Here is a 142,931-nt window from a genome sequence, read left to right as displayed (position 1 = left end):
TATTTATTATCTGGCCATTTTCAGAAAACATCTGCCAACCCCCATTTTAAACATGCTTTTGCCAAATTCTTTTCAAAAGGATTGTCATGGAAGAGCGCAATCTTTCTACATCCAGGGTTTGTTTGGTTTTGTTTGTTTATTTGTTTTTCATATTTACACATTTTTTAAAAAGAGAAACATAGTATCTTCTTGTTCTATTTGAATTGCTTAGACTACTAGTGAACCTGGATTTTTTTTTCATTTTTTATTTATTTCCTAAATCACTTCTTTAGAGAATTCTCTACTGTTCATTTATCTACTAGAAGATTGTTTTTTATTTGTTTTGTTTGCCAATTTATGTGAGTTCTTTATGTAATTAAAATATTCAATATTAATCTATTTCTCTCTTATTTGTCGTAAATTCTAAAAAAAAGCCCTTGCAGAGGCATTTATTTGTCAGGTGACTGTACAATTCCCTCAACCTCACTGAGCTTCAGTTTCCTCATCTACAGGCAGAAATAGAATTATTTCTTTTATAGAGTTCTTCTGAAAACATGATGAAAGCTGAAAACTACTAAAGAACTGAGGGTTATTATTGGTATTATTATTATCCATGAAAATAAGCTAGCAGAAATTAAAACAACCAATGCATTCTGCCTGATTTGAAGGGTGATATAGAACAGTGGTTCTCAAACCATGTTCCGTGAACCCAAATGTAGCAGTCAGGATTCCTTCAGTTGTAAATGAGAGAAAGCCCAGCTCAAACAGGCTTAAGCAAAGTAGGAAATCTATAAGCTCAGGTAAGTGTAAAGTCCAGGGTTGCAGGTACAGCCAGATCCAGGAGTCCAGTGTCATTAGCCCTTGCTTATTTTCTCTCTGTCTCTTGAGTCTGCGGTCCTCTGATTTGGTTTTATCAGGAAGGCTCTCTCCGATGGATGCTCACAGATTCTGGCTTCCACTCAACCAGCCCAGCAAACCCAGAACAAAGAGCAGACTTCTTATTTGCTGCTTCTAGGAAAAGTTCCAGCGCTAGACTCTGGACCAGCACAGATCATTTGCCTTTCTAGAGCCAATCACTGCAGCCAGAGTGTGGCTGATGGACCAGGTCTGGTACATGGAATCCCTGCCTGAGAATGGGTGAGGGTGGGTCCCCAGAGGAAAATCAGAATCTGTTACCAAAGAGGGCATGAGTATGGGAAGGCAGAAACCAGACATCTCTGGAGGTGCCTGAGGGGGCCACAATGGGAGTTGGGGAGCCAAGGGGTATGGGGACCCTGCTCTTCTCCCCCTCTTCAGCCAGATTACCTTCCTGTTTATCTGTTTTATACAGTGGGCCTGCCTCTAAGATTTTGTTTGGAGAGCAGCTACTGCTGCTAAGTGAGTTTGGACATCTGTGATACAGACAAAGGGAAGCATGTCCAGAGAGGGAGCTGTGGAAATGACAGCACTGAACCCACTTTTTGCAAGTGGCCATTGAGGAACCAGCAGCAAGGAGACTCTGAGGACATGGGCACTGCATTCCTGGAACAAGCATTCATTGGGCATCTACTGTGTGCTAGACCTGAGATTATAGTGGAAACAAGATAAAGACCCATCCTTAGCAGGGAACTCACATTCTAATTAGGCAGGCAGCAACATGTGACTAGTTAATTGTTGTACTGTATTATAGTTAAACAATGATACCTGCTTTGATGGAAATCACATAGGATAAGATGATAAAGAGTGATGGGGTTGGGGACACTTTTTTTTTAAATAAATTTATTTATTTATTTAATTATTGGCTGTGTTGGGTCTTCATTGCTGCACACGGGCTTTCTCTAGGCAAGTGGGGGCTATTCTTTGTTGTGGTGCACGGGTTCCTCATTGCCATGGCTTCTCTTGTTGTGGAGCATGGGATCTAGACACATGGGATTCAGTAGTTGTGGCACACGGGCTCAATAGTTGTGGCTCACGGGGTCTAAAGCTCAGGCTCAGTATTTGTGGCACACGGGCTTAGTTGCTCCGCGGCATGTGGGATCTTCCTGGAGCAGGGAATCGAACCCATGTTCCCTACGTTGGCAGACGGATTCTTAACCACTGCGCCACCAGGGAAGCCCAGGTTTAGGGGACACTTTACCTAGGATGGCCAGGGAGAGGAAGTGACATTTGAGCTGGGATCCTTGAGAAGAGAACCTGCAAAGAGTATCCTGGCAGAGGGAACAGCACGTGCAAAAGCCTAAGGTGGGACTGTGCTTTGTGTATTTGAGGGGTAGACAGCTTCGGAGCATAGGAAGTAAGTGGGGAAAGCAGGTGAGGGCGAGGAAGAGGCCAGAACCAAGTGATGGAGGACTTTATGGGCCTTGGACGGAGGTGGGAGCCCTGGTCCAATACGTGGAGAGTGGCCAAGAGGGCAAACTGGTTCTGAGAGGCCAGAGCAAGGCGTGGCTCAGGGTGCAGAAATGACAGCTACAGAAAGAGAATTTCCCTGCCAGCTCACTTTTCCATCAGTCAGGGGTGTCCTCCTATGGAATGGGTTGCTTGGTCCCTGTCCCCAAAGGTATGCAACCCGGGCACAAAGACAGAACAGGCCAGAGCAGCGGGGAGTGGGCGATGTCTGTGAAATTAGCAGAGGAAAACAACCCAACCGGATGATAATGCTTACCAAAGTTTACAGTGGCAACGGACCCACTTAAAACATTTTAGCAGCAGCCTGCTGCGATCAGAGCAATCTTTGGAAATGATTTATTTACATATAAAAATGAGACATTTCCCAACAGCCTCGCGACAGCCCCTGGGGTGAGGCTCTCATTGGAGGGCGCCTCCCCCCGGGTCCGGAGGCTCAGCCCCTCGTGGGCTCCAGCCTCCGCGGGGGGCTGATTGCCTCTCCCAGCGGAGGCGGCGGCGGCGCCGCCGGCCCTGCCAGCAGTCCGGAGAGTTACTTCTCCAAAATAAACCTCGCAGAAGCATTTAAATGTGCGGCTGAGCATGAAGTACAGTCGCATTTTTATTCCAAGTATGCAAATGAATCCCTGAGGGGCCTGGAAGAGGCAAAAACGCCCTGACCCAGAAGCACTTTTTTTAAAGGCTTGAGTGAGACCCAGCTAGTTCCAACAGCTCAGGCCAGACTTGGGGAAACTGAGGCTCAGGAGTCAACCCAAGGTCACAGAGTGAAGTAAGGACAGACCGAACTGGAACCTGGCTGCCTGATGCTTTCTACCCTGCACAAAATTACCCCATCAGGGCGCTGTTCCTTTGTCCTGAGGATGCTCCCCGATGCAGGCAAGTAGCCCTGGAAGCCTAGGCAATGCGCATCCTTCTACAGAAGGCACTCACTCAGCAAACTGCCACTGTGTCTGAGCTGGGCCCCAGGGCCCCAGGGGAAGAGGGCCAGCTCTCCGCCACCCTGGCAGCAGCATCTGCTGGGACCTCCTCGCCTGGATGCTGCAGTCTGGACTGGGTCCCTCCTGCAGCTCAGGAATTAACAACTAACCCTGCGGGTGGAGGCAGAGGCCCGCCTCCATCCTGACTCCCCCGCCATGCCCCCTAAACACCCCCACCCCCGCTGCATTCGGTTCTCCTCTGGGTTTCAATGACAGCACAGTCTGGTCCCTCCCCAGGGCCTGGCACACAGCAGGTGCTCAGAACATATTGCTGTGGCCTGAAGCTAGTCGCCAGCCCGCAGAGGACCCTTCTCCACTCCCCATCAGGCACCACCTTCCCAGAGGTTCCCGCAAAGAAGGGGAGAAGCAATTAGACAGGTGTGTCCTGCTCAGGGGCTTCAGAAACCCTGAGAGCTGTCCTGGGTCCCCTGAGACCCTGGCTGGCGGGTCTGGACCAGACACTGGGAATGGAGGGTTCTCACAGTCTCCCAGTTTGGGGGTGATCTCAGATGCCCCCTCCAGCGCTGACCCCCAGTGATTCGTCCTAGCCTGGTGGGTCTGCTCGCAGGACTGTCACAGCGTCACAGCTGGGCTCCCCCTCGGCTTCCTCCCCCAGCAGGTAATCTCTGCTGATCAGGGCCTTGCTCTTCCCGTCCCCAGAGCAGAAGAGACCCCCGGAGCATCACACAGGCTCCCAAGGAACAGGGGAGCCCAGACCAGGCATGACAGTGAATGGGCGTCCCTCCCTCCCCACCCCCACCCTGGGCCAGGGGTCGGTCTTCTCACCTCAGGTCTCGGGTGGAGGAGGGTCCCTCACCAGATAACCCTTCTTTCCCAAGACACATCTTGAGTTTACTTTAAAGTCTAGTCTTTTCCATTTAGAGGAAAGACAGCTTTTCCCTTCTTAGGAAGGATAGTGCATCTCCGCCACCGCCAGCACGCCACTCTCCCTGAACATCATCAGGATGAAAAGTATTTAACCTCTTTCCCTCAGGCTTCATGCCCAAAAGCCTTTTCAAAATTTCACTAGTTTCTGCGTTCTTTGTTGCCAATGAGAGAGGCCCTCTCCCAACGGGATTCTGTTCATCCTGGGCATCTTCTGATAGAATTGGGCAGGGAGGGGCTGGACTCATAAGTCCCCCTCCTCACAGCCCCCAGAGCAGAGGCTCCTGGTTTTCTCCAGGGACCCGGTACTGGGCTAGGCTCCCATCAGCTCTTCCTGGACCCCCGCGCGCTGCCACCTCCCCCTCCTGGTACTGATGACCCTGGGGACACAATCAGGGCACAAGAGGTAGAGGTGCTCTGCTGGCCCTGCTTGGCCAACCCGTTTCCATTTCTCTGATGGAGCAAAGTGCCCTGTTCCCCATTCCCTGAAGAATTATAACTCACTTTATTTATTTTTTTTTTTTAACAATGACAAACACTTTATGTATTTTACATATATCAAGATGTGTAAATAATCATTAGAAATCATAAAACAGCCCCTCCTTTATTACATCTGCCGCATAGTGTTAAAAATGTAGATTTTTGTCCTCCTAATTCTTTTATTTGAGATATTGCATTGCCATAATTTGGGCAAAAACATCATCAAAGATGTGAATAAGTTTCCAACAGTCTCAGAGTTACTTGTACATTAGTTACATTTTTTTTTTTTTTTGGGGGGTACCCCAGGTTCAATCAACTGTTTTTATACACATATCCCCATATTCCCTCCCTTCCTTGACGCCCCCCCCCCTCGAGTCCCCCCCACCCTCCCTGCCCCAGTCCTCTAAGGCATCTTCCATCCTCGAGTTGGACTCCCTTTGTTATACAACAACTTCCCACTGACTATTTTACAGTTGGTAGTATATATATGTCTGTGCTACTCTCTCGCTTCTTCTCAGTTTCCCCTTCACCCCCCGCCCCCTCCCATACCTCGAGTTCTCCAGTCCATTCTCTGTATCTGCTTCCTTGTTCTTGTCACTGAGTTCATCAGTACCATTTTTAGATTCCGTATATGTGAGTTAGCATACAATATTTGTCCTTCTCTTTCTGACTTACTTCACTCTGTATGACAGATTGTAGTTCTATCCACCTCATTACATATAGCTCCATCTCATCCCTTTTTATAGCTGAGTAATATTCCATTGTATATATATGCCACATCTTCTGTATCCATTCATTTGTTGATGGGCATTTAGGTTGCTTCCATGTCCTGGCTATTGTAAAGAGTGCTGCAATAAACATGATGGTACAAGTTTCTTTTGGGATTATGGTTTTCTTTGGGTATATGCCCAGGAGTGGGATGACTGGATCATATGGTAGTTCTATTTGTAGTTTTTTAAGGAACCTCCAAATTGTTTTCCATAGTGGCTGTACCAACTTACAGTCCCACCAACAGTGCAGGAGAGTTCCCTTTTCTCCACACCCTCTCCAACATTTGTTGTTTCCAGACTTTGTGATGATGGCCATTCTGATTGGTGTGAGGTGATACCTCATTGTGGCTTTGACTTGCATTTCTCTGATGATGAGTGATGTTGAGCATCTTTTCATGTGTTTGTTGGCCATCTGTATGTCTTATAACTCACTTTAAATGAGAAGAGGATGACTTTGCGGCGCCTCCCCCAAGCATAGAGGTTTAGCACCATCTGAATTCCAATTTGCATCCTTGTTTCTCCTGACACCTGCCTCCTTCCAGCTGCAAAAAATTTGCTCAAGGCCAAGGCACATTTGCATGTTCATGTGTCCATTCATTGAATATACCTTTGTTTCCACCTGCTCTGAGCCCAGTTCCTGCAACAATAATAGTTACCACGAGGGCCAGGTGTGATGCCCTGGCTGGCAGATGAGGAGACCCAAGCTCTGAGAGACTCTGGAACCAGAGCAAGGCCACCTGCCCTAGGAGCCCTGGATCTGAGGTTTAACTCAAGACTGATTTCAAAGCCTGTGCTATGAATGGTGAAAACATAGCCATAGCTGCAAAAGGGGCATTGCTCTGGGGATTAAACCAGATGATCAGATGGTCAAGTGTCATAAACTCAACAAATATTGGCTGCCCCCTTTACCAGAGGTGCAAGTGAAGAGAAGCTACGTCACAGGCGATTGCCCTGCAGGGCTGGCTTAGGGACTGACAGGGAGGTGATGCCGTGGCCTGATGGAATTCCATCCAAAGAGAGGCACAGGTATTGTGCCCTGGGAATTAGAGGAAGGATGGATCCTGCCAGCAGAGGGAATCCAGGAGGGCTGCGTGGAGAGGGTCACTGGCTGGCCTTGAGGCCTGGGGAGGATTTCAGTGGCAACAGATCCTGCCTAATCCTAATGTGCAGAGAAGGAATTCTGGGCCACCAGTCTTCCTTTCCAGCCCCTGCCCTTTCAGTGGGCAGGGTCTGCCACCCAGGGGGCCCTGGGATCCAGCCTGTTTGTGCCTATAATCTGGTATGGTTCCTTCCCCTGTCAGTCCCAGTGCCGTCCAGAGGCCAGGCCCGGCTCTGTGGGCCTGAGGACATCCAGATCAGAGTCCCCGGTCCCTGCTCTTTCCTGGGGTGCCACATAGTTACTCCTTCTCTTCTCTGTCTCTCTGGCTTTAACCGTGAGCCTCTTGAGGGCAAGAATGGGTCTCATCCAGGACTTAGACACTGTCATACAGAGTGAAGTAAGTCAGAAAGAGAAAAACAAATATCGTATGTTAACGCATATATGTGGATCTAGAAAAATGGTACAGATCAACCAGTTTGCAAGGCAGAGATACAGATGAAAAAACATATGGACACCAAGTGGGGAAAGCAGGGGTGGGGGTTGGTGTGGGATGAATTGGGAGGTTGGGATTGCCATATATACATTACTAATAAGAAAAAAAAATCAAATTGTATACTTTAAATATATGCAGTTTATTGTATGTCCATCATGTCTCAATAAAAGTTCTTAAAAATAGAAAGAATGGGTCTCATCCAGTGGCACTCGCCCCCAGCACTGAGGAAGTGCCCGGGAGACATTTGTACCACCTCTGTCCTTCCCTCCCTACCCACCAATGTGCCGTGTGACCCCAAATCCAAGCCAAACCAGTCTCTAGCTTGAGCAAGTCACACAGCAGCTCTGAGCCTCACTTTCCTTATCTGTAAAATAGGAATAAATCATCCCTGTTCCTCCTTCCCTCCAGAGCTCTTGTAGGTATCAGAATAAGATCACTCAGGTGGGGAGCCTTTTGAAAAGTAAGCAGCCCTCTCAATCTCTCTCTCTCTTTATATACACACACAGGAAAGGTTTTTTTAAAAATGAATTTTAAGGACTTCCTAGGTGGTGCAGTGGTTAAGAATCTGCCTGCCAATGCAGGGGACACGGGTTCTATCCCTGTTCCAGGAAAATTCCACATGCCACAGAGAAACTAAGCCCGTGTGCCACAACTATTGAGTCTATGCTTCAGAGCCCGAGAGCTACAACTATTGAGCCCATGTGCCACAACTACTGAAGCCCATGCACCTAGAGCCCGTGCTCCACAACAAGAGAAGCCATGGCAACGAGGAGTCCCCACTCGCCACAACTAGAGAAAGCCCATGTGCAGCAACGAAGACCCAGCACAATCAATCAATAAATAAATGTATTTTAAAAAATGAATTTTAAAATATTAGAATCCTTTGCTCACTTTTTCCTACCGGATGTTTCAGTTTGCAAAATCCTTTAGAGCGTGAGCTCTTGAATTAAGTTTAGAATTTCTATAAATTGTTGTACATTATCAAATGTCTTCACATTATTTTCTCCACTGACCCTCTCTACAGGGCAGTGGTTCACATTACCCCCGATATTACAGCTGGAGAAAACAGAGGATCAGAGAGGTTAAGTGACCTACCCAAGGTCACACAGCAGAAAGAAGGCTTGAACACAGGTCTTCCTATTTCTGTTGTTGGGTGAGCTTCCTTGCATCCTGCTGAGCTCTGAGCAGAGTCCCAGCTGGTTCCCCAAATCAGTAAATGCTCCCCGCAACCCGTAACAATAATTCTGACTTTGCCAAGTCCCAAATCTAGGCTAACCTTACCTAGGCTAAGAGGGTCTCCACAGCCAGCCTGTGGGCAGGGGTCTCCCAGGGCCAGGATGACCTCAGGGAGGAAGGTCTCACTCACGTTGTGCGGGGACTGACAGCTGTGCCCACCTGTCCCTCTCGGCTGGAGTCCCTGAGGCTCAGGCTGGTCCAGTAGAGGGAGCTCTGCCAGCTGCTGCAGACCCCTCGGGAATGAGGGGCGGGGCTGGCTCACTCATTCGATCACCTGACCTGGACCGAGCATCAGCTCCTCGTGCCGGGGCCACCCAGCCTTGGGGGCCACGTCAGTGCAGCCCCGCCCCCTTCGAGGAGCTCAGTCTGAAAGGGAGGGGGCAGCTGGCTGTGGGGGTCAGAGTAGAGGTTCTTGCTCATCCTGAGCGTGGGAGAAGGCGCCCTGAGGGTGGGGATGTGCAGGCAGAGTCTTAAGGGGTGAATAGGAGACATCCAATGAAGAGAAGGAGGGAGAGGGGCAGGAGGGGCTGGCAGGAGCCCACGCTTCAGCCCTTCACCTGCACAGAGCCCCTTCCCTTTAGTGATATCTGTCAGCCAAATAAATATATATACAATCACTTCGCATTTTCTATTCATAATTTGGTATCTTTCCCTTAAAGGAACCCCCCAAAGTGAACAAGTTTCCATCCCCCAGCTTTCCTGGGAGTATGTGTGGACTCACCCTGCGTGGAAATCTTGTGTCACACTGGGAATCTGAATTTGGGTGACAGAGGGTGGGAGATGGTAGTGAAAGAGTTTAAGGAGAGAAAAGCCCAAAGTGTCAGGTGTCTCAAATTTGGCATGTCCAGAATTAAAGCCTTCATCCGCCCTCCAGAGCTCTCAACCAGTAGGCCCCTTCCCGTGGGTCAATGGGACCTCCACGCTCCCAGGGGCTCAGGGAAGACCTCAGGGGTCATCCATATTACCTCCCTCTTCCTCTCCATCACCCTCCTCAGAGTCAAACCAGAAAGTTCTGTTGGTTCTGCTCGCCAGTACCGCTCCATCCATCCAGCCCCGTGCAGCCCCACACTCTCACCTCCCATTTCCCCTTCTGCCCAGGCTGCGAATCTGCTATGAATAAGCCATTCATTGAAAAGCCCAATGCATTCCCCATCCAGCCACCTGGCTTCTTCCCCACCCCCACTTGCCTGTCCCCCAGGACTGACCCCTGCCTTCCTGACACTGGACACCTGGCTTCCTCTCCCAGAGCCCTGTCACCTGCCCACACACCAGGGGCTCTTCCCCATCACAGTAGAGAGAACTACCTCCTCCCTGCCCTGCCTGTCGACAGATGTGAGATAAGATAACAGTTATAAACTTGTGTGTCCGTGTTGTGCAAATACAAGGGGTTGAGATTCAAAACGATTTGTGAGGGGTATGGACACATAATTCATGGAAACCTTCTGACAGCAGCAGGTGAGTGGCCGTGGTCAACCAGCCTGCTTTGTTGTTTTCAACATTTCTGAGCCCACAATTTGCCAGGCCAGGCACTGGGGACCCTGGTGAGGAAGGCAGAGTCCCACTCTAGAGGGACTCCCAGGTGGCAGGACCGCGCTGCAGAAGCCAGAGCTCGCAGACTAACAGTGGGAGGGGCCTGCCCTAAACATCCCCACCCCTAGAAGCAGGGGTGCTTCTGCATAATGGGAGCCCCGAAGAGCATGAGTTACTCATCCCTGCCCTTGTTGGCCACCTCAAGTCTCGGCTACTGGTGTCTAAGTGGATGGGCGAGGTGGTGTAAACGTTTACTTGTCAGCTTGTGCCCAGGACAAATGCCCAGGAAGTCACCTTGTGTCGCCAACACCAAACCCAGAGCCTGGTGCACGGCAGGGGAACATTTCATGAAGGGATGAGGGAGGCAGGATCACCGCCAGCTCTGTGTGGGGTGGTCTGTTGTCATCCTGTCACACCTGTCTAAGGCTGGAAACTACGTTGTCCAGAATCCCCTTCTGTTATGGGTTAAATTTTGTCCCCCCCCCCCACTCCAAGTTCACACATTGAAGTCCTAGCCCCGCAGGCCCTCTGAATGTGACCTTATTTGGGAAGAGAGTCCTTGCAGATATAATTAGTTAAGATGCGATCATATAGGAGTAGGGGGAACCCCTAATCCAATGTGACTGATGTCCTTGTGCAAAGGGGGCATTTGGACACAGACAGGCACACAGAGAGAATGCCATGTGAAGATGAAGGTGAAGGTTTGATCTCAGTGTTGCTTCTATAGCCAAGGATCCCCAAAGATCTCCAGCAAACCCCCAGGAGGCAGGGGAGTGGCCTGGAACATATTCTCCCTCACAGCCTCAGAAGAACCAGCCCTGCTGGCACCTTGATCCCAGACTTTCGGCCTCCAGAACCTTGAGATAATACGTTTCTGCTGTTAAGCCGCAGCCTGTGGCGCTCTGTGACCGCAGTCCAGGAAACTCACACACGTCCCTGTTAGATATCATCAGTGTGAGAAAATCCTGTGAGGCTGGAAGGGGCCGTTACTCTTGAAAGGCCATGAGGGTTGGGGCTGCAGGCTTCCCCACACGTAGTGGTTCAGACACCGCTGAGCGCCTGCTGGGGACGCCCTTGTCAACTACAAATGGGCACTTGCCATTGGCACGGACCATCTACCTCTACAAAGGTTACATCACCAGCTGCGGCAGCTGCGGACTTTCAACACCCCCTGAAAGGAGTCCGGAACGGACAGCAGAAAGGAGGCCCTCTGTGCCCTGGGACAACCTGGCGGAACAGGCCTTCAGACAGTTAGATATTTTCAGGAGATGATTTTATGAGCCTAATTCTTATATCGCCTCTTATCTAGAAAAGCACTAAAATCCTTCATGGTGACATCTGCCCCCTTCTGACTAGCGGTCACCCTCACGAGAGCGTCTGCCAAATTATGTGCTCGATCGCATGTGCTCCCCCTTCATCAAAATCACATATATCCTGACCCTCCCCGCCACCTCTTTGGAGCAGTTTCTCAGAACCATCTGAAATGCTGTTTCCCGGGCTACAGGCCTCATTTTGCCCTCAATGAAACTTAACTCACACCTCTCATGTTGTGCACTGTTTTTAAGTCGACACCCTTCGTGCTGGTAGATGGGAGTGTCCCCGCCCCCCCCCAGAGGCCCCCTGGGTTCTGGGGCGCCCCAGTCTCTCCACCCCCCTGGGGCCTCGGGCTCAGGCTCGGTGGCATTTCTCCAAATGCCCTTGCCCCCCGCCACCCCTACCCACCACAGGCCTCCCGTCCTCTACTGCAGCCCTGATGCCCGTGTCCCTGGCACTGACTCTGGTTCTCTGACCCACCCGGGCTGATCCATATTTCAGAACGCCACCACGTGGGGGCTCCTGCTGGGCCAGATAGATACCTAACGCTGCCCTCAGCTTCCAAGGCAGTAAACAGGCCACCAGGAGTGGCCAGCAGATCTCTGAGCTGTTCAGACAGTGACAGTCAGGGTGACAGGCACACTGACAGATGAATTTCCATCTCTCAGCTGTTACAGTGACCCCCCAGTCATGCCCTCCTGCCCCCAGCCTGAGAGAGCCCTCTTTCTGGGGTGACTGCATCACTCACCCGGCAGAAGTAGGGGTTACATCCTAAAACACCCTGTCTGCTACTCACAAGCTGGGAGGGGTGAGAAGGCTTTCCTAGCGATGTGTCTGGGGACCCGCCACAGATGCCACGTGAGCTGGAGGTGAGGAGGGCAACAAGCTCCCACCAGATCCCAAGCACACTCTGCCACTCATCCTGGAAGGAGGTTCCAAGGAGAACCAAGCCATCAGGCAGCTCACCTGGTGAGGAAGCGTCCGTGATGAAGTTTCTACAGATACCTCGAAGGCCTGGAAACCCGGAGGGTGACCTAGGGATCAAACGCAAAGCCCACGAGAGGTCCTCAGACTCTGCAAGTGCCTACACTTGCCCGTGACCTCCCGTCCACCACCCCGAGAGCCACTGCCCACCACCTGCAGGGCACCTCTGGCACCTGGGACCCCGAGCCCTGTATCCCTTTTCTACCTTTGCACTCGGCTTCCTGTTCACCTTCTCTAGCCATGGGCCAAGAGGCAAATATTATTATCCCCACTTTCCAGAGGAGAAACTGAGTCCCAGAAGGGCTAAGTGGTGTGCCTGATGCCCCACGAGGAGCAGGTAGTGAAGATGGGGATGAGCCTCTGCTCTCGACATCACAGTGGTGGTTTTCAAGCTTTGGTAAATGGGAGCTCACGTGTAAAATGCAGATTCCGGGGCCCCCGCCTCCCGTGGTTTTGATTCAGCCGGTCTGGCTGAGTCTCAGGAATAGATGAAGCTGTCGTAGCTGGTCCGTGGCCCACATCTGGGGAAGGGCTGTGCTAGATGCCCGTCTCCACGAGGACATTGCGTCTGCAACCGACCTTCTCCAAGCGCCTTGCTGGCAGGAACGTCCCCCTCTGCACACTCCAGCAGCGCATTCTAGCTGAGCCCCCTTTTGCTGAAAGTGGTTCAAATCCCACCTCTTCCACTTACCACCTGGTGACATTGTCTTGATTTTTTCATCTGTAAGATGGGAAAAATACCATGACTGTCTCAGAGTTGTTTTAAGAGTGAAATGAGTTTATACAGAGAAAATGCTTGAAACAGCGCCCAGCACATAATAAGCTATCAATAAATATTAGCTGTCATTATTATTACAAACATTCCTGTGGTTATTATTACTACAGAACTATCAAGTGTATCTGTCTTGTCTACACAGTAAGATTCTAAACTCCTGAAGGGCACAGGGATTAGTGCAGGCTGGGATATGAAGTAGATACTCGATACATACTCATTGAGCGTATAAAGTAATCATTAAATGCCTAAGTAATCAAATCTTATCATTAAGGTACGGGGGAATAGGTAATAATGATCGTGGTAACAATATTATGAAGGATAATATTACTGATCACTTGTGGATCACTTACTACATACCAGGATTTTCACTAAGCACTTTACATGAATATCTCACTTAATCATTACAATTACTCATGAGGCTGCGCTACTTGCAACGAGAAAACAGAGGCACAAAGGAGTTAAGCAGTTTGAGCTACTAAGTAGTTGGGCTGATATTTTACTCCAGATTTTCCTAAGGTAAGAGCTCATTAATGCAAGACCACAGCACTGTGTGTTGCTTTTTTCTTGCTAGACTGGAAGCTCCTCCAGGTGAGTAACTGAATCTTGTTCATCTTGTTTCCCTAGGGCCAGGCAAAGGACTTCACATAAAGTAGGTGCTCAAGGAAATGTCTGTTGGCTGTGTTTGCATGTATGGATGGGTGCATGGATGGATGGGTGGGTGGATGGATGGGTGGATGGGTAGATGCGTGGATGCCTGAGTAGAATGACGGGTGGAGAGCTGGGTAGGTAGTTGGGTGGATTGGATGATTGGGTAGATACGTCTTTGGGAGAGCATGTGGGTAAATGAATGCGTGTTCAGACAGAAGGGTAGACGAATGGATGAATATGTGGGCAGGTAGGAGAATGAATAAGTGGAAGAATGAGAAGGTGGGTGAGTAGATGCACAAGTGAAAGAATACCCTCCCCATGTTACTCTGCAGAGTAGCGCTCAAAGAATCATGAGATAGGGAAATAGAGGAAACAGATGTGCATTTTTGGATAAAAGAAGCTGAGAAATAGTTGTTGGCAATGCTGTTCCTGGAAGGGAGATGGAGGCGGGAAAGGCACATCTGGATTACAGGAAGAGGCGTCCCCTCGTCCAGCATCTTTAGTCTGAAAGGGTCCCGGGCTCCACAGTGAAGGCTCTAATTGGATTTCATTAAAGTGAAATAGATTTCCTAGCACTGGAAGAGCTAGTTCATTAATTTAATACATGCTCTACTGGCAGAAGGCATGGAAAGGGGTAGCCAGCTCCAGCTCACCTGGGCTAAGATCAGAGATGGGAATGCTGCAATTTGATGCAACACCAGGGTTCTGAGCACCTGCTTTATGCAGTGCCTGGGCTGGCCATTGGGTATGCAATGACGAATCAGGCACAATCGCTACCTCCAGAAACTCACAGTCTCAGGAGGAGGCAGACACACAGCAAGGCAGTTCATGCACAGTGGCAGGGCACTGGACAAGACCGTGGAGATCTTGGGGGTTGGGTGGAGGCATGGAGTGGAGAAGGATGAAGCTGGCACAGTTGGTATAAGGGTCATGGGCCATGATTCACAGGAGGAAGGCTGCTTTGCCCAAAGTGGTGATGATGGTACAAAACCAATGGAAAAGAGAAAGGGTGGGGGTGGGGTTGTGTTCATCCAATTGTTCAAACATATCTACTAAACACCCACGCTGTATCAGACATGTTGTAGATAGTACTGGACATTCGATGGGAAAAACTGACTTGGTACTGGAGCTAAGGACCGTGGTCTGGGTTGGAATTTAAAATTGAGAAGTTTTGAACATGGAAAAGGCTGTTAATGCCCCAGCCTTGGTGCAGTCACCTGGGTCACCTGGGGAGAGAGTAGGCGGAGTGGTTCATCTGAGTTCATTCTGCTCCCAGAGCAAGAATTACTTCTACAGCATCACTGACAGATGGCCATCCAGCCCCTGCTCACATGCTCCAGTGACAGGGAGCTCACTGCCAGCCAAGGCAGTCCTGCTTAACTTTGGAAGTTCTGGTTGTTAGTAAATTATTTTGTATGTGGGTCCAAACCTCCTCCCTGATTTTATTTCTTTGTCCTGTTTCTGTCTTCTGGAGACCAGCTCATCCAGTCAACTCCCTCATTGCCATGATTGGCTAGAATCAACTGATGTGGTCTACCATACCTTCCTTCTTCTCTTTCCTGATAGCAGAGCCCCAGGTTTCTTCTGAGAGCGTCATGCCTTCCCCACTGCCATCTCCCATCTCAGGAAGTGGCAAAGTCTTACTTTAATTTCTGAATTGTGGCCTTAGAGACAGGAAGAAGAGACACAACATAAAACTTTTCTTCTCGTTCCTTCACTAAACAAGCAGTTCCTTCAGCCCCTCTTAGTAGTCTGAGGAGCTACCCCAGCTTGTCTTTTCCTCTGGGTTGGAGATCGGCTCAGATGCAACAGTGGTTCTGCCAGGGGCCATGGATGGCTAGCCATGCTGTCCACCTCAGCTCTCTCCTGGCTGCCCTTCATCTTACACAGCATCTTTATAACAACACTTGACCCATTTGAACTTCCCTCATTGAATGGATGAGCTTTGGTCCTCCCAGGTGCTTTCTTGCTCTCAATCGTCCCTTGGTCTAATGCAGTCTGAGCTCTGGGTGAGCAGCTTTCTCCTGCCAGCCGTGACCCGGCCTGGCCAGCTTCTCTTCTGCCCCTGTCCACCCAGTCTTACCCAGCAGGGGAAAGAAATCAGGCTCTGAGTTCTCTCTGAGCTCTGCTGGCAGAGGGCTGACTTGCAGCAGGTCTAGGTTGTCCACACCCTACACATTCCAAAGAGAGGTCTGTCCATGGACCAGCCCTTGAGAGATAACCTCTTCACCCTGGAGATATTCTTCCTGATAAGAGTATCTTTGGGCCATGCCAGGTAGTCTACACAAACAATGTGATTTATGGTGGGGGCTGTGGGCCACATGAGACCTGTTTGACCTCTGGAGGAGCTGGAGACTGAGTGAGGTCAGCCACGCCTACACAGTTGACATGGACGCCAAAGCTCAGGTGAGCATCTTTGGTTGCCACACACTGCTACCCAAATTAGCTCTGTCTGTAAGACTCTGCTGGGAGTCAGACAAATGGAAGCTCATGCCTCGTCCCTCCTGACTCCACCCTGTGCCCCTTAACCCCGTAATCTGTGTCCTTTCACTGTTATAAACCATAAACCTGAATAAAATAGCTCTCTGAGTCGTGAGTCCTAATCCTAAACGGGGGTGTGGCCTTGGGGAGCCCTGAATGTATTCGCCACTACAACATCCATCCTGCTTTATCACATGTCTGTACCCCACCCTCACCCCCTCAGCCCATGAGCTAGGATCCCATGTAACCAGATCTTCATCCCAGGTTCCCACCATCCACGCTGCTCCCTTGTACCCTGAGCTGGAGTCAACAGACAAGGCTCTAGCTGACCGTAGATTTTTCCCTAAACTGCCTTCTGATTTTTGCTTGACAAATGTTAAACCTGAGTTTCTCAAGTCCACATGGTATGTGAGGTGCAGTTACACTCCAGAATTGTGGATTTCATTCTGGGGTAATAGCTCTGTTGACAGCTTTTATGGACTTCTCCTTAGTCTTAGATTCTGGATGGAAATCCACAATAAGCTAAGCTGTACAAACTCAGCAGAGCCTCGGAAATCCCCCCATCCCATCCCCGCCGCTATCCCCATCCTCATTGCTGAATGAGCCACCTCCCTTCACCTCACAGCTCTGATCCCTGAACAAGTCAAAGGCCCCTGGGAGTTCTGAATGGCACTTCCATTCACATCCCAAGCCATGAAGGGCCAGAGATGACCTTGGCCCTGTCAGCATGGATGCTCTTGGGTATCCCCCAAAGGAAAACCACAACTCCCATCTGTAGGATGGAAAGAGTGCAGTATCTTCCAAGAGTTGGTTTCCTTGGCACAATGTAAAAAAAAAAAAAAAAAAAAGGGAAAAGAGCCAAGTCTGAGAGCAAAGAAAATCCTATTTGGTGACTTCATAGCTGGGCTTGAGCCTGGCCTGGCCCCACTACAGACTGGCTGGAAAGGGCAACAGTCCTCATGACCCATGGCTGTGATGAGGCCGCCTCCCCCCCGCCCCACCCCACCCCCACCCCTTCTCCCCTGCATCCTAACCTCTCAGGAAGAAGCCGGCCTCAAAGGGTTTTGCCTGCTCCTGGGTAATGGCAGTCTAGGGATATGAGAGGGGCACATTCAAATTCTCCTTTTTAATTTAATTTTTCTGTTCGGGCAACTGGCTCAGCTTCTAGAAGCAACGCTGGAATCTAAATAATATTTGTGTTTTCTAAGACGCTTTTCCAGCCATTATCTGACTTGATCTTCACCATGAGCCTAGAAACTTGGTAGGGCAGAAATTGTTCCCTCACCTCCACTCTCTGCTCCTTTCCAGACAAGAAATAGGACCAGAGAGATTAGAAGACAGAGTCAGACTAGAATTGGGATGTCTTCATGCATGGTCACTGTCACCAGATGCACTGGCTCCAGGAGGAAGGGAAAATGTGTCCCAGCCCCCTGGAGAATGGTGCTGGGCTCTGCTGCTGTGCAGTGTTTGCTCACGCTGTCCTCTCTGCCAAGACCCCTCTCCCTGTTTACTAGTTGGGCTCCTACTCATCCTGCAGAGCCCCACCTAAATGTTACCTCCTAATAAAAATTCCAGGGTACTTGCAGGCCAGCTGGACTATGTGATTCCCTGGGCCATCACAGCTCCTGGGATGACTTTATCACCCTGGACTGTCAATCTGTGTTTGCCATTTACCTTCTTCATTGGATCCTAAGCTCCACCTTTCCTCTCTGCAGCTCCTGCCCCTAGGCAGTGCCTGTCCCAGAGGACACACACTCTGAATGAGTGAATGAATGAATGAATCCATCAATCAAATCAAGCTGCCACCCACGTATTTATTACCCACAAGGCAGATTTGCCATTTGCTTATTTTCCTATGCATTTATTTTTAATTACTCAAGAAGCATGTACCTATATTTTTGCTGTAAGCAATTCAGACCCCCCAGAGAACCCCCAGTTTCCCCTTGCCAACCCCTCCTCCAGCCACCACTCTATGCCCTTTTATTCTAGTCCTTTCCCTAGAGGGAACTCCATCAGCAGTTTGGAGTGTCTCTTTCCAGACCTCTTACTATGCATTGATACTCATGTATAACTACATATGAAAACATAAGGCTTTGTGTATCTTTTGACATAAATGATATCCCGTTGTATGTCTTATTCTGCAACTTGCTTTCACCACAAAATGGTATATCTTGGACTTCTCTCCTTGTCGGTCTCAGCGAGCACCCCAGTTCTTTGTAGTTGCTGATCTATTGCTTATTTATCTAGACTCTTCTTGATAGGCACCTAGGCTTTCCCCGATTCTTTGCTCTGACAAACGAAGTGGCAGCGCCTTGTTCAAGTCACATAATTTCCTTTCCTGGGTGAGAACTTTCCAGATGCGCACTGGAGCCCCAGGTAAACCCTGGTCTCGCTCCAGCCCATGTGCTCAGCAGACACCCGGGCTCTGGCCACACTGGGGTCTGAGGATGGTCAGAATCAAGTGCCTGAGATCAAAGGCATTTAGTTCAACCCTCTTCTGAAGTTTGTTGCCATTTATACAACAGCCCGACTCACTGCCTTCACAGCCTGGGAACGAAGCACCCGTCACCTCCCAAAGGAAAGTCGCTTCATGGCAGGATGAACAGGGTTTGCATTCAGACGCGCTTGGTTTGGGGGCCTGGAGGCCTGGGGGTGCACCCTCAGATCCCTGTTCTCAAGATCCCTGCCTCCAGGGCTGCTGAGACGGTTAAAGGAGATGAGACATCCACCGCGCTTCGCACTGGGCCAGCTCTTCCCAGCTGCTCACCGCCAACAGACACCGGGTCCGCACCCACCTTCTGAGGCTGCCCATCTGAAGGCCAGCTAAGCCCCACCCTGAGCCCCTTTTCTTCCCGGCCCATCCTGCTCCACCGACTCGTCCTCATCTTGCCCCTACTGATGGCAGGTCATAGCTGAGGAACGGTTTTCTGGGATGTTTGGAAATATGAACTTTGCCTTTCCTTATGTAAGACAGGATTGGCAATTCACCTGCCACCAAAGTCACTGACGGTCAGTGTTCCAGGATCCAGAAAGATCTGTACTGGGGCCAGCTCCTTCTCCTCAGCTCCTCTGGCGTAACCAAGCTGAGGTTGGAGGAGAAGAAGGCAGATCAGCACAGGACCTGCGAGGGCCAGGGTACAGACTCCCGCCCCCATGGCCCAGGCCCCAACTCAGCACAGGGCGCTCTGGAGTCATCTGAGGGGTTGTCCAGAGGCACCCAGCAAGGAGAACCGGAGCCAGGAAGATGGTGAGGGAAGTGGTGCTTTCCTCCTGGAAGGAAAGGCCCATCCCCAGAGAAGGCTATGGGTGCCCCAGAGTGGGGAAAGGTGGTCAGATTGGCTGACTTGAGCGTCACTTGTTTACTGTGTGATGTTGGGCACATCACTCACCCTCTCTGGGTCTTGGTTTTCTCATCCGTGAAACGGGAACAGGGCTGCTCTCTCACTGGGTTGTTGCAACAGCATGTGTAAAGCTCTTGGTGACCTCTAAAATCCACAGCATAAGGCAGATGCCATGCCTTCCTGCTGGGACACTCTCAGAGGGCAGAGACAGGTTCACAGCTTGCAAAAGACCAAGGTGAAGGAAATAGAAGATAAGGAGAGGAGTTACAGGGTGAGTGACAGGAGAGAGGGGAAGGAAAAATGTGGAGAGGAAGAAGAAAGAGCAACGTGCTTTCCAAAGCCCATTTTAACTCCCCCTGCCCCCCACCCCCACCCCCCACTCTTTTATAGCTGTTCATGTTCATGTTCTCGGCCCCTGTGGCCTGGGCTGACCTCTGGCAGTGACTGTGGAAGCCAGCGGGGCCCAGGCACCTCCCCAATCCTGCGGCAGGCAGGCTGGCCCCGCATGCCTCCAGCCCAGGACCTGGAAGCACCGGCGGCGATGGCGGCATCTGGCTCTCTTCATCCTCTGGTGGAGGCTCCCCACCACTCGGCCTCATCCTGACCCACAGAGCTCGCCCCGTCGCCCTCCTGGCCCCCTGGCTCCCGGGAGAGGCCAAGGAACCCCCAACCCACCCTGGGCCTCAGGCCAAGGCTGTCCTGAGGAGTAGGGGACAGGAGACAGAGAGAGAAAAAGAGAAAGAGAGACAGAGACATGAGAGATGGGGCTGGAGTGGGGGAGTAGCAGGTACTCAAAAAAAGAAGTAAACAGACACAGAGACGCAGAAAGGAGAAGAGAGAACTGGAAAGACAGAGGTGTCAGTGAGCGGGGCTATGGCACAGAGCAGAAGGTCTAAGATTATTTTGTGGGATGTTCGTTGGTGTTTGAAGGGTGGGGGGCAATGGTTTTGCTGTCAATCAAGTCAGGTGGAAAGCACAGGCTAAAACAGGAAGCAGAAAGGGTTCTCTTTTGCAGGTCAGTACTGCGCTTTCTTTTTTTTCTAAGCAACCTACTTATTTATTTATATATTTAATTAATTAATTAACTTATTAATCTATTTATTTATTGGCTGCATTGGGTCTTTGTTGCTGCACGCGGGCTTTCTCGAGGTGTGGCGAGCGGAGGCTACACTTCGTTGTGGTGCGTGGGCTTCTCATCGAGGTGGCTTCTCTTGTTGCAGAGCACAGGCTCTAGGTGAGCAGGCTTCAGTAGTTGTGGCACACGGGGTTGGTAGTTGTGGCTCACAGGCTCTGGAGTGCGGGCTCAGAAGTTCTGGCACACAGGCTTAGTTGCTCTGCGGCGTGTGGGATCTTCCTGGACCAGGGATGGAACCCATGTCCTCTGCACTGGCAGGCAGATTCTTAACCACTGCACCACCAGGGAAGTCCCAGTGCTGTGCTCTTGATGTGCTGATGTGGGTGTCATGAATCTCCAAGAGGGGGCTCTAGGGTTTCCCAGTGAATGTCACCACCAGGGACAATGACTGAAACCCGGCACCGTGACATGTGCTGACACAGAGAGACGGGGGCTTAGAGACAAAGGGACAGGCAGACAGACAGAAGGACACAGAGAGACAGATACAAAGAGAGCAGGGACCCAGGGAGAGACAGAGGCGGAGAAATACACACACACTAATTCAGATTTCAATGCAAAGAGAGAGGCAGGGTCAAGACAAACGTGAAGGCAGATGCAGAAGGAGAGGGGCAGAATCACAGGGACAGAGGCATAATAAAAGAGAGACACGGACCCAAAGAGAGAGAAGCGATGGGCAGAGCCACCCTCCGTTTAAACCCAGAAGAGCGCTCACTTGTTCTGAAATGTAGAGCCCAGCAGGTTGCGCCCCTCCTGCAGCTGGCCCAGACACTCCTCCTCTCTCAGCAGGCAGCACAGAGTCTGCCAGAACCAGAGGACAAACTCCCTGGGAAAAGTCACTTGCCCTGCAACAAGACCAATTCAGCCACCCCTACAGGGAAGGCCTGAAAAAGACAACGGCGCAGCAGACTGAAGACTGTTCCCTGCTCCTGGAAAACTAAGACGATTCATTAACAGTTGCCACCGCCCCTGCGGCTTGGCTTCCGGAGGACAAGGTCGAAATAAAGCTCTGAGAGTTAACTGAACTGATTTTAAATGGTTTGCCATTAATTTTATGGGTTTGCAAGAGCTTTCGAGGTGAGAGATGGACTGCGCGACTTCAGAGACTGTATTTCACGGGTGTTAAGGTCGACTCAACCCAACAGGCCACCAGCTCTTTTAATCCCTCGAATTTGCGCCTGTTCTGACGAAGAGCAGTCCTAGGGGATTTCTGTGGACACAAGTCCCCGCCGACGCAGATCTATGAGGATCTTTGTCCCCGGCTGCCGCACCTGACTCAATCTGTGCTCCAGGCAAGATGTACCAGAAGTCTGCTGCCCTGGGCTGATGGTTCATGGTGGTCACACAGCTGTTCCCTTCTCCTCACGAGATCTCTCCAAAGCACGGATGTGAGTGGGCTTCTCCCCTGCTCAAATGCTTTCCATGGCTCCCATCTACCTCACTTCCACCTGATCACCCTTCCGCCCTGGGGAGACGTTTAGGCAGAATTCTCCACTGCCCTACTGTTCTCTTACACACTCCGAGGCCAGCGTTTCCCATGTTCTCAACAAACCCTGGATCTTTCCTCTGCACTGGCTTCATGTTCTGTGCTGCAGATTGCCTTGTGTTCCCCTCTTCCTTCCCCTCTCATGCTGGCCCCCTGCTTCTGGCCACGCTTTTCTCTTGGACACAGTGATGCTCATGGTGATGAGGTCCAGCTTCTCTGGCTCTGGTCTGCAGGCTCACCCTTCAGCACTCCCTCATGCTGGCTGCTCTGGTGGGTGTTCACTGGCTCTTCTGTTAGGCTACAGGCTGAACTACGATAACACAACATCCAAAAAGACAGTGGTTACATATGATAGAGGTTTCATTCTTTCTTTCTCACGTAATTGTCTACATGTAGGCAAACACAGAAAATTATTGGCCTTCCTCATCACCCCTTTCTGTATTTGTCCTCTTTGCCTTGTGTCTTTCCACTTTGCCCACTAGAGGTGTCAGGTACTGTACTTGCCTGCACCGTGACTTAGTAAGGCCCAGTGACTTGACTTGCCATGGCCAATGGCATGTGGGTGAAACAAGACCATAAGAGGCCTTACGTGACCCTCAGCCAGGCTGCAGACACGTGAATGGATTAAATGTGGATTGCTGTGGGACATGCAGATTTTGTGGTTGTCGCAGTGACACTCCAGGAGGGGCAGACAGCTGTGCTTCATGGAGTTGTCCACGGACCCAGGGTAGTGGTCAACTCCTCCATCCTAATTGTATGACTTCCATCTGTGTCCCAGGCAGCTGCTCCAGAGCCACTGGGAGGGGAAACCCAAAGACAGGCAGGTGTGTGGCTTGCCTTTAGGGAATTGACCCGGAAGCTGTAGGAAGCTGTGCACAGCACTTCTGTGCAGAGCTCATAGGGCTGAATTTTATTATGTGGCTTGGAAGGGGGCTGGGGAATACAGGTGTGTTATGGGCTGAATTATGTCCCCTTAAATTCATATGTTCAAGTCATAACCCCCAGTACCTCCCAACGTGACTGTATTTGGAGACAGGGCCTTTAAAGAGGTGATTAAGTAAAAATGAGGCCACTGGGGTGGTCCCTAATCCAGGATGACTGGTGTCCTTATCTAAGAGGAGATTAGGGCACAGTCACACACAGAGGGAAGACCCTGTGAAGACACAGGGAGAAAACAACCATCTGCAAGCCAGGGAGAGAGGCCTTAGAGGAAATCAATCCTGCCAACCCCTTGATCCGGCACTTCCAGCTTCCAGAATTATGAGAAAATGAGTTTCTGTGGTTTAAATCGCCCTGCCTGTGGTGCTTTGAGATGCAGGCCACACCTGGGTGGCTGTGCGCCTCATTCAAACTTAGGGGAGAGTGGCGATTCTATTACTAGAAAGAAAAGAAAAGGGGATGTCGGGGCGGTTAACAGTCAGCACCCGTCTCTCTCGTGTGTCGGATCTGACACATCACCCTCACCTTCCCGGCTCCAGGCCCTGTGACGTGGGGGTTCTAACACCTATCCACCAGCTGTTTACCCAAAGCCCAGGTAGCAATTCTCTCCGCTTTACTGCGTGCGCTTGCAAACGTTATTCTGAGAAGGGGTCCGTAGGCTTCACCAGGTCATGGTCAGGTGTCCACGGTTGCGCCCTTCCCGGGTCACAGATATGCCCTGTGCCTATGTGTTACGGACACCGTCTTTCATGTGGTGATGTACGTGGCTTGGGGACCCCTCCGTCATTCTGCCTCCATCGGCCAGCCCCAGGATTAGGCCGACAGGGAAGCTGAACTCTGATCAAGATGCAGTGGAGGCTCCAGCCCGTCCCACAGGAGCTCTGGAGCTGGGGACGCTCTCAGAGTGCTCCATGTTGAGGCGAGGGGCTGGGCCTCCCTTCCCCCCGTGGCGACAGTCACTGGACGCAGGCTGCCCAGAGATGAGGAGTGGCCTCAGGGGGAGTCAGCTCCCTCCAGCTGAAGGCAGTGCCTGGCGAGGGACTCAGCTTGAGCCACCAGCAGTCAGACGTCCCTGCAGCCAGAAGAATGCGGGAGTGCCCGGGTCCTGCATGGGCGTCTGGGGGGTGCACTGCGCAGGCGCTGATTCCAGCCCTGACCACCCCAGCCAAGGGGACTTTCTGTCTTTGTGTCCCTTTCTGCAGACCTGGGGCAAGCTTTGGCCCATGGCTCCAAGAGACACATAAAATACCTAGGCATTAGCCTCCTGGGCCTACGAGGAAGCCTTCTTTTTTGAATGTCAGGTCCCTCAAAGGGTCCACATAAAGGACCCTTGCTGTCTGGAGCTGCCGCTGGCCCGGGGGAGGGTGCTGAAGAGGAAGCCTGGCCCAGCTCAGTGGCTCTCGGTGATGGGCTCTCCTCTCCTTCCGCATCCCCCCGAGTGAGACTGGACTTCTGTGCACTGGGCTCAGAGGAGCAGCCGGTGAGAGTGGCCGAGCCGGCGGGACTGTCTAATCAAAGCTTAGCTCTCTTCCTGGGCTTCCGGATACTCTGGGACTGCCCTTGGCTTCTGCTGTGACGTAGGCATTCTTAACCATCTCTGTCTGTGGACCCCTGAGAAAAATGTGATGGAGGTGATCGACCCCTTCTCTGAGTAATATTTGTAAGTGTCTACAATAAAATGCAGAGAATACAGAACAAACAAACAAAAAGCCCCCAAACAATGATATTGGAATAAATTTATCAAAATATTGTAACAACCAATTTTGTGATCTAGTACCATGTGTTTTTTCAGTCCATTAATAAGACAGCACAAGAGTAATCTATATCTAACAGTATCTAATAACAATTATAATATCACAGTAATGGTGAACATAAATGATGTTTTGAGATATCTGTGGCAACTATTGGGTTAGCCAAAAAGTTCATTTGAGTTTTCCCATAACATCTTACAGAAAAACCCAAATAAACTTTTTGGCCAACCCAATACAACATGATTTTTCTTGGTTTCAAAGTACTACTCAGATGACTGTGGTTTATTGCCTATGATATAATTTTTTCCCACCAAGTTCACGGACACCCCTCAATTCTATCTACAGACCACTTCGGGGTCCAGAGACCCCAGATTGAGAACACCTATTAATTAGTGAGTTAATAGCTAGAAGAAGCTGAGCCCAGCCTTGGAGCCAAGAGCTGGACTCTGCAGCTGAGCTGCAGTTCCTTCCTCCTCTGGGCAGCTGCAGAGCTTATGATTGGCCACAGCAGTCATTCAGCACACCTCAGCGTGTGGCCTGGGACTGGTCAGTATTTGGGCATCCATCCATCCGTTCATCCATCCGTCTGTCTGTCCATCCATCCATCCATCCTTCCACCCATGCATCACTCAACAAATATTTATAGCTATGGGCTCTGCTGGTATCTCTATTCCCATCATGCTAGGGAAGTTTCAGGATGCAGGGGGCAAAAAGAGAAGATGTGAAAAGAGAGAAAAGGATGACAAATCTGAATGTTGTTGGACTTCTCAACAGCACCAGCAGAAGCCAGGAATAATGGAGGAATAGCTTCAAGATTCTGAAGAAAAATGACCTGCAATGTAGAAATATGTAGCCAGTAGACTATCCGTTTTTTATTGCCAGTTAGACGATCGGAAATGTACGGTCTCAAAGTGTTTGCCTCCTGTGGTAGCCAGTGCCCAAGATGACCCCCGTGGTCCCTGTTTCTTGCTATTCCAGCCCCTGGGGGAAGCCAGCTGCTCTGCCGTGAGGACACTCGTGCAGCGCCAAGGAAAGCAACTCAGAACTTCTGCCAACAGCCAGCAAAGAATTCAGGTCTCCTTCAACAGCCTCGTGAGCGAGCCTCTTGGCAGTGGACCTCCCACCCCATGTCAAGCCTTCAGATGACTGCAGCTCTGCCCGATGGCTTTACTGCAACCTCATGAGAGACTGATCCAGAACCCCCCACCTAAGCCCTCCTCCATTCCCGAAATGTAGAAACTGTGTGAGATGATGTATAGTAGTTTGAAGCTGCTAAGATTCGGGGTAATTTTTGTTCTCTCTCTCTATATATATATAAATTTTGGATAAGGAAATAGCTTACACGATTGTGGATGAACAAGTCCCAAGATCTGCAGGGTAAGTTGGCAACCTGGAGACCCAGGAAAGCTGATGGTTGGGTTTCCATCCAAAGGCCAGCAGGCTCGAGACCCAGGAAGAGCCAACGTTTCAGTCAAGTGCAAAGGCAGGAGAAAAGCCAGTGTCCTGGCTCACAGGCAGTCGTGCAGAAGGAGTGCCTCCTAACTCAGCCTTTCTGTTGTATTCAGGCCTTCAGCTGACTGGATGAGGCCCACCCAATACACTGGGGAGAGCGATCTGTTTTACTTCACCCACCAGTTTAAATGCTAATCTCGTCCAGTCATACCCCCACAGACACACCCAGAATAATGTTAGGCCAAATATCTGGGCACCCTGTGGCCAAGTCAAGTTGGCATAAAATTAACCACGTGGGGAGAAAAATCAGCTGAAAGAGTTGCAAGTGCTTGCTTCTGGGCATTTGAAAATGGCAGTAAGAGGTGTCAGGCGACTGCCATTTTCATAGTAAGCTTTTTAGAACTACTTTATTTCATAGATTCTAAGACATATTTTTCGCAAGTTAACGTCTCTGAAACTAAGATTTTGTTGAACCACAATGGCATCATACAATAACAACTGGTAGCATTATTTTCTTTCTTACTGGTAGGTAAAATTAGAATTCATCTTGCAATCAATATCATCCTAGATTCAATGAAATACAGCATCTGATTCTTTACGTGCAAGGAATCAATTTAGTATCCAAACACTAAAAAAAGAACAAGAAAAAAAAAGAAATGAAATGATTGCCTGTGTCCATAAGACAATTCTCTCACTGACTCGTGCCTGGGCCAGCCTGGACCAGGATGGAGTAAAAGTGACAGCACAGCACCAGCATAATGTAGAAGAATCGTGACTTTCTTTTTCTACCACTGGACTTTGTTCATGTTTCTCTCATTATTAAGGGGATAATGTAATTAGCAATCAAACCAGAATCTTTTGAGAGTAAAGGATGGCCACTATTAATGATTCACTCGAGGACAACAGGTGTAAAATGAGACTGTCCCAAGCAAACAGGGATGTCTGATCACCACTCACAGCACTTATCGAACGCTAGCAGGATCGTCTAGTTACAGATCTGCCTCCCAATCTGTGAAGCCTGTAATCTTTTGTAACTTTAATCTTTGTACTTTCTCAGTGTCTAGCATGGTGTCAGGTACACAGTTAGTGCTCTATAAATACTCATGGGATGAATGAACAAATGTCTGGGTAAGTGGACTTTGGTTAAGGAATTAGCGGTGGACCACAGAATCAGACTCTAGTTATTTCTTTGCTTCAGTTATTACTATGTCGTGCACTACATAATATTCACACTCAAATGAAGTCTCTCTGAAAGCATGTATAAATACAGGTACATTCAGTTCTTGTGGAAGTTCAGTTTTGCTCCACTAATTTTTCATGGGTTTCTTTTTCTTTTCTTTCTTTCTTTTTTAAAAATTTTTAAGTCTCCAATTAAAAGAATTGCTCCAGGCCCTGATAAAGCCAGATACGCAACCCCCCTCCCCGCCCCACCTGCCCCCCACACACAGTGGAAACAGTACTTCCTACAGATGCCAACACATCTGGATTGCATACAAGCTCTGCCACTAGAAGCCACGTGTCCTTGAGAAGGCAGAAGCTCTCTGAGCCTCAGTCTTCCCTTCTGTATAGTGGTCAGAGAACAGCGCCGGAGCAGGTCACAGGGTGAGGTTGGTGGTGGGTGAGGTAGGGGCAGCACCCCCACATCCCCTGTCCCAGGTGAGGAAAATCCTCAGGCACACGGTTTCTCTGGGGCCCAGATGTCCACAGCGGCAGAGCAGTGGCTGCTGGTGCCCAGAGCCTTCCTCCACTGTGACACTCTGATGTGACACACTGGGGGGAGGTAGGACAACCCAGGAGCACTCCAGCCTTGGAAACTATATCCCAGTTGATCTCGATAATTTGAGAAACAGGAGCATGTCTTTTCCTTGATTTACCCATGAAATTGCCACAACTTCATTCTTCAAACATAGGCACTGTCTGAAACGCAGACTTTACAAAGAGGAACCCCCCAGAGCATTCTTCCAGGGACAGTCCCTGGTCACCTCTGTGTGAGAAATCACTCCTCCTCCTCTGTCTCCCTTTCCTGCTTTGGGCTATCTTCACCCCTAGGGACTTACCTGCTTAAATACTTTGTGTTAATAGCTCTCAGAATGTATTGTTAATCTGTTTGTAAGCAAATGCACCCTTTCTTCAGTTTTACAAAGACTCTGATTTAAACATGACCACAGACCTGGGGAAAGTCTGGGAAAAGGTGAGGGGGAAAACTTCCTTAATCCGTTTAGGCCCTGAGGCCCCCTCTGAATAGCATTTGAAAATCTCTTACACTCATTAGGATGGATTTGGAGGCAAGTAATCACCCAAACTCCCATTCCTTTAGCGAAGCTGGGGTAAGTCCAGAGGTGGGTGGTTCCAGGTTGATTAATTCAGTAGCCCCACCACATCATCAGGAACCAGATTCTTCCCATCCCTCCCCTGGGCTGTCCTCAGTGCACAGCTTTGGTCCTCAAGCTGCTGCCCTCTGGGCACAGATGAGGAAGAGCAGGCAATGGATCTGAAGACAAACAAATCACTGGCTCAGATTGTTTCCTGTACTTGGCAGAAGCAGAAACTGAAGCACAGAGAGGTTAAGTAACATGCTCAAGGTCACACAGCAGAGTCAGATCAGTCTTCTTTTGAAGACCTCTTTCCACTAGATTATGTTATCTCCCATCTCCTACCTGTCCTGTCTCCAACCAGAGCTCAACGTCCTGCTCCTTGCCCAGGAAGCAGCAATGGAACGGGACAAGAATCTCTGAGATTTGGGAAATTTCACCCTCTCGTATCACATGACTATGGGTGTAATTCTGAATGTTTTAAAATATCTCTGCAGTTGCTGCCTTCTTCGTGTCTGAGAATGTAGCAAGCCCAAATAAGGCCTCAGAGAAATGTAAATATGAACTGAATATCAGGCCATGGTGATGAATTATATGGACAGTTCATGTTGTTAGATGAAACACTGAGGTTACGTAAGAAAATATCCACACACCCCTCTTTTCTGAGATGCACATGCAAGTATTTATGAGCGAAAGGACATGAAGTTTGCCATCGGCTTTAAAGTACTCCAGGGAAAGATGGGGGCAGGGTGGGAACAAGTTCTGAGGCTTGTTGAAGCTGCCAGGCACTGGGCACATGGCAGCTCACCATGCTCTCCACTTTACAATGTTTAGAAATTTCACAATAAAAATTAAAAATAAATTAAACATAAATTTCTAAATAAATAGCAAAAGAGACTCCCAGCCAAGCTAGGAATTGGTCCTGCGGAGTTAGTCGATGGAAACAGAGGGGGCTAAAAATAGCAGAGAGATTTATTTGGTTTCTCCACATGACTTCTTCGATGATTTATCATCCATGCTCACATTTACCGCATTTGTTCTCTAGATGTACTGGATAGAGCTTGGTTCCAAGGAGAGAAAAAAATATTCCCCCATCCCCACTTGAATAAGTGCTCCTGCAACTTCTGATGGTGGGTTGAAAGGAAATGACTTTCCCTGCCCCCCGCCTCCCACTACTGTGAGCCTCAGTTTCCCCAAAGACTATTAAGCATGAGGGTACCTGCTTTGACTCCCCAGTAGGGTCCTTACAAGGAGCAGAGGAAATGCTGAAACAGAAAATACTTTTTTTTAAAAGCCTTAATTTTCTTGTTCAATGAGACATGCTCATTGCAGAATATTAAGGAAGCAAGATAATCAAAATGAGGAAAATAAAAATCACTTACCATACCACCCCCAATATACAACCAGTATTATTTTAGTATATTATCTTACCAGTTGTTGTTTACCAGTGCCTCTGTTCATTTGTTGTTGTTAATTTACAAAAACAGGCCCAAATTATGTAACATTTTACTTTCTAACAACACATCGGGGAACATCTTTTCACCTTGTTACAGATTCTTCTGCAATATTATTCTACACTTTAATCCTTGCTATGTTTTCCATTATGTGCCTATACCAGGATTTATTTAACTAGTCTCATACTATTCCTTTCCTAAGGCTGCCATTACAAAGTGCCACAAACATGGTGGCTTAAAACAAAAAGACATGTAATATTTTCTCACAATTTTGGAAGCCAGAAGTCTGAAATCGAGGGTTGATTCCTTCTTGGGAGGAATCCGTTCCATGCGTGCCTCTTTCCTAGATCTTGGTAGATTCAGGTAATCCTTGGGACTCCTTAGCTGTGGCAGTATACCTCCAGTCTCTGCCTCTGTCATCACATGCTTTCTTCTATTTCTCTCTGAGTGTCTTCTCCTTTTCTTGGAAGGACATCAGTCATATAGATTAAGGATCTCTACTGTTCCCATACCATCTTAACTTAGCTAATTACATCTGCAGTGACTATAATTCCAAATAAATTCATATTCTGCAGTTCAGAGTTAGAACTTTAACCTATCCTTTTGGGGGGACAGAAATAAATTATATTGGTGGGTTTTTTGCTAATTTGCTTTACTTTCTCATTTTGCTGTTACTAATGTCTCAAATTTTTTAATGCATCTATGATTATTTTCTTAAAATAAATCCGTAGAAGTGGAATTTCTAGGATAAAGACTATATCAGTCAAAGTTAGGTCAGGAAAAGAGAGAGCATAGGTATTTCAAACAGAGAGGATTTAATATAGGGAATTAATTATGTAAGTGTTAAGAAGATGAAAAGCAAAAAGATTCTGAGATAAAGCAGAGATTAATAACTGCAGGAAGCAGCTACCATCCCCAGGAGTAGGTGAACCAAAGGGGAGAGGTGATGTTACTAGAACTCAGGAGTGTGGAGGAAGAACCGTGTGCGCCCCGCCCCCACCGCCGCCCCAAGGCTCATGTTTGGACTTCTACAAGAGACACTGCAAGATCTGTGCTTGGAACTCTCGAGGGAACTCTGACAACTGATGTTCAGACTTCTGAGAGGAAGGCCCACAAGTGATCTCTGATGGAGCACCATGTGTCTGATGCTTAGACTGCTGGGTGGTGCTACTTTGAAGGGTACAAGTGGCATGGCTGCTGATGGTGGGGTACAGATCTCAGCTGGAAGCCAAAAGACCATCCTTTCTCCCCTCCTCTAACCTTCCAGTTTCCACCATTGTGTCCTATTGGCCAACTAGAAGCCAGCAAGGTGTCTGGAAAAGGTAGTTTGCAGACTTCCAGCCATAGCATCACAGAGCAGAAATGAGGGGAGAGGCAATAAATTAACTGCATTAAAGGCTTTTGATAAGAATTATTCCATTGTCTTCCAGAAATGTTGTACCAACTTACACTACTACAAGCAGGGCATGGAAATGTTTAGTTCCCAAAGCTCAATAACATGAATATTATCATTTAAAACTTTGTTCTCAATTTGACAGGAAAAAAATTATACCTTGTCTCTTTTGCACTTTATTTTTTAGTGGCACTGAATATATTTCTTATGTGTTTGGCCGTCATGGTTATTACTTGTTGTGTGACTTGTTGAAATATAAAGCCAAAATAATTAAAGTGTTGGATTTTATGTCCTTTACCCATTTTTATTACGACATTAACCTTTTTCTTATCAATTCATAACACTACTTTATGCATTAAGGATATTAATCCTTGCTCTACAATACATGTGCAAATAATATTTTTTCATTATGGTTTGACATTTAGTTTTATTTATAGTGGTTTTGATGTCAGGCTTTTCAATTTATATGTGGTCAAACCTATTAATCTTTTCTTCTATGGATTTGCCTTTGGTTTCATGCTTAGAAAGCTCACCCCCAGGCCAAGATTATATAAATATTTATATTTTCTTTATTATTCATGGTTTCTATATTTTTTAGCAGTAACTTTTTTAAAAATAAAATTTTTTATGTATTTACTTATTGGTTGCATTGGGTCTTCTTTGCTGCACACAGGCTTTCTCTAGTTGTGGTGAGCGAGGGATACTCTTTGTCAGGGTGCTCGGGCTTCTCACCGCAGTGGCTTCTCTTGTTGCGGAGCACGGGCTCTAGGCGCACGGGCTTCAGTAGTTGTGACTCGTGGGCTCTAGAGTGCAGGCTCAGTAGCTGTGGCGCATGGGCTTAGCTGCTCCACGGCATGTGGGATCTTCCTGGATTAGGGATTGAACCCGTGTCCTCTGCACTGGCAGGCGAATTCTTAACCACTGTGCCACCAGGGAAGTCCAACATTAACTTTTTTTTTAACATTTTAGTCTTTATGTGGAATTTATTTGGGAATACAGTATAAAGCTAGAAATTATTGAATAGTCCATTTTCCTCTATAATTTGCAATGCCCTCTTTATCCTTTATTAAATTTATATACATATACATGTATCTGTGTCTATTTCTGGACTATCTCTTTATTCTTTTAGTCTGTCTGATCATTACATCTTATTACATTCTCATAAAAATATAAATTCCATGACAGTCCTCTTGGTAACATCAGCAGCTAGCTAGAATGGTGCCTATCACAAAATAAGTACTCAAGAAATACATGTTGAATAATTGAGTGGACTATTTCTGTGCCAGAATCATGTGTTTTTGTTTTAAAGTTGGGTTTGTTGAGTATTAATTTACATATAGTGAAATTTTCTCTTGTTAGTGTCAGTTTAACGAGTTTGACAAATACATATTGTTGGGGTATTACCATCACAGTCAATATATAGAATAGTTCATCACCTCAAAAAAGATTGTATCATGCCTTTTTTAAATTAATTTTTTTAACTTTATATCATGGTTGAAAAAAAACCTCACGTAACATAAAATTTGCCATCTTAACCATTTTTAAGTGTACAGCTCAGTGTGTTAAGTATATTTATGTGGTTGTGCAATGGACCTCCAGGACTTTTACAACTTGCAAAACTGTAACTCTGTACCCCTTAAATACAACTCCCCACTCCCTCTCCCTCCACCCCCTGGCGACCACCCTTCTACTTTCTGTTTCTACAAATCTGACAACTTTAGATACCTCACATAAATGAGATCACACTGTATTTGTCTTTTTGTGACTGCCTTATTTCACTTAACGTAATGTCCTCAAGCTTCATCCATGTTGTAGCAAATGTCAGAATTTCTTTCCTTTTTAAGGTTGAATAGTATTCCACGCGGTCCACCAAGTCCTTTCGTAGTGAATGCCTTCCCCACCTCTCGGTCTTCCATCTCTGCAGTTCAGCCCTTTTCCGGGCTGTTACATAAACAGAGTCTGACAGTTTGCAGCCTTTCAAGTCTGGCTTCTCTCACTCAGCATACGGCATCTAAGGTTCATCCGTGTCGTCATAACTAACAGGAGTTCATCTCCTTATTGTTGAGTAATACTTTATCGTATGCTTGTATCACAGTTTATCCACTTCCCCAGCGGAAAATAAACTTGAGTTGTTCCCACTTTTAACTGTTGTGGTTTCATAATGCATTTTGATAGTGAAATCATTTAGGAAGATGCCAAACATATACCAGCTGTAGCCAGAACTAGAGGAGAACCAGGTGTCCCTGGAATGTGGAGGTAAGATTTCTTTCTGGGAGTGAGAGCAGGGGGAACCCCCTTGTGATAAATGTGGAGAGCGTGAGTGATATCAGAAGACCTGTAGGAAACAGCCAGGTCCTGCCAATGAAACTGGGCCAAGTGAGCTCACAGGCGGTGTCGTGGGGAGTAGGGCATTAAGGACGTGAGCTCTGGAAACAAGCAGCTCTAGGCATGGCTCTTTTCTCTGATGCTTCCTAGCCTGGTGATGGGGCACCAGCCTGCTGGAAGCTTTGGTTTCCCATCTGTAAAATGGGAACATAATAGCACATTCCTCCCGTGAAGTAGTGTGCAGCCACTAGCCCAAAGTAAGTGCTTACTAACTGCCTTTTTTTTATTAACTATTGTCTTGGGAAAGTGAGGCTGGATGGTGAAGAAAGAAAGCCGCCTATGGATTCATTCGGCTGTGTTTTTTCTGAAGAAAGAATGTATGAACAATGCAGGTGATTATGGTGTTTTCGAAACATGGTTGCAAATTCTTCAACATTCTTCCTGTCAAGACAGGAGTCTATATTCTCTCCACTTGAGTCTGGGTGGACTTGCAACTGCTTCCACCAATAGAGTATAGCATAAGTGATGGCATGCCACCTCTGAGGCTGGTCCATGGACAGCTATGGGGCTCCTGCCTTGTTTGCTGGACCATCTGTTCTCAGAGCCCCGAGGCACTGTTAATTAGTAGTCTGACCATCCTGACACCTGAGGCTGCAGGGGTGAGACTGGAACCGAGCAGCACCCTATGGGGCTTCCCGGACAGGCATTCCCCCATGTCCTCTGCTTTCGCCCCTCTCTGTGAAGTATGTAGGTTACAGTGTTTGATGCACATTTCCTGAGTTGTTTTACATGTGTGACCCCCCGCCCCCCGCCCCACCACCACCGAATGGAAGATGTTAACTTCTTGATGACCATAAGCACATAGTCCAGGCCCCCTGGAGCCTGAGTTCTGATATGTTAACCCCCGTGACACTGTTACCTCACCATCAATCAATCAGGGAATGGTGCACTAGCTCATCATGTACCCTGCGACTCCCCTCCCTCACCTGGCTTTTAACAATGTTTTGCCAAAATCCTTCAGAAAGCTTAGGGCTTTTTAGGATGTGAGACCTGCAATAAACCTTTCTCTGCTCCAAACTCCAATGTTTCGGTTTATTTAGCCTCGCTGTACATCAGGCACATGAACTTGCACTAACAAGACCACATGCAGATCACACATGAAAAGAGACCCAAACAGGCATCCCAGCCCAAGAACCAAATGTGCAAGTAAAGAAGCTTCCAGACGATTCCAGTTCCAGCCATCTGAGTCACCCCTAGCTGTGGGGACTCCCCGACTGAGGGCCCAGACATTGTGGAGACAAGCCATCCCCTCTGTTCCCTGTCCAAATTTTTGACCCACAGAATTTGTACTCGCAACAAAATAAAGGAGATTTTACGTCCCTAAGTTTGGGTTGTTTTGTTACAGCAATAGATATCCAGTAGGGTGGTCTAGAGGGGATTTAGGGGGGAAAAAAATGGAAGGCAACAAGGGAGAATTTATCAATGTTCCGCTAGCAGCTGGTGGAAGCCCCCAACCACCCACTAGAGGAGCCTCACGCACCCAGTGGGAGAATTAATCAGGCTCTTCCATGGACTCAGTGAAATATGCCCCAAGAATGTGTAACTTTGCTTCTTCTGCTTTTGTGCCTACTGACTAATGCAGCCGCGATGGGCAGGAGTATTCCAGACCCTGGAGAAGTTATGTCAAAGCTGTAAAATAATAACTCCACTTTCTGGTTTGTACAACAGTCTCTTATGACTTCATATGCGTGAATCCCCTAAGCCCAAAGCTTCTGGACCTCCTCAGCTACACAGCGGAAAGTCATGGGCTCAATCTCAGCTCTGGGTCTAAATCCCAGCTCAGCCACCATATGACCGTGGCAAGGTGCTTGGCCTCTGTGAGTCTCAGGTTCCTTGTCTGTAAAATTGAGTCAAGAATGTCTCTTTCACCCAACTGTTGTGGGGGTTAAGTGAGACGGTATCTGCAAAGGGTCTAGCACAGGGTGTCACTCATCATCACCAACTGCTAATATTATTTCTTAATTTCTCTCCCCACCTCCTGAAAAGCTTGAGGGCAGGTTCTGCACACAGTGATCCTCCCTAAGTCCCCCTCCCCCTCTCCAGGCATTAACCCTAGAAAACCTGGCCATGGGAGGCCAGCGTGCTCCTCTCTGACCCCTCCACCTCTGGCTACAGTGCTGCCTGCACTGTCGGCACCATGCTGGCTTCCACAGTGGACCCAGAGCTGTGTCTTAACTCTGCTCCTAACCCTGCAGGCTCTGACTTGCGGGCTGAGGGAGAATCATATAGGAGGCGACAGAGGGCGCATGGCTGGGATGACAGAGTATATGGTCCCTAAAGATAAGCAGCCCTGTCCCATCAATCTGTAAGATGGGAGAGAAGATGGGGCTTGGGAAATTACAGCCCCATCAGCCTGCCATCATCTCTTGCCTCTCGTGAAAGTGATCAACAGCCCTTCTACTCTCATTTTAAAGATTAAATGGGAGGAAGGATGACTCCATCAGATTTCAGCCCAGGCCGCTGGCAGCCCCGAATACCAGAAAATGTGATGGATTGAGTGTTCGAAACACGGAAAGAAGACATAAATCTCCATAGATCACTCAAGACGCCAGTCAGAACCAAGGAGGCACATGGTCCCTGCATCTTCCAGCCTCAAGACAGACCCCTGTGCTCTCTTAGGGGTCCAGACCCAGGCTCTGGAACATCAATTTCAGGAGAGCAGGGGACCAAATCCATTTTGTTCAGCACACATCAGGCAGTCAGTAAATGAGTTGAACAAGTGAATGAATGAACAAACAAACCGTTGTTCTGTCTTTCTAGCGAGAAGGTTTTTGTCAAGCCACTTTACACACATCAAATGGCCTGTCTTGGCCTCAGTTTCCTCATCTGTAAAGTGGAACCAGCGATATCCACCTCCCCAGTGTTGTTGTGAAGATGAAATAACTTTGTACAAAGAAAGCCCAGTGGCCGGCATACAGTACAAGTTACCCAGGCAAGGAAGAGACCAGGTGGGAACATCCAGTCATAAACCGAAGTCCAGAAGGCCAGGTAGGGTGGGGGGCTGGACCTGGGGGGCACAGTCCTGAGATGTTTGGGACAGACATGGCTCAACTTCAGCCCATCATCCTCGCCCTCTGCCCAGCTCTTTGTCTGTGTCCCGTCTGCCTCAGAGGAACCAGCATGCTGAAGGCTGTGACCTGTGCTTAGCAAATCCTTCACTCCCAGTGACATGAGGACGGTATTCCCAAAGGATTCACGGAAGGGGGTCCCTTTGTCAGGAACAGTTCTGAAGGCACCATGGAGGAAGGGACATCTGTACCCATCTGTGACAGGCAGACAGGTCATGGCTGGTGTGGCTGGGACCCGGGCACATTTGTGGACAGGGTGAACATTCTCTGGAGGTTCCAAAAGGCCAGGCAGAGGACTTCACACATCATCATGAAGGCAGTCGGGAGTTATGAAGCTTCTAGAGCAGGAGTGATTACTCCGAAAAAATTCCTTAGCTTTGTTAAACAGTTAGTGTTTCCACTCCTCTGCAGAAAGGGGTGAGCAGTTCAACATCAGTGCCTAGACCATCAAGGGGAAAGAAAGTAGCAGGGACATGACAGCAAGAGGCACAAGCTCGGGGTTCAAGTCTCCGCTCTCACCAGCCCCACACGCAGATCGCTTCACTGCCCCAAGCCTCGGCCTCCTCATCGGATTACTGGGCTGGCTGCACGGGGACTCTGTGTCAGGGTCAGGCAGGCCCCAGCGCAGGCCCCACTTGGCAGCAGGAGCAAGCAAGTCTCAGTTGGATTTTATTAGTATTTGTGCTAAACAGAGAAGGAGCGGGAAATGTGGTAAAATAAGTAATCTTGAAAGGGGGAAAAGAGGGGCAGGCAGGACCTTGAAGTTCAGACTGTCAGACGTCTGCCATCACCAGGGTGCCTTTGGGAAATGTCCTGTGAGTGACAGCACCAAAGTATAACTGACCCCAGGCAGGAGGTTAAGTTCTTTTTTGCCCCCAGGATTCTTCGCCTGCCCCTCCAGTTTTTCCAAAGCCCCAGTGAGCCTACTGGCTGAAAGAGGCAGGGTGTGGGTTTCTTCTCTCAGTGGGGGACAGGCTGGTGGTTGAATCTTGGGTTTCCTCTGGCCAAGGGCTGCCCCATCTGAGCATGGGGTTGCTAGAGATGCACCCCATCCCCATGGCCAACATGGCATCAGGATCGTAAAATCAATCTGTTTCCCCATAGATGATAAGCAGATAGAGAGATGGGAGTGGGGATGAAGCCCCAGTCTGGTGCCTAGGATCTGGGGTCATGACGTAGCCTGTTCAAATGGGATCCTTGGTCCAGAAGGCACCCTCTGCAGCCTGGCAGCCACTGACCTTGGCAATTGGCTGATGTTCCCAGAGCCTATGGCACTGACCGCCTTCCTGCTTAAATAGGCTGTGCCTCTGCAGATCGGGGAGAGGGCTCAGCTCAGCTCAGCAGGAGGTACCAAGTCAACAGGTCCAGGCAAGGTTGGCTTAAATAAACACAATTGAGGAAAAAAATCTAACTCATCACTCATGGCTTCTCACTCAGACCCCCTGCGACAGCCCCCAGCTGCTATTTCCTCCACCTCCAGACTCACTCCCTGCCCAGTTCACACCTGAGCGTGCTCCCAGATTTCTCTTCCCAGATCACAGCTCTGGTCAAGTTATTCCCCACCTCAAAATGTCTGCTGTAGCTAAAAACTACCTGCACACCTCACTGTTGTTTCCCAGGCCTCCCTGCCTTAAGGCCAATAATAGCAAATGCTGCCTCCTCCAGGAAGCCTCTCCTGATTTATTTTTCTGAACTGTCTGTGACTGTCCCCTTCATAGTCCCCTGTTGGCTTTCACTTATGTCAGAACCCATCCCAAGGCCTGGGGTATAACACACAGGGCCAAGGAAGAGAAGAGGCAGAACCCCCCAGGGAGAGTTGATGGCTTCCCCAGGAGCCTACAACCACACTGCCATCTGTCAAATAAAGAACACAGTCACACAGAGAGTTACCCAGCAAAACTGAGAGGCCAGGGAGGCCAAATGCTGGGGCAGCTTTGGTGTATGTTTATGTGTGTGTGTGCGTGAGTACGTGTGTGTATAAGGGAAGCCCAGGGGCTGGGAACATCCCAGGTTGACATATTTAAATCAAATTCTACCATTAAAAGAGACCTCAGATCATTCAGTCCCACCCTTTATACATAAGGAGGCTCAGAGAGGGGGTGGGGTGGATTTCCAGTTAGAGATCTTCTTAGGAGTCATCCTTTAGTTCACCCAATCACATGGTCATTTGTTCTTTCGGTTATTCAAATAACATTGCTAAACCTGTTAGATTCCAGACCTCCTGCCAGACTTTGGGAACCCAGAACTGAAGAAGAAATGGCCTGGCTCCCATGAGGCTGAAAGTCCATGGAGAGTAACTAGTGCCAATCTGGAGGTTAGCCCGAGGTGAGAAGAAGTGTAGAAGGGAGCAGAGCCCCTGCTGAGGGTGGTGAGGAGGGTAGGCAAAAAGTGATCCTGGAAGGCTTCCTAGAGGATGTGACATCTGGTCTGGGTGTGAGGAATGTGTAGGAGTTTCCTGAAAGGTCAAAAGTAGAGTTAGCAGAAGAACCCACACATGGGGACTCCCTGTCCAGTGTTCTTCCATACCCTGCACAATAGGATTTTAACATCTGAGTACAGCCTGAAAGTAATGGGAAGAAATGGGCCTTCTGTCACCCCAGCTTGGCCCAGCCTCCACAAAGCCACAAGCCTAAGGCCATGTAAGGCATGGCAATGATTATGTGAAGGGAAAGGCCCAGAGTGGCTCAGAGAGAGGCTCTTCAGGGAGACAGAGAGATGAACAGCAACTCTGCTGCAGACTTCGTGTTCAATGATCGACTCCACACCACAGTGCTTGACTCTTGGAATGGAAAAGACTTTAGGGCTCCCCGGATCATTTTACAGATGAAGAAACTGTCTACACAGTGAACGCCTCCTGCTCAAGCTACACAGCAAGTCAATAGCAGAGCTGGGGGCTTCCTAGATGGTGCAGTGGTTAAGAATCCACTCGCCAATGCAGGGGACATGGGTTTGATCCCTGCTCCAGGAAGATCCCACGTGCCACGGAGCAACTAAGCCCGTGCGCCAAAACTATTGAGCCTGCACTTTAGAGCCTGTGAGCCACAACTATTGAGCCCATGTGCTGCAACTACTGAAGCCCATGTGCCTAGAGCCTGTGCTCCACAACAAGAGAAGCCACAGAAATGAGGAACCCGCCCACCACAACGAAGAGTAGCCCCCACTCACCACAACTAAAGAAAGCCCGGGCACAGCAAAAAAAAAAAAAAAAAAATAGCAGAGCTGGGACTCAAAACAGGCTTCTCAATTTCCATGCCAGCGTGCTCCCCGGGCTGGTAGTCAGAGAAAGCAGAGTTGATTCCCTAGGGAAGCACAGAGTATCATAACACGTTATGTTAAAAGTCTCTATAAAACTCACAATCAAAAAAGATTGAGACAACTGAGCCTCCCTGGCAGCACAGTGGTTAAGAATCCACCTGCCAATGCAGGGGACAAGGGTTCAGACCCTGGTCCAGGAAGATCCCACATGCCGCAGAGCAACTAAGCCCATGCACCGCAACTACTGAGCCTGTGCTCTAGATCCCGCGACACAACTACTGAGCCCACGCACCACAACTACTGAAGCCCATGGGCTTAGAGTCCAAGCTCCGCAACAAGAGAAGCCACCACAATAAGAAGGCCCATGCACTTCAATGAAGAGTAGACCCTGCTCTCCGCAACTACAGAAAGCCCACGTGCAGCAATGAAGACCCAATGTAGCCAATAAAAAATAAATAATAAATAAATAAATAAATAAGATTGAGACAACCAACAACAAATGTAGAGGTTAAGAGCTGAGCCAAGACAATGGTGAAGGGGTGTCTTTCAGTGTGCACCGCAGGAGGTTCACCAATTCCCCTTCCTCCAGGAAGCCTTCTCAGACTCCCCCTCCGGCTGCTTTGGGTGCCTACACCGAGCAACCTGGGTTCTAAGCACTGTGTATCCTCATCCGCAATTGAACTTAACAGACCTCCTCTCTGCTGAAGAGGAGAAGCTCCCTGAAGGCAGAAATGGTCTCTTTTATTGCTGTGTTCTGCTTACCCAGCGTACAGTAGATGCTCAGCAAACATCTGTTAAATTAATGACTGCATACACACAAAAAAGAGTGATGCTTCTTCCTAAAGACTAGGCCTCTGCTGTGAATTGAATCTCCATCCATCCCTCATCTCTCTATCCTCCCATCCCTCCTTCCATCCATCCAACCCTCCATCATCCTTCCACCCCTCCATCTTTCCATTCATCCATCATTTCCTCCCTAACCTCTTCCTTCCTCCCTCTTTCCTCCATTCCTCCATGTCTCCACCCTTCATCATCTTCCTCCCTGTCTTCCTCCATCACCCATCTATCAATGTATCCAACACCATATTTTGAGCACCACCGTGGGCAGGTGCCTGAGTTAAACAAAGAGGAATGGAGTCTGGTCTCTGAAGTGAAAAGCTCTGTTGGCAGGGGCCTTCACAGTAAACCACCATGGATGTTTTGGAGAAGAGAGCAGAGTAATTTAGAGATGTAATTTAATCACTGTTTCCTGGTCCCTGAAATCCATCTCTGTTAAGTGACCAACAAAAGACGGAGGCCTGGGAAGCACCACTGACAAGTGAGAAGGGAGGAAACTCAGTGTGACATCTGATGGGGAACAGATCCACCTGCCGGGTTAGGGCTGCTAAAACCACCAGGAACCTTTGTTATTAGTAATCACTGCACAGGAGCGCCTGACAATGAATGCAGTGTCCCCCATGCCTGAAGCTCTGCTGCAGCCAGTGACGACAAGCCTCAGATAACCACCTGAAAATTCCTCCTTGCGGGAAGGTTTGCCTCCAGCTTGACTCCAGTCGGCCTGCTGCACGGGCCATCGCCACTCAAGACCCTCCGCCCCCAGAGAACCTGCCCAAGGGCAGCAGTGATGGTAGTAGCCGCATATGCATATTCTTTGCAGCAGGACACGCCTTCACGTTCTTTTCTCCTTTGAGCCCTTTGAAGATCATGACTGGGAAGTAGCATTAATCTTGCTCTTTCCCAGCTAAGACAACGGGGACACAGGAGGGTGAACGGAGGCACAGGACGCAAAGTAATAAAGTTTCAATCTGTCAGCAGGAAGGCAAACTGGGTTCCCTGACGGACTGCTCCCCTCACCAGGCCTTTCGGGGACTTGACTCAGTAGCAGGACATAATTAAAATCCTAGTTGACACCCAGAGTGAAAACAGCCCAGTGCTGGCCAGGAAATTAGGAACATTATTAGGACTTAGAATTCACCCCCCAGCATGGCGTTCCAGTACCCAAGCCCACGATGGGGGCGGATGCCCCCTGAACCCTGACTGCCTTTCAGAGGCTAATAGAGTCCCTCCTGGTCAGAGTTCAGTATCATCCATTTCAAAGCAAAAAGGCATTCATGAGGGCTGCCAGCTGTCATTTCTCTAATGGAATTTGCTTTCAAAGCCCGAGGCCATGCTAATGACAAAATAAAGCAAATTCAGAGGTAGGCTCAGGCAAGGTGGGCAGGAGATGCCAGGAAACCTCTGGCGGGGGCGGAGTACCGGGAGTCGTGACTGAGTTGCCTACACTTGTGTGCGCTCACACACACACACACACACACACCCCACACACACATGTACTCACACGCATCCCCCAGGGAGGCTCCAGAAACCGGCAGGGGGGATTTAACCTGGGATGGAGATCTGGGGCACTGGAGAACTGTATGTACTTTAAGGGATTGTTACATGGGAGAGAAATTGGAATTAATTTGAACAACGGTTGTTGCTCATTGAGCGCCTACAGTATGCCAAGCCCTGCACTAGGGGCTTTCATCTTCTCAGTCAATCCTCACAGCAAACGCAGGGGGATTCCCATTTCATAGGTGACAAAGCAGAGGCTCAGATGTAAGACCTCTTGCCTGAAGTCAGAGCACAGGTGAGGAAGGGAGCCGGGGTTTGAAAAAGGATCTGTCCTCATCTCCTTACTACTCCACCTCCCTGCAGGTAAAAAAAAAATTAATACCATAATAAAACAAAAGGCGGGTGACTCCTCAGGGCAGAACTGAGTCTGATGGGGACACATCACAGTAATGAAGCTGTCTCAGTCCAAGAAAGAACTAAAAGCAGGGCTGACCCCAAGTGGAACAAGTGGTGAGACTCCTGTCCCAGGAGGTATGCAAGAAGCAGCAGAAACCGCTCACTGAGATGACCCGAGGGTCTGTTGGCTCCTGGGTCCGAAGCCAAAAGAACTGTTTTTCAGGCCCCGCACAGCACACCCACCCCGCATCGCTGTTAAGCTCCGACCTCCCAGGCGGAGGCCTCACCCACGTCCGGCTCCGCAGCGCTCAGAGAGCAGCCGCGTGACAGCCCCGCCCCCGCGGGCACCCCGACCCGTGGGTCGAGAGGCCCCCCCCCCCCCCCAGGGAGTTCCCACGCAGGCCCCGCCCCGCAGTTGCTGAGTCAGGAGCTGCTTGGCTGTCACCACCGCCTGCAACTCCACCCCCAGGCAGGCGCTGCTGTGGGGAACTGCCACCCTGCCCACCGCCCCTGAGTGTCACGGTGCCACCCTCACGCGCTCTGCCCCAGATGCTGTCTTCTGCTTCCGTGGCTCTGGAGCACCTACTGAGTGCCTGCTGTATACCAGGGCAGTGCTCAGGAATCGGAGTCCGGACATGGACTTGGACTTGGACTCCACCAGTGCATTGCCAACCCGGCTTCCCCAGGACCCCCCTATGCCTCAGTTTCCCCATCACCAAGACTGAGTATTCACAGTCATGACCCAGGCTGGCAGGAGGACTAGAGGTGCTGATGGATGTAAAGGGCAGAGAAGGGTACCTAGCACACACTGGACAGCAGTCACTACAGCCTCACTTAGTGCCCCCGGCAGCCCAGTGAGATGGCAAAGGAAATCTCACTTTAATACACGAAGAAACTGAGACTCAGAGAGGCAAAACCACGCTCTCATGATCACACAGCTGGCGAGGGGCAGAGCCTGGGCTAGAACACACAAAATTCTGACCCCAAGTCCAGGCTCCTCATCACTTCTCCTCTAGGGACCCAGCCTCAGCCACATCCAGAAGCACACTCCAAGCTGTGGTCACACATGGGGACGGTCACTGTATTTCGGCTTGGCTCTGCCTGCCTTGGCTCTTCCAGCAGGGGCTTCCCATCCAGCTGGAGGCAGGACTCTCAAAGAAAAAGCAGCGTGAAAGGTCTGGGCCAGTAGATAACAACGACACAGGGCAGACACTGGGGTAGGGGCACCAGGAGGGAGGGTCCTGTGTGCTGAGGCTCCTCCAGTTAGTCACTGGTAACCTGGGACAAGTCATTCCACAGTTGTTGTTTTTTGTTGTTGTTGTTTTAGAAATTTATTTATTTATTTATTGGCTGTGTTGGGTCTTTGTTGCTGCGCATGGGCTTTCTGTAGTTGCGGCAAGCGGGGGCTACTCTTCGATGTGGTATGTGGGCTTCTCAGTGAAGTGGCTTCTCTTGTTGCCAAGCATGGACTCTAGGCTCACAGGCTTCAGTAGTTGTGGCATGTGCACTCAATAGTTGTGGCGCACGGGCTTAGTTGCTCTGAGGCATATGGGATCTTCCCGGACCAGGGCTCAAACCTGTGTCCCCTGCATTGGCAGGTGGATTCTTAAGCACTGCGCCACCAGGGAAGCCCCTATTCCACAGTTTTTTCATCATAAAATGAAGAGCGAAGAATTCTTGCAGAGTTGTTGGGCGGATAAAATGAAACGATGACTAGAAAGTGCCTAGCATGGGGGCTGGGATACAAAAGGCGCTAGTAACTGAGAATTGGAATTAAGGGTGGAACAAGCAGAGCTCACCAGGTGATCAGAGGCACCATCTCTTAAACTTCCTCTGCCCCAGAGGCAGGTCCCTGGCTGTTCTGCTGCCCATAGATCATTCTTTTCTTAGTTACCCTACCAGGGATTGAACCCGGGCCCTCAGCAGTGACAGTGCGGAGTCCTAACCACTGGACAGCCAGGGAATTCCCTCCCCATAAGTCATTCTAATATTTGTTGAGCACCTACTATGTGCAAGGTTTTCACCAGCAACAGCACTGCTGCACTGAGGCTAAGGAGGTGAATGAGGTGGGATTCCCAGCCTCAAGAAGTATCTAACTGGGGAGCTCAGACACACAAAAATAGCTCGAATACATTGTGTGATGCGTCCGTGAAAGAGAAGCAGGTAAAAAGCAGTGAGTACTCTGAGGAAGGAAAGCGCAATTCCAGCTGCGGGGGGTGGGGTGGGGGGAGGGGGAGATGGAGGTCAAAGAAGAACTCGAGGGGCTTTAGGGGTTAGGATTTGAATCAGGAGGAGGGCGAGGGGCTTTCATGGCGGGCACAGCCTCGGCAAAGGTGTGGAGGCTGGATGTGCTGCTCCAGGAGGGCAGAGCCTGTGCTGGGAGTCTCTGTCCTAAGACAGGTGGGGTAGGTTGTGAATTCTTCAGGTTCCACGTGGGCAGGGCTGGGCCTGTGATGTACCCAGAGCCTGACATGCATTAGGCAACCCACAGAGATCTGTGGAATGAACAAGACACAAATCAGTGTCCAATTTCTCTGAGTTTCTTCCAGCTGTTTTCTAGAACACACAGCTGAGTGGCTTATGGATTTAGTTTCAAGAAAAACTGCTCTGGAGAGAGTCCTGTGTCTGACTGCTTGAAAAGTTACCTAAACCCATCATCAGTAGTGAAAAGCTAACATTGATGGAGCCCTGTAAAGTGACAGGTTCTGTGCTAAGTGGGTTCAAAGATTATGCCTTTAAGTCTTTATAACAACCATTTAAAGCAAGGGCTGTTGTTTAGTTTAATTTACAGATGAAGAGATCAAGGCTCAGAGAAGCTAAGTAACTTACCCAAAGTCACATAGCTGATAAGGGCAGAAGAGGAGCTTGATTATAAATAAAGAGTTCATGCTTTTCACCATGAAATGATGTTGCCCTATCTCCAAGTTGCTGTACTTTGTGTCCAATATTATTTGGACAGGAAAGAAAATGCATACTCAGAGAAATGTTTCTACAGTGTGGATTTTTAATTATCATTCTTTAGCTGTAAAGTAAAATATGTATATAAAATACATAAACATGTAATTATATGTAACATATGTAAAATAATATGGAATAATAATTTGAAAGAAGAACTAAATGACATCATTTTTAAAAAGATTGCTTCACTCACTCAACATTATCTTGTGCCTTCTATGTGCCAATGAAGCATTATTCTCAGGGCAGCAGTGAACAAAACAGACAGTGCCCTCAGAGTCTACGTTCAAAAATAAATGATAGGTGGACGATGGAAAAAGAGAGAGATGCTGAGTGTGGAGAGTAAAAAAATAGGAAAAATAAAAAGTAGAAATAAATCTGAAATTTAGTATTGCAAAGTATTAATATAGGGTGAAGTGATAAACAGTGACTTGGTGATTACTTCAGATGGGGTGGTCAGGTCAGGGAAGCCCTCTTGGGGAGAGGACACTTAAGCTGACAGGTGATGAGAAGAAGGCAGCTGTCTGGCCATTCTAGAATATGGGAAAGGGCAGTGCAAAGGACCTGAGGTGGGAACCATTTGGCACATCCCTAAAAGAGCAAGAGAAAGAGTTCTATGTGCTGAGGTTGCAGGGATAGGCAGGGAACAACATGGGGGCTTCCTGTGCTGGGCAAGGGGACTGGATTCTGGTCCAAGTGCTTGGGGAGGTTTGGAGGGAGTTGAAGGGTTTGACTTCCACTGTTTCAAGGTCTTGCTGGTTGCTGTGTGAGAGGGATTGGACTGCAGAGGGCAGGAGCAGAAGCTGCGGTCCAGGTGAGGGTTGAGGACCAGGTAGTGATAGTGGAGATGGAGGACAGGGTCACGTTGGGGACACACTGCATGTTGGAGGTGAAGTCAATGGCTCTCCTGATGGAGGAGTTAGGGGACAAAGGGGAATGGAGATATTCTCCATTTCTAGGTGCTTTTCTTAAACAACCGGGTGGATGGTGGTGGTGCCTCCAAAGGCACAACTGGACTGGGGAAAGGATGGTAATCAACAGGACTCCTTCAGATGCCCACTTAGCGTCCGTTCTGGAAATACCAGCCTAGAGCTCTGGATCGAGTAGGGTAGAGAAGTCCATTGGGTGTCATGGGCATACGGGATGGTTCTTAAAGCTGTGAGCCTGGATGGGAGGGAGTCAGACAAAGGAGGTGTGCAGAGATAAACAAGAATGCGGGACCAAGATGTCATGAAGGGCTACATGGAGGAGGAAGGGCAGCCTTGGGAGACTGAGCTGGGCCACCGGAGAAGTACAGAGGGCCAAGAGGAGGAAGGGGAGGCAGCCAGCTGAGGTCACTTGATGACCATCAGCAAGATTCTGGGAACGTGATTGCTTGGAGTAAGTTGAGGGGAAAAGGAAGTACTAAAGTGCCAAAGATGGTAAACGGGGACAGAAATAAAGCTCAGCTGAGTTTTTCAGAATTTCTGTGCCATGAAGAGTAGCAGAGAAATGGGGTGACGCCTGCAGGAGGATGTGAGGTCAGGAGAGAACAATTTCAAGCTTGGAGATTCGAGAACATATTTGTGTGCCCCTGAGAACGATCCCGTGGTGAGGGAGAAATTGCTCATTTAGGAGATCGTGGATAATCACAGAGCTGTACTGGGAGGCAAGGCAAAGGGTTTGGGCACAGAGTGTGCCCACTGGTTGCTCTGAATCCAAGACAACGAGGGAACCCCAGCCACTTGATTCCTGGCTGAGGCAAAGCCACCAGCTGAGAGAGGGTAAAGTGTGGCGTTGTCACCTTAGAGAGCAAAGAGGAGTGTGGGAAGATTGGGGGCAGGATGGAGGCACCCAGGGGCTCGTGTATGTGGATCACAGGACTCAATGTGGTCAGAGCGGTCCTCATATAAATAACACCCCAGTGAACATCTTTGCATATCAAGCCATTTCTATATTGTACGCTGTTTTCTCATGACTGAGTCCCCGAAGTGGCTGTGGATTGAGGCACGTGAACGTTTTATAGACTCGCGACAGATATGGCAAGCATATTGTCAGGTTGCTTCCCAAGTACAGTTGCTCTGGCTTTGGCCTCCCTGGCAACTTGAGAGAGGGTTCTGGTCTCCACTGCACCATCACCAGAACTCTGTCGTGTTATTATTTTTTGAAATCCCTTCTAATTGGATAGCAAAGAGGAGTATTTCATTGTTGTGTGTACAGCTTTTCCATTTCCTTGATTCATGTCGGAGTGAAACATTTTTGCATAAGCTTACTAGCTATTTGTCTTTTCTCTTACTGTAAATTGTCCTTTTGTGGCATATTTAAAGAGTCTCTGAGGTAAATCTCAGTGAAATGATGGCCACACAGCCCATTAGGAGTGGAGCAGGGAGTAAGCTTGCAGAGAGGGATTTTATGGCTATTTCTTTTCCTGACAGTTGCAAGAATGTGAAAAAACAAAAAGCCTGTAAACTGAGTCAGGGGCATAAACAGCATATTTTAAAGTTAATTTAAAATAGGTTTCTTTCAAACGGTCACCTTTTCCTCTTTCTTTATTACATAAACACAAACACACACATCTGCTGATGATAGAGAGGAATTATTTACGGAGTTCTATCTCTGCTGAGCTTTTTGTGATGACTTTTATTAATTATTGAATAATTCGATAAATAATTAATGATTTTCCTGCTGGTGAAGGCATCATCAAACACTCGTAAATACAAATCAAGCCAACCTCTGGTCTTCCTGAAGCCTGAATAAACCCTGATTGTATTTCCACGAATGTGTGAATGTGTGTATTTGTGTGTGGGCCTGAGTGTGGAAGCCTGGTGTGAACAAGCGAGCCAGTGGTTGTGTGTATGAGTGTATGTAGAGCATGTTGTATGAGTGTGCAAGCAGGGGTCTATAGCTGGGTGAGAATTAGTTGAAAAGGAATTTCTCTGTGACTATATTCTGCACATTGTTACAATCTCTTTGATTTCTGGTAGTAAGAGCAATTGTTCTTTCTTTGTTATCTGTATAGATCGTTCTTAATAAAAACAGATTTTGGATAGAGGAGAGTGTGATAAAAAATATGTGTGCCTTGGGGAGCAGTGAGGAGCTGGGAGGGCAGGGGAACGATGGGGAAATTAAGGAATATCACTTCCACCAGGAAACTTTCCCTGATTCCCCAGGCTGGCTTCTCAGTGCTTGGCACGTAATAGTTTGTGGCAAATCACTGAGGACTATAAAAGATAAAGAAAAGGAGAAGCTCCTTTAAAAAGTAAGACAAACCAGGCCATTGATCTCATCAGCAGGGTTTCTAGTCCGACCCCTTTGGAGGAGGGGCCTGGGGCTCAGCCTGAGGGTGGGAGGGACATGGCTATGTGGCCAATTTAAATACTCCGTGTACTATGGTTGTTAGTTAACATGTCTGTGCTTCTGCCTATAAAATCACAGTGAGAAATCCCTGCCCCGTGACCACTGGGGGGCTATTGTTAGAGCCTTGAAGAGAAGTGAATGCTGTGTGCCCAGTGTCCCCAGGGCTTCGTGGGAGTGGAAAGAACATGAGACAGAGGACAGTTCTCAGTTTCTGCCTGGCCTCTCCAACACTAGCTGGTGGTGCAATGAGGGACAAGTGGTCTTGTTTGAATTAGCCTCGGTCTCCTCAAGTGGAAAATGGGACACCATTTAGTATGAGGTGGGAGCAAATGAAATCAAGTAGGACTATGGTGACAATTAAATGGCTAACCCTGGCACACAGGGTCTGCACACAGCTGGGTCGTGATAGTAGTTTATTCATTCCCTGTTCATCCCCAGGGGCAGCATTCGAGTCCACAGATTGGAGTCTAGTTGTCGTACTGAGAAATAAGCATTACCATCACCAAATCTGACTGTGGATGTGTCCACTTCATTAAGTTCTGTCCGTTTTTGTTTTATGCATTTGGAAGATATTATGTGCCTCCACATGTATGATTGTCATGTCTTTCTGTTGTATAGACCTATTTATCATATGAAATGTCCCTCTTCCTCCCTAATAATAGGTTTTGTTCTGAAGTCTACTTTGTCTAATATTAAGACAGTCATATATCAGCTTTTCTTTGGTTAGCATACACATGGTACATCTATTTCTGTCCTTTTAATTTAAACCTATGTCTTTATAGTTAAAGGACATCTTTTTTTTCCCTAATAAATTTATTTATTTATTTATTTATTTGGCTGTGTTGGGTCTTTTTTGCTGTGCATGGGCTTTCTTTAGTTGCAGTGAGCCGGGGCTACTCTTCGTTGTGGTGCACGGGCTCCTCATTGCCATGGCTTCTCTTGTTGCAGAGCACCAGCTCTAGGTGTGTGGGCTTCAGTAGTTGCAGCACATGGGCTCAATAGTTGTGGCTCACGGGCTTTAAAACGCAGGCTCAATAGTTGTGGCACATGGGCTTAGTTGCTCCGCAGCATGTGGGATCTTCCTGTGGCAGGGATCAAACCCGTGTCCCCTGCATTGGCAGGCAGGTTCTTAACCACTGCGCCACCTAGGAAGCCCTAAAGGACATCTTTTAAAGGCAGCATATAGTTGCTCTTTTATCCAGTCTGACATTCTCTGCTTTTTAATGGAACTTTTGATCCATTTACATTTCGTATAATTATTGCTATGGTTGGATCTATGCCTACAATCTTGCTTTTATTTTTCTATTTGTCTCAGCCTTTTTTTTTTTTTTTTTGGCTTTTCTATTTCTCTTGTACTGCTTTCTTTTGTATTGATTTTTTAGTTTTGTTTTTTAGTTTTCCATTCTATATCCTCTATTGCGTTTTTAGCTATACTTCTTTTCATTATTCCTACTGATCATTCTGAGGATTCTAATATACATCCTTAACTTACCATGCCCACTTAGAATCAATATTGTATCACTTCATATTTCACTCTTCACATTCCTCAAATTTAAGAACATTACAAGACTACTATTACATTTATTTTCTTGTCCTTTGTGACATTATTGTCATATATTTTACTTCTACAGAAATGATAAACTTAACATTACAATGTTATCATTTCTACTTTAAGCTGTGATCTTTTTGTTAAAGAAAGTAAGAGAAGAAAGTAAAAGCTAATGTGTTATGTTAGCTGACATCGCTCTCATTCTGGGGCTCATCATTCCTACCTTCAGATATGAATTTCCCTCTAGATGCATTTCCATCCAGCCAGAAAAACTCTCTTTAGTGTTTCTTGCAGCACAGGTCTGGTGGTGAGAAATTTTCTCAGATTTTGTTTACCTAAAGATATCGTTATTTACCCCTCATTTTTAAACAGCTTTATTGAGATGTAATTCACATCCCACATGATTCATGTATTTAAAGTGTACAAGTCAATGATTTTTGGTATGTTACATTACTGATTTTTTAAAATTGTGATAAAATATATATAACAGAATTTACAATGTTAACCATTTCTAGTGGCATTAATTACATTCACAATTTGTGTGACTATCTCCATTATTTCCAAAACCTTTTCATCACCTCAAATGGAAACTGTACCTATTAAGCAATAATTCCCCATTCCCCATCCTAGCCCCTCTAATCTATTTTCTGTCTCTATGAATTTTCCTGTTCAGGTACCACGTTTAAGTGGAATCCTACAGTATTTGGCCTTTTGTCTATGCCTTATTTCACTTAGTATATTTTTGAAGCTCATCCATGTTGTAAGGTGTCAGTACTTTACTCCTTTTTAAGGCTAAATAACATTCCACTGGGTGGATAGACCACATTTTGTTTATCCATTCATCCGTTGATAAATACTTGGGTTGCTTCCACCTTTTGGCGATTGGGAACAATGCTGCTTTGAACATTAACATACAAGTATGTGACTGAGCCCCTGCCTTTAATTCCTTTGAGTTCATTCTTCTTTTTTAAAGATATAGAATTCTATGTTAGCATTTTATTATTTTCTGTGCTTTTAAGATCTTATTCCATTTTCTTTTGGGTTTCCATTGTTTCTGATGAGAGGTCAGCCTTGATTTTTGTTGTTCTCCTGTATGTGATATGTCATTTTTGCCTGATTCCTTTAAAGATTTTTGTTTTTACCTTTGGTTCTCGGAAGTCTGACTATACTGTTTCTAGGTGTGCTTTTATAAGGTTTGCTGAGCTTCTTGGACCATTGATTGGTGATTTTCATCAAATTTAGGAATTTTCAACGACTATTTCTTCAAATATTTTTCTACACTATTTTGTCTCTCCATGTCTTCTGGGACTTTAAAATCATGGGTGTTACACTGTTTAATATTAGCTCAGAGGTCACTGGGGTCCTGTTCATTAAAAAAATTTTTTCTCTCTCTTCTTCAGACAAGGTAATTTCTGTGAACTGTCTTCAAGTTCACAAACTCTCCTATCTGATGTTAAACCCAACAAGTGAATGTTTCATTTCATTTCATATTGTATTTTTCAGTTCTAAAACATTCATATGGTTCTCTGTTTCCATTTTTCTGCTGCGATTCCTCATCTGTTTACTCAATCAAACCATCTTTTCCTTTAAGTCCTTGAAAATATTTATAGTAGCTTCTTTAATATTCTTGCCTGCTAATTCTAACATCTGGGTCATCTCTGGGTCTGTTCCTACTCACTTGTTTTCCTAATTATTGGATACACCAGGGTTCCATTCCCATCTCCTCCACTTTTTACCCTATGTAACCTTGGGCAGATTAACATTTCTTGGAGTACTTCTCCTTCTATCTACTAGGCATAACAGCAGTTACTTTGCAGGAATGTCAAAGGATCAAAGAAGATAATATTTATAAAGGGCCTGGCACATAATAGGTGTTAATGAAAGCTGGCTATTATTGGTCTTCAAGACTAGGCTTATCCACAACAAGCTCTTTCTAACTCCATCTGGAGTTGCTTGACCTTTCTCTGTGCCCCTCAATACCTTGGGCTTACCTTTCAATGGCACATTACTGTATGATTTATTCACCCCATCTCTCCTGCTAGACTATGACTCTTCCAAAGTAGAGACGGGTTGTATTCAGCTCTGTATTCCTGGCTCACAGTAGGTCCCAACACACATTCGTTCCACCCAACCAAAGCAGTCCTTCTCTGAGAAGGCAGGAGCAGTTTCACAGGCAGCATAATTTACTACAGTCTGTAACACAGTAGAGGGTTGCAGTGGTTCAGGAACTCCCCATGAGCCAGCAAACCCGGGTCCCCTGTGCCTCCAGCCCTGTAAAACTATAATTGAAGCTCACGCTGCATTAAGCATTGCTTGTATTAGGCCTCGAGGCAGTGCAGCTGCTCTTTGCCTCTAATATGCTACTGACATTTCTTTTTTGTAGCATCAATGTCTCATTATTACTCACTGCTTCTGGCATGAGACCATAAATACCTGGTACACGCATTAGGCTTTTCTCCCCACGTGACACTCTCGTATTTAAAATTGCTCCCAATCCTCCCCCTCTCCTCTAACTCAGATACCTGACTCCTGGTCCACTGTTCTTTCCAGTGAACTTGCAAGGCAGATATCAGTGATGGTGAGGATGATGATAAATGGGCTCATGAAGACTAAAGCTATTGAGCTGAGAGATTACCACCCCACTTAATCCTTATCAACACTGAGCGATGGGTGGCATTATTGTCATATAGAAGAGGAGGACTCTGGAGGCGTAGGGAGATGATGACTTGCCCAAGGTCATGTACATGGTAAGAGAAAGCCCAATCTTGCTGACTCTTTGCCCAATGCTCTTTTCTGCTGACTATTCATGGTGCTCAGCAATCCCTGACTCCGTGGACAAGTGCATGTACCCAATACTGCCAGTCACATCAAGATGCTCATGGCTCTGAAAGCTCTGGGGAGTGGTGTTTTTGAAAAGGGATGTACCTATCCGTGATGAGTAAGGTGGGTGGGGTGACCTGGGAGATCTGGAGAGGATGAGGTCCACACAACGATTGTAATGACAGACATCACTTGTTGAGGACTTATTGGAGCCAAAACACATGCTGGGCAACTGACTTACATTACCTCTCTCAGTCCTCACAACAATCCTGTAGGGTAACTATTATTCCCATTTCACAGACTATGGAACTGAGGCCTAGAGAGATTCAGTAACTTGCAACTCCCCAGTGGACCTGCTTTCCCCTATCCCAAGGCCTGTGTCCATCCTCTGCCTCTTTCCCTGCCTGGTTCACTCCTGGTCACCATTTGGTTGAACTGAGAAGTCGCCTTCCTGGCCTGTGGCTCCCCAAGGCTAGGTCTGAGCCCACCTGGCCCCATAGCAAACTCGCCCTTACCTCATCATGATGCTTCACACACTGCGCCATCCTTGCCCATTTTCTACTCTGAACTCTAAACAGTGAGCAACTCATTTCTTACTTGGCTCAATATGTTTAAATGAATGAGTAAACGTAAAATGCCTGGCACAGTCTCTGGTGCAGAGTTGGGGCTCAATAAATGCTGTTACTTTTTTTTTTTTTTGTCCGTGCCACACGGCATGTGGGATTTTAGTTCCCTGACCAGGGATCAAACCCACCCCTCTGTACTGGAAGGGTGGAGTCTTAACCACAGGACCACCAGGGAAGGGAAGCCCACTGCTGTTACTTTTACTGTTCTTGTTGCCTACCATAATGTCAGGCACACGGCAAGCCAAGAAACATCTAAGTTAAGGAATGAATGATGACAGTACAGATGCAGTCACAGAGCCAGGCTTATGAGTCTTCTTATCCCTGAAACCCACACATCGCCTCCGTCACCCAGGCCGGATTTGCGGGTTGCTTGCCATCCACCTGTTGCTGACGTGCCCTGACCTGCAGGAGCACCCCCACTCCTAACCCACCAGCAGAGGCAGGTGCACACTTTAGGAGCAGAGCTCTCCGCAACAGAGCTCACAGAGGCATCAGGTTGTGCCTAAGACCACTGCCAAAAGCACCTGGGGGATGGAGGGTCCAAGCTCTGTCCTCTACAAGGCTAGCGGAGGGAAGGGGCTCGCTGCAATTTTTCTTAGAATTCTCTAACATGAAACACTGACCTTTCTCTTCTGAAAGAACAGGGTTTTAAGACCGGACTTGTGAATTGGCCTTCACTGGTCATCTAAGCAAGCTCCCTCCTCTTGCGGTCCTCCCCTGGGAAAACTTCATTCTGGGCCTACTCTGTCCATCCTCGACACCCCAGGCCTCTATCATCCTGAGGCAGCCCTTCTTCAGATGCACATTCCAGACTCCTTGTTCAGTCTGCTCTGATGACACTTGCCCCACCTCCTGCAGTGCAGCCCAATGGAATCCCAGATCCTCCCACCCAAATACTCACTTTTTCGTAAAATGGGGCTGCACTGCCAGATCCTCAGCCAGTTCCGACAAAAGTAGGCCCACCAGCAGGAGGGGGCTATGACTGCTTTTCTTGCCCAAGAGAGGAATTTTGTGCCCCAGGCATACGTCCTGGCACCTGGGGGTCCAATGGGGTTAGGGTTCCCTCAGCCCCATCTCATTAGCCAGGTCTCCTCTTCCTCTTCCTCCTCTTCCTCATCACCATCACCACCATCATCACCATCACCATCATCATCACCATCATCACCATCATCACCATCACCATCATCATCACCTTCATCACCATCACCATCACCATTACCACCATCACCATCGCCACCATCATCACCATCATCACCATCACCATCATTGCTAACTCTTATTAAGGGCTTACACTGTGTCAGGCACTGCTTGGAACACAATAGGTAAACATCATTTCATATAACTAGATCTCTACACTACTTTGGACAACTAGAGCCTGGTCCTAGAAGACAGGTCCACTTGGTGAAGACCCTGAGACCCTCGCTAAAGTAACTAGACACTATAACCATCACAGACAGAACACTTGTGACTTCATCCAACCTCCCCTTCTGGAACTGAGGTTGTTGATTTGCCAGGTTCACCCACGAAACTGAGTTCTTAGGCACTGGCACTAGCCCAGATCAGGTCCAGGTGCGTTCAAACACCTGGATCCTGGATGTGGGTTGTGGGATCTGCCTTTGGGGCCAGTCCGGTGGGCCCGTGCAGCTTTGGCTTCCTCCCCTTCCCCACGTCATGCCCACGTAATCAGCCTGCCTCGTGGCCAAGCTCAGCTGGGTTAGGACATGAACTCTTCATTTGACCATCCACAGTGATAAAGTGGCCCCAATAACTGATAGATTACCTACTTGAATTGGCTTGGTGACTGTTGCCATCTTGAGCTGTCTCCCCAATTCCTTTCCTCCCTCTACCCTCTCAGTTTTTATAAAAAGCAGGATGGAAATATCATGGGTGCGACCCTTGTTAATGTTGAAAAAGTCCATGTAGAGACATGGTTATCTTGTCAAAGCCATAAGAGAAAACCTATTCCATTTTAGACCGAAGTTGAGGGTCCCCCACGGAGAGGATTGTGTTTTTACTATAGCCGCAAATTGAAGCATAGTGGCCTCAAACAGCCCTCTGTTATGCTCATGGATTCTGTGGCTTGGGAATTTTGGAAGGGCTCAGTGGAGCAATTTTTGCTTGGGGTCTCTCATGAAGGTGCAGTCAGATGCTGATCAGGGCTGCAGTCATCTGAAGGCTGGACCAGGCTGGAGGATCCACTTCTAAGGAGAATCGCTCACCTGGCTGACAAGTTGGCACCAGCTGTTGGCCGGAAGCCTTGGTTTCTCTCTGCACTCTCCTCTCCATGAAGCTGCTTGAGGACTCTCATGGCAGCTGGCTTCCTCCAGAGTGAGATATCCAAGAGGCCAAGATGGAAGATGCAACACCTTTTATGACCTAGTCTTAGAAGTCACACACTGTCACTTTCACTACATTCTATAGGTGACACAGGCCAGCCATGATTCAGTGTATCTAGAGTCTACACACACACACACACACACACACACACACACACACACCCCAGGAGACAACAATCATCGGGACCATCGTGGAGTCGGGCTGCCATATACGTCATTCCCCGCCGTGGGAGTGGAATTGGGGACCAAAGAGAAGATGCCACATCCTTCCCTAAGGTCTGGATTTGGAGGTGTCAAGATGTCTGGCCACGTTCTCCTAAACTGTGGATGCCATGATACTGTCCACCACGTGAAATAAGACTGAGGAGGAGACAAAAGGACCCTGGAGTAGAACCCAAACTGGAAATGAGTGAATGTCACTGACGCTTTCGGTGCCTGCTCTCCACCCCCTTAGTCACCTCTGATGCCAGCTCTAGCCGCAGTGGACAGTTCTGGGCACCCTGCAGTGTCACCTACAGCACCAGACACATTTACTTTCCTTCCTGGGGCTCCCTTGACCCCAAAGTACAGGGCAGCCCAGAAAAGCAGAGGGGTTGACAAGCCCTACCCACAGGGGTGGTAGTCAGTGGATACAAGCACTACCTCCCTTCCCTTCCAGGGACAATTCTGAGCTCATTCTATAGAGTCCCTTGGGAATCCCCAGTGGCGCTGAGCCCCAGAGGCTCACGGCGGTGTGATAAAGCACTTATTATTGCCTGGTTCTCCTTCCCCATCCTCTCCCCATTAAAATAAACTCCCTTCACCCAACTCCTTGCCTCGGACTCTACTCTGAGGGGAACCCAAACTAAGACAGCTTCATCTCATATTCTTTGTGGGCCCGTTTCCTCAATCATAATATCCTCCGCTGGTTCTTTTATTCAGCAGATGTTTTTTGAGCACTTGATCTGCACCAGACACTGGGTCGCAAAGTAAACCAGACATGATCTCAGTCCTGGAAGACCACAGCCTCGCCCACGGCAGTCCTAGACAGAGGCACCGACTGTTAGAGCATGTTGATGAGGGCAAGGACCCGCGTGTCAAAGGAGCTCAGAAGAGGGGTCTCTAAATCAGACAGGGGTCTGGATGTCTTCTCAAGATAAACGATGCTTGAGCTGAGAGGTTCAAAGGATGAGAAATTGTTAATGAGACAAAGCATGGGGTGAGTTTGATTTGATCCAAGAGAATGAAAAGGGAAGAGCATTGCCGAGGAACTGCTGCTAATACTCTTTGCTGTTTTTTAACACTTCTGGAGAGCTTTTCCAAGTGCCCAGCCCTCACAAGGATGATTTCATGCAATCCTCATGACACTACATGCGCTAAGCATAATTGTCCCCATTTTATAGATGAGAAAAAAGAGGTAAGAGTTAAGTAATTTGTCCATGGTTCCCCACCTAATAAGTGGTGGAAATGTAATTCAAATATAGGTCAACCTGATTCCAGATCCCAGAGTCTTAGCCCTACGAATGCACTTGCTTGTATGGTCATCGATACATGTGGAGAGTGGTGGGGACAGAGCTGGGACAGGAGTCAGGGGCGAGATCACAGCAACAAACTCCGAGAGCTTAAATGAGGGTGTGACAAGCTCACGTTTGGTATTTTCCAAAGATGATTCTGGGCATTGTTAGATCATTCTCTTCCACATTCCAGAGGATGAAAGGTTTTTGTCCATGTTGGGCCCAGAGGGGTAAAGAGAAAGCAGCACCCCCATGAGGCTGGAGCGGGGTGGCAGCCATGAGTAACACCATCGTCCTCCCCCAAGGTGACTCTCCCAGCAAAGCTCAGCAGTCCCCCCACCCCGCACCCCACCCCTGACCTTAAGCAAGTGCCCTCCAACACTAACCTTCCAGGGCCTGGGATGTTATTAAGGAGAGTGGCATTTTCTTTCAGGTTTATCCCTCTTGGAAAGCGTAATAAGCATCGCCTGATGAGCACCAAGGGCCTCCAGGGTGCAATGCTATACACAATGACTATTTTTGACTTCCCCTGCTTTTTTCCAGAACCATCTTCATTAAGTGGAAGGTGCCAGTAGCTCTGAAAGAATTTACCAACTGCCTCTCAAAGTAACTCTGATTAATAGCAGAGGCACAAATGTGTCACCATAAGCAGGTCACATGACATAATACAAATGACTGTCTGTTGCTATTTTTAAGTAATGTTTATTAGAATCCCTTGGCGCGTAATAAATTTAATTTACAGCCGCTTGCAGCCCGACTTACACATGGCCTCCTGTGGCTTAGCTCATCAACACACTCGGGGAAGAAATGAGTTTTTTCTCTAATTCTCCCATTCCATTTCTCCTTTCTAATGAGGCCAGATTGTGAAACTCTTCAGCAGAGAATTTCTCCACTGTCTCCAGGAAAAATTGTTCTTAAATGTTCAAATTCTTTAATTATCACAGTAGCACACAGCACAAATTCACATTAGATGCCTTGGGGCAGAGCCAGAGAAAGAAACAGTGAAGCATCCACGTGCACGTGAGTGGGTGCGAGCCCTCGAAAGGGAGGATAAGAGGAGGAGTCCTGTGGGTACCAAGAACATTCCAGTTGGAGATTTGGAGGCCTTTAAACAAATCCAACTAGCCCCTCTAGAAAGCGGTAGAAGAGCTCTGGGCAGAGACCAGGCATCTAATTCTGCTTCTGAGGTTTGATTAGAAGACCTCTGAGGGCCTATCAAGCTCTTAACCATCTGGTTCTTTCCATTTCTGGGCCTGAGGACCAAATTCAAATACCAAACATCTCAATCAAACTAACATATAGAACAAGAGGGGACAAACTTTGCCCTGTTTAGAGCCAGAGAGTAAATTTTTTAGGCTTTGCAAAATCAAGGATATTGTATAGATACTACATAATAAGCAAAAATTTCCACAAGTAATTATTGATGAAATTAGAAATATAATAATTAAGTATAAATTTTGTATAATAAGTCTACCAGTGAGAAGAATGGAATTCCCTTTTGTGGGATAGCATTTGTTTAGTTCAGGTTTAAATTAACTGTGCCCTATCAGCTAACCAATTGAAAATATTCATCTGTAATAACCATTCTTAGCTCATAGGCTATACAAAAACAGGTGGTGGACTGGACTTGGCCTGCAGGCTATCGTTTGCCAACAACCAGAATAGAAGAGCATCTAAGAGTGTGGGCTCTGCAGGCAAACCACCTGGGTTCAACTCCTGGCTGTACCGATGATTGGCTGGGAATTTACACAATCTCCTGTACATGCTATCCAGTGCCAAAACCATGATGTTGAACCTCAGTGGTGTATAGTGAGAAATATCTGCTCAGCTTCCGGATCTGGGGGGGGGACCCCTTGATCTGGCCAGGCTCTGCTGATCTGGGTGGGTTTACTTGTGCACCTGGAGTCAGTTGCAAATTGGCTAAGAAGCTTTGCTGATCTTGGCTGGGCTCACCCACAGGACTCAGGTTTGGTTGGCTGTTGGCTGATCTAGGGTGGCCTCAGCTGGGAGGCTCTGTTCCATGAGACACATGGAACTCAACTCTGTTCCATGTGTCTTTCATCTTCTGGCAGGCCAGCCAGGGCAGCATGTGACCATGGGAAGAGAAGCAAACATAAGAAAACACAGTTACACAGCACCCTCCAAGCTTCCACCTGCAGTACACTTTCCAGCATCCCATGGGTCCAAAGCAGGTCACAGAGGCCCAGAGTCAGTGGGAGGGCAATGCCAAGTCACATGGCATAGGGGGTGGATGCAGCAAGGGGCACACACTGGAACCACAGATGCAGACTTACCAATCTTTGCCAGTTTCCTTATCTATAAGATGGTGACAAGAATAGGAACGACCTTGTAAAGTTGCTGTGAGGATGTAAGGAGTTAACACTGTAATATCTTTGAAATAGAGCCTAGTGCTTAGTAAACAGCCTAGAAATGTTAGTCATTCTTCTTGCCTGGTGTCCCTAACTCTGGGTACCAGCATCTTAATTCTATTAGCCAGGTGGAATCTATGAATGCTAAGGATCTAAGGATAAAAGTACCTGGAAAGAACGATTTACTCCAGGGCTCTTTTAAAGCTTTCTCTATACTCAGTTAGGTATGGACCATGGATGCCAGAGGAAGTCCAGTGGTGTCTGGTCTCAGCCTGCAACTCCACCCATTAAGGAAGGGCAGAGAGGCTGGGAGTGAGGATCTGGGCTTCCAGGGAGACATCCCCATGTGTTCCAGGTTGTGTGGCCCCATTCTGTCCACATGGGCTGGCTGCCTCTGGTTCAGAACCTCTTTCACATGCTTGCAAATCTCAAAGGTTTGCCTCCCTCCTGATGGTCCACCAGCTGCTACCATGGGCCCCTCAGCCCCCTTCCTCTCTGACCTAAGCTCCATGAGGCTGCCCTCTGTCCTGCTCATCATGGTTGCATCAACACAAGGGGCTGTTCAAGCCTCCCCTAAGCAGGTAGGTGTCACTTTCTGCTTGGAATATGATCCAAAAAAGGGCCCCCAGCTTCCCTTGCAGCTAGGTATTGTCATGTGACCTATGCCCAGGTCAATAGGATGTAAGAAGAAATATCATTCGATACTTCCAGAAAGTGTTCTTAAAGGGAGGAACATACTCTTATTTTTCTCTTCCTTTTCCCTGCTGGTTGGAATGTGGGTCTGATGGCTGGAGTTCAAGCAGCCATCTTGGACCATGAGGTAAAAAGAAACCTACATGCTGAGAATTGCAGGTCAACAAGCTAGAAAAAGCCTACTCTGTGGAGCACCATACTAGCCCCAGGCGTCCTTTTACCAGAAATAAACTAACATGTTTAGAGCCCCCCGTTGATTACTGATCATGTCTAGTATTTGCATGGTATTTTAGAGTTGACAAAATCCATTCCCATTTATGTTCTCTTGTGATCTTCCCAGGAAAAGAAAGCAATACGATTGTTGCCATTTTACAAATAAGGAAACTGAGGCCCAGAGATGTAAATAATTGCCCAAGATCACACAGCTAGGTAAAAGCTGCTATTCAAACCTAAACTATGTGACTTTCAGTCCAGGCTCTCAGCCAGCACTCAGCTTGCCTGCCTCCCGTCTGCTCACCCCTTCACCCATATCCCACTTCCCCATCTTTATAAAATCAGCATGGTCTTTATAAATCACAAATGTAAGATGCCATTCTCTTGCTTAAAACTGTTCAATGCTTTCCCCTTGCCCCCAGAATGAATTCCAATGTGTTAGCATGGCTCAGGAGGCCCACCATGCTCAAGTCTTTCCTTCCCACACCCTCTTTCCTTGTATTTTCCCACCCTGTCCTCCAGCCATGGCCAAGAACACGTATCCAGGAAATTGCAGTACTGAGATCCAAACTCAGCTCCATTTGATATCAGAGTCAATATGTTTTTCTCCCAAATCATGAGCCCCCTCCCACTTGATCCATTACTCACTACTCACACAAGAGGGTAAAAAGGGCAGCTATACAATTTCCTAAGAGGCAGGCTACAGATAGCGCGGGCAGGATGAGCTTGGTGGGGTGTTGGAAAGGGGAGGGAATCTTTCCTGGGCAAAGTGATGTAAGCCAGGATTTGAAGGATGACTAGGACTTTGCCAGCAAGATGAGAGAAAGCACTCCAGGTAGAGGAAACTGTACATGCAAAGGCAGGGAGTTGTAAACAGCAAATGTGTGCAGAAAATCACAGTTCGGTTAATCTAAAGCAGAAAGTACAATTATGCCGAGATGCTGAAAGCGCTAGGTTCTTCCTGCAAGTTTACAGCCAGTGTTCACCTCTATCACAGCCCTTCTTACACCATGTTTATAGTCATCTCTTCCCTTCTCTGCCTCTCCCACCAGCCAGGAGCTCCCGGAGGAAGGGCAGGGAACCTGTCTCAGGCAATTTTGATCCCCAGTGCTCGAGTTTGGCACATAATCTGTATTCTATAAATGTTTGTTGAGTGCCTAAATAAGTACAGATTATTTCAACTATTTCAGGGACAAACACACCAAGGTATCCTTCTCATCATACTCTGAGATAGGCATGCTCTTTGAAAAGTTATAACAAATAGCTGAGTGCTGGGCTGGTCAATGCGGTGTTAGAAGGAGATCTTCAAGCTCCTGGATGCTTCTGACATTTCTAACTAAAGTAAATGCAAAAATCCTCATTCCTTGAAAAATCTACAAAGCTCAAAGACAGGTTTCCAGGCAGATGTCATTCTGTGAAAATCCTAGTGTAAACAAGAAGAAACAGGATTCAGCAAGTTCTTCCTATGATAAAAAAAAAAAAGTCACCCAAACATTTCATCAAAAAGCAAGAGGCAAAATGTAAAATTCTGTAAATTGTCTCTCTTTCCACTCATCCCTTCAACAAATATGTACCAGGCCAACACAGGTCAAGCATGCTCTAGGCTTGGAGGGTGGTGTTCTCTTAGTTTGGGTTCTCCCAAAAGCAGAGCATGAGACCAGGACTCATGAGGGTGATCTGTTTGGGAGGTGAGCCCTGAAGGAGGAGGGGGGAGCCAGTTAAGGCTGTGTTATAGGAGACAGTTACCCTCCATAGTCAAAAGGGCCTCAGTCCAATGGGGACCCCCAAGGAACTGTAAGAGCGAGCTTCAGAATAGTCTTCAAAGAAAGGGAGGCCAGAGTGTGTCTACAACCCTACCCCATCGTTCAGGTCCTTCTGGAGGCCTCACCTCCTGCACTTCTGGTTTTTGCCTGTTTTCCTTGGCTCTCAGGAGGAAAAGCAGAGAGATGAAGCTCCATAGGGAGGTGGGGAGGGGGAGGACCCCAGCATGCAGAGGAGCTGTCCATCACTGCTGTGCTGAAACCAGAGGTAGATTGAGGAGATGTGGTGCAGGTCTGCTCCGGGCCACCAACAGAGGAGCCCAAACCCCCTGCCTTCAAGGAGTTTACATTCTAGTGAGAAGAGACACATACTAACCACAGGAAACAAGTTTTAAAAGTGTGTATTAGAAAGCAATATGTACTAGAGAGAACAATAAAAAAACGTGGGAGAACGGGGAGAGCCAGCAGGCATAAGCTATCAATTTATAAATAGGGTGGTCAGGATGGGTCTGGTTACAAAAGTGACAGGCAAGCAAAGACTTGAAAGATGTGAGGGAGTGGGTCCTGCTGAAATGGGGGAAGGACGTTTCCGGGCAGAGGGAAAATCCAGGCCCGAGCTCTGAGGCAGGCTTGGGCCTGAGTGTTTAAGTACCAAGGAGGCTGGAGGAGGGATAACAGGTGAACGTGAGAAGGGAGGTTAGAGAGTGAAGGAGACCCACTGGACCCAGTGGCACTGGGTTCGTATAGTCATTCTCAAATATTTACGGAGCTCCTATTAGACGTGGGGGGCTGCCAGGTACCTGAACTCAAAGATGAATGAAACAGGGCCCCTGGCCCTAAGGCCCACACAATTAGCAGAGGAGACAAACTTGCAGCTAGATAAAATGGACAGGATTTCCTGTGGACCTGCGCTAGGAAGGCACTGGGCTCAAAGCTTCACATGCATTATTTCTAGTATTCCCCACTATAGCCCAGCAAAGTGAATATCAGCATCCTTGTTTTGCATTCAGGAAAACTGAGGCTCAGGGAGCTGAAGGGATTCCTCCCACAGTCAAGCAACGCCAATATCAGAGTTCTCACCATTAAGTCCACGCCCTGCCGCAGCCCTGACTGTCCACGTCCTGATAATTTGAGTGCTGTGGTGGAGCAGCGTGTAAGATCGGGAGAAGGGAGACAGGGATGACTATATAGGAATTAGCCAAGTTGGCAGGAGAAGGGATTCTTAGCACAGGAAACAGCGTGAGCAAGGCTGGAAGATGGGAAACAGCAGGAAGTGCTGAAGCACCAAGTACCAAGGGATGAGTGAGTGGGGAGCAGGGAGAGTGGCAGGGACTGGGGATGCTTGGGTGCTGTGTGAAAGTCTTCCAGGGAATTAAAGCAGAGAAGAGAAATGCCCCTGTTTGCAGTTGAAGGATCTTATACGTTTCTCCTCCCTCTACTAGGCTGTGAGATCTTGGAGAGGAGGATCCATCTCCTGCACCCTGATGGCTCTGCTTGGCCCAGCACATGGAAGAGAAGAGATGGAGCTGGCTCTCCTGGCTTGGCTAGTATTTGGACTTGACTGGCCGGGCCAGAGGGGTGGCCCACCAAGCAGTTCCAATCTAATGTTCTCTTGGATCGTATCTGTTTGGACTCCCCTGTGACATAGGAAAATGACACTGGACCAGTCTGTGCCACCAAGCATGCCCAGTCCTGACAATTTTTCCCAAAGTTTTGATCCTTTCTTAGCATTTAAGAAAGGATGACAAATGGGGGAAGATACAAGTGGTTTTAAACAAAAGTGTAAAATCTGGGCTCCTTCCTGACTCTCCTCCCTGTCCAAACATCTGGTTGCAAGAAATCTAGACCAACATGTTCTTGGAGAAAGGGTCTAACTCAGAGTTTGGGGCAAGGCAAATCTGCCCACATAGTCCTTGTAATAAACCCAGCTCAGCTCTTAGGTTACTGGTTGGAGTTGGGACCAACCTCAGAAAGACCAGTGAGGTCTGGGACAACACCTAGGAGAGACTTGGGTTCCCCCTCCCCCCATACGAGGTCAATCAGGAAAATGTCCTCTCTGGACAGAGTCACAGCTGATCTGTGAAATGTGACACAGACAATTACATATTTAATTCAAGCAGAGGTAATGAACAATTTGGACAACACCAATGCTTTTTTCAATAACTGTATGTTTAATTGCAGCATTTCAAGACATAATTAGCCTGCATAATTTCATGAATTCAGTGAGTGCTCTTTTCCTGGTCTTAAAGTGTTTCCTTTGTTTCCTTGTGTTTTCCTCAAAAAGATCCCTGATGCCAATTAGCACTCTTGCAAAAGGGCAGCGTATTTGCCTCTTTATCCTTCAAAATAATTAGAGACGCCTTTGTTGAGCAGTTATTATGTGCCAGGCTACGTGTTTATGTGAATCATCTCAGTTAATCCTTCCAAGAACTCTGCAACCTAACTGTAAAAATTATAATTCTGATAGACAAGGAAAGGAGGCCAGCTCTAAAGATTAAGGAATTCTCATTAGAATTCCACAGCTCAGGAGAATCCAGCAGTCTGGTTCAAGCGCTGGTGTTCTCCACTCGCAGGAGACTCTTCCCATCTAGAACTTGCCTGGATGCACAGGAGTGGGGGCCTGAGGGAGACCATGTGGATGCTTAAGGAACTGTCCGCCCCTTTGAATTTGCCACAGTTCTGCAGAGGTTGCAGATGTGAAATATCCTGGTTGCCATGGTGTCCTACTTCATCTTATGCACATGGCCACAAGCTCTGGAGCCCGTGAAGCCTCCAAGAACTTGTCTAAGCCTAAACTCTCCAGAAAGGGGAACCAGAAGTAAAGCAGATGTAATAACACATTTTGGGGGAGAGCATTTCCAGGTCAGAAAGAACGAGGGGAAATAGGCAAAGAAGCAAGGAAGGCAAAGGAGATGTGGGATGTCCACTGGTCTGGCCACAGCTTTGCCAGGGAACACATCCAACTGCTCAGTCACACAAGACAGACTCAAATAGGCCAGATGGAACCACAGATGGGGAAAGGGAGATGGATTGTCAAACAGATCTTTCCAGACCCTTGTCTCTCCTTGATCAAAGCTCACATCACAGGGAGTTAAGTCTCTACACTTTCAGGTCGCATTCCTCAGTCCTTACAGACAGCTGCTGCAGGAGTCGGATCCCACCCACCACGGTGTGGGGCTTCATCTGAGTACAGGACTGGTGGTAGGAGCCCAAACCTCCATGAGTCTGGTCAGGCTGGGCGTGGCCCCATTGCTGCTGGGGGCCCTCCCACAGTGGGCATGATGGAGGCCACACCAAAGCTGAGCTCTGCCAGGGATGAGGCTGAGGTAGCCACACTGTTAGAAGATGGGACGGTGGCAGGTCTGGCTGCCCTCTCTGTGGAGCAGAGTGAGAAAGCAGGTAGAGCCAAACAAATCTGGGTGCCTAAATAGGGTCAAATATAGTCCACCCCTTGCATTATTCACATCTTCCTACGCTATTTGTATCTAACTGCAGAAGAAAATGCCATCAATCTGAGAGTGAAGGTACAGGTCCAATTTTTGAAGTGGTCAGTTGTAACTTCCTAGACAGAATAGCATGAGCAAGCCAAGCTGCAGTCCCGCTGCTGCAGCTGGTCCTACTCATCATCTTCCCCCACCCACGCCTCCCATTCTAGGTCCCTATGGCCAGCTTTTCAACTGGTCTGGGGGTCTTACCTGAGGGTCTTTTGATGTCTTAACTACCCATTCATGTTACTGCTGAGCAGAGAAGTGCCAGAGAATCCCAGAGTATCAGCTCGAGCTGCCATAACAAAATATTACAGGCTGGGTGGCTTAAACAGCAGAAATTCATTTTCTCACAATTCTGGATGCTGGTAATCCCGGTTAAAGGTCCACGGAGTTGGTTTCTGGTGAGAGCTCTCTTCCTGGCTTGCAGGGACTTGCCTCTGAGCACATGCAGAGACAGAAAGAGAGCTCTGATCTCCCTTCATCTTCTTGTAAGGACACCAATCTTATCAGATTAGGGCCCTATCCTTGTGACCTCATTTAACCTTCATTTCCTCCTAAAGACCATTTCTCCAAATACAGTCACATTGGGGAATTATGGATTCAACATATGAAATTGAGGGGAGAGGATGCAGGGTACATAAGTCAGTCCGTAGCACCAGATATACTCTTCCCTGTGCCCACTGTGTAACAGCAAACCTAGATCTCCATGATAATCAAGGATGACCACCCTACCAGTATAGCAACTCCTCTTTCTGACTGCTGGTCCACTGGCAAGGAGAGCCCAAGGTGCCCAGGTAGAAATTACAGCTTCAGTTTTGTGCATCCCTTACTGTGTTCATTGGTGGAAGCATCAGCTTCTAGGAGCCAAGACCTCTAACCCTTCAGAGTCTACCTTTGCAGGAACAAGAAGCACAGAGTCTGCAGGTGGGCTCAGAGAGGCCAATCCTACTTCACAGGTGGGCTCAGAGGGGCCAATCCTACTTCCCTTCTTGGTTCCCAGATTTTGTGTCTTCTTGCTGTTGGAGACACATCTATCAACTCACACCACATCCAGGAGAACAATGACCCAACCCCACTGGTTTCTGTCTCCACGCTGATGCCATAGCTGAGACTTCAGCAGCCCAGGCCTTCGCTCAGGGAACCGGCCAGAGAAAGAGGCTGGCTGTTTCCACAGGATGGGTCATCCTGCTCCACTGACTGCGGAGAGCCTCCTTGGCGATGGATGCTCTCTGGTGAGTATGAATATGAGGCAGGGACACCCATACCTTTTGTGTCCACTCCCATGAGTTCATCCATTGACCGTTTACCTGACATCCCTGCCCCTGAGTTTTCACTATTGTTCTTTCCATAAACAATTAGCTGCGCCACTTCCCCCCGCAGGCCGGAGATTTTCAGGCTTGTTCGGCCCAAATGTGTCCTATTCTAGATCACAAGGTCCAATTCTTTCCCTATCAGAGCCCTGATGTGAACACCTGTGTGGCTGCACGTGTAGTATTCTTTCCAGCTCTGCCACCCTTACAATCAGAACCTGAGCCTACTTTTCAGCATAGTCTGCCTCGTGGATGTGAAGAGATGAGCGTCCTTAAAGCTTTCAAAAAGCATGCCTCAAGTTGGCAAATAGCTTCCCTATCACTTTCTTTTTGCAAAAGCTCCAGCACTGTCAGGAGAAGGCCTCTAACCTCACAGTCCCTTATGATCATTATTTCCCCTCATTGACCAAACACAGGGGCCACTTGTCCACCCACAGCCTTGCTTCCTACTTGCGTCTCATTTCACTTAGCCAAAGGTGAAGCTTTAGAAACAGTAGTGTCAACTATATGCATGATATGACCTGCTTCTCATCAGTAATGGGGCCCCTATGGCTTCCAGATAGATGGGAAATCCAGCTTCAACATCCCATCCTGAAGATTTGCTTTCTGGACCACTTGTGGTACCCATTGCCCCGGTCCCCCAAGCGATAGAGTATGAAACAATGCTTGTTTGCTAACACTTTTTTGAGGGCTACAGTCCTAGGGCAAGAAAAATAAAAGGAAAAAGGAAGTGAAGGAAGGAAGGAGGGCAGTAAGTACAAGGTTGTATGTTATCGAGTTGGCTGCATCTTTGGAAGAAAACATTGTCAGTTACTTGGTCACACTTCCTGGACATCTTCTGCCAGGCCAAATGGAACTGCTACCATCCCTATGCTGGGTCCCTCCCATCTCTTGTCTTCTGTTGGTCAAAATTTGCCACAAGGTTTAACACCCCTGTGTTTCTGAGTAGAGTTACCTGGCCCAGGTAGGCAGATCCCAGGTACCATGATGTGGGTTGCCATCTGGGTCCAGAAGGGATGAGAGGAGTTGAGCCTCCCTGGGTCCTGCCATGGCATGAGGGGGCCCACGACAGAGCCTGGTCTTCCCCCTAAGGGAGATGTGATATTCCATGGTGTTAGGAGGGCTCGGAGGATGTGGAGCCAAGTGACACTCAAGAGGTGCATAGACTGGGTCCAGTACAGGAACGCTGAAGACCAGAATGGATAATGGAGTCTTTCCAACAGACATAACCTGCCTAGGTTCTCCTGAAGTGTTGGATCTCTGGTTGGGACCAACGCTTTTGAATCCCAGGTGAGCAGCTGTGTGATCCTGGGTAAGTCACATCTCTGAACTTGTCAAATGGAGCAATTACATTTACCCCACAGAGTTGTAAGAATTGAATGAAAGTGTGATTTAAGAACATTTTTAAGTAGCAAAGCATTCCATACAAACCTCAGGGGCTACTGTCATATCTAAAGACTGAAGTCGTGGACGGCCCAAAATACCCTGGTGGGTTTAAGTGCAAAGGCACCTCATCCTCTTGCTTCAAACCATTGGTAAAAAAAAGTCATCCAGGAAGCTCCTCCCCCACGACGCCAATATTTTCTTCGCATCCCTCCTCCCTCTATGGTGGGCCCCTTAACGGCAACAAGATGTGATTTGTCCACGGTTGTATACCCAGCACTGAATGCTCTGTCTGCCCCTTCGTAGGGGTTGCTGGACACTACATATGGAATGAATGAACAAATGAACAAGCATCTCCACGTCTTTGCCCAAGAGGTTCCCGATGCTTGGAATACTCCCCCGCTCCCAATCTTGGAAACCTTTCCTGACCCTCCCTCCAGTCTTCATTGCCCTCTCCTCCCGTTTATAGTGCTTTTGTCGCACCACAGCTGACAGCAGAATACCAGTGGATAATGGAATGGTTGGTTTTATTATCTGTCTCCCAGATCAGACCCCAAGCTCTTGGAGGGTAGAGACAGGGCCTCATTCACGCTTGTGTCCAAGCATCTCACTGGGTCAGATGTGGCTCTACAGAGTTTGTATGGAGAAGAGCCTTGGGTCAGCACTGAGCATGAAAGAGGTCGCTAGGAAATTGGCCTGAAAGCTGGTGTGCAGAGCAGTTTATACTTAGAGCGTAGGTTTATATGGGGTGACTTAAGGGTGTCCAGAGAGACTGGGTAAAGGAACTAAGTAAATGTTCCTTTGATGAATGAGCTATGGTGTCTGACTCACCGCTCTCTGTCCTGACCCCCTGGTTCCTTCATCCAACCTAAAAATAAGATTTTCCATGCCTTGGGGGCAGACAGGGCGGGGGCGCTCTATGGAAGGCCCTCTGTCAATCACAGAGCTTGTCAAGTGCTTCCACCCCATCAGCCGATCCGAGGCCGGGCATACCTGTGGTGCGGCCTGGGGGCCAGGGGCAGCTTGTTTGAAAGAAGCGTAACGCGCTACTTCGCCACCGACTTGTTGATAATCAAACAGGAGTTTGAGCTGGCTGACGAAAAGCAGTGGTGGAGAGGTCCTCCCCGGGGGCCGTCGGCAGCTCCTTCCAAAATGCGATGGTGTGGCTGGAGAGGTCCCCCCGCCGGGACTGCAGAAGGGAGAACACCGCACTTGGCCCCGGGAGGGGCGGCCTGCAGCTCGAGCCCAGGCAACCCCGGACGCCTTCGCCCCACTCCAAGTGGGGCGGGGGAGGGGAGGGAGTCGGCCAGGATCGAGCGCGAAAAGGGGTCCCCACGAATCAGTCCTCACCCCTTTCCCGCCGCCTCGGAGAAACTTGGGTGGGGGGACGGCAGGCAAGGAGCAAGACCCTCGGGAGCTGGGAGTCCTCTTCCTCGCGGGTGGATAAATAAATAATGAGGCGCCCAATACACAATAGCCTCGCTAGATGGAGACGAGGAATCACTGCAGCGGCGCTGGCGGCGGCGGCGGCGGGGAGCGCGGGCGGGAGCGCAGCCCCGGGCGGGAGGCGGGCGAGCTCTGGCTCGGCTCACGTCTGTTTTCCTTTTTCGTGCAGTATTTATTTCGCCTCCGCCCGCGGCCCTGCGGCCGGAGCAGGCAGGCGCTCCCGGCCAGCGCCTCTAGCCGCTGCTTCTCGCGGGCCGGCGTGACGGGCTGCCCGCGCCCCGGGCAGCCGCGCGGCGCCACCGGGAAGGGCGGGGAGCCGGGGAGGGCACGCGCCGCCGGCTACCGGCGGCTCGGAGGAGACTTTCCCCGCCCTCCGCCTCTGCCTCGGCAGCCCGCTCCGGCCCTGGGCGCGGGGTGCCGCCCCTCCCGCCCCGCGCGCGGCCAGGCGCAGCCCGGAGCCACCGCGCCCTGCGCCCCGTGCGAGCGCTCCCTGCCCGGGTCCCCGGCTCAGCCGCCCCGCAGGCCCAAGCCGCGCGCAAACTTTTGCTCCAGTGCCCGGCGCTCCTCCCAGGCATGTGAAGCCCCCAGGCGCCCGCGCAGCCGCCAGGGTGAGGACCGAGGCCCCGCCTAGAGGGCGGGGGACTGGGGAGGCGGCTGGCTTTAAATGGGGGGCCGTCCGGCGGCTCGGGAACAGATTCTGCCGCCGGGGGAGCGAGGACCTCTCTTCTCCGCGCCGAGGGTCGGCTGGGGCCGCCGCCAGGCAAGGTGGCTTGAGGCCCCGGAGGGGTGCGGGCGGAGATGCAGACGTAGGGGAAGCTCACGCCCTGAGGCGGGGAGGCCGGGGCTCGGCAGGGCGCGCGAGGGCAACGGGGCGCGCACGGAGGCGTCTGTGTTGCAGTGTACGCAGTGAGGGCCGGCCGGGCAGAGAGGGTGCACGCAGCGTGTACACGCGGGGTCAGCGAGTGTGCGGGCAGGAGTCGGTGGGTGTGCACGGCTGTTCCTGTGGGTGTGCACGCAGGGTGAGTGGTGCCCGCCGGGTTTGAAGTGTGCTCACAGTGGGAGAGAGTTGTGCATGGCTGTTTCGCGGGAGGTGCACGGGGCTCGGTAAGTGTGCTTGGCTGTTTCTGGAGGTGTGCATGGGGCCAAGATATGCACACAGGATGCCGGGGGCGTGCACCACGACGGAGTGTGAGTTCTGGGATGCCGGCCACTGTGAGTGTGCACGAAGGGTCAGAGAGGGGGCAAGCTGGAATGAAAGGCCAGGCTTGGTTTCAGAGGGTGCCCCAGGGTGCGGGGCGTGCCCGCCCAACCCAGACTGCTACGTGTGTGCGGGTGCGCGACACAATGGGTGCCAGCGGCGCCCGCCTGACCCGAGCTTTGCTCCCCTGACAGTTCGCCCCGGGAGCGGGTGCCGCGGGCCGAGATGCTCCTCCGGGACCCGGTGCTGCGCCGTGGCTGCTGCTGGCCCTCGCTGCTGCTGCACTGCGCGCTCCACCCGCTCTGGGGCTTCGTGCAGGTGAGCCGTGGCGCGGGCTGCCCGCGCTAGGGGACTTCCAGGTCGGGACGGGGTAGAGGGCGGTTGTCACTTCCCTCCTGCGACCCTGGCTTCCTGCAATCGCCCCTCTGATTGGTCCTGGGAAGAGTTTAGGAAAAGAAAAGATGCTAGGGCTCGCCATACTCTGGCCCTGAAAAGAGAAGAAACTCCTGAAGGAGGCTTCAATCGTGGCCTGCTGAGGCCTGCAGGACAGCGCCTTGGAACAGAAAGGGCGGAGGGAATGCCCTCTTGATAGTATTCTATTGCAGAAATGCAGAAAAAGAAACCTTGGCGCTTTTACGAATTTAAAAAGAAAAATGTTCCCAAGAATATGCCTTCTTTATTTCCCACCAGAGCCACTAGTCAACTTCATATCAGCCTTCTTAAACTGGACTTCAACACAGAAGGGGTTGTGTTTCTTGTTGGTGGTGGAGTTGAGGTTGTGGACAGATTTTGCATGTAAGAAGGAGCTGTTCATCTGTAAGGATTGCCTGAGGATTGAATCCTCACCCTGCTCCCCCGCCCCCCCCCCCCCAAGTCCCCAGGGCAGAGACCAAGTAGCCACCAACTCGAGTGACCTGTGTTAGGGTCAGAGAGGTGGTTAGATGGGATGTCCCTAGTTCCTCTCGGAACGCACCCAGTCAGCAGTACAGTGGAATGGGTGAGCAGCTGGACTTTGGTGTCAGCTCTGAATTCTGAGCCTCAGCTCTGAATTCTGAGCCCCAGCTCTGCCCCTTACCAGCTGGGGGACTTTAGGCAGTGCGCTTAACCTCTCTGGGCCATGGTTTCTTCTTCCTCACTGTGCTAGCATAAGTATTTGATGAAGTAAAGATTACTTAGCACAGTGCCTGAACCATAATAAACACTAAATGGTAGCTGCTGCTGCTGCTGTTATTGATATTAGCAATAGTAACGTTGCTCATCCATCTGGCTAGCCAGGTACTCTGTTGATTGCTACACAGTCTGATAAACATTTTTGAATTGTTGGTGGTTCAGTAGGCTCTGGAGGACATTTTTACCATTTCAGTCATTGAAATACCCACTCTGGGGTATTTGCAGCTTCAGGTCCTCCTGGTGGCATTTTTGGGGACTGGGGACTATTCAGATAGCTGCCCCGAGTAGGCGGTGACTGTCCGAAGAAGAAGGGATGGGACAACACTGCTTGCCAGGCTGCCGAGGTTCATGAGCTGTCCCAAGTGATGGGGCCCTGCTGGGACCCAGCGTGGTCAGTCCTGCTTGGATGGCAGCCCGGCTGACCACTGGAGAGAACCAGGGGCTCTACTGCTGGAACCAGACGGCTGGGCGCAGAGCTGGAGTGCGTGGGTCTGCTTGAGTCGGGGAGGGTACGCCCCCCTCCCCCAGCACCTGACCCATCTTCTGCTCTCTTCCCTGGCTTGCCTGTGTCTCACTCACAATTACTTTGCTTTCGGAATTGACAGCTTTGTTTAATGTGTGAAACTGCAGTTATTAAACTCAGCTGTGCCTCCTCGGGATTCAGAATTTTGTCACTTCTAAACACTTGGGTGGTTTGGGACCAGTTTCTCTTGTTCAACCTGTAGCTGAACCTCAGATGTTAAGCCCATTTCCTTTTTCTATTCATTTGTTTACAATTTCCCCTCTTTTGGGAGACTTTTTCAGCTAGTACGGAGAGCAACGTGATGACATTGTTAACCTCCAAGAACTGGAATTTTCTGCAGGAACTAGCAGGATAGAACAACAGACCCACCACCTCCCTACCCACCTCTACCACCAAAAGAAATAATTTTGTGAAGTAGCTTCGTTTTTTAGCCGTATCCTCAGCCAGGCAGTACTTACACGCATGGGGGTGTGTGTGTGTGTATTTCAGATGCCGTTACTCAATACAGATCAATTTTTGTGAAAATCATTTAGAAAAGAAATCCTCCAGACAAGTAGAATGGGTAAAATCTTTGGCTGGAGGCGCTGGAAAAATTAATCTACAAATGATAAGGACTGAGAAGCCAAGGGAAAGGGGGCTTTGGAATGAATGAATCCGGTTTTTAAGCAAAAGAGCTGAAAGGAGTGAAGAGAAGGGGAAGAGGAAAAATCGAAGTGCACAAAGCCATGTGTTTCCCTTTAAGCGGAGAGAGTATCGTTTGCCACGTCATAGGAGTTTCTTGAGTATAAAGAAATCTATCTGTGCTTTCATGAGCTTTTTGCTGGAAGAATCCCCCAAGTCGTAAACATCTGGAACGGTGAGACCAGCACAACAAAGTCCTGTAATTAATAGGATAATTGGTGAAGCAAGAGATCTGTGGTCCCTCAGAGCACCAGGTCCCAACCTTGAGATCAGCCCAGAGCCTCCGGCTGCTGCCTGGATGATAAGAAACTTAATCATTACAGTCAGATGACATTAAATAGCCGCAAGGTTGGTGGGGGCACTCTTTAGCCTCTTCCCTTTTTTTCCTTCGTGTGTCTGGAATTGAGATTTTGAGCTTTCGTGATTTAGGGTTCTTCTAAGTTCACTTCCAGATGAGTCCTTTTTTTTTGCAAGTGAAGAGGATGACAGGCTGGCGAATTTATTAGGTGTGACAGGAGTGTGTCTCATCAAGTTACTGTGGTGCTGGCCTGTCTCGATAAAAGATGCCAGAAGCCATCATCCTCGTAGGTGCCCTCCTAAAGCAATCGTCAGGGAGACGGGCTCCGATCCGGGCCTGTGGGTCTCTGTGTGCCGACGAGGAGTCACCCCAGACCCAAGCGATGCCAACCCCCCGCCCCTGTGGTCAGTCATTACAGCCTCACTTATTTAGTCAGCTGCATTTACGGGGCACCTCCTGTTTGCCAGGCCCCGTGTTAAGTGCAGGGGACCTATGGTCCCTGCCTTCATGGCATTCACAGTCTAGCACTGGAGAAATTGTTACACAAGTCACGATAGGCAAGAGCGCTCAGTAGGAGCAAATAGCTTAGAGATGGGAGCTTGTGGAAGATTCAGAGAAAGCCCGCAGATGCAGTGCTTCACCTGAGACATGAACAAGGAGAAGTCAGGAGTCAGGATGCAAGCTGAGTGAAGTGTCCAGGTGGAGGGAACAGCCCTGAGATCAGAGGAGAGGGCAGGGAATTGGAGGAACCCCGGGGAGGGCCCCCCCAGGTGAGGCCTCTGTTATAAGCCACTAACATCGTGTCTTACAATTTGGACTTGGCCCTGAGGGCTCTGGGGGCCGTGGAAAGATTTAAGAGAGAGATGACGCAATCTCAGATGGGCATTTTAGAAATCTCAGTCCAGCTCCAGCACACGGTTTGGATTCAGGGAGGGGGCGAGGCAAGGGGCACAGGGGCTGGTGAGGGTAGGCTTGCCAGATTTAGCAAATAAAAATACAGGCTGTCCAGTTAAATTTTCAGATAGACAATGGATCGTTCTTGAGCATAAGTATATCCCATACAATACTTGGGACATATTTATACTTAAAAAATGGTGGTTGTTTATCTAAAATTTTACAGCGTGTCCTATATTTTACCTGACAACCCTTAGAGGAAGGCAGGGCTACCCAGTGGAGATGTGATGGCATCCTGGTTTAGGGCCGTAGCAGTGGGAATGGGGAGAAGTGGATGGATTCAAGGACTATTTAGGAGGACTGGCCAGAGAGCTGCACTGATTGGCCAGGAGTGGGAACTGGCTGCCACAAGCACGTGTTCCCCAGATCACAGTGCCAGGAACCAAATCCAGGTGACTACAGGACCTCCCTGTGCCTCAGGATGCTGGCCCCAGGAGAACGTGGCAGAGCAGGGACAGGAAGGCAGGCGATGGCAAAACTGGAACAAAAAGTGGTCACAGGAGGTCACGATACTGGCTTTAGGTGGGTCATTGACCTCTCTGGGCCTCTGCTGCTTCTTGATCAAGTCCAGCTAAGGGCAGATGACTTTAGGGGCAAGTTTCTTCTCCTTGTGAGACTCACCAGGATGTCATCAAGCCAGGTGCTGAGACAAGCTCGTGCTACTGAGGTTTCCTCTCTACTGGTCTAAACACAGCATCGCTGACCCACACAACCCCAAAGTGGGCCCAGAGCTGGGAGACAGGGTAGATCCCATGTTTCTCCACTCCTGGGCAGACCATCCCCAGCGCACATCTTCACTGAGCACCAATGAATGCCGGGCCCTATGCAACTTTGGTAAATCACTTAGCCTTGCCAAGCCTGTAAGTGTGGGTGATAATAGCTACCTCTCTTGACTATCCTTGTGGTGAAATGAGAGCCTCTTTCCCATGACTGACATACAGTAAGGCTCAGGAAGTCACACTTGGTCAGGATTGATAAAGCACAGACCCACCTACCTCTCTGCTCCAAGATGCTCACAACTTAGTGTGGGGGGAACATTAACAGTGGGAAAAGTACTGCAAAGAGGAGGGTTTGTGAGGTGAAGAGGCAGCACTGGGCAGCTGGGTCTAATTCGGGGAGGGGGAGTTGTTCAGGACGGCTTGCCTGGGAAGGCCGTGCAAGAGCTGGGTTTGAAGGATGCATGGACGTTGGCAAGTAGATACAGGGCCTGTGTAACCAGCTGTCAGTCAAGGGAGGCTCAGCGGCCACAGGCTTGCACTGGACCAAACCAGTGAGGGGCCCAAGAGGGGTCCTGCCTCGGGGAGAAGGACAACCCACCCAGACTCACTAATTTTGTGATGACAGTTGGTTAAGCAGTTGTATCCACTCCCATTTCAGTGGGACTATTATACGAGAGACCACAGATGTTTAAAACGCAGTGTGTGCCTTCACTTCCCCCACCCTTCAGCCTTGAAACTTGGCACTGGTTTCCCTGCCTGTAATTTCATCACATTAAGCACTCTTATACATCTGTGCCCTTATAGCCTCTCGCAGAAATAGGTCATTGGGTTGGGCCAGGTTAAACACACGTGCTCCTCTTGAACTCTCTCGCATAAATTGCACCTTGGAGAGTGGGAAAGTAATTGCTTTGGCAATGGCATTGCTTGAAGTTCGCACACTTGGTAGAGTTCAGCAGAGAATCAATCTCAGAGGCCGGCTGTTGGGAGAAGGGAGCTTTCGAGCAACCCCCATAGTCTTAGAAGGTCGGAATGCAGAGAACAGTCTCGATGGTGGTGATGGGAGGGCTGACAGCTGCGCTGGTGGGAGAAGCCAGTGGATTTGCCATGAGGTCTAAGGAGTTAATCATCTCTGTAAAATAACAGAAAAGGCTCACCATCAGAGGAGATGCTCTTCCCGGCAGGAGATAAGATTGCCTTCCAGAGTTTGAAATGCAGTCAGTGGTCCTTTCAAAACACTAAAAGGTGGTGAGCAGGAGTTTCGTGGCCTCGATATTAAGCCAGGGCTGTAAATCAATCCACCTCCTGCTGACATTCCGGTAGCCATTACCCATCCTGTTCACATCTGCCAAGTGGGAAGGGAGCCGCCGAGCCCTGCTGGCTCTCTCTGAGGGCCCGGAACACGTGCCGCAAAGGGTCTGCACTGGCCTCCAAAGGCCAGCCTGCCATGGCTGATTGCAGGGAAACTGGGGTTCTGGGTTTCAACTCACTGGAGATGACAGTGGGAAAAATGAACTGTGGGCATCCCTGAGGTAGGGGGTGACCACCAACCTTTTCCTTCATGTCTTTAAATCAGCTCTTCTCTGCGACAGGCTGAAAATGCTAGGTTCAAAGATCTATGGCACTCTGCCTTAGGGAGGGATGCTGGCAGCTGGTCTAAACCAGCCATTCTCTCACTGGCTACACATTAGAAGTTTAACCTGGATGTTTCAACAAAATACGCATGCGTAGCTCCACCTGCAGAAATTCTGACTTAACTGGCGTGGGAAAGGCTCAGGCATGAGTATCTTTCAAAGCTGCCTGGAGATTCAAATGTGCAAGCAGGGCTGGGAACCGCTGGGTGAACACAACCCACTTTTGCTCCCCTTTTTAGTTTTACAGATGGGGAAACTGAGACTGGTGTTGAAAGAACACCAGCCCAGGATTCAAGAGGTATGGATTCTGGTGAATTCCAGGCATTTCCTTAGGTGTTATGATGGTGAGAGAAAAAGTAAATGGCCTGGCCCCTGACCCTGTATCCCTTAGAGTCCAGTGGTAAATAGGGGGGTGGACCAGGTTAACACCTCCATGTGGATTTCTGCCCCACAGAGTGAAACCAGTGCCAGAAGAGCCTGTAAAGTGGAGATCTGACCTGGTCAGGGGGCTCAGAGGTGCTTCCCTGAGGAGGTGATAGCCAAGCTGAGAAGTGGGCAACGTAGGGGGAAAGGTGTGGGAGAAAGTTCCTGGCCATTGGAGCAGCATATGCAAAGGGAGGGAGCGTGGCCAGGGACCAGGGACTGGAAGGAGGGCTTTGAGAGCAGAGCAGAGGACCAGAGCATGAGGGGACGGGGTCCCTGTGACCACCTGATCCCCTGAGCTATGGGCAGGCATTTGGGGGTGGGGGTGGGTACAGGCAGTCTGGTCAGGTATGTTTCCCACAAGACCACTCAGGCACCTCATGGATAACACTGGGGAGGTTGCTCTGCTCCCCTTGGTCACGTGGGCCGCCAGAGCAGAGACCTGGCTGGGTAAGTTTCTTCTCCCAAGATGGGGGGACCTTGGCCCAGAGTGGACACAGGAAGACCTTCAGGAGCTGTGGGCAGAGAGGAGGCAAGGGCTTGGTCCTGCATTGTAGCCGGGAAGACTGGAGAAGCGGATGGGTCAGATTATGGAGGAGATAAAGTCAGCATCCTGCCACCTTCTGGGTGTGAGAACCTCAGGCAGCCACTTCTCCTGCCTGGGCCTCAGTTTCCTCATTTGTACAATGGGGAGATTCTAGGAGTTAACCTTGAAGTTCTTGTCTGCCTCTCATGAATGCCCAAGCCAACTGCCCCGGTCCCACAGAGCTAGAAATAAAACCTTGGTTTCCAATCCTGCCCGGCCAGCCTCCCATAACATCGTGCCCTTTGAGCCAACCCAGCTTCTGTCTATTCTTCCTGCCTAGGTCCGGAGGGGTGGGTGGAGTGTGGTGGTCCCATTTGGGCTCCCAGTTGCCTCATTGGCTGCTCTTGGGCACCTGTGCCCATTTCTGCAGGTGACGCACGGTGAGCCCCAGAAGTCCTGCTCCAAGGTGACCGACAGCTGTCAACACATCTGCCAGTGCCGACCCCCACCCCCACTGCCCCCGCCACCCCCGCCCCCGCCTCCTCCCAGACTCCTCTCTGCCCCAGGTAAGTAAAGGCTCGCTTCATTTCCAGCTTCTCTTTGTGTTTTCCGGGGCCCAGGAAGAACCTGGGAGCATGGCAGAGGGCAGCCTTGCTTCTTTTGTAATTTTCCACTGGCCGAGCAGGAGGGACGCCAAGGCCCAACTTTTCCCTGCAGTCTGCAAAACGCCTTTCCCACAGAATGTTTCTGTGAGATGGAGAAGGATGTTTCTCCATCAGTTAATCAGATAAAAGTCAATCTCCATTTGATGAGTGACTCTGCCTGGATTGTTCTGAAGGCCAGACCTTAAAGGGGGGCAGCCACGGGCCCTGATCTGAAACACCCCTCCCGTGAGCATGGTTTCATTTTTTGATTTTAATTCACGTGTAAGGAAGCAATTCGTATAGAACTGAAGTGGAGACTCTGGGATCAAAGTTACACGGATGCCTTTCGGCTATTTGCAGCAAATTCTGCTACCCGCCCCTGTTCCCCCATCACTTGTTTGTCTTGATTTCATCTCTGAACAATTTGATTGCAAACAAAGGAGGGTTTCTTTAGCCAGAAATGGCCTCCGTCCCGACCCGTAGGGGTTAAGTTTCCTGCTTATAATTGCTAGTTGATAACGTCTCTGACAAGAGATGCTGTATTTTGGTTTGATCACAGGAGCTGCGGCCTGTGGAATGCCCCAGCTCATGGGGTGGATCCACCTCATTAAACACATCTCTGTTGAGTTATTTGGGGCATATTTTAAATAACCTTGACGAGGCTTGTTCTCTGGTGAGCCGTGTTTCCAGGCTCTCAGTGTCTGGGCCGGGATGCAGTGTTCTGAGGGGATCTTTTGCCGTTCAGGTGCATGTCTGCATTGTGTCTGCCAGGCCCCCACCTGTCTCCATTCTTCCCTGACGCTCGTGGTTCAGCGCTTCTCAAAGTGTGGCCCTCAGCATCGCCTGAAGCATTTGTTTTAAAGTGTAGCTTCACAGGCCCACTTCAACCCACTGAGTCAGAGCCTTTGGGATGGGGCTTAGGAACCGCTATTGTAACACGTTCTGAGAGGATTCAAATGCAAGTGAAAGTCGAGAGCAGGCCCTCTGCTCCAGGCTGCTGCAGGACCTTGCCATCCCAAGACGCTCACCCTCCTCCCCTCTCCTGAAGGAATCCCTGGACTGTCCTGTGGGGCCTGGCCTCAAGCTCCTGCCCCTCACTCCCTTCCTTTCCTTAAAATTCCTTCTCCCTCCACGGTTCAGGCTCCAGGCCTGCACTACCTCCAGGAGTGTTTAAACCTTATGAAGCCACAGCCCACAGCTAGAGCCCGTTCAGTTCATCCTGTGCTAACTGAGCATCTGTGTCTGACGCAGACCTGAAAGGCGGTTCTGGTCTCTGGGATCTCTTAGCCTCAAGGAAGGCCTTCTGTTAGCAACCCATGAAAAGTGACCTGAGAGAGCACAGAAACTCTTCTCCAGGTGCACTGGAAAGCCTTGAGGAGTGGGGCCAAACTACAGCCACCATAAATGGGAACATTGACTTGGGTCTTCATAGTGAATGGAACTGTTCCAGGTTGATGAGGAGGTTGTGGGGAAAGGGCACCCAAGCAGAAGGAACAGCGTGAGCAAAGGCTTGGAGGTATGACTCTGTGAGACTCATCTTGGGAGGCCCAAGCCCGCTGGTGGATGTAAAGGATGGTCAGGGGGCGGACTGTGAAGGGCCTTGTGTGCCTGGCCGAGTAGATCACATTTCATCCTGTGAATCGTTGTTTGCCAAACATTCACCATATCCAGATACCTCCTGTTGTTTGCCTTATTTTTTTCTTTTTTTTCATTAAACAGACTCACTTTTGTGTTTATACAAATTAATCTCCAAAGAAAACTTTAATAACTGCCATCAATGAAAAACCAGAATCACTTGCATAAGTGGAAAGTGACCATAAAAACAAATGCAAACAAACCAGTGTTGTAAAGTTCTAGCCTATTGTGGAAGCTTCTGAGCGCGAGGCCGTCTCTCTCTTTGTTAAAAAGGGAGCACAGCAGGTTGTAGAGAGGTGTCAGAGCCATAGTAGCCCCGTGAGGAAATGTTTCTCCAGAAAGAAATCAGATTTGCGAGAGAATCAAAAGGGGCCTAAGTTTCTTGTTCTATGTTGTTCTCGTTCTATGCGTGTCTGAGCACCGGGTCCATGTGCTGTCTAAGACCAGGTCACTTACCTGCAGGGACATGCGCCCCATCCTTTAGGAAGCTCTGCATGGGGCAGCCATGAGCCCACGAAGGTATTAAGCAAAGAAGTGACATGATCCCACATCATCTGCTTCAGAGTCAACTTTGCTGACAATGTGGGGGGTGGTTGGGGTGAGCTGCCTGACTGGGGTAAAGAGGAGACCACTGAGATACTTCAGGCCCCAAACCACGCACGAGGGCCGGAAACCAGGCAGGGGCCTGCAGAGAATGGGCAGTGCCTGATGTGAGGGGACAGAGGCCTCATGTGAGCTTGGGGCCTGAGGGCATTTCTGAGTGCAAGGACAGCAGGTGTAGTTTAATTTTATGGTAGGACTTGTTCAGTTACCAGTAGCAGAAACCCATCTTGAAGGGGCTTAAGTGATGTAAAAACTAGAGAGATGTTTGGTTTTTGGTCCATGTATCGTAATAGTCCAACAGCAGGTCTTATATGATGATGGTACTGGGTTTCTGTCTCCATCTCTCTCTTCCGATTTCTCCTGGGTCACCTTTTCTCTCAGGCTGGCCCAGTCCCTATGGCTCCAGGCTCCAGGATGCCATCAACCTTACAGTTAGCAATCTCCCTACAAGGAGAGCTTCTCTTTCTCAATCATTCAACTAAAATCCCAGGGCTGACTTTCACTGGACCAGCTTGAGTCACATGTCCATCCCTGGACCAATCATGATGGCCTACAAGATGGAATGTGCTCATTGGTCAGCCTTGGGCCATGTGACCACCCTTAGCAGTTGAGGTGTATGGATAGAGGTTAAGAAGGTAGTGGCTTCTGAAAGGAAAGTCCAGGTGGAGGGGTTGTAACCCAAGGATGAGGACAAGGACACTGGGCAGGAGGACAGCAGATGCACCCCACCCACAGCCGTGGTGTGCCTGGCAGATTAGACCAGTGGCAGAGAATGTGTTTTGTACACTACCCTGGTCCTCACTGAGCTAAGCCCAGAACCCCACAAATGAGTACTGCACGGTGATGTCAGAGTGCTACAGCCAAGTCCACAACTTCTGTCCATTCTGCAATCTCTGAGGAATTAGCCTCTCCCAGAGGGCACAGGGCTTCAGCAGGTATATGCAGAGCTCCCCAGATCCTGGCAGGGGTTAGGAAGTCAGCGATGAGCAAGAGAGGGGCAGCTCCTGCCCGCAGGGAGCTCACGGTCCAGTGGCCCAACATCTGCAGAGGGTGTCTGTAGGAGGGTCCTTTCCCACCATCTTTCTGGATACACCAGCTCCAGGCACATGCCAGCCTTTGCTCCCTTGGTTATCAGATGTGCCTGCATCCCTGCCTCTCACGAGGGCCTCTGATTAACGGGGTGAGTGTTTGCCGAGTGCTGCTCTGCGTCCAGCCCTATGTTGGGCACGCTGGAGGCCCATGGGGACTTGTCCTCAGTGGCAAGGCCCGCGTAATGAAAAGACAGAGAATACGGCATAAGAGGCCGAGGCCCTGAGCCCGGGTTGGTGTGCTAGGCCTGCCACTTCCCCGGCATGATTTTAAGAGGGCTGGTAAACTGTTTTTAAAAAATTTTTATTTTATACTGGAGTATAGTTGATGTACAATGTTGTGTTAGTTTCAGGTGTACAGCAAAGTGAAGTAGTTATACATATACACATATCTATTCTTTTTCAGATTCTTTTCCCATAGAGGTTATTACAGAATATTGAGTAGAATTCCCTGTGCCATACAGTAGGTCCTTGTTGATTATTTATTTTATATATACTACTGTGTGTATGTTAATCCCAACCTCCTAATTTATCCCTCCCCCCACCTGTCCCCTTTGGTAACCGTACGTTTGTTTTCTAAGCCTGTAAGTCTATCTCTGTTTTATAAATAAATTCATTTGTATCATATTTTAGATTCCACATACAAGTGATATTATATGGTATTTGTCTTTCTCTGTCTGACTGACTTCACTTAGTATGATAATCTTAGGTCCATCCATGTTGCTGTAAATGGCATTATTTCATTCTTTTTTTACGGCTAACATTCCATTGTCTATATGTACCACATCTTCTTTATCCATTCATCTGTTGATGGACATTTAGGTTGCTTCCAAGTCTTATAAATATTGTAAATAGGCTGCAATGAACATTGGGGTCCATATATCTTTTCAAATGATGGTTCTCTTTGGATATATGCCCAGGAGTGGGCTTGCTGGATCATATGGTAGCTCTATTTTTAGTTTTTTAAGGAACCTCCATACTGTTCTCCATAGCGGCTGCACCAATTTACATTCCCACCAACAGTTCAAAGAGGTTTCAAAGAGGACTGTAAACTTCAGCCTGAGTTTTAGGTGTGAGGTTTTCACCCACCAACGGGGTTGACTGGAGGATTCATGTAAGTGGAAAGCGCGTTTGAAAACTGGACCCGTAGCCTTTGCTGCTGATCATTCTGTGAAAACCACTCTGATAAAGAGCAGCCTCTGAGTGTTAGACTTGGGGAAGGAAAAGGTGCTTTGGAGGAAGGATATTTAATTCCAAAAAGGGCAGGAAGGGAGGATCAGGACCACATGAGAGAATTTCCAGGTAGACCTTGGATAGGCAGAAGCAGGGCGGAGCCGGACAGTCCACCGAGTGGCTGAAGCAAAGGCCCAGAGTTTGGAGCCCAAGGATCAGGCAGGCGGCGCCCTGCTGCAGGAATGTCCTTCTGCAGGAGCGTGGCCTTCGGTGCATGTGTCTGGGGTAGATGGAGAAAGAGGACATAGGGAAACCTCTGTACCTACTCACACAGACCTACAAAGTCTCCTGTAAAAGAAGGGCCAGAAATGTTTGCTGGAATTTGGGGGCATCCTCCCCATGGCCAGGCAGGCCTCCATCTTCATCCAAACAGCACCTGCTGCTGCCCTGCTGCTCAGGGCGACCAGTGTGTCCTGGTTTGGCTGGAACTCTCTTAGTTTTAGCTCTGAAAGCCCTGCATCCTGGAAAACCCTTTAGTCCTGGGCACACTGGGATGGTGGGTCACCTATTGTTGGGCCACCCTTTTGGCAGTGGCAACATGGTTTTTCCATTTATTTCTTGTTATGTTTTCGGTGTGCTTGTTTTGTTTTGTTTTACCGTGAAAATTTCAAGAGTACTGCTCCCCACCCCCTGCCTCCAATTCAATCCTAGAACGTGTTGATCATGGGGGCAGTTCCGCCCCACATTTCTCTGTGGGGCCCCCATCCCATCAGCCCTGGGTCATCCATGGAGACAGCCCTGCCCAGAGTCCTGCCTGCCATCAAGAAGGAACTTGGAAAGGGTTCTTGTGATGTGGAAGATTCTTGACCAACATCTTCACTTTCTGTCCTGTTTCCCAAATTCTGCCACTTCGCGCTTAAGGTGGTGACTGCCTACGGCAGCTGCACTGTGGAAATTTTGCAAACTGTGGGAGGCACTAGACTGGAGGGGTTCTCAAACGCAAGTGTTATCAGAATCCCCTGGAGGGCTTGTCTAAACACAGGGTCCCATCCCCAGAATTCCTGACTCAGTAGGTCTGGGGTGGGACCGAGGATTTGCATTTCTAATACATTCTCAATGACACAGATGCCCCCCGGCCTGGGCACACCCTTTGAGAACCAGTGTCCTGGAGAATGGCAATCAGGTCAAGGGACTTTGGAGTCAGATGCAGCTCTTCCACTCCCAGCTCTGCGACCCTTGGCACGTCTCATCCCTCTCAGCCTCACCTTCCTCATCTGTAAAGTGGAGCTAATGATACTTACCTGAGGAGGGCCTGCAGTGAAGATTGGAAATTATACAGCCTGTACTTGGCAGAAACGACATGCTTAAAAGGGGTGTTACAGCACAGTGGCTCAGCCTGGCTGTCCTGCCCTATAGATCTGTTCATGAGCTAACTGATTTGGGCAACGTATCCTTAACAGCTTGGGGCCTCAATTTCCACATCTGTAAAATGGGGCTAATAACAATACCCGCTGCATATGGGCAATTGTGAGAATGTGACACCATGAAGTTAACACAGCACAGAGCCTGGAACCCGAGTAACACTCACTGAGTGGCAGCTAATAAGTAATACTAATGATAACAGGAGTACTCATAGTAGTAGTAACAGGAATAGATCACTGACCTCCAGGTTGGAAGTTGCTTAAATTTGGTTCCGGCATCTCTCCGCTGACAAAGGAGCATCTGATTAGAAACTCAGGGAGGAAATGGGTGTTTTAAGGATGTGTAGACACCCCTAGGTATTCAACACAAAAGGTTTACCAAGAGTACCGGTCATGCCCCATCAGGGGCAGCCGTCGCCAGGCTTGTGATCCCTGGGGTCAGCCCCAGAGTCCCTGGGTGAAGGTATTTCTGGAAGGCATGGGCAGGGATGAACCCTGGCAAAGCAAAGGAACAGGCATGCTCGAGGGCCTGACCAAAAAGCCCACGGCAGCCGCCAGGGCTCAGGACCCGGCCGACTTTGTAAATGTCAGCGATGGCCCACTCGTCCCCGCGTGTGACTCAGGCCCTGCGGCCGAGGAGGGAGACGTGTACCAGCCCTCCAGGAGGAGTTCGTACACCCCCTCCGTGAGACCTGCTTCTGAGGCTGATGGGGCCAAAAATAGCTGTGGCAGAACAGAGGCGTGAGCCTGCATTCCCACAGTGCCTGTCTTTAAGGAGCTCAGAGCACTGAGATAGGTTTGAATTTGTGCATTTATTTTATTCTTAGAAAAACCAGAAGAGAGGTTAACTCCCCAAAGGTCACACAGCAGTGGTGGAGTTAGGGATGGGATTGACTGGTTTCCATCCTATGTGCCAGGGGCCACGTTTTAACAGAGAAACAAACAGGACTGTGGAAGTTCTAGAATGCTTTTATTACTCACCCAGAACACTAGGAAGAGCTGGTCGTCAGTTCCCAGTCCTGAGGTTCCTCTTCTTTATAGGAGGTCATATCAGCCCCAATTTCTCTGAGGAGCCTGGGGCTCAGAAAGGGTGACTTACTTGTAAGTTCCTGGCTGCCCAGCTGGTAAGAAGGGGAAGTAATTCCAGGCCATTGGATTCTTCCTGCTGTGTCTGCCACCTAACCCTCCGCCTCCATATATATATATTTTTAATTTATTTATTTGGTTGCGCTGGGTCTTAACTGCAGCAGGCAGGCTCCTTAGTTGAGGCTCGGGGGCTCCTTAGTTGAGGCTCGGGGGCTCCTTAGTTGTAGCATGCAAACTCTGAGTTGCGGCATGCATGTGGGATCTAGTTCCCTAACCAGGGATCAAACCCGGATCCCTTGCATTGGGAGTGCAGAGTCTTAACCACTGTGCCACCAAGGAAGTCCCTCCCCTCCTTCTCTGAGACCCAGCTTCAGGGGACCCCTTTCCCTTTCTGAATGGGCCTTGCTCCTTTCTGTCTCGGAGCCTTTTGTATATACTAATCTTCATGTCTGCCAAGCATCCCCTCAAAGTAGTTAACCTCAACTCAGGCAGATCTGAGCACAAATATCCTCCAGGAAAACCTTCCACTGAGGTCACTGCATTCCCTGTTCTGGTGCTCTATGGCTATGGAGTCAGTCATGCCAAAAGTTAGTGGTTGGGACTTCCCTGGTAGCGCAGTGGTTAGGAATCCGCCTCCCAATGTAGGGGACACGGGTTCAATCCCTGGCCTGGGAAGATCCCACATGCTGTGGAGCAACAAAGCCAGTGTGCCACAACTACTGGCTCTGTGCTCTAGAGCCCAGGAGCCACAACTACTGAGCCCACATGCCACAACTACTGAAGCCCGTGCATCTAGAGCCTGTGCTCCTCAACAAGAGAAGCCACTGAAATGAGGAGCCCGTGCGCCACAATGAAAAGTAGCCCCTGCTCACAGAAACTAGAGAAAGCCCGTGTGCAGCAACAAAGACCCAACACAGCCAATTAATGAATTAGTTAATTTTTTAAAAGTTAGTGCTTAAAAAAACAACACAAATATACTGTCCTTCCCCCTCACAGTTATGAAGGGTGACAGGGCTCCACCAGGAGGGTCTCGCATGAGGTCTCTCATGAGACTGTAAGCAGGTGGCTGGGGCTGGAGCCACCTCACAGGCTTCCTTGCTCGTGTCTGGTGGTTGGTGCTGGCTGTTGGTTGGGTCCCCAGCTGGCCTTGTTCACGGATGCCTGCATGTGGCCTGGGCTTCTTCACAGCACGGCGGCTGACTTCCCAACTTGAGAAGCAGGTGGAAGCTGTAGCCCTTTGATGGTGTAGCTGAGGAATCACACAGCATGATTTCCACTGCCTTCTGTTCCTTGGAATCAAGTAACCAAGGCTGCTCACCTTCCAGGTGCAGGGAATTAGATTCCACCCATGGTAGAGGCATGTCAGGGAATTTGTGTACATTTTAAAACCACACACATACATGCACACACTCTTTGAACTTTTCTTTTTCCTTTATAGCAATCATCCTACTCTTTAAATATCTCATTAGTTACTTGACTAATGCCTGGGTCTTTCCTAGATGTAAATAATTGCCTTGTGTCTGCTGTGTCCAGTTATAGCCCCAGCTCCTTAGCACAAACCTGACACATCACGGGTCCTCGGTGGCTACTAATTTGTTTCTCTTGCAAAGATTTTTATACTCTACTATATGCCAGGCACTGTGCAAAGTTCTGGGAATGTGGTGGTGAACAGGACAGAAGGGTCCCTGTGGGTACGCACAGGCAGGGCAGGGGTGCTGGGACAAAAAATAAACAGAGCAAAAACATCTCCAGAAAAATGGAAGATAACATATGCTGCAAAGGTAATTAAAATCACAAGATCTGATGGGGTGACTGGGTAGTCACTTAGATCGTGTGGTCTGGGGACAGGAGATGACGTTTCAGCTGAGAGCCGATTGAAGCGAAGTCGTGGGCAAGGAAGATCTGGGGGAAGAGCCTTCTCAGCAGAGGGAACAACAGTGCGAGTTCCTGCTGCGCTCGGGGGTGTGGGAGGGGCCTGCGTGGCTGCTGATGAAGCAAGACAGGAGGAGGCAAGGCTCAGGGGAGGGCCTGGGAGGCCAGGGAAGCGGGTTGCGATTTTATCTTAAGTTTAAGCAGAAGCCTAGAGAGGGTTTCGAGCAGGGGTGTGGCATCTCTACTTTATAGAGATGGGCTCCCAGTGAGGGGGCAGGTGGTGGGGGGGGAGCCGGTGAGGTGGCCTGGATGGGGGAGGGGAGAGGCAGTAGTGTCAATCCCGGGTCTGATGGTTTTGGAGGCATGGTGCTGGCTGGGGTTGTAGGGAGGGAGGGGAAGCAAGGATGCTGTTAGGGATGAACGAGCCGGGGAAGCCTCAGGACATCACTCACAGGCGCCCCCTCCTTGGTCCTCTCGGATGTTTGTGATCTCAGCCATGGGGTAGTGATGCTGGCAGTGGCGCCAGGAAGGGGCGCGTGAGTGATGAGGGACTCTAGGCATCAAACGCGGGCTGTGTCACTTGGAACGTTTCTTGTTTCATGGGCCGTGTTAGTGCCAAGCTGGTCTTCACTACTGCTGTTGATCTGGACCTTGGGATGTGAGATGTTCATCACTTGTGGGAGGCGGGGTATCAGTCCTGTTATCTTTGAGCCACTTGCCTGGTCCAATAGGAGGAGGACCTGGAGGCCAGGCCCAGCTCTGGCTCCTACCAGCTCCCGTGTGCTGGTCACTCAATCTCTCTGAGCTTCCATTTCCTCATCTGCAAAGCGGGGATCAGGGTGCCATCCTCCAAAGGTGCTTGTGGGCTCATGAATAATAATATGTGGGCCAAGCCCAGCACCCGCTACGTTCCCACTCCCAGAAAGTGGGCTCTCTTGTCAACATAATCTTTGCTTGAGCAAATCTCTTATCCAAACCAGTCTCAGCTCTCCCATCCATAAAAAGGGCTGGCTCTGCCCTGCGTTCCTCTCAACCCTGAGCACCATGTGTGTGGTAGCATGATTTTTTTTTGTGCCCAAACTTGAGCATTTTTGCTGGCTCTTTTTTAAAAGTGATTTTATTTTTTTAAGTACTGGATTTTCTTTTTCCCATTCAATACATGGAATTGTCTTCCATGTATTTGCTTGTATCCAGCAAATAAAAGATTACAAATTCATGTGGACTTTAATTTACTCATCAAACCTATATTGAAGGAATTCCCTGCCAGTCCAGTGGTTAGGACTCTGCCCTTTCACGGCCAAGGATGCGATTCAGTGCCTGGTTGGGGAACTAATCCCACAAGCCGCGTGACGTGGCCAAAAAACAAAAACAATAACAAAAAAACCCTATATTTATTGATTTATTGAACAAACGTTTGCCAAGAGGTTGTGCCATGGTGGGTCCTGGGGCTGCAGAGATGAACTGTACACGGCCCTGCCCTCAGGGAGCCTGCCTCTGGCTGGATGCCCAAGCCCCACTGCATGTTGTTGAGCTTCAGAAACGACTGACACCCAGGCCCACCCTCAAGAGAGGTGCTTCTTACCTGAATCCAGATTGAGACCCTCAGCTGTAACCAGAAGCCGGAGGCAGAAAGGGATCTGTGCCAAGAAAGAGGAAGAGGTGAGGTACAATGGAACTTGGGGCCAAAAGGCCAGTGAGACTTGCTCGAGTGACCTCCCGGTACCAATACGGGTGCTGCAATGACCCCAGAATTGGGACCAAACAGGGTGGGGAGGCTGTGGCCCCCATAATGGAAGGGGATCCTGTGGGGTGTGGGGCATGACACTGGCTAAAGGGTCCCACCTGTTGCATTGGGATGGAGGGCTGGGTCTGACACCCTGTGACTCTGGCCTCGTGTGGACCTCATTTTCCTCATACGGCTGTTGAGAGGGTCACATGAGTTTGATGGTGCTTAGAATAGTGTCAGCAGGGATGGTCGCCCCATCAGACTTAGCTATTTCATATTATTACAGAACTCATGTAGGATATCCCACTTATATCTGGGTCAAAGCAGCCCGCCTGACCTATTAGTTTCTGATCCAGTCCCTGAGGTCGGGGACTGTTGATTCCTCTTTGGCCCCAGAGACAGCTGAGAGCTTGACTTGGAAAGTGCACACTGAGTGTTTCAATATATGAGTGCATGCGTGACTAAATGAGGAAGACAGAAGAGAAACTGCCTAGGACAAGGGGGTAGAGAGGGGACTGATGTTTTTTTTAAAGCCTGCCATTTGCCAGGGAGCATTTGGGACCATGTCTTATTTGGGGCTTGACGGGGGGTGGAGGGGGGGTTGACTTCCCCAGATGGAGATGCAGCCCTGGCAGTTGGAAACCCAGCCAGCGAGCCCAGGAAGGGCACCAGCAGCATCTGCTACAAGCTGTCACCATCTTCCACTATAATTGCCGCAGGTGGCCCCGCCCCTGGTCAGACCCAGGTGGGTCCACATCTTTAGCTGGGGGTCCACATCTTTAGCTGGGAGTCCACACCTCTCCTTAGCATCCAAGAAAGCACATCAGGGTTTAAGCGAGCGTTCTTTCATAAGGATACCTAATTTATATGTTTAAAGAGCAGTAAATCACTCACAGACATTTACTCATTCAACAAATATATGGAGACCTCTCTGCTGAGGTCATAGTGGATAAGACAGGGAGAACCCAAGGAAGCATCAGTGGGGGACCATGTGGAGTTTGGGATGCCTGTGGACAGCCAGGGGAGGCAGAACACACGGGCACTGTAGGCTAAACGGAGCACCAAGAGTCCACATGCAGTCAGTCCCCTGAGAGGAGAGCATCTGTCCTAGAGCAGGTGTCCTGCAGGAGGCTCTGGCTGAGCTAAGGGGGGATGATTCTCCAGGTGAGGGCTGGGTGTGCTCCCAGCAGAGGACGTCAGGGACAAAGGATGGGAGGCCAGGGAGAGGCAGTCCGTCCCAGGATTGGAAGTGATGAGAGGCGTCGTGAGAGAGGAGTGGGGGCGTGGCAAAGCCTGAGAGTGTGCGGGAATCTTGGACTTACTCTCCAGGAGGTGTGAGCCCTGGAGGGTCCGACTGGAGAGTTACCACCTAAGCTGGCCTTACTCAGCCCTGGCTGGGGGCGAAGTGGAAGGTGACTGAAGGAAGAGCAGGGAGGAGGCAGCGTCTGGGTCAGGCAGCAGCTATGGGCAAGGGAGCACAGGAAACTTCAGGACTCAGTGACCAGCTGCTGTCCAGGGTGAGGGAAAAGGGATCAGATCCCCCTGGTGGAGACAGGACACAGAGGGGGAGGGATGGCCTCAGGAGTTCTTGGCTTTGTCACATGGCATTGGAGGTGGCACAGGACAGCAGGGAGATGGTTGGCTGGTGGGTCTGGAGTTGAGGGCAGAGGCCTGAGCTGGCCCTAAGGATGGGGTAGGAGTACCAGTGGCCTTGGTGCCAAAACCACTGGAGATCAATCACCCGGGGAGAGTGTGGGGAGGACAGAGCCTGGGGTCCAGGGGAAGAGAAGCCTGAGAAAGGGCAGCCAGAGGGGAAGGAGGAAAACCAGGAGAGCTGAGCTGGGAGGGGGCGAGGAGCCAAGGGCTGGGGAGGGATTTGTAACCAGGCGCTGGTATCCACCCTCCTGTATCTATTTACCTGCTCCTCCAGAGTGGAGAAGAATGAAGGAGGAGGAAGCTTAAGAACTGAAACAAATGTGTGGCTCCCACTTAGGGACCATTGGAAGTCAGGTGGTGATAAAGTTAGTCTAATCCAGGGCAGCTTCAGGGAGGAGGTGAGCTCACCGTGCACACCTGAAAGGTTGGGAGAGGTACGTATGATTGGCCTCAGGAAGATGAGCTGAGTGGAAAAGGGTGTGAGCAAAAGTAGGGGAGCTAGTGTGGATGTGGCTGGGAGCAACCAGGCCCCCCCCCCCCCAGTGGAAGATGTGGTCCGCATTGTCACAGGCAGGTGTGCTGATCAGGGTTCAGAGGCAGAGTCCCTGGGATGCTGGGAGCTGAGGCTGGGGGAGGCAATGGCAAGGCTTGAGATCTTTATTCATTCCAACATTTCTTGAGCAATTTTACATTCCAGGAGCTTGAGCGGCACCATGGAACAAAGTAGATGCAGGGCTGATATTCTGGCAGGGGAGAGAGAGCAGAAAATGATAAACCTGACAAAGCTGTGGGCTATAGAGTGTGCTAGAAATGTAAGTGCTATGGGAAGAAAGTGAACTTAGGGCAAGCTGGGCTTGGGCCACATGGCAACCTGGAGGGAAGATGGCTTTGGAGAAAAGACTTGGATGGAGGCAAGGGAGCAAAGCCTGCTGGTACCCTGGTGGAGAGGACAGCCAAGGTGAGGCCTGGGGTGGCTGAGGAGCAGCTAGTAGCTAGCGGGGCTGGAGCAGAGTCGGGGGTGGGGGTGGGAAATGAGAATGCAGAGAGGCAGATGGAGTGGAGCCTGATAGGCCCCTGTGAGGGCATCATCTGTACTTGCTGTCAAGTGGGGGCCCACCCAGGGCTCTGGGCACGATCTGACTCGCCCCTGATAGCATCACTCTGGCTGCTGTGTTGAGACTAGACCAGACCAGGGGATCGGGATGGAAGCAGGGAATGAGTTAGAAGGCTGTTGCAGTAATCCAGGTGAAAGGTAAGGACCTCTGGGACCAGGTGGCACCAGCATGGTGAGGGAAATGGTCAGATTCCAGATAAGGGCTCATCGCATTTCTGAATAGATTGGGTTCCAACAGGTGGTGTCCTGGGGGAACCGGGACAGGGAGTAACGAGGGAGGGGTGGCTGGACCCTGCAGTTGCTCCAAGGCAAGCAGCACCAGTGGGCTCTGCCCCAGAGATGCTGGTGCCAGGGCTGTCCTGGAACCAGGACAGAACCATCTGATTTCAGGTCCCAGCCAGCCCCTCCAAGAACACTCCAATTTGAACAAGGCTCTGATGAAGGGCTTTGTAAGTGGGCTGGTACTGGTGTAATTAAAAGAGGGAATTGATTTATGCGTCTGCTGGGTGTGGGATGAACACCCACCACCCAGTGCTTCCGGATGTGAAGCCCGAGTCCTTCATCACTGTCATAGCGCTTTGATGGGCTGTGCAGCACGGATCTGCCTCACCTGTATCTCCAGGGCCCTGGGACTGGCATTCCCAAAGCCACCTCTTGGGTCTCCATCCTGGTGCCCAGGCCTGGCCCAGGGCAGAGGCCTACTGTGGGGGAACCATCATGGGAGGTCGTTTCTGTGGATACGGGAAGAGAGTTGAACTCTGTAAGAAACATGGTGATAGTTTCTCTGAACTGAATCAATGCTGACAAATGAAAATAACAGTAAAGAGGCTAAATATACTCAAAAGCAAGAAGCCACTATTTTTTATTTCTTTACTGAAGTATAGTTGATGTATAATATTATATAAGTTACAGGTGTACAAATATAGTGATTCACAATTTTTAAAGGTTAGACTCCATTTCTAGTTATTATAAAATATTGGCTATATTCCCTGTGCTGCACAATATATCTTTGCAGCTTATTTTATACATAATAGTTGTCCTCTTAATCCCCTACCCCTATATTTCCCCTCCCCCCTTTCTTCTCCCTGCTGGTAACCACTAGTTTGTTCTCTATATCTGTGAGTCTGCTTCTTTTTTGTTACATTCACTAGTTTACTGTACTTTTTAGATTCCACATGTGATGTCATACAGTATTTGTCTTTCTCTGTCTGACTTCACTTAGCATAATGCCTTCCAAGTCAATCCATGCTGCTGCAAATGGCAAAATTTCTATCTTTGTTCATTTTTCTCTAGTCGCCTTAGGTGTAACGTTAGGTTGTTTGAGGGGTTTTTTTGTTTCCTGAGGTTAACTTGTATTGCTATAAACTTCCCTCTTAGAACTGCTTTTGCTGCATCCCATAGGTTTTGGATAGTGGCATTTTTGTTTTCATTTGTCTCTAGGTACTTTTTGATTGCCTCTTTGATTTCTTCAGTGATCCATTGGTTGTTCAGTAGCATATTGTTTAGCCTCCATGCATTTGTGCTTTTTGCAGTTTTTTTCCTGTAGTTAATTTCCAATCTCATAGCGTTGTGGTTGGAAAAGATACTTGATATTATTTCAATTTTCTTAAATTTACTAAAGCTTGCTTTGTAGCCCAGCATGTGATCTGTCCTGGAAAATGTTCCATGTGCACTTGAAAAGAATGTGTATTCTGCCGCTTTCAGATGGGATGTTCTATAAATATCAATTAAGTCCATCTGGTTTAATGTGTCATTTAAGGCCTGGGTTTCCTTATTGATTTTCTGTCTGGATGATCTGTCCATTGATGTAAGTGGGGTGTTAAAGTCCCCCACTATTATTGTGTTACTGTCAATTTCTCCTTTTATGTCTGTTAACATTTGCCTTGTATATTGAGATACTCCTATGTTGGGTATATATATATTTACAGTTGTTATATCTTCTCTTGGATTGGTCCCTTGATGATAAAATTTCATTCCTTTTTATGACTGAGTAGTATATATATATATATATATCACATCTTCTTTATCCACTCATCTGTTGGTGGGCACTTATGTTGCTTCCATATCTTGGCAATTGCAAATAATTGGGGTGCATGGGATGAACATTGAGGTACATGTATCTTTTAGAATTACTGTTTTTGTTTTCTTCAGATATATACCCAGGAGTGGAATTGCTGGGCCATATGATGGTTCTATTTTTAGTTTTTTGAGAAACCTCCATCAAGAAGCCACTCTTGGTTTCTGCTAAAAAAAAAAACAAAAAAAGCTCACAACCCCAAACCCTTCTAACTTCTTGGTCAAGAACCAAATGTAACTAAAGTCCAGATGTCCAGTGGGAGATCATTGCATGTGTTCAAATATCTGCTGAACTCTTGCTTTGGGCTGGATGCTGTGGCAGGAGCTGGGGATGTGAGGATATAGTGATGATTACAGGGCAGAAATGGAGACTACAGAGAGGGCCCTACCTTGGACAGAGTGGCCAGGATGGGTCTCTCCGAGCTGTCTGATATTTGAAGGAGAAGGAACTAGCCTTATGAAGGCCAAGGGCGAGCATTCCAGGCAGAGAGAATAGCATGTACAGAGGCCCTGTGGTGGGAACAGCTGTTGGGATTGTGCTGGGCATGGTGATCAAGGGGGAAAGTGGTTTAAAATGATGTTAGAGAGGTCAGCACTAAATCACACAGGGCCTTGAAAACCATATTTTACATACTATAGAGCTGGATTTTTTCCAAAGTGCCGTGGAAAACCATTAAAGAAGTTCAGACCAATAAGATGGCACAAACAGATTTACTTTTGAAGACAGTAATTGGTGGCCAAGTGGAGAATGGGCTGGAGGAGCCAGAGACTTATAGGGAAGACCAGCCAGGAAGCTATGGCTGTTGTCCAGGCGATGGAAGATTGTGGCCTGGACTGGGGCAGTGGCCAAGGGGAAGGAGAGGTGTACAGACAGATCCCAGATGCAGTTTAGAGAGAGCCAGCACGATGGGGTGGAGGAGGATGAGGAGGGAAAGGAAGAAGTCTAAGGGAGGAGATAGGAAGACTAGAAGTTGATGCCAACCAGTGTCTGCCAAGAGTTTGATGGCCCTGGGACCGTTTGTTGAGCAAGGATGCTGATTCACTCAGCTCATTTGTACAGAATACCTCCTATGCACTTACTGGGTGCTGGTTGAAGCAACACAGAGATAAGTAAGAACTGTTCCCTGACCCTGACCTAGAGGTACTCATCGACCAGGGGAGAGGGGATAAAAAACTGTCATCCAGCACAGAGAACAATGGTTACAAAGTGCTGCTGAGTGCAGAGGCGGGAGCTCTGAGCCATCAAGGATGACTGCTTGGAGGAGATGGCATGGAACTGAGAGCAGTTAGGATTTTGAAGAGCAGACATGGGGAGGGGTATGAGGGTTGATGGAAAAGGCACTCCAGATGAAACAAACAGCATGAGAAAGGTGGGGAGTCAGGAGTCCTAAGGCCTTTTGGGAGCCTGAGTGTGGCCCCATTTGTTGGGATTGTGGGATACTGGGGCAGTGTGATGGGAGTGGGAGCTGTCTCAGGATAGACTGGCTGAGGATTTTGGATGTGATTCTAGAAGAGCTAAAGCTTTTGAGCAGCTGAGTTAAGCTGACGTGGTGGTGTTTGAACACTATTAATCTCACAGAGATGGGAAGGAGGCCAAGTCCACTGCACATTTGTGTTTCTCTTTCTAAGATTGTGCCAAGATGTTGGCCTTGTTTTTTTCCCCTTTACAGCCCAGTTTATGGAGACTTGATTTATGCTGCTTCTCCATCCCATTCCTCTCTCTAAATATGGTTGGGTTGCAAATGGGAACAGTATCTGGTCATCCTGTAGCGTGGGCCTTCCTTCAGTTTATCAAGACTGCCCAAGACCTGGCAGTGGCATCCATGCTGCCCTTTGCCCTTTGGCCTCCAAAGAAGGAACCCAGTAAAGGGTCAAGGTGCCTGGGACCAGCCTGTCTGGGGAGCTTCCAGGCCATGATGCTTGCACTGGGGCCTCTGCCAACATCCAGAGCAGGTGGTGACAGCAAGTATTTCTTCTTGGTCACTCCTCTTCCAGAAAGGCCTCCCCTCCTCCAGGTCTGGAAGTTGGGATTAGGAATGGGTTGCTCCAGCTGGCTTGTTGGATTGCCTGGGGCAGAGCTGTTTTGTTTTTCTTCTTTCCTTTCTTACTCAGCCAGGAGAATTGCTGGGCTTAAGAGATTCTAAACTCTGATTGTGCTGGGAGATGCAAAGTTACCTTGACTACTCGGAGTGTTTTGAATCTTTGTAACAGGCATTTTTTCTCTTTCCCCTCCCTGTCCTTTCAAGCCCTTTCTCTCCTACTCCAAGTTTATACTTTTCCAAGTTCGGAAGAATCACCCCCACCCAACACACACACACACACACACACACACACACACACACACACAGGCAGTGCCCTGCCCTCCTCCACTCTCTTTCCCTCTCTCACCTTGAGCTGACTTTGATCCTACCTGTGGTTCTCAGTCAGCGGTAAAAACAGCCCCTTAGAGTCCATTTAGAAAAGTGGGGGATTCCTGTTTCAGTTACCACAGTGACTTGGGGTGGGGGGGTGGGGGACGGGGAGTGAGTGCTACTGGCATTTGATGGTCACAGGCCCGGGATGACAAATGTCATGCAGGGGATAACTTACACAACAAAGTCCCTCCCCATAATACTAACAGGGACCCTGCTGAGAAACTGCTCAGCCACCAAGCCTTGTTTTGAAGCAGCCAGATTTCAAGTCATAACCTGGTATCCCGGGGAGAGTTCATTCTTTCCAATTTTGGAAAACTCAGTGACCCACATCACTACAGTTACTGTCTCTTTCAATGATTCCATTTCACTTTGGATGATGGCTTGAGGCTAGTTCTCATTCATTTATCAACCATTTATGAAACACTTTGCCAACAACAGAGAGATGCCCAGGTCCTTAGAGAGTGCACAGTTACATTGCTGAGTGACTCTAGTGGTCTTCCATGACCTCACCAACTCACAGTGCCCTGGAAGGCAGAGAATGGCCTCCATCCCTGTGCCCACCCCACAGAGCTGCTATACAGTGCCCTGCTTACAGGCAGGATGCCACTCATGGTGTTGGCATCCTGTTTGGCTGGATCACAGAGTTCTCATCATCTGTCACCAGAGCTCTCAGCATCCGACACCAGGGCTCTTGTTCTCCCCTGTGCTGTCAATGTGATATATGAAATTGAATTTGACGCATGGTCTTACGTGATCAGGTATTTGTATTAGGCTGTGTCCTCATAGGCGTCATGTTTTTCTTGACTTTCATTGGTCATCTTCTCTTACCTTGGGTGCCCTAGGGGCAGAACCTGAGCCAGGTTCAGGTGTGTGTTATCACTGGAGGAGGAGTCTCAGGAGGAAGCAGGAGGGAAGCGAAGGAAACAGGACGGGAAAGGGAAGGAGCTGATCAAGGGTATGGTTTCAGAGGAACCCATAGGGAGCTCGAGGTGTGAGCAGCTCCAAAGAGGAAGTCATGAGGCAAGGGGGCAGCCTTTTTTGCCTCCAAATCACTGACTGCCCCAGTGGTCCATGGGGGACCCCAACAGCATCTCCTACATCCCTTAGAAGCAAGGAGCATCTCCATCAAGCTAGGTACCGCACAACATGCTCTCAATTTCTTGGCCCAAATCTGGCAGAATCCATGGCTATAAAAACCTACCCAATTTTGTCTTCTTACCTTTGAGATTTTTAAATGTTTCCCTCAATGTTTCCCCACTTTTGTTCCTTTCATTCCCTTTGTCCCCCATTTCCACTGGTCTCCTATTCCCACCAAGACAGAGCCCAGTGCCCTGAAGCACCCAGCTCACCTCAGAAACTAGGAGAGCTTGGAGGGCTGCATGCAGAGGGGGATCAGCCATCCCAGCCCTAAGCCACAGCCGATTCACAACACAAAGCCCCCCTCCCTCAGGCCCCACCCCCAGGCCAGAACCCCGCATTCCTTCACAGTCAGAAATACACAAAGGATTTTTATCTCATTTCTGAGAACATTCTGGGCCTAATAACCAGTAAAGCAGTTTATCTCCTTACTCAACTCTAAGATGCTTTCTGCGGACCCCTTAAAGCCCTGTGGGATTACCAGCTCTGACGTTTCCACCGAACTGCTCCTTATTCCGGGAGAGACCACAGGAGTGTGAGCGTGAGATGGTGGTGGTGGCTGATGTTTATTAAGTGCTGCTGTCTCCGAGGTGCAGCCGTTAAGTAATACGGCTAATTCCTTTCCTGCTTGCTATTTTTTTTCAAACGCTTACCCCACAATTTATCCATCCTCCCCTTGGAAGTTATCCCACTCTGTGCTGGCTCTGGCAGTTCCGTCACTGCCTGGAAAGTTTCTAGATTCTTCCCTATAAGGGTTTGAACCTGTGTGGCCAAAATGGGGAGCAAAGTTTAGTATCCGATTTACAATTTACAAGGAAGATTCTGACAGCTGTGTGGAGGATGGATGTGGGAAGGGAGAGACCAGTTAGGAGGCTGCTGTTACGGGGGCAGATGAGGACAGATGGGACAGGAGGCCAAGTTTGAAGGAAGAACTGGTGAAACTTTTGTTGGATTGAATGGGGGAAGCAGTGAGGGGAGGGGGTATGTCAGGAAAGACCCCCAAGTTTCTGAATTTTTTGAGCAGCTGGGTGAATGTATGACTGGGGAGAAGGAGGTTGAGGGGTGAAAAGTGAGGAGTTGGGTTTGGGACGCGGACAGTCTGAGCTGACCTGTGGACCACCCGAGTGGAGGTGCTGAGTCAGGAGCTCAGAGTAGATGCTGGGGTTAAAACTATAAATATGGGAGTGGTTGGCACCTGGCTGGTGTTTGAAGCTCTGGGACTGGATACATCTTCTGGGGAGTGAGTGTGAAGAGAGACAGGTATGGGAGAGGCCACCTGAGGCCCCAGGACCTAAGAATGCTGCATTCACTTTCTTTTTTTCAAGATAACAGCTTCCTTGCCTTTCTCTATTCCCAGAGGTAAATGAAAGCTTATCTATCACTGAGGCCATATCAGATAGAAGGATCCTTGCCCCCGCCCAGAAGGATGGGAAAGCCAAACGTATCAGATACCACACTGATGGGCCATGGCCTCATGGGCCACATCCAGTATTTAAAAAGAGAAAGAAATAATATGTAACAAAGACAGTTCACATTTTAAAAATCCTGATTTCTGTATTCTCTTAACAGTCAGCATCTTGCAGTGCCATTGAATGGAAGTGTGAGCCCAGGCTCAGAGGGGAGTCTTTGAGGTGACAAGGGGAGTCTGAGTCAGTGTCAGGTCAGGGAAGGGAGGAAAGGAGAGAGAAGGTGGCTGCAGGTGGCAGGAAGGACTTTGAGCGGGGGAGGGGAGCCTGGAGGGACTGGAGTGAGTCTCTGTTCTTTGCTAAGCTTGGTAATCCCTTTCTGCTTCTCTAGGGAATCTTCAGTAAATGCTCATTCCTCATTACTGCCTGTGGGTTGGCTCTGGGGTGGGGGTTGGGGGTGGGCGGGAAATGCCGAGTTGGCCTCGGGTGAATTTGGGACAGGAGCCAAGGACACAGCAGCCCATGGCATCTGGTTTACCACATCTCTATCTAACAGAAGTACTGGAAAGCCTCCACATCCCTTATCTGATACTTGGAACTGGCTGTGTTTCAGAAATCAGAATGCTTCAGATTTTACAAAAGCCGTAATATATATATACTGTGGATTAAGTGACAATTCCAGGCAATACAGCACCCAATAATATTCCTGCAGTGAAACGTGTGGATATTCACAGTAAATAAGACAAATCACAACCATAAAGAAACCCACTTCCCCCACAGCTCAGGTTTTGCTACCAAATTAGTTTCAGCAGCAAATGACAAATAAAGAGTTGAGGTCCTGCATTTGAAAAACAGCCTCCCCTGAATTGGCTAGATAAATTGTGGTATATCCATACCTTGGCACTCCATTCAACAATTTTTTAAAAAAGGCAGCTCTGTTCATACTGTTGTGAAAGCATTGCCAAAATATATTAAGCTGAATATATATTATATCTGATAGCATCCCTGGTGTATGTATAAGATGCTGTCTTAGTCGGTTCCGGCTACTGTAATAGAATAGACTGGGTGGCTTATAAACAACAGAAATTTAATTCTCACAGTTCCGGAGGCTGGAAGTTCAAGATCAAGTTGCCAGTAGATTTGGTGTTTGATGAGAGCCCCTTTCCTGGTTCACAGAAGGTGTCTTCTTGCTCTGCCTTCACATGGCAGAAGGGGTGAGAGATCTTTCTGGGTTTCTTTTATAAGGGCACTAATCCCATTCATGAGGGCTCCACCCTCATGACCTAATCACCTCTCAGAGGCCCCAAGTTTTAACACTATCATCTCGGGGGTCAGGATTCTAACACATGAGTTTGGGAGGCACACGAACATGTAGTCCATAAAGGGTGTTCTCACTTGGAATATATATATAAATACAATAGACTTGCTGTCTCAGGGGACACATAAGAAATTGGTTCCAGTAGCCTCTGGGGAGGGAAACTGGGTACCTGGGCTAATTAATACTTCGGCTGCCGTTTCCTCTCACTGACCAGTGTGTCTGGATGTCTCGAGAACCTTCAGGGTTATTGATCATATGTTACAGTTCAGGTTCCTTAGAACTGAGGAATGGCAGCCTCAGAAGAGCTTTGGAGACTCCACCTCATTCCCGGGCAAGGGGGCTGACGCAGAGCACACCTCTGCCCCGGGCCGTGGCTACCGTGGCGTTTGTTTGTGGTGCTGTGGGTTTTCTGAAGCAGGTGGACACAGCTGGTTCCTGAAGTGTCACCCTGTCCGTGTGAGGCAGCCCTCACCCTAAGGCCCCATCAATGTTCCTGTCAGAAGCAGATGACGGGACAGTGGATTGTGGTGACCTGTGTGGCCCGCTGTCATGAAAAATAAAGAACAGGTGACAGTGTCTGGGTTCTTGGGGTGCTCCGCAGCCACTGGATTTTGGAACAATGTGTCCAGGGAGCTCGTGACTATAGGTATTAAAGAGGGGAGAATTCATCCTGAATGTCGTATAAAAAGCTGCTCCCTAATCTCTCCCTTGCTGAGAATTGTATTTCCCTTTTCCATCACTCCTGGGGTCCAGGGTGGGCCTGAAGCCAACTTTGTGTTCCCAGGTCTTGTGCACGTCTCATGGCCTCTTCAGTTGAGTAAGTCCTGCCCTTCATCCTTAAGAGGAGTAAGTAAAGGGCTGGAGAAGGCTGGGGGCGTGGCTGGGGACACTCCTCGTAGAAGCCATGGCTCTGAGGTCAAGGCAACCCCAGGCAGTGTTCCAATCGGTTCTTCCATCTGGGCCAAGGCGCCCTGCCTCTAAAATCCAGTAACAGTGGTCTTCTCCTGGTTGGCAACAGGATATGGTAGAAAGAAGATGGACTTTGACATCGGGTGGTCCTGGAATCTGGCTTCTCTGGTGACCTCTCCTCACTGAGCTTCTCTTATCTGGGAGAGTGAAACCCACGTCTCCCAAAGAATCAGGAGACCTCCATCAGGTCTGCACCAATGTGGCTTAACAAGCACTTAGCAAAGGAGGGGCTGTTATTATCATTATCTTTTTATTAAACTCCTTGAAATATTTTTAAGATATAAAAGTATTCCTCCATAGACTTTTCTGAAACCTTAGGCATTTGCTTATCTGCCAATAGATGACAAACAAGAAACACTAGTGAAGGCTCAGAAAGAGCCTGGCAGGCCCAGTCCAAAGGTCTGGCGTTGTGCGTGAACATAGGCGATAGTGGCCATGACTGAGCAGATGGTGATCACAGCACCTTTGTACGACAGGCAAGCTGTTCCTGGTTCACCTTGTGGGATTTAATGTATCTTGGGCTGTGGCCTCTTGCACTCGGACTTTGAGTTGCTCTGCACAGAACAGGACAGAGAAACCCTGCTCCACTGTGCCTTCCACTCTCAAGGGAGTCCTGATTGAAAAGAGGGTGGTATCATCTCTCCAATTAAGCAAGCGACAGTCTCCAGTGGCTTTTGGGAAGAACCGCTATTATTAAGTCTTCCCCCCAGGAAAGATGATGAAGTTCTGCCTGGCGGGTCAGGGAGGAACCGCCATTAGCTTATGTCCCCTTCTTTCACCAGAGAAAAACAAGACAACATGAGCAGTGCCTATTCCCAGCTCCCAAGTTTCTGTGTCACCCTCTCCAGCAGTCAGAGAAGGTCAAAGGCCACCATTTCCTGGAAGAGATGTTGGCCTGCCCCCTGCCCCTCCCGAGAGTGAATGGGCTCCTTGTTCTCTGATTTAGAATGAACGGGTCTGTGGGTGGCAAAGGCACATTGTCTTCGGCCTTGGCAGGGAGAATTATGGATGCTTTGGAAAATAATGCCTTCGCCTCTTCTTGGACACTGTTACGGGCCGTTCCGCTGCGCAGCCTCTCAGTAGCTGGGGGTCATCGTGGAGGCAGTTGGCTTGGAATCTCAGGTTCCAGCTGGGAGGGCATCAGACCTAACTCCTTCCGTTGGCTGGGATTGGTGCAGGGGACTCTGGGAATCGGGTCGGGACTGCACTGTTGGCCATGCCCGCGTTGGAGGCATCTGTCTCTGCACCACGTGGAGGAGCCAGGGAAGAGCGCTGGAGACCTTCCAGTCCCCTGGTTTTCAACTGGGAGATTTTATTCCCCAGGGAACATCTGGTCATCACAGTTGGGAGAGAGATGCTACTGTCATCTGGTGGGTAGAGGCCAGCAGCTCGTGTGTCCGGTGCATAGGACAGCCCCCACAGCAAACAGTGGCCCTGCCCAAAACGTCAACAGTGTCGAGGCTGAGAGACCCTGCTCTAGGCCAAGGTCACCACTCCCATTTGTTAGATGGGTATTGGAAGTCCAGACGGATGAGTGACTTTCAAAAGTTCCAGGGGTTTCCAAGCAACGCCACCAGGTGGTGTGGCCTTGATCTTTAGAATGAGCTGCTTCTCCAGAAAGAGAACAAAGTTCCCAGGCAGGAGCCAGTTGCCAAGTTGAGACCTTCCGCCAAGAGTCAGTGTGCCCCATCCTTCAGACAGGCCAGCATCACGGAAGTTGTCCACAGGGAGTGTGGTGGCCGGGTTCTCGTGGGCCTGGCCCCGTTTCCCTGCAGTGAAACTCTGCACAGCTGCTCATCACGGAGGGCAGAAGCACTGGGCAGGCTTCTGCTTCATTATCTCAAAGACATAGTGACCACTCTTCAGGTCACGTGTTCCACTCTCCAAGCCACGTGGCTGTTGAGAGTGCCTGCCAAGCATGAGTGCTGGGCTGCGCCCCGGCACACTTACAGCTCATCAGAGAGCTGACTTGGGCTTCCCAGCTGCTCTCATTGCCCTAAAATGTCCCATCAGTGGCTGCAGAAGCCTTACCACTCAGAAGCTCCAGCTCTGTCACTCTACCAGCAGCTCTGTGACTTTGCCTCTTTGGCCCTTAGGAGCCCTCGGTTTCCTCACCTATAAAATGATGCTCATAATTCCTGCCTTGGCCTATGTGCAGGGGAGGAGAAATGAGAATGAAGTAAAAGAATCTGGGAAAAAAAGGGGAGTGGGGGGCTTTGAAAATAGCTCTGTCGGCACATGTGTGGCTATCTTATTTTGCTTCCCAGGAGATATGAAAACTACTCTTGGCTGCCTTTTTGGAACGCAAAGCAGAACATCTCACCTCTCATCAGCCTGGACCAGTGCCATCCAGTACACTTCCTGTGATGATGTAAATGATCTATATCTGCACTGTCCAATATGGTAGCCATTAGCTACATGTGAATATTGAGCACCTAAAATACGGCTAGTACAAATGGGCAACTGAACTTTTAACTTAATTTACTGACATGTAGGTAGTCACATGTGGCTAGTGGCTACTTTATCAGAGCACAGCCAGGGACCATCTGTATGGATTTCTTTTCTTCTTAATACTGTGGTTTTGCCCCAAAGCCACAGACATTGCAGGTTTCTTCCTTTTTTAACAAAGACCAACTGAACAGCAGTGATCTTTCTCAGCTGTGTCCCTGTCCCTTTGTAGTCACAACCTGGACAAAAATCATTCTTAGGTTAACGCAACAGGGACCTTTTAAACAGGACTTGGGCTCAGTCCAGAGAATTAGCAAAGGGTGGTTCTGGGAAGGAATCATCCAGAACATAGAAAGCACACATGAATCTCGTTGGGATGTAATTTCATGTATTTGATGCCTTAGAAGGAAGCCACGATCTTTCAGTGCTGTGGTGACCTCGTGTCTGGGGCTCCTGACATGGGAACCTGTCCTCAGAGTCAGAGACAAAGGTCCTTAAAGGAGGCGTTCCCAGGGGAGACTGGAAGGCAATGGAGGAGGGGGACAGGGAGGGAGAGGGAGCCAAGGGAGAGTCCAGGAGGCCTGAGCCTGAGCCTGCGGGGGGCTCTGGAGGGTTAGTGATACCTCACCGTTGTCCCCAGCCAGTGGCAAAGGCTGGGCTGTCCCACCTGGTACCTGTCACCGGTTGAGGACTCTCTGGGCTTTGGCAGAGTAAATCTCCAGGTTCTCTGCCTGTGCTCGGCCATTCCAGCAGCCCAGGGCAGTCTTCTAAAGAAAGGACAGGTGCCCAGGAAAGTCAGGGTAGCTGCACACCCCCTGCACCCCAGCGCAGGTGGGAAGCAGCTCCCACCTTACCTCACACACCTCCACAGCCAAGTCTGGGCGGGGCGGCTGCAGCCGCTGATGTACAAATGCCCGACAAATAAAAAGACCCCAAGATGTACCGGGGGTGGGGGGGAGTGAGAGGAAGGAGGGGCCGGGGGCTCTCTTGTGTGCTTAGAACTGTCAGAGGAGGAAGGGAACAGAGCCGCCTGTGCCACTGCTAAGCTGAGGCTAAGGCTTTCATCAGAGAGGGAGCCAGAAGGATCTTGGAGCCTGATCCCAAAGTGGCCTTAGGAGTCAGCCTGCTCTACTGAAGGACAGTTAGCGGAGGCAGCTCCTGGGGATGTCAGTCCTAAATCCGAGCCAATCCCATGGCCTCTACTCACAGGCCCTAGACTTGACTTGAAGAACCACCTGACGTGTCACGGTGGTAACCCTGCCCTTCGCCATTTGCCCTTGCAGCAGGACTCCAGACAACACCTAGCATATCACCACAATAGATGCTCCCACCAGCCTCCCAGGGAATGTTGTCACCCCTTCGACTGACCATTTGACAGGTGTGGTGCGGCCAAGTCAAGACTGTCACTGGTAAACAGAGCCCCGTGTCACATGTCTAGTACCTCCCTACCAGGGCATTGGTGTGACATTTGGAGTAAAGGGATCTTCTAAAATATAAAGTGGAAGGAGTAGACGTTTACTTGTAAAATGCAAATTTGGGGTATAATTTTAGGGAACTCTCAGATCAGTTCTCTAAGCTTGTCTAAGAAGCTCAGGTAAAGGCCACCGGAAGTTAGGGAGGGATGGACACCCTTGTTCTGTAAAAGGCCAGAGAGTAGAGCGCTTAGGCTTTGTGGGCCTGACAGTCTCTGCTGCAGCCACTCAACTCCGCCAATGCAGCAAGAAAGCAGCCATGACAATATGTACACACATGGGTGTGTCTATGTTTCAATAAAACTTTATTTACAAAAGCAGGTGGTGGGCCAGGTTTGGCCTGTGGGCCAGCGTCTGGTGACCCCTGGTCTGAGTTGATCCTAAACCCCTCTTCACACTGACAACAGCTGTTTGGACCGAGCAGAGTCTACTTGACTGGGCAGTCATGAGACCCCATCATCTCAGTGCCCTCTGGAAGGGGAGAAAGTGATCCAACTGTATTGAGTATCAGCGAGGTCCTGGGGCTCTGCTGGGCACTTACCATAAACCACTGGGAGCGTGTTCATGTCCCAAGGTCATGAGGTCCCAAGCCTCTCACAAAGATGAGCCCATTGTTCGCAGTCAACCTATATTGGCTCTTCGTGTTTGGGGAATTCTTATTTTTTGTTTTGTAGTTTCCTGCCGTTTGTACCGAAGGCATACACACAGTATCTCGGTGAGGCAGGAATCAAGTGTGCATTTAGCTGATGGTTACTGAATTAGTGTCCGTTCTCCAGCAGACTGTATCACAAGGGCAGAGTCCCTGTCTGTTTCTGCTGACCTTTCTCCCCCCAGCACTTAGCAAAGTGCATGGCATGTCATAGGCTCTTGGCAGATAGGTGTTGAGCGGGTGAGTGGACTTGCCCTTGAATGATGAAGAGTCAGGGCAGTGAGGGTGGACTCAAGTGGTCCCCCAGAGCTTCCCCCCATCACTCCATCTTGTCACGTCTGGGCAGCGCTGTGCTGTTCTAAGCTGGCGGATGTGGCCCTCCGGTCAGCAGTGCATCGGCAGCCCTGGGTGGGCACTGAAGGCTCGGCAGATCTGGGGAGGGGCCCCAGGGCAGGGCACAGAGATGGGGGCGCTGCAGCTCCTGAAAGACAGCCGTGCTGCTGAGTACAAGTCCCAGCCTTGAGGAGCCTCACAAAGAGGGCTGTCTGGGCGAAGAACAAGGGGGGACGTGTTCTGCAGTCACCACCAGAGGCATCATTAATTGTCCCAGGCAGCGGCCTGCTGTTCTTGGCTCCGGCCCGGCCTCCACCCAGGCCTCTCCCTGGCATCGGGAAACGCCGGGGCTGCCCCCACCATACAGACTTCAGTCCAATTCATAATTTTCCTTTTCTAATTCAGCACAAGAATAACAGGGACAATTATTAACAATGTATTGGGTTGGGTTTTTTAATGTCCCCCTCAGGAGCCGAGCCTGACAACTGTGTCCTTTCCAGATAAGCAGCCACACTGCCACCACGCTGGGCTGCGTGCCCGGGACGCCAGGCAGAAATCAATCAATCAAAGGCATGAGCATCCCGTGGAGCTGGGGACCCAGCTGGGAATCGCAGATGGAAGGGCCCGGAGCCCCTCACCAGAGCTGCAGCGGGGTGGTCCCATCTCCAGGGGGGAGGCAGAGGCTTGGGACACCAGCTGCCGGTTCCCCGTTCCTTCCCTTGCTGTCCTAGGCCAACCCAGATAGGACCTTTCCATAGGGCTGTCCCCTCTCCCCAACCCTATAGGGCTCAGTCAAAATATCGCTTCCTCAAAGAGGCTTCCCAAAGCTCAAGGTGACATTGATCTTCCCTTTCCACACCCCACATTGTTTTGTTTTGCTTTAATTTTATTTATTTTTTGGCTGTGTTGGGTCTTTGTTGCTGTGCACAGGCTTTCTCCAGTTGAGGCAAGTGGTGGCTGTTCTTTGTTGGGCGCATGAGCTTCTTATTGCGGTGGCTTTTCTTGTTGCGGAGCACAGGCTCTAGGTGCATGGGCTTCAGTAATTGCAGCACATGGGCTCAGTAGTTGTGGCTCACGGGCTTCGTTGCTGCGCAGCATGTGGGATCTTCCCTGAGCAGGGATCAAACCCATGTCCCCTACATTGGCAGGTGGATTCTTAACCGTTGCGCCACCAGGGAAGCCCCCACACCCAGCATTTTCCCCGCTGGAGTTGCTGGCTCGCTGGTTTTTTGTCTGTGTAGCAGTTACGGGTTGGCCCTGAAGCCAGATGTCTGGGTTCAAATCCCAGCTCCACCACCCAGCCAAGTGAAGTTGGGCATCTTCACGTGACTGTTTAGTGTGTCTCAGTTTCTGCCTCTGGTCCAGCCCTGTCTTCACTCCCTGGGTAAGCCCTCAACCTCCTCGCCCTGCACTCACTTCATCATACACACTGAGCAAACCCGGCTGCTTCCCCCACCCGCCACCCGCCGTGGCTAAAGGCACCTGGGCAAAATGGCCAACCTTGAACTGGACTTGTTTTCACATCACTGGCCCTTCAAGTTCCTTCTTTCCCCAGACCAGTCACTCACCTGCCTTCCTAGAAAACCAGCTCACACCTTCTCTGCTTCCCTCGAAGGCCCATCCCCTCCCCCATCCTACTCTCAACCGCTGGCCTGGCGTCCCTCTTCACTGAGACAATTGACACCATCCAAAGGCAGCTTCCACTGACTCCCACCTGTCATCCCCCCACCTTTCCTTCACAGCACTGCTCTCCCCACCTGTGCACGGCTGCCCCCTCTCCTGGGTCACGCCCACCAGCCCTCCCCTACAACACACACACACACAACACACACACACATGCTGCATCTCCCACCTTAGAATGCTACCACTTCTCCCCCCAGCTATGGCTCCATGTTGCTGTTCCCTTTTGCAACAAAACTCCACCACCAAGCTGTGCAAACTGGCTGTTTCCAGTTCCTCTTCCCACATTCTCTCCTAAATGGCCCCAGTCAAGCTTCCTCCAGCGCTCCCGCAAAACCACCACTGGGATGGCCCACAGCGACCGCCATGCTGCTCCACCCAGTGGCTGGCTCTCAGCCTTGCGGCGTGTGTCCATCAGCCGCAGTGGACACAGCTGACCTCCCCCTCCTCCCTGACGTCCTTCCCTGACTCGGCCGCAGGACTCCACATCGCCTTGGTGCCTTTCCCCGCTGGCCTCTCCCCCGAGCCTCCTTTGCTGCCTCCTGCTCTGTTCCTTGGCCTCTTCACGTGGAGCCCCCCAGGGCTCAGGCCTGGACCCTCCCCTCCGCTCTGTCCACGCTCCCTCACTTGATGGTCTCATCCCGTCTCAGGACTGGGAGCGGACAACTCCCAAGCTGAAGCCTCCAGCAGAGCCCTTGCTTCTGAACTCAGACTCTAGATCCCGCTGCTCGGTGGCCATCTCCCTTGGGTGTGTGGTGGGGATTTCAGGCTTCACTCCCGACCTCCACACCCAGCAAGCTTGTCCTGCCCCAGCCTTCCCCGTGATGGCATCTCCGTCCTTCTGCTTGCTCAGCCCCACATCCTTCGAGTCATCCTTAACTTGTCTCTGTCTCTCACACCCACATCCCAGCTTTCAGGAACTCTACCTCCCAAACATACCCAGAATCTACCTTTTCTCACCATCTCCACTGCTGACACCCATCTGAGCCACTGTCAGCTCTCTCCTGGGCTATTGGCAGTATCCTCCCAGCTTCCCACACTGGCCCACCCTGCCACACACACACACACACACACACACACACACACACACAGTCTCTAGTCTACTCTAAACACAAGATGATTGAGCCAATGTGTAAGTCAGACTTCACCACCCCTCTCTCCAGACCCCCCATTGGCACCTCATTTTTCAGCGTAAAAGCCCAAACCCTTCTCTGGCCTCCAGACCCTGAGCCATCTCGTCTCCTTCTGTCCTTCCCTTGCGCACATCATACCAACATGCCAGGCCCGCAGTGACCTCAGGGCCTTTGCTTTGACTCTTCCCTCAGGTACCTGCATGATGAATTCGCTTACCAAATCCCAGTCTTGGCTCAAAAGTCACCCCTGGAGGCCACCCGCTTCACATTGCAACCCACCCACCCTGCACTCTGGCACCCTCAGCCCCCCCAAACCTGCTCTGTTTGGGGGGAAAGAAGGACACGGCAGGGTCCATGAGGAAACGAGGACTGCCTGTTTCCATGCCTCTCCTTCAACAGCAAGGAGACGGCTCTGGAAGCGCCCAGCAGACTCTTCCCCTTGTGTCATTGGCCAGAACTGCATGGCATGCCCACCTCCGACCCCGTTAGGGGCAGAAGGGCTGGAACAACCAGGCCTGGCTGAGACCACTGACACCCCACTTCCTGGGCTGGTCCCACCTGCCCAAAGCCTGGGCCCTGTAGGGGGGTCAGGGGCACAGGAGGAGACCTGGGGTTCTGGAGGGAGAAGGGGAAGGATGTGGTAGGCAGTCGAGGGGTGTCTGCTGTGAACTCTCTGATCTCATGTTCCATGGAATCCTTGCACCAGCCCTGTGGAGGGGGTGCTGTTGCTCTCTCCAGTTTATAGTGGAAGAAAGTGAGATTAAATCTAAACGATTAAATGATTTTCCCAGGGTCGGAATCTGGAATTTAACCCCAGATCCTTCCAACTGCATTCAAGAGCCGGTGCTGATGGCCACTGTGCTCAACTGGGGGAGGTACCCCAGAGGGGAGGGAGGTGAGCGTAACAACCAGGCGAGCGTCCCCAGGAGTCGGGGAGAGGCAGGTGCAGAGGAGGTCGGGGCACTCGGGCACAACGGCCTGCCGCGGAGGGCCTAGCTGTGGAGCAGAGGGCGTGCTGACCCCAGGCTGGGGCCTGAGCCTGGGGGGAGGGCGCTGCTCCTGGTGAGGAGGGCAGGGCAGGGAGGGGGCAGCTCACTGATGGATGCTTCCAGCACAGAAGGTGGGGATTGGAGAGATGCTGCACACAGGTGGCAGTGGACAAGAAGAAGCCCAGGGCAGAGAGGATGTTTGGGGGGCCACTGGTACAGCAGTGAGGGGAGGGCCAGGGGCCCTGGGCAGCCCTCCCTGTGAAGCCCAGCGAGGCGGCCAGACTGCTTGGCCCTTGTGGTCCCAGCCCCTCTGGAGCCCTGGTGGCCAACTGAGGTCTGTCTTCTGACAGAGTCCCTCACCAGAGGCTGGCCAAGGCCGCCTGTGCGTCCATAGACCAACAGTCTCCACCTACAGCAGGGGAAAGCCAGGAACGCTCAGCCCCAGCAGCCCCCACGGCCCAGCTGGCAGCAGCAGGAAGGGGACTCCTGGGCCGGGTTTGGGAGGCAGTGGAGACCAGCGACAGGCTTGCAGGAGGGGTGGTGCGTGAGACAGAACAGCCTCCGCGCAGGCCCAGTGCAGCACTGCTTCTCCGGAGCACTGCCCCCTGCCCACCCCGGGCTGGAGGCCGGGGACCCGCCTTCAGGCTGTGGTGTCCAACCTGCAGGGTGCAGAGGGAGGGCCCCTGGGTTCTGGAAAAGGTAGGTTGCCGCGGCACCCCCAGGAGCAGGGAATTCACATCTTCTGCTAGCTGTTACCAGGCTGCCGGGGGCTTCCTGCTGTGGGAACCTCGGGTCTTGGGTAGGAATGGGGAAGACTTAGGACCAGGGGGTCTCTGTGCTGCACCCGAAGCCAGAGCCCCATTGGCAGAGGAGGGGCGGAGGGGCCCCCCCAAGCTGAGGTGCAGACGCTCACTGGAACAACCCAAAGGAGACTTCTTTCTCTCTAGAAATGGGGGCTGATTTCAGGGGTTTGTACCAGCTTGTGCCTGTGGCTTAAAGTCCAGCCACACACTCTGGTGCCTTAGCTTAGGAAATGAGAAGGGCCCCAGCCCGAGCTGGCCCAGGCGGGCGGGTGGACGCCCCTGGCACAGGCCTCCCCGTGGAGGCCCTGTGCCCATGAATGGAGAGCAGCGGCCTGCGTTGGTCCCTTGTGTCCCGGAGACAATGGGCTCTGTGTGGGGGCGGGGCGTGAGGGGGAGGGCCACCGCCCAGCCTCCCCCCGGGTGGACTCTGGGTCTGTGTCAAGCAGCCCGACAGAGGTGGGGCTGGGGACCCGGAGGCAGCGAAGGGAACGGGCCGTCAGCCTGGGAAGGAGCTTCTGAGAACCCAGGTCCTGCATGGTCCTCGGGGGCGGCACATAAAGCAGGGCTGGGGGACCCGAGGCCCAGGCCTACCCCTCCCCTCCTCCCGGCCTCCGTGTCCTCCTCTGTCTGAAGGGTCTGGGGGCCAGGTTCTGCCACTGCACAAATGTTTTATCGACGTTCCTGGACCCCCTGCTGTCCTCCTGAGCCAGGTAAAACCAGTGGGGGTTTTAGGTGAGCAGGCGAAGTAAGGGCGAGAGTAAACATCCTCTTAAATGCTCTTCCAACACTCCATCAACTTGCCGTGTGTGCACGATTCCTAGACATGCTGGACAGAGTCTGCAAGACCCTCCACGTGGGCGGGAGGGCGTGGAAGCGACACGGAGCCCACCCGCCCTGAGGGCCAAAGGTGCCCCAAGACTGTCCCTTGGATCAGGGCTGTGTGGCCCCCTTCGCATTTGCTCCCAAAGCCCAGTGCAGCGCCTGAGACCCAAGGATGGCGTGTCCCTAGCCATGTCGTGAGGCCTGGGCCAGCTTCTGACCTCAGCATCCACAGCAAAGGCCTAGTGTGTCCACTGTGGTTTGGGACATGGGTAAAGGAGACCGGTCTCTGCAGTTCAGGGGACCCTCAACAAGCCCGTGCTCAGTGGCTGTGATCCGCCCGGTGGGCTGGGAGCTGAGCCGCGAGGGGCAGGAAGCAGAGCGGCAGCTGTCTGTGTGGACACACCTCCTCACCTGGCTGTGACCAAGGCCAGCTCCTGGGCATCAGTTGGGAAGTCACTCGGGCAGCCTGGCATGAGTCACCAGACTGTGAAAGTTAGAGACGTCTAAGGATGCCCCGCGGTGTCACCGGCAGGGCCTGGCACTCAGACTGCGCTCAAGAGATGTGGAGCCACGTGAGTGAGAGGTTGGCCTCCGCGGGTGGCCACATGCTGGTCCAGAGACCGAGCCAGGGATAAATCACAGCCTCCATTTCACCATGGAAGCGTCAGGTTAAAACAACACGGCTCTCACGCCCTTCTAAGAATCCTTGAAAAATATCTTGCAAAACTAAGGTTGCTACCACCCGACTTGCTGTTCCTTTGATTCATTCCTGCTCCATTCGGGTCCCTCCTGTCAATCAAACACCTCCAGGGCACAGCCGGCTCTGAAGAAGACATGAGAGCGGCAGGTCCAGGGTCAAAGGTAAACATGCGCTGAGTTGGCCATGAGGGCTGTCACACCTGGTTCCAGTCCTGGCAGGTCCCTGGCTATGTGGCCTCCGTGTCCCCACTGTAGAAGGGGGACTAGTAGCGGCCTCAGAGTTGGTGCTCCGCAAATGACAGTGCTACTCCTGGTGCCCTCGAGAACGCTGTCTGCATTGTCCCTCTGGATAGTCACAAATACCCTGGTGAGGAACGTAGGGGAGGTGCTTGTCCCCAGGAGCAGCTGACCTCGCGGTTCCTCCGTGACACCGGACCTCAGGCAGGTCCACACGCCCCAAAAGAAATCTCCTCGGTCTGCTGAGCCCCCGTGATGCCCGTTCAGAAGGGGACATCTGAAGAGACCCCCCCACACACACACACTGCTTCTTTTCCAGACACCTGTGGGGGCTTCGTGGCCTCTTCTCCATTTCTTTTCTAGCACTTGCCACAATCTATAATTATTTATTTGTGGGTGAAATTACTTGTGTGCTGTTGGCTCTCTCTCCTTTTCAGGAAGTTCCCTTGGGGAGAGGCCTCATCTGTCTTGCTTACTCTCAGCCCCATTTCCCTGATGTTCTGAGTAGGCTGGACCTGGGGTGGGTGGGGGCCTTTCCCTTCCAGGACTGATATGTGGAAACTCTCTCCATGCAGTAAGCTAGGCAGCCGTAGAGCTCACCTCCTGTGTTGTTTTGTTTTGTTTTGTTTTGTTTTGTTTTTTGGCCACACCATGCAGCTTGTGGGATCTTAGTTCCCTGATCAGGGATTGAACCCAAGCCACGGCAGTGAAAGCCCAAAACCCTAACCACTAGGCAACCAGGGAACACCCACCTCCTTTGTTTCTTTTGTTGCCTTGATGTCCACTGGTCTGAAAACTATTGTTTTGTATATTTGGTGTATTTTCTAGATGTTTCTGGGCAGGGCAGTGGGTAGTGGTGCCAGATTTGGCCCTTGTTGCTCTGTCTTGGCCAGAAGCAGAAGTCCCGAGTATGAGCTTTTAATGATGCACTTCTTGACTGAAAAGACAGCAGCTCCTTTGATAAAGCAAAACAGCCCGTGTCGTTCTAAATCGCTCTCTGGTTGCCAGTCTCATTATCTTTACAGGCATCAGGAGTGTTTAATGGATACAGCAGACAAAGCCTCATTGAGTCCCAGGAGAGAGGGCGTCGTGACCCCTGAGATATCATGACAGCTCATGCCTTTCTGTCGTGTTTGCAGAATCTTGGCTGGGAGCGAGGGGGAGTGACAGAGGCGCACTCTGGCAGCCCCGTGTCTGGGACATCACATTCTGGTGGCCTCAGCCTCCTCCGTCTGACCACCTGCCTCTCACAAGGCAATCACCCTCCCCCTTGAAGCCTGGTGCCAAGTGGCTTCCTCTCCTCAGCCACAAATGACCTTCACCTTGCACATCAGCATCTCCTGTGTCTCTTCTCCTGTTGGAGCCTGCTGACTCCTTGAACAAGGTGATCAGGTCTTGGGCAGCTGGCATGAGACCCGGGAGGGGCACAGTTTACACCTAATTCATCTTTGTACTCCCAGCTCCTAGCACAGTGCCAGGCACAGAGGGTGCTTGAATGAATGAATGAATGAGTGAGAATCTTCATGATTCTATCTCCTCGAATATGAACCATCAGTCTGCCCACAGGGTAAAGGGTCTTATCACATCTGGAAAGCAGTACTGGCCACGCCCTGTGGGAGGGAAGTTCAGGAAGGGGCAGGCCTGGCCTGCAGCCTAAAGATCAGGGGTCCTAATCCTGGCTCCTCAACAAGCTGCTTGACCCTAAGCCTCAGTATTTATTCTCTTTTCTGAAATGACACCTCCTAGGCTTCCTCCAACTCCAACATCCCCTGAGCTTTTCTAATGTAAAAAGAATGAGTCAGGCAAGGATAAAGAAGGGTGCATTCTTTGAGCACAATAGCTGTTTTCTTGGCAAAATCCAAGATTGACGCCTTGGACTATTTCACAAAACACCTCCCTCTTTTCATATCTGGTAGTATTTTTGCTTGGGGTAGTTTCCTCACATGCAAATGGTGAGCAGTACACTGCTGAGTATTAGAAGGGGACCCTCTGAAGAAGGACCCTCTAGAACAAATCTCCCTGTTTTCAGTATCAAATGTGTTCGAAAAGAGTCAGCAGGAAGGAAATTCCCACCTCATTAACAGCGAATGTAAAGAAAAGACCACTAAGAGAGGCCCTCTGAAATTTGGCATCTCATTCCAAATGAAGTTTAGAATCAACCCCTTCTTCTGTTTCAAGTTGATGGAATTTCTCACCAGGGACCCTGGTGGCATTTTGGAGGGACAGGTCTACCTTGTGTGGGAATATCCGGGTCACTGTTGTCAACATCCATAGCTGCTGGGCGACCAAAGACAGCCCCCCCCCCCCAGATTTCCAAGTGCCCCCTGGAGGGGTGCTGCCCGTGGCTGAGACCACGCATTGGGAGATGAGTGCCCCGGCCATGGGAGTGTTGGGTAAATTGTGGGCCACTTGTGTGAGGGTCCCCATGGGCTGCAGGCTCGGCCCTGGGGACTCGCCCAGATGTGTCACAGCCTCGGTAGAACTGACAAAAAACAAAACTGCTTCCCTTTACAGTGAAAATGCAAACCCTTTGGGGTCGGGACCCCATATCTTGTTGCTCTTCTGATTCTCCAGCAGTGACCACTGCTGCGGGGAAGATCTGTGCCCACTCACCTGGGACGACTCAGCCAAGCCAGGGACACCCCAAGATGAACAATTGGGGGGGGAGGACTTTGTGTTTGATTTTTCACAGATAAAGCACTGAAGAAGCTCATCATGGGGAAAACAAGAATCCTTTTGGATCGCCTCTCCCTTATTCTAGAGTTTATTCCTCTTTGGAATTCTGTATTCTCTCTCTTTTCAGTGTTGGGGTTTTCACCTGGGCTGAGAGCAGTCACCTGGCTCGGTGACATCCTTGCCCCAGTCATTTCTTAGGATGCATTTCTTTCTTTGTTTTTAAATTAATTACTTTATTTATTTTTGGCTGCATTGGATCTTCGTTGCTGTGTGCAGCGGGCTTTCTCTAGTTGCAGTGAGCGGAGGCTACTCTTCATTTGCGGTGCTCAGGCTTCTCATTGTGGTGGCTTCTCTTGTTGCACAGCTCGGGCTCTAGATGCACGGGCTTCAGTAGTTGTGGCGTGTGGGCTCAGTAGTTATGGCTCACAGGCTCTAGCGCGCAGGCTCAGTAGTTGTGGCGCATGGTAGCTTTGTTGCTCTGTGGCATGTGGGATCTTCTGGGACCCGGGATCTAACCTGTGTCCCCTGTATTGGCAGGTGAATTCTTATCCAACAGGGAAGTCCAGGATGCATTTCTGAATTTGCTTGGTCTCCACCGCTGAGGACCTCGCATGTGTTAATGCGGCTTTAGCACCTCTTCCCGAGGAAGCACATAAAGGCTTCCTGGATCTCCTAATCCAGCTGCAACACTGCCACAATTTGCTAACAATTCAGTAACCTGTAACCACTCCCTTTTCTCCATCTTTCCTTGTTCTGAACAGGAGTGTACAAGAGTACAAGCGCTTGGGGAAAACAGCATGGCAATTCCTGACAAAGTTAATCATACACAAACTATAGGACCCAGCGATCCCACTCCTAGCTATTTATCCAAGAGAAACACGAACACATGTCTGTATCAAGAAAGTATGCATATACCGTGTTCACAAATGTTTATAGCAGCTATGTTCACAAAAGTCAAAACCTGGAAACAGGCTAGGTCTCTATTAGCAGGTGAACAGGATAAACAAATGGAGGTATATACATATAATGGAATACTACTGAGCTATAAAAGGAAGGAACTACTGAAATATGCAACGATGTGGGTGAATCACAAAAACACTGCTATATAAAGCAAGCAGAAAAAAAAAACACACACTGCATGATTCCATTTATGTGAATTTCAAGAACAAGCAAATCTAATCTGTGAGTTTAGAAAGCAAAATGGTGGTTGCCTCCAGGGTAGGGGTTGACTAGAAGGAGCCACAGGGAAGCTTTCTGGGGTGATGGAAATATTCTATGTCATGATAGAGGTGTGACTTGCACTGGTATACGCATTTGTCAAAGCTGATCAGATGGTACACTTAAGATGGGTGCATTTCACTATATGTAAATTACACCTTAATAATTATAACAATAACATCATAAATAATAGTACTATAATAATGAAGCCACCCATGGTATGCTTTGGGAAATCTGTCACATTCCCCACGTACTGCTGCACCCTTCAAGGTGCCTATTATTAAGTCTGGGGCATAGCTTTGATTCTTTTGCATACATTCACGTCTTGAAGAGCTGCCCCAAACTAGTCATGTCTGTATGTCTGTCTGTCTGTCCGTCTGTCCCTCCCTCACCACTCCCCTGTCTCTCTCTCCCTCCCTCTCCCTCTCCCTTTTCCCCCCACTTTCGTTCCTTTTGAAATGCCAGGTTGGGTGTAGGTCTTCCAGAGCCTCTGGGATAAGGCTGTGTGATGTCTCCGCTCTTCTCAGAGCAGAGCAAACTGGCTTTGTTTCGAGCCCTGTCTACACCTGTGGGGGGGGGGTCCACCCACCCAGCCCATGCTAAGGGGGAGGACAGGTTCACCCCAAGGACTCCATGCACTGAACAATGACAAGGGGGTCCTGCAGCACCCACGCCCCATGCTTTCCATACTGTGGCCACCCCGGGCAGGCTGAGACCGCTGCTGATACCCACCACATGGACCAAACCCAAGAGGGGAGAAAGCGTGTCTCTTGCAAAAAATTAGCTTAAGAAGCTGATGTTGACAGGCCTCCCCCCATCCTCTCCCTGCCCCAGTGTGCTCTGTGAGCCCTGCTCCCGCTCCCACCTTCAGAGGAAGCAGATTTAATGCCCCAACTGAGAGGATGAGAGGCTCTGTTATTTTTCATGGGAAATTAAACCCGACCCTGCTGTCAGTTAGCTCAGGCCAAGGGAGGATGGATGGCCCCGGGGTGGGGTGCTTGACCCCAGCTCCGAGCACGTCGCCTGGCTGGAGGCCAACCATGATGTCACCTGCCGCTGGGTGGGGGTGGGGACGGCAAGACAGGTTGGAGAGCCTTCATGTGGGTGATGGATGGTGGTGACGTCAGCCTAGGTGTCACCCACAGTGGCCAGGACCCACTCATCCAGGGGACACTCAGGCGGCTCCTGTCTCTTTCAGCTCCCAACGCTACCTCGTGTCCCGCTGAAGAAAGCTGGTGGTCAGGGCTGGCGATCATCATCGCAGTATGCTGTGCCTCCCTGGTGTTTCTCACTGTGCTTGTCATCATCTGCTACAAAGCCATAAAGAGGTGAGCGCTCCCCCAGCTCTGAGCCCAGAGGGGACCCCTGCTGGGCTCAGAGCTCCTCTGTCTACCCCCGTTATGTTTTTTTTTTTAAATAATAAAAATTGTTAAGCGTTTGAAAAGCATAAAGAAAGTACAATGAACACCCATCTACTTTCACCCTGATTCAACAGTTATCAAAATGTGGCTACTATTTACTCTCTTTCCTTTTCCTTGTATCCTTTTCTTTGCTGAAGTATTTCAAGTTGATCTCACATATTATGCCTCTGTCACTTTAGGGGGGTTCAGTGAGCATCCGATGAGCGCCAATTATATGTCAGGCTCGACACAGTATAAAGCTCCCCTATCCGTAAGTCGCAGGCCCGGCTATCACGAGCTCTCTCCAGGCCTGGGAGTATGGAAATAATCCTTGCGGGGGTGCGGGGTGATGAGCGGCTGGAGGGGGTGCCATGCTGGTTTGGAGCGGGAACTGGGTTTTGGAGTCTGATCTAAATTCAGACTCCAGTTCAAACTGTGTGACCAGAAGGAAATCACCTCTCTGGCCCTGTTTCCCTATCGATAAAATGGGGGTAAAGAATAACAGTCTCACCCTAGGGGGTGGTGAGATGCCTTCTGTGAATGGTGTACATAATATGTATACTCTGCAGTGCCTGACATACCGTACATGCTCCCCAAGGACAGCACCAGCTTTCACTGTTTCACAGTCGAAGACAGAGGAAGAAGGATGGCAGAGGAGGGAGTGAGGTTCTCTTGGGAGAAGGAGAGGTAGAGATGCCTCAGAGAAGGTTTTCCACGAATGTGCCACCTAAGCTGGGTTTTGAAGGATGAATAGGAGTATTCCAGCAGGCTCATGAATGATCCAAACAGCAAATTATCTTTCAATAACATTCGCTGTCATTTCTGTTAACTACCATCTCACTTTGCCTTTCAAAAAAAGGTTACTGGGTACCATCCCTTTGTTGAGTTGGGGTCTGCAGCTCAGTGTGATTATTGTTGGGGCCTGAGGAGGTCTGAGATGTGTCCAGGGCCCTAAGTATGGCAGAGTGGGCCACGGTGTGACACCCCCTGCAGTTACAACACAGTAGCTCTGGCTCTGTCCTTTGATTTCCAGTTCTTAGCCTCCTCCAAAAAATGGCCTCCTTGGCCTTGGAGGATGTTGGGGGAAGATAAAATCAAAAGACAAACAATAATGTTGCAAAACACCAGCGGGTCATGGGAATTGTTAATATGTTTTTAAGGAAGTTTTTTTTAAATTCCCTAAGGCCCAAAGTTAGAAGATCTATATTGAGCAATCATAAGACCAAAGTTCTTTGACTTTACCCTTTGAATCGGTTGTTCTATGTGATTTCACTTTAATAATTCAAAAGCAGAAAGAGTAAAATATCAAGTTAAAAGGCTTAAAACATGCATTATGGTCAGGCACACAAGACGAAGCAGCCTGGGAGTGTCCTGGCGACCCGGCAGGAGAGGCAGGAGTCATGTGAACTCTGATGGGGATGAAACAGCTTTTGAGCTGAGAGCCTGCTGCAGTAGGAGGAGGATTTTAAGAAGCAGAGCATGGGAGGCATTCCAGGCAAAGGCACCTGTGTGAGCAAAAGCACCAGGAAGGCCCTGTGACAGGGGAGATGAGGCTGGAGGGAGCCCTGAGCTCGACGGGGGAGGTGTTTGTCCCACCAGGCAGGAGGATGGCTCGTGATTCAGTAGGCACAGGGAGCTACTGAAGGTTCTGGGGGAAGAGTGTGCAAAATCCATCTGGGGCGCTGCCAGAGAGCGGGGCACTAGTGCCCTCAAGGACCCTCTATCCCCCAGAGACAGGCTGCATCATCTTTTTAATGAGCTCAGGCTCTTCCAAAAGATACAGAGTCGCTTTTGCCTCTCTCTCTGCCCCAAACCTCTCCTGAAGAAAGGGGCTTCCTGCTCCAAGGGCAAGAGGCCAGGGCGAGCCCATCAGGAGAAGCAGCTCACGTTCATATCTCTGTACTGTGCCGTTTCGGCCAGCTGTGGCCTGCTTTGTTTTCATCATAGCTGGGGGGCTCCCAGGAAGGCGTATGGAGACACCACCCTCACCTCCCCTCGGAGGCAGCCGGGGGCGGGGGGGCCTCCCTTTTCTCCTTCCCCCGGCTGTGGGCTCGTGTTTCCCGTGTCTGTCAGCCGCCTGGAAAGACAGAGAACTCACCCCAGATGGCTTAGTGGATCCCTTCCATGGCTTGGCTGGACTCCTTCCAGGGGTGTGGGCGGGGCTCCCTCCAGGGGCGTGGGCGGGGCTCCCTCCAGGGGCGTGGGCGGGGTTCCCTCCAGGGGCGTGGTCAGGTCCACTGAGCATCGAATTCCTGAAGTATTTCAAGATTGAAAGCGGTGGGAGCTGTTAACACCCCTAGGGCAATGGAAATGGTACTAGGGGAACCGAGAGAGCCCAGAGACTCGAAAGAAGGGCTCATCAGCAGGACCTGTGGTTGCAACAGCTGGAGATGCAGCCCCAAAACAGCGAGAAGGGGGAGAAAACGCCCCAAACTTTCTCCAGGCTCCCAGGGCTCCTGAAGGTGACTCCCATTGGCCAAACCCAAAAAACAGGGGACCCAGGAGGTACCCGCATAGGTGTCAGCCTCCCGGGCCCACGTAGTAAGTGGATCACAGTCCCTTTTCTGCCCCAGCGCCAAAATCTGCATCCTCCTCTGTGTCAAGACCCAGCCCTCTGCCGTCACAATCCAGAGAGGGGGTCCCTGGCACCCCAAGATGGTCAGTGACGGGAGGGGCTGCCGCTCACCGTCACTGGAGGCAGAAATAGAGGCCAGTTCTCCCGGAACCCTCCTGGAAGGAGGCTTGAACCGGGAAAGGTGGATCAACCCCTTGTGGGTTGGGGGAGAAAGAGGCAGCAGAAGTTACAGCCAGTGTAGGAGAGCAAATGCCCCCTCGCGGCTGCCCCAGCTGACCTCTGTAAGAGATAGCCTGGCCAAGTGGCTGTCTGCATGCATTTCTCTCCAGAGCAAATGGAGGATTTCTTGCCCAAAGTCAATTCTTTTTTGGTTAATAATTCATCTGAAACATGCCTTTTCTCTCAGGAAACAAAAGCATTGCTTGTCGCTGTAAGACCATTAAAAAGGAAATTCAGTGGTAAAAACCTGCTTTCTTAAAAAACAAACAAAACAAAGAAACCCTCACAGTTTGGATTCCTAGGGGAGGATTTCCGTGCATGGCCACAACGCAGCCTTTTGGAGCCAGATTGCTGGGAGGATGGTTCTAGAATCAGCTGGGACGGGAAGGAGGTGATTCTGGAGATGCCAGCTTGGCTTGGCCTGTGGGGATGGGAGGAGACCGGGGAGGAGATGCAGAAGGAGTGCCTCCGCGGTGCCCTCACTGGGCATTGACCTTGATGGGCGGTGGGGTCTAAGTAGCATTTTCTACACACAGACTCAGTGAATCAAACCTCATCCTGTGACTCAACAAACTTTCCCAAGGTCCCAGTCCTGTGCTGGGAGGTAAGGTGCTCAGGGGGCACCCAGATTGGGCCACCAACCATAAACCTCACCCAGACCTGGGGCCCTGAGACGTTTTTTGGAAAGGGATGGGCAGCCCACGTGTTAGTCAGTGGGACAGACACATGCGGTGTCCCCCAAGTCCCCCGTCTGTAACCCAAATTCTGGAGGGTTCCCAGCCATGGGGAGCCCCCGCAGTCTGCCTTTCAGTGGCTCATTGCTCTGAGCTTGCCATGAATAGCTTCTTTATCCACAGGCACAGGAAGGTCAGGCCCCCAAGCCCTCGGGCGTTCTGGACCTCGTGCTCCATCCAGCCCTCCTCCCCACCCCAGGCCTGGCAGTTCCCTGTCATCAGACAGCAGGACAGCCTGGAGCTGTTCAAAGAACCCAGGACTGGGAGTCAAGACCCCCCGTGTTCTGTTGCCAGCCCCAGCCCAGCTCACCTGCAAAGTGAGGGTCCCCAAGTCTCTGTCCAGCTTCCTGAGCCTTTGTTCCCCTGTCCTGAGATGGCAAGAGGTACTTTGGTGGTGGGTGCTTCAGGCACAGTCCCTGCCTTCGCTACAAACACCCCTGAGGGGAGCAGTGGGTGATAACGAGACTGCCCCCTGAAGGACCAGGTATTACAATGGCAGAGGAGTGTCTGGAGAGGAGACCAAGGCTCTGTGAGTAGGGACGTACCAGAACCTCTTGGTCCAGGGCGGGACAAGGAGCTCAAAGAAGCTGGAGTCAGCGAGAGGCATGCAGATCAAGCTCCAAGGTGCAGGGTGCCCACCCCCCAGGTAGGAGGGCCGGGGCACCGCACAGGCCTGTGGACCTTCAAGAGTGAGGTTGCTGTCCTAGGTGAGTTTACAGCGTCTCTGCCGGCCACACCCTTCCTGCAGAAAAGAGGCCTGTGTTGCAGAGAGATGGCCCCACCCCGCCCAGCCCCTTCCCTTGAGCCACCCCCACTCCCCACGTGCAGGAAGAGCGCCCTGCTTCCTTTGGCGGCACATGGCATTGGGTCCTTCACCCCCTGCCATCGATTTGCCATTAAGCCACTTGACAGCCTTTTCCTTCTAATTTACAAGGGATTGGTAGAAAGAACAATAAAAGGCTGCAGAACAGTTTGGCCGATCCTGCAGGCCGCTAATTGCAGAAAATAAGCAAGCGTGCTGCTCCCGGGAGTACGGGGTGGTGTCTGCGCGCACGCAAGCGTGCCGGCTAGTGCCGGGGCTCACGCATTATTGCTGGGCTCCCGGGAGCGTCAGCTTTTCCTGGTTGAGTTGCTTCCAGTAGAACAGGCGCTTTTGAACACCCAAGTCTCCTTGATGGGCCTTGGAACCCACTGACTGGCACAGGCTGCTCAGTGAGCCAGTGCTGGTCCATACATTATGTATGTATGTATGTATGTATTGTATTTATTTGGTTGTACCAGGTCTTAGTTGTGGCTAGTTGGCTCCTTAATTGCAGCACGTGGGCTCCTTAGTTGTGGCATGCACACTCTTAGTTGTGGCATGCATGTGGAATTTAGTTCCCTGACCAGAGGTTGAACCCAGACCCCCTGCACTGGGAGCACAGAGTCTGAACCACTGTGCCACCAGAGAAGTCCCCGCACATACTTATTCAGCACCTACTGTGTGCTAGATGTAGCGATAAACAAGACTGGGTCCCTGCCCGCCCCCTCCTACTGGGGGAAGCAGATCAAACATACTCCCTCCAGCAAATTAATAAATGAAGTGCTTTAAACGACGGTGAGGGCTATGAAGAGGAAAAAAGAGACCCTCAGGGTAGTGAGGGAGAGGAGGAGAAGGGAGTGGGAGGGGGGTGCTTCCCCCACCCCTATGTCAGGCGTGCTGTGCATTCCTCTTGAGGGGGCTTTAAGGTTGGAAAGTAGAGTTAAGGCTTTGAACGTTCATTACCACTTTTTAATTTAACTTCTATTGTTATGAAAGCAATACATGCACATAGTTAAAAATGTCAAATGAGTCACAGCCTATTAAGAAAACCAGCAGCCCCCTGATGGTCCCCCTTTCTCCCCCAAATATCATTCTTGAGAGGCAACCACTTTGAGTGTTAGTTGTTTCTTCTCGTACTTCCCTCCGTATTCTAAGTGATGTAGATACTCTATTTACATTTTCTTTCAATTTTAAATATTATCAATTGACTTTTCACTATAGAAGATACAAAGTTCAGGAACCTGCCGCTACCCACAGACACACAAAACACTTCCGCTCTTCCCACCCACTCCCTACAGCTATCTCCAATGAGGGGTTCAATGACTAGCCAGTGTCTCCCTTAGTATGATAATGTAAATATTGTTCACAGCCGAGTCACATAGTGTACTATGATTTGTTTCCTTCCCTGAAGTTAGCAATACCTCCTCCCAATATGGTCAAATACATCAGGTGGTCCATCTATCAGTTCCATGTTCGTCTTGGAGCATCCATCCTCCTCTCTCGGTGGATGGTAGCTCTCTGGGCCAACAGCTTTCCAAGCTTCCCTCTGAGAACTTGCTGCATTCAGCTCTCTCCCTTTCCTTCTCCCACTCCAGTTCTTTATTTCTTTAGCTTGACTCCATCGTGGAATTTGTCCGAGATCTTTCCTGAATCATAGACTCAATAGCAAATCAGTTTAATGAAGTTAGTTTTCTTTTTTAGAATTGACATTCTTTTTGGAGTTTTGGGGTGGCCCAGAGACGGGTTAGGTCTCACTGAGTGGGTGGCAATTCGGGAAGACCTAGTTCCCTGGGCAGCTGGAATGCCATGGAGGAAGGCAAATGAGATTCCTGCGGTGTCTGAGCTGGAATAACCCTCCATGGTCATAGGAGGAAGCTGTGGCTCTGGTCACAGAGGTTTCCAGCCCTCCTCTCGCGTCCTTTGAGACTTAGGGAGCTGCCCTCCTGGCTTACAGCTGAGTTGTTACTGCTAACTCAAGACCCAGCTCAAACACATCTCGTCAGGCACGGCACCCTGCGCTGGTATAGATCTTTCTTCCCTGCCAAGTGCTAGAGTTGCAGTTCTCCCTGGATTTACATTTCTGCTTTCTGCTCTAAGTTGATTAATGTTGGTGTCTGCGTGTGCATGTGCTCGTGCACTAGTGTGTGAGTGTCTGTGCACACGCGCACACATGCACATTAGAGGGGGAAGCGGTCATCCTGTCTCACTCATGTGCTTTCTCTCCCCCACAGCGCCTGCACACGCCTGGCATGTAGTAACTCTTCCGTGACTTTCTGTGGCGTGAATGGAGGCTTGTTTGTAGAGACCTTCCAGAGTCAAGCTTTAAAATCGACAAACTGTAGAATTTCAGTAAACTCAGTTGTTTTTTTCCTCTCCCTCTGGGTGGGTGAAGTAGACTCTGCTTTTAGCATAAATAACGTGTGCACAGGTTTAATGCCTGGCCCCACCCCTTCATCAGTTTCAGTTTCCTGATCGGCTGCCATCTCTGCTCCCCTCCCTTCAAGCCCCTCCCCGGGACACACGCTCCAGTGCACCCACACTGACTCCGCGGCCCCCTCTCCATGCCCTGAGAGGCCTGGCCTTCCTCCCGCCATACATGACACGCTCTCAGACTGTGACTGCCTCGGAGGAGCCCCCGCCATCTGCTGCCTCCCCTTCCTCCCCAGAGGACGCACCCAGCAGCCCAGCCCTTTCTCCCCTGGCCTCTGCTGAGCTGCCTAGTCAGGGCCAGAGCAGGGGCCAGAGAAAGATAAGGTGGGCTGGGTCCAGGGATTCAGAACAGGCGTGGAACCACTCCGTCCAGCCTCAACTCACGATGAACTTCCAGGCACAAGACATTCACCTTGAATGCATCTTGGACCCCTGGGGTCTTGAGACCGGGGTTATCTTTTGCACCAACACCTCTTGGGCGAGGTGGGAGCCTAAGGCGGTGATTGGGTGCTCGAAACCCAGCCCTTCCCATCTGCCACTTATATAGCAACGCCACCACCCCACCGCCCCCAAACCCAACCCCTCTGGCTAGAATTTGAGACTATCATGTCTGGCTGTACCATGAATTCAGTTACAAGTAGCATGCTCCAAGGAGGGACCCTTTTGGCATCGACATTGAGCACAGATGCATGGCCTTGGCTGCTTGGAGACCATCTTTCTTCCTTTGGAACCTGGGCTGGATTCAGGGAGCTGGTTCCAGTGCTTTGCTGCAAGACCGAGACTCAACCTCCTAACTCCTGGGCCAGCACTCCTTCCCCTGAGCCACGTTGCCATCCTCTTGGCTGTCGCAGGGGTGGGACCCACACACAGATTTCTTCTGAGTCCCAGATGCCACAGTATCTCTCATTATTTTTACCGTCACCACACTTCTCCCCTCAAGAAGAGACTGAGCCCCGAAGGGGCTGGGGCGCGGGTATCCTGACCTGTCTTGGGCTGAGATATTTATTTGGGCTTATTTGCATTTCTCCCCCACCCCAAGGGGCCCTCCACAGATGTATGCCGTGGTGGGTGATGAAATCCCGTCCTGCTGGTGGAAGATGGGCTGTAGGGACCAGCTGCTCTGTCTGCCCGGGGTCCTCGGTGCAGGGGGACCGTGGAGCCCAGTACCAGCGGATGGGAGAGTCAGATGGGTCCCTGCTTCTTAGGCCTTTTTCTTTTGTCACCAAGACGCTCCGTCCTCCCTGAACTCATCCCTCCAGACCAGCTGGGTCAAGGTTATGGGGCAGGGCAAGGGGGTAGACAGGAGTCTCCGATACGAGGAGTCCTCCAACGGCGACCACCGCGCTCAGAATAAGATGCAGATGCCTTGTCCCGCCAGCCGCCTCCTGAGGAGGACGTGAGCCCCAGAGCCTCCCGGGTGCCACCCTCGGACTTGCTCAGCAGACGTGGCTGAACAAGGAAGCCCTGGGTGGGGGGTTGGTGAGCACGGGGGGCCCGACGGGAGGATGAGGCTGTTCCTCAGCCCCCTGCCAGGCTCGCCTGCCCCTGGGGACGGCGGAGGGTGCGGGGCAGGACGCGGGGCTGCTTCTCACCGTCAGGGACACCCTCGAGGGCCCAGAAAGGCTGTTTTTGGCTTCTTGACCCAGGTTTGGAGAAGTTTGCAGTCTCCAGAGGCGTCTCATGGTGTGTGTGTGCGTGTGTGTGTGTGTGTGTGGTGTGCTGAGTGTGTAGTGTGTATATGGGTGTTTGTATGGGCATACGTGAGTGTCTGTATGTGTGTGTATGTGTATATATGGGCATGTGTGCAGTGTGTATATGGGTGTTTGTATGGGCAATTGTGAGTGTCTGTATGTGTGTGTATGTGTATATATGGGCGTGTGTGTGTGTGTGATGTACGTGTAGTGTGGGGTGTGTGTGTGTATGTAAGTGTGTGTGTGTCTGTGTCGGGGGTGGGCGGTGGGGAGGGTGAATGCCTTCAGAAGAGGGAGCTGAGACCTTTAACCTCACTTCGTCGAGAACAGACCCTCTGTGGGGTGCGTGAGATGAGAAACGAGCTGGCAGCCCCCCTTCTCAGTCCCTCAGGGCAGTGGTTTCTTCCGGCTCCCCGCAGAGGGCAGGCAGCGGAGGGTGGGACCTGTCGCAGCCTTGTCAGCATTCACCGAGAGGGGCGCGTGGGTCCGGGCCCTCCCTGCCCAGGCCGGACGAGCCGGACCGTAGAGCCGGTGTCCTGCTGGCAGTAAGTGCCACACTCCAAGCAGGGAACATGGGGGCCCCCTGTGCGCCAGGCCCGAGGTGGGGTGGGGTGGGGCGGGAATCGGGCCAGGGCGGAGGAAAAGCTCACGTCCCTTTCTCTTGGTTTTAGGAACCAGGCCATGTAGGCCGCAGCTTGTGTCCATCTCTTCCCGCCTTGGGGTGGAAAGGCCTTTCTTTGATTTAGCGGGAACTCCCTGGCTGGCTCATGGCGGGGCCAGGCTGGGTCCCCACAAGCCTCCCTAGCACTTCAGGACCCCCGCGGCGGGCACAGTAGGTGGGAAGTCTGTGCGGACTGGAGGCCACTGGCTGCTGCCAACAGGGGCAGCGCCCCGCTGACACCTTTCCAACCGCAGTACTGAGAGCTAACACACACTTATAGAGCACTTACTGTATGCCAGCTGCTCATCTAGGGGCCTGACACGCATTAACGTATTTAATCCTCCCAACGGGCCTATGAAATGGACACCATTATTGTGCCCATTTTATAGACCAGGAAACTGAGGCATAGCGAGGTTAAGTGGCTTGCCCAAAGTCACACAGCTGGAGAGTGGTGGAGCTGGGTTTACTGAGCCTGACAGCTGCCTCGAGCACGTCTGCAGTGTCACCCTCAAGCGCCGTGCTTAGAGAGAGGACGAGAAGGGGTTCAAGGCAGAGCCATGTCGTGCTGTAAATAAAACTCCAGCTCCCATGGGGCTCCAGTGAACCCCAGAGGGCTTCAGGGAGCAGAGTCTTTGGGGGCTCAGCTCCAGGGCAGCAGACCAAGTTGACTCCTCAGGAGAGCCCTCAGGACAGCCACTTTCTCCCCTCGCCACGCCCAGGCTCTTGGACTTCTGAGGGGGTTCTCTGCCAGCCAGAAGTTGACTCCTTTGCTGGGTGGAACCCCTGCCGAGACCCCCATTTCCTGTCTGGGAAGCTGGCTGAGCCGCTGAGAAGGCCCTGGGGCTGTTTCCTGGCCCTGCCCCCAGTGTCCCTCCAGCCACGCCCTCTGAGCCACTGTCCCCCTCAAGGCCCCAGGAATGCAAAGGGGTCTCCCAGCCAGCGGCCTGGTTTAGAAATCTCTCCTCTCCTCCTGGCAGAAGGAATCATTCCCTACCCACAGGCCAGAACTCTGTGCTCTCCAGGCTTTCTCCATTTCCTGTGAGTTCCAGACCCCGCTTCCTCTCTTCATTATCCAACCCCCTCCCCCGTTTTTTCTCTTTTTTCTTTCTTTCCTTTTTTTTTTTTTTTTTTTTTTTTCTTTTTCTTGGCTGTGCCACCCAGCATACGGGATCTTACTTCTCTGACCAGGGATCAAACCCATGCCCCCTGCAGTAGAAGTGCAGAGTCTTAACCACTGGACTGCCAGGCAAGTCCCTCATTATCCACCCTTGAAGGCCCTTAAGCCTCCTCTCCCCTGCCCTGAACCCACTGCAGTTGATTTTTCAGACCTAGCCCAAGACTGAATATTTATTAGAAAAGCAGAAAAATCTTTGGGCCCAGAGATTTTTGCCTCTCTCTTCTGGAATCCTGACTCTGATGAAATCCTCTAATACTGATGATAGATTCAGGAATCTCACTGATATCCATCAGTGGCCTCGTGTTGGGGGCAACACAGGATCTCACTGTAGGAAAATTCACCCCGGCCCCCAATTTTCTAGGCCAAGCAAAACTCCCTGAGTCGGAAATCAAGCCCACCCAGCAAGGTCAGAGCTGCTTGAGGCCCTGGAAAGGGGTGGGTGGGATGGGAGGAAGGGTAAAGGAGGTAGAGGGAGAAAAGGCCCAGGGGGAGAAGTCAGACTCACAGTCCATCATTTCCAGGACTGGAGAGGGGGTCTTCCAGCCAGTGGCCTGGTTTAGAAATCTCTCCTCTTCCCCCTGGCAGAAGGAATCATTTCCTACCATCACAAACAAGGCAACTCGTCTGAGCCCTTTCTGAGTTCTGGAAAGTGTCTGTGAGCATCTACCTAAATGGGGTCTTCGGACCCTGGAACATGGCATGTGCTGGGTTAAAGCAAAATGAGACAGGCTTCTGGGAGGACTCTTGAGAACTTCGGGGAATCTCCAAAAAAGAGGATGGAGGAGGGCCTTCCCTAGGTGATTGGACCACAGAGGCCATCTGGGGGGATGCCTGGTTTATCATCAGTAGCAGCAGAATGTTGATTTAGCAGAAGGATGTCTGGACCAAGACATGGTAGTAGTGGGTGGTGCTCCAGGCCCCACCACAGACTCGCCGGGGGGTCCTTGGGCAAGTCACAGCTCTCCCTAAGCCTCAGCTTCCCCGTGAAATGAATCTCGTAACTTCAGGCCTCGCTTCTTCAGGGGACCATTGTGAGAGGGGACAAGATGTGTGGCTGATAATTGTGTTGCCTCTGAATAGGCCAGATATTCCCACCCCATGACACTACTGATAACCACCTCACAGACCCCCCTGCCCCCCATCCCCTAAACTAATCAGCAAGGGCCTTATCCCATAGGCATCAAATTGTTACCACCTGCCAGTCCTTCTCCTGCTGGGTTTGGGGAGGTTCTGGAGACATTTGAGAAGGCAGAAGCAATCAGTCCCGAGGCTTTCAACCATGACCATAAGCATGCAGTTTAGACAGCACACAATGAAGGCCAGTTCAGGCTCAGCCCCAGCATTAGTGGGGATACAGGCAGTGTCTGAGCTGCTGCCTCGTGGGCCTCAGATCCACCCAGGAGACAGCAGGCTTGTGGAAGGGGTGGGGCTACCCAGTATGTGTGGCGTGGACCTGTGGGGAGGCTGTGCCCACTCAGGCCTGGGGCTGGGGGCTGAAGCCCTCCTGAACCACACAAGAGGGAGGTGGGACTTGAGCCAGGCCAGAGAGCAGTGCTGCGAATTCAGTCTCAGCGAGTAGACACGAGCCTTCTCAAAGCCTCCTGCCCAGCCATCCCGACGCCCTGCATGTGTAGGAGGAATGGCTCCTGGGGTCAAAGGGCCTCTGGAATGAGCTTCAAGTGGCTCAATGTGAAGTGTTTGAGAGCCACTGGGGTGCACGGATTTAGTCTGGACATTTACCACCGTCCCCACCACCACCGTTACCGTCTCTGCCGTCATCATTATTCCCATACTGTCACCTGCACCACCATTACTAACACCACTGTCATCGCCACCGTCAACTCCACCATCACCACCGCCACCCCCGTGGCTATCATCACCACCATCAATTCCACCAGGACCTCTGCCATCATCACCACCTCCACCATCAACTCCACCATGACCTCCACCACCATTACCACCACCACTACCATCAACTCCACCGTGACCTCCACCCCGATTCCTATTGCCACCACCTCCACCCACCATCACTACCACCTTTACCCAATGGCACCAGCCCTGTCATCACCATCACCACCTCCTCCTCCACTACCACCAGCACCGCCATCCACTTCATCACATTTTCCACTTGCCTTTGACCAGAGATACCTCTAAAGTCCAACAACTAGCACCTCTCCTCTTTTAACCACCTGCACCCCAAATGTTCATCTTTGTGTCTGCACGCAAAGAGATCAACCAAAGCCTGACCAGCTATCACACTAGGCTGAGCATACGTTTCGGTTTGTCCAGAGAGGTTCCAAATCACGCCTGCTGTCCCTGCACCATTATTCATAGCTTCCCTCTTTCACTGTCAACTGTGCCCTGGTTTGCATGACACAGTGTATGATCACCTAGTTTAAGATCACATCCAGCTTCTGATGGACCCCCACACAGACTAGCACCCAAGGATGCTGAACTGGTACAGAGCCTGGTGGGATAACGGGGAGGGTAAGATACATGCCCCACCCCCGCCCCGCCACCAAGCATTGATAACTAACGGATGCCCCTGCCTCCCCTTCCCTTGCCTTCCCGCCCCTCCCCCCTCCCCCAGGAAACCCCTGAGAAAAGAGGAGAACGGCACCGGTGTTGCTGAGTATCCCATGACCTCCTCGCAGAGCAACAAAGGGGTGGACGTGAACAGCGCCGTGGTGTGAGTCTGCAGGCCCCGGACCGCTGGCCAGAGGGGCATCTTGGTGGCACTGGTGGACACAGGAAAGCAGGTGGACACGCGCTGACACTGGGCTTGTCCGGGACTTCATTGCCTTGCAGGCCTCCAGCCTCCCGAAGGAGAAACCATCCTCTTCCCAGCCTCGCCCCTGGTCAGCCCACGGGCAGGGGCAGCGGACACCGGGCTGAGCCAGGCTCACCTGCATGCAGCACTGGGGCCGCACTGCCGCCCGCGGCCTCCACGTCTCTTCCTGGTCTTGTTTTTGGTCCACTGACTGTCTCCAGGCTGCTGTCTAAAGCACATGCTCTGAGAAGGCAGGGAGTCTGTCTGCTGGGGCAGGAAGGCATCCCCCTTTAGCCAAAAGAAAACCTCTCCTCCTCCCCAGGAAGCCCGCCTGCTTCTTCCTTGACCTCTCTGTTCCCAACAGAAGCCATGGGCGCAGCCGTGACACGTCCCCGTTCAAAGGTGCTTCCCACACATCTGTCCGCCACCCCATCTGCAGCTGTCTCAGCCTTCAGGGCCTGCCTTCTCCCTCCCGTCGCCACCGACACCTGGGGCCCCTGACCCCTGACTCCCCGTCATGGAGGGCTGTGAGCCCAGCCTGCAGAGTCTCCTCCGGATCGAGCAAAGGGGCCCATTCAGACCCCAGGGTGGTGTCTGGCCATCCAGGGCAAAACGACTCACTGAACCCCAGGCCCAGGGCCCAGGAAGGACAGGGGCCTGTCCTCAGTCTCATTCCCACACTTGACCCTCAGAGGAACCAACACTTCCGTGTGAGCCAGGCCCTGCCTTCCCCGGCAGAGGCCACCACTTGTGCCAAACCCACCGCCGGCGCTCTGGCCTGGGCCCACCCGGCCTGGTGCTGGGGCCCCTGGGGCCTGGTACCCAGACCCTCTCCTGAGAGCCCCCAGGCCTCCCATCACCCAGAAGAAGGCAGTGTCCTTCCCGTGGCTCGCTTTGAATGTCTCTTAGGTTCTAAAAGTGCTGAACCCTTCAGAGTGGTTGGTGGACAAAGGCAAGGAAAGGAGATGGGAGGAGAGGGACCCTCCAGGCCTGGTGACTCCCATCTGCCAGCCTGTTTTGCAGGCCGCCACCGCCCTCTGGGCACGTCACCAGGCCCTTGGAGACAGCAGCCTTGTGGTTCTGCATCCCCTGTGGGTTGGGAGAACACTCCCAGCCCTGTGGTTCCCTCACCACCCACACACTTGCTGAGAAGAAACCTGACACAGCCAGCAGCTCCACTGTCTGGCTACGTAGGGATTTAGCTAGGGGACCCTCTCTGCCTCCCAAACCACCAGTGTCGTTCTCTGGAGGGTGTTTGGGCCACAGGTGAGACTTTCACATCCAGGGGAGACTGACAGACTGAAAACCCATCCCCATTTGGGCTGAATCTTGAAAAATCCATTGTCCGGGAGCCCCGGTGCCCACGGAGTTGTCTGTGTGCCGAGAGCAGGGCAGAAGGTGAGCATGCTGTGGCCCTGACCCAGGTCCTGCCCCCAGGTCGGCAGGTGCAGGCCGAGGACAGGTCCAGGACAGACTCTGCCAGAAAGGACTTCTTCTTTTGCATTTCCCCCCCGGGTGAGGACTGGGTTTGGGTGTGGATTGGATTTTGCTCTCTGTGCACCTCAGCACGGGGCCACCTGTGGCCTTCATCCTGGGTGAGCACCTGACAGTACGCGTGGTTCATGCCCTCCACTTCCCAAGGCTGCAGAGCTGGGTGACAAGCAGGCCAGAGGCTGTGGGTCCTCAGCAGGGCAGACCCCACCCCAGCTCACTTTCCCCCACTGCCTGCAGCCAGCTGCTGCGTCCCCTGCCTGTTCCCTGAGCCGTCACCCAGGCCAGACCCCAGCCCTAAGCACATGCCATCCTAAGTTCAGAAGTGATGGGAGAGCACCTTCTGCTAGAGGGAAGGATCCTGGCTAAGGGGCTCGTGGAGTGCTGGGCAGCCAGTCTGGGGGGAACACTGAGAGGGGCAGGTCACAGCCCAGCTTTTGCACAGACCCACTGGTCCCACCTTCCCCAACCCGGGCTTAAACTTAGGAGGCCCAGATTTTGCAATTAGCCTAATCGTCCAGCCCCACAACGCTCCCCAATGAGGAACCCCAGTGAACCATCCATCCATCATTCTGGGGCCAGTATCCCCTTCCCTGGAGACACACAGCCAGGGGTCCCGCAAATTGGGTTTGTCAAGTCTCCTCTCACCCAGTTAGCGAAAACTAAGAGAAGAGCCCGGTTTTTAAAAGAGAATTCACTTGAGAACAAACCTAGAACCAGCCATTTGGAAGACAGCTCTGATGGGTGCAGGGGGAAAGCCCTACTGGATTTTCAGCTTCAGCAACAAAAGCATCCATAAACCCTCCCCAGCCTGGTAATCTGAGCTTAGAACTTTAAGGAATGTACCTGCAGCCCTTAAACACGGACCAATCCTCAGACTAGTCTGAACTTTCAAGAATAAAATGCACATCCCTTCTCTACATTTTCTCAAATAGGTATTTTTCAACCATCTCCTAGTTGAGCCCAACTTTAGAATGGCATATAGGATCTCCCAGAGTTTTCAGGTGTTCTTTAGAAACTTCTAAAGCAAGTTTTGGAAGAAAGACTAATAGCTGTAAAAATATAGACATATATATTATATATAGTTATATATATTTAAAGAGATCTCTATATATATATAATTACTGTACTCTCTGAATCTGTACAAAGTATGATTTAAACAGCCCAGGTAGTGTGAGGTATCTAATGCATGAACGTAAATACCCTGAGGCCTGCCTTCCTAACAGTGTGCCGAGAGTACACGGGAACATGGCTCTTGTTCCCAGGAGTTCTGTCTCGATGGACAAATACACACGGCGGTGCCGTCTTGCCCACCAACGAGCCATTGATGTCGACTCTGTGCTAAGACGTGGCACAGGAAGCAGGACCGGCCGCGTTGGGGGTGGGCTACATGCAACTTCCGAGGAAGAAAGCACCATGCCTTTTTATTTTCAATAAAAATATACTTAAAGATGGCTGTCAGTTGTCGTTTGTGGTGGGGGCTTGGCCCTGGGTGGGGTGGGAAGGAGAGAGCAGGCTGAGTATGGGGGGTGCAGTCCTTCCTTGAGGCCCTGCTATCGACCTGGGTAACTTGAGGACCTGGCTGGCCTTGGTACGTTGCTTGCCTGGTTTCTGTATGTTGTATCATAAGGCCCTGAGGCTGGTATTTATGGGGATTCCAAGGTACCGAGCTTTTCCCTCATTCCCCACCCAGCCATCTTGATCCTGAACTCAGTTTAGAGGAGGGTGGCCAACCGCCCTAGTTCACCTGGGACTGGGGGGTTTTTCCTGAAACATGGAATGTTCAGAGCTAAGACCAGAAAAGGGCCCAGTGGACTGGACCAGCCAGTCGCTCTAATTTGACACGGGCTCATGTGAGTCCTGGGGGGTGGGCAAGAATCAGCAGGCCACGCTGGAGGGGAGACGGGCTAGACCTGTGGCCAGTGATGATCCTCCTGCTTTATCCACCCCCGGTCTAGACCTCGGCCCCCAGGGTCTGTCTGCAGCGGCTCAGGGCGCAGCCTGCCCTGCACCCCCAAGCAGGGGCATCCCAGAGAGCCCAGCCTGCTTCCGCCCCACCAGGAGCAACGCTCCTTCCCTGTGCTTTTGGAGAGACGAGTTTCCTCTCTGATGGGCTGGGCAGGATGGAGAAAGAGGAAACAGTTGCCCCTAAAGCATGATCGTTTTTATCCAAGGAGTGAAGAAAGAGTTTGGAGACGGAGCGTGACAGCCAAGGTCACACAGACCCAGGAAACGGGTGGGGCCGGGGTTTGCACCCACACTTGGGTGTCTTCGCCACGCAGCCACTGGACTTGACTGAGGGGGACCCCAAGCCAGGCTATCTCCCCACAGTTGGGGTACTGCTGGGCCCCACCACCTCCACCTGGGTTCCCCGTGGCTTCAGCGTCAGACCCGTGGAGGCAATTGGGAGGGCTCTGCGTGCCTGGAGTTGCGGGCCAGGTATTTCCCCAACCTGACAGCCCAGGGGGATGTCCGCTCAGCACAGCAGCTCTGGAGGAAAGGGCCCGTGTCTCAGACATCAGGGTCAGGGCAGAGGAGGGGAGCCGTGGAAGTCCTCGCTGGGAGCCAGGAGGTGTTTATCTCAGTGGGACCCCCCACCACCTGGGATTCCACGGGCTGTCACGTGTCGAAACTTGACAAGCAGCTTGGTGATGACGATGCAGACAGACGGTGACACCAGTGTGGAGATGGAGGGACACCCAGGGTCAACGTCCTAGCACTTCACATACATCATCTCTCTCTCGCTCTCTTTTTTTTTTAATATTTATTTATTTATTTATTTATTTATTAAGGCTGCATCAGGTCTTAGTTGTGGCACACGGGCTCTTCCTCATGGCACACGGACTTCTCTCTAGTTGAGGCACTTGGACTCAGTAGTTGCGGCACATGGGCTTAGTTGTCCCATGGCATGTGGGATCTTAGTTCCCCGATCAGGGATCAAACCCATGTCCCCTGCATTGGAAGGTGGATTCTTAACCACTGGACCACCAGGGGAGTCCCTACATCATCTCTTTTAATGCTTCCCACAAGCCTAGGAGGATGTAGATCCTCCCCATTTCACAGAAGAGTAAACTGAGGTTCCAAGAGGTTCAGAGGGGTTCAGTGGCTCATCAAGGGTCAAAACAGCAGTAAATGGCAGAGCTGAGATTCAGACCTAGTTCTGTGTGGCTACAAGTTCTAGGCCCTTCCAACCCAGACAGGCCCTCAGATTTCAAATGGTCCACCCCAGCTAGATTTATATCCAGTTATCTTCCCAGCCCATGAGAAGCAAACAGGACACTCAGCCTCTCGAGACCCTGGAAGCTGGAGTCAGGGGTTCATGGATCTAAGATGAATCAATTTTTGTGATAATTTCTTTTTTTTTTAATTGAGCTATAGTTGATTCACTATGTTGTGTTAATTTCTTCTGTATAGCAAAGGGATTGAGTTCTATATATATGAGGGTAAGTCAGAAATTATTCGCACTCCAGGTATATTAAAACTTCTGTTGGCCACACAGTCTTCTCAGCGCTTTCCTTTTAAGGCTACTATCTCCCCAGTCTCTGCTGTGCAGGTGTGAACGGGTTATATCAGTTTATTTGTAACTGCGGTGTGAGCAAACATGGATGCCCCACTTGTGATTTGCACGAAAGAAGAACAATGTGCAGTGGGTGATTCATTTTTTGTGGTCTGAGGGTGTGCACGTCCACACACTTCGGCCCGCACTGCCGACACTCTGCAAAAGCTTCCTTTTGAGGCGTCAAAGCCTCCTCCCTATAGTCCTGATCCTGCTCCATCAGACTTTACCTGTCTGGTCCCCTGAAAGCAGCCCTACGAGGACGAAGATTCACCTATGATGAAGTGAAAATAGCGGTGCATTTGTGGCCTGCAGCTCAGCCTACAACATTTGTTAATGAGGGAATACGAAAGCTTGTTGACAGATGGACAAAGTGTGTTGAAAAGCAAGGAAATTATGTCGAAAAATGATGTATTTGTCTTTTCTAAAAGTTAATTACAATAAATTCCACATCCAGAGTGCAGATAATTTTTGACTCACCCTCAGGTATACATCCTTTTTATAATATATTCTTTTCCATTATAGTTTATCATAGGATATTGAATATAGTTCTCTGTGCTATAGAGTAGGACCTTGTTGTTTATCCATTCTATATATAGTAGTTTGCATCTGCTAACCCCAACCTCCTCCTCCATCCCTTCCGCAACACCCTCCCTCTTGGCAACCACCTGTCTGTTTTCTGTGTCTGTGATTCTGTTTGTTTCATAGATAGGTTCATTTGTGTCATATTTTAGATTCCACATATAAGTGATATCATATGGTATTTGCCTCTTTCTGACTTACTTCACTTAGTACTAACATGAATCAATTAATATGTGACTTCTGGCAAGTCCTATCCCCTCTCAGAGCCTCAGTTTTCTCACCTGTAAAATAAGAGCAATAACCCCTGGCCGGCTACTTCCCCAGGATGTGCACATGGAAGGGGCTGGAAGGGTCCCAGCATCACCAGGTTAAGGTCACAGCAGTTGTGTCCTCATCCCCAGCCTGCAGGAGCCCAAAGCTCTCCTGTCCTCTCTACCCATCCCTTGGGGGCTTAGGTGTGGCTCCAGACTTCAGACCCCTCAGGGTTGCCCCTGGTCCGCCCCAAGCTGGCCATCACGTGATACCCAGTCCCTGCTTCCTGGGCCTCCACAGAAGATTCTCCAAGTGCTGTGAGACGTTCACATGTGGGATGACTTTTAGGGGGGCCCTGTGCAGATGGGTAAGGGGAAAATCAACGTCTCAATCAATACCGGCACCTGGCTCTGAGGATGCCCTCAGTCCCGGGGCTGGAACCAGACATGGGCTTGACACACAGGTGGCCCCTCCTCTCTCACTCTTCAGGGAGGCCTCACCCCAGCCATGTGAGCCAGAGGCTCAGGGAGCCCCTCCACCAGAGATAAGGAGCCCACACCAGGCCCCCAGGGGGTAGTAAGAGCTCCCCGGAAATAGAGCGGCCTGCAGGGCTGCCCAGAACATGTGAATGGAAGCCCTGGGCCTCCCACCCCACCTTGGCCTGATGCCCACGGCTGCTCCCTGCCAGGCCCAGTCCAGGGCTCGCCGAGGGGCATGGTGGCCTGAGGCACCCTCGGGGCCTAAGTGCCTAACTGTGGGCCTAACTGTGACTCTGTGTGGGTGGCCATGTGGCCTTAAGAGGGTCTTCCTGGGATGGCTTCTCAAGAACAGGTGGCAGAATTCTGCCCCCACAAGGTTGCATGGGCCTCTCATCCTCCCAGCCCCCGGGTGGGCATGGTCACCATGGCCTTGGCTGCAAGGTCGGTCGTTCAGAGTCACTCCCTCAACAGAAGCCCTTGACCTTTGACCTCAGCCCTGTGCGTCTGCCCTCATGCCACACCCCTCTTTGGATGGAAGTCCTTTCCAGTCAGCTAACCACAGGCAGAGCCATCTGGGGCCAACAGAGAAGCTCTTCTAACGGTGAACCTGAAAAGAGATGGGATCCAGGCTTAATCCTTCTTCTCCAAGAAGCTTCCGGAGGGAAAGCATCTGCCTTTTTTTTTTTTTTTTTTTTTTGCCAAGACAAACACAACCCACCCTTTCCCAAAGGCAACGAGTGTCTACTGACTCCCAGCTAAGAGAGGCCCTCAAGAACTCCTCCCGGAACAAAGAGGTGACTTGCTGTCTTCTCTGCTAGAACTAGAAGCAACCAGGAGCTTTTGTTTGTTGCGCCTCATGTCCCCACCCTACACCCCTTAATTTTTAAAAGATGTCCTCCTTTCCAGACTCGCTGATACACAGAGATAACGCAATTATGGGAAGGGAGTCAGGCAACCCCTCCCCGCCCCCGCCAAAAGAAAGAAGCGCTCTAATGGTGGGCGCGCAGGTTGGGGGATGTCTGAGTTGGGGGCACTTCACCCCTGACATGAGACGAGCCCAAGGAAGTCCAACCCCTGCCCAGGGAGACAGAGGGGTCCAGAGGATGGAGACAACATAGCCAAGCACACAGACAGTCGTCAGTGACGCCACTCTGAACCTGTCCTCAAAGAGCCTGCTGCGGAGGGTCTGTGGGCGGGGCCCTTGTTCCCAGCCCTGTCCCCTTCCTCTCGGTCACCCTGGCCTCCCTGAGCTCCTCCCCTGTGCCAGCCCCTTCCCATTTGAGGTCTTTGTAGCCAGTCTTTCCCTGAGTATCACCTGTGGCTTTCTTCAACCAGCCCTAGCCCTTCTCTAGTCCGTCGCCGTAGTTTATTTTCAATAGAGCGTTTCTTGCCAGCTAAGGACACTTGTTGACACGTGTATGTGTTTCCTGTCTTTCTCTTCCCATATGAACATAAGGTGTGTGAGGACGGGGCCTCCTCTGCTTCTGGGTCTTAGTTGTTGCCAAATCTCCAGACCCTCAACGTGACTGACACCAGAAATATTTGTAGAATTAACTGATTAATTGTGGGTTGCAAATTTAACACCGTACACACAGCATCAAGAAAAAGAATATAGCATTTTATTTCACAAAACTGTTCAGAGTCCCCACCTCACTGGCTGTGTGGGCGGATTGAGGGCGTAGAAAAACTTGAATTTGCAAATTGATGGTGTTTGGGTCTCTTCTGGTTTAGTCATTTTTGGATGACTCTGTCTCTTTGGGATAGATGCTCAGATTGCAGGCTGTGTCCCCAGGCCTGCTCCCCTCCAGGAGGCACCCAGGTGTACTCCTGATGGGGGTATCCGTGGTCTCTGGTGCAGGCAGAGTCCGGTTCAGACCAGATGGTGTCTTCAGGGTCCTGGCAGGTCTCGTGGCCGGCCTGGGCTGCTTCCTGGACAGGGGACTGCAGGGCTGTGCCTGGGCCCTTCTGGTCTCTGAGGGTGACCACGCCTCCAGCTGCGAATAGCCACACTGTGGCAGGCTCTTTCTCCTGACCACAGGCTCCGCCCATCTTCCTGCTCTCTCAGCGTCAGCCACAGGGGCTCTGGAATCTGCACACCCACACAAGCTGGGAGAAGGCTGCCGGAGCTGGGGTGCGGGCTTTTATTCGCAGCCCCAAGGCTGTCCAGGGCTGCAGGCTCTTCTCCTCGAGGCTTGCCCGCCACCATGTTGTGGGGCTTCTGGTACATTTCCATCAGGGTATTTCTGCAACGTTCTCACACCCAAGAGGGAAACTGCAGACATGCCCACCTGGCCTCTCAGCCCTGCCCTACATTTGTCTCCCTTTTTCTTTAGCCAACAGTCCAGTAGGGTCCAGAAGAGGCGGACTCTCCGTTCCCTCATCCTGTCTGACAAGAACTTTCCCTGCATCTGAACCTCCTCCCACCCACGCCATCCATGGAGGCTGGGGAACACGATTTCCTGGAGAAGAACAAAAGACAAATCTGTTTATTATTTTCAAAATATTATCCCCATTACAAACACAAGGATGTGTTCACACCACGTGAAGTCCAAATGAGAGAACGCACCATATGGAGGAGGATTTCCCAGTTGCTCATTCAAACAGAGAAACGTGGGGGAGCCTTAGTCACCACACGCAGCCCAGCAGCGTAGAAATGCTGCATTCCAAAGAATGGGAGCCAAAGTCCCATTGCAAGCTGTGATTTCATTTCAGCAAAACACCAGCTGTCACATGGCATTATAGTTGGAAGAAGAAATGGCTGCATGAATGTCAGCTGCTTAGCCCAGAGCCTGGCATTCCTAGGAGTAGCAAGGGCTCCTTAAAGTTTAGCTCTTATTCCTGTTTGTGACTCCCTCTCTGTGCTAAGTACCTGACACCCATCATGTCGTTTACTCCTCACAAAAATGTCGGGAGAGAGGAATTACCATCTCCACTTTGCAGCTGATGAGCCTGAGTCTCAGCGAGATGGAGTGACTTGTCGGTGGTCAGAGAGCAGGTCGACGGGAACGTCCCCAACTGACCTCACTACAGAGCCTGTCTGGGTTCCCCGCCATCTGCCCCGCCCCAGCCCTAAGCCCAGCGCTGGGCTCTCTGAGCTGAAGGTTCTGGGCACATGGTACTGTCTGCAATTGGCCCAATCCCCCTCTTTGGACCCCTCCCCCCGCCATCCTCCCACACCTCCACCCGGCGCACGTGATTGTTCTCACCTGGAGTGTTTCTGTCCTTCACGCCTGATTACTTGCTGGTTCCTTTCTTTTCCAAGTGGCCTCTTGAAGGAGTGGAGATCAGGGCGTCAGCCAGGCAGCCCCGGGAGGCTCCCCTCTCTACCGGCCAGCGGGCGGCGGCCTGTCTGGACTGCATGATTAAAAAGCCAGTTCTTTGTTCAATCAAATCCGTGGCTTCCGCCAGTGTCCCGTGCACCCTGCAGGGAAGAGCTGCTGCCAGGGGCTCACCTTGGAGAGATCAGCCCTGACCTGAAATGAGGTCGAACTGATGGGCGGGGGTGTGGAGGGGCAGGGCTGCTGGTCCACGGCCCTGCCGATGCAGGGGAGGAGTGATGCCAGGGAGAGGTGGGCCACTGTGGGGCTGATAGCATGGCCCCAAGTCCTGCTTGGCCACTGGCTTGCTGAGTGACACTGGGTCCATCCCACCCCCTCTTGGGCCCATAAAATGAGACGGTCAGTCTATACCGGGTGGCAAACTCACAAGCCTGCAGGGTGGAGGTGAATGAGTGAAGCAGCAACGCAGAGGCAACAGGATTTCTGCCGAGAGGCTGTGGGGTCTTCCTGCTAGGGAGGCAGAGGTCAGTAATGGGAACGGTACAAAACTGGAGCCTACATGCTCTATCGGAAGTATTCAACCCAAAAGGGGAAACAGAAAGTTCAAGCTCATCGAACAAAATATGCTGCGGGCCAAGTTTAACCAGCAGGCTGCCAGCTGGTGGCTTCTGGTCTACATGATTCTAGGTTACGTTGCAGTCAGGTGAGTAGCAAAGGACTCTACCTATCATTTACCTACCAGAATTATGTAGTAGAAAGAGCTGAGGCTTTGGAGGCAGACATATCTGCATTCAAATTTTGGTCTGCCTCTTACTGAGTGACTCCTGCAAATATTGTCTCTCCATGCCTCAGTTTCCTCATCTGTAATATGGGGTTAATAACAGAAGTGCCTGCCTCACATCACTGTTGAGAAGACTAAAGGAGTGCCTGACATGCAGCAAGCCCTCACAGAGGGTAGCTATGATTATTTGAATTAGGGGCAAGTCTCAATAGGGCTGAGTAAACTCTTAACCGACCCCTAATCTAATAGAGTTCATCATCACTATCTGTAATTCATAAAATTTTATTCTTTGCCATAAAACTGCTATATTAAGTGGAAAACTAAATGTGATTTAATTTGTGAGCTATAATTTTTTGTCAAATAAATGAATTCCCAAAGTAAAGGAGAAAATGCCTTTGTAAGATGAGGTGACACTGGCTTGATGGAAATTTATTATAGATGATCAATAAACAGAGACACTGACAAAACTGAGCTGCCTCAAATAAAGCCCTCAGATTGCCTTATCCCATGCTCTTGGCACATATTAGCCAAAAGAGCCCAGGACCAAAAAAAAGGGGGAGAGAAATTAACATTTACTGAGTGAAGCTCTGACTTGAAGTCAGATGGCCTTCCGGTCCTAATGCTACTACTGCCAGCTTGACCTTGGATGGGTCATTTAACGTCTGGGCCTCAGATGCCTCACTTGCAAACTGGGAATAATAATGGGCAGAGAGGGCTAAGAGGAGTAAAGGTAGTGTTTGTAAAGTGCTTAGTCCCTAGTAGATGCTCAATAAACGGTAGCTCTTGTGGTTTCTCTTGAGTCCCCTTCATGAGAGGCTCACTGCTGTCAGTGGAAGGAACTGGCCAGCCTCTTACTAATAATACTTCCTCTCCCAAAGGGTTCGACTCTCATAAAAACATAGTTTGGTTCTATTCCATTGAGTTC

General features: G+C 50.4%; 1 protein-coding gene across 3 annotated transcripts; it reads left to right on the top strand.

The window, feature by feature from the left end:
- Positions 1-70,904: 70,904 nt before the first annotated feature.
- Positions 70,905-134,490, top strand: PRIMA1 (proline rich membrane anchor 1). 3 transcript variants are annotated; one of them, XM_057730199.1, is made up of 5 exons: positions 70,905-71,116; positions 71,901-72,024; positions 79,062-79,197; positions 118,327-118,456; positions 131,408-134,490. In XM_057730199.1, exons 2-5 carry the CDS (start codon positions 71,932-71,934, stop codon positions 131,508-131,510), a joined length of 462 nt encoding a protein of 153 aa, XP_057586182.1. In that variant the 5' UTR covers positions 70,905-71,116; positions 71,901-71,931; the 3' UTR covers positions 131,511-134,490. The 3 variants fall into 3 exon arrangements, with proteins under 3 accessions (XP_057586182.1, XP_057586181.1, XP_057586183.1); XM_057730198.1 differs by lacking the exon at positions 70,905-71,116 and adding an exon at positions 71,153-71,273; XM_057730200.1 differs by lacking the exon at positions 70,905-71,116 and adding an exon at positions 71,426-71,527.
- Positions 134,491-142,931: the final 8,441 nt, after the last annotated feature.

This window comes from Hippopotamus amphibius, chromosome 4 (genome assembly GCF_030028045.1).
Source record: "Hippopotamus amphibius kiboko isolate mHipAmp2 chromosome 4, mHipAmp2.hap2, whole genome shotgun sequence".
Classification (NCBI taxonomy): Eukaryota; Metazoa; Chordata; class Mammalia; order Artiodactyla; family Hippopotamidae; genus Hippopotamus; species Hippopotamus amphibius.
Note: the sequence above shows the minus strand (reverse complement) of the source record. Positions and strands in the feature narration are given on the sequence as shown.

What these genes read in the sequence shown, in the direction of transcription:
- PRIMA1 (XM_057730198.1), top strand. Translation starts at nt 71,173, where the DNA reads ATGGGGGGCCGTCCGGCGGCTCGGGAACAGATTCTGCCGCCGGGGGAG. An exon ending in CGCTCTGGGGCTTCGTGCAG is followed by an intron (nt 72,025 to 79,061) that starts GTGAGCCGTGGC and finishes CCATTTCTGCAG; the next exon opens with GTGACGCACGGTGAGCCCCA. An exon ending in CAGACTCCTCTCTGCCCCAG is followed by an intron (nt 79,198 to 118,326) that starts GTAAGTAAAGGC and finishes TGTCTCTTTCAG; the next exon opens with CTCCCAACGCTACCTCGTGT.